At 39.2% G+C, this 121,896-nt stretch overlaps 1 protein-coding gene and 1 long non-coding RNA gene across 2 annotated transcripts; one reads left to right on the top strand and one right to left on the bottom strand.

The window, feature by feature from the left end:
• Positions 1 to 24,549: 24,549 nt before the first annotated feature.
• cntn3a.2 (contactin 3a, tandem duplicate 2) lies at positions 24,550 to 96,718 on the bottom strand. Its single transcript, XM_066671074.1, has 24 exons — positions 96,647 to 96,718; positions 95,645 to 96,184; positions 81,478 to 81,617; positions 76,292 to 76,427; positions 70,752 to 70,927; positions 68,042 to 68,134; positions 67,319 to 67,522; positions 65,638 to 65,740; positions 64,792 to 64,976; positions 58,244 to 58,380; positions 57,430 to 57,559; positions 53,814 to 53,964; positions 50,647 to 50,774; positions 47,135 to 47,304; positions 44,746 to 44,863; positions 41,618 to 41,776; positions 40,584 to 40,733; positions 40,210 to 40,280; positions 39,669 to 39,897; positions 37,643 to 37,752; positions 37,076 to 37,262; positions 35,752 to 35,864; positions 34,259 to 34,427; positions 24,550 to 28,119 (listed from the first exon to the last, which is right to left on the bottom strand). Exons 3-24 carry the CDS (start codon positions 81,530 to 81,532, stop codon positions 28,022 to 28,024), a joined length of 3,072 nt encoding a protein of 1,023 aa, XP_066527171.1. The 5' UTR covers positions 81,533 to 81,617; positions 95,645 to 96,184; positions 96,647 to 96,718; the 3' UTR covers positions 24,550 to 28,021.
• A 7,339-nt stretch (positions 96,719 to 104,057) lies between these two features.
• Positions 104,058 to 104,779, top strand: LOC136696252 (uncharacterized). Its single transcript, XR_010802595.1, has 3 exons — positions 104,058 to 104,176; positions 104,465 to 104,548; positions 104,663 to 104,779. It is a non-coding gene; the product is annotated as an uncharacterized lncRNA (long non-coding RNA).
• Positions 104,780 to 121,896: the final 17,117 nt, after the last annotated feature.

Here is a 121,896-nt window from a genome sequence, read left to right as displayed (position 1 = left end):
AAGTAATGCCATAAGAACCCAGGTTCACACAAATACGCAGACAGAAAGGCAGCAGCAACTTTACGGCCATTGTCTAGAAAAATGAAGATATGATGAAACAGACTGATACGTATTAAAAAGCACCTGTAAGTTATTTGCATATTTAAATTGCAGTAATTGTTATGAAGAATATGCTATTAAAGATAATAATGGAATTCAGTCAGTTCAGAACTCTGCTGCCAGATTTGTAATCAAAACTAATAAGTGAGCACCTATCACTCCAGCTTTATCTACACGGGCTTCCTGTATCTTTTAGAATTGATTTTCTTTATTTCTTAAGTTCTACTTTGTTAAACTAACTCTTACATCACTGAGTCTCTGTCATTTTAAGTCTCTTGGGTCCTCTAAAACAAGCCTCCTAAATATTCCAAAAGCCCACAAAATAAAACTGGGGTAGCAGCCTTCATCACTTACACCCCCCAAACCGTGGAGCGTTTTACTAAAATGCATTAGAGAAGTAGGTTCTGTAGAGATATTTAAATAACTTAAAAACCTACTATTCAATTAAGCTTATAATAACCTACAGGTTTAATTAATTTTCTTTTAATATTTTAGCCATTCTTCTAATTACACCTTCTTTATCTATTTTTTTAAATGAAATATTTTTATTCTTTAATTTATGTGTTTGTTCCTGTTTTTATTTCCTTTGATTTGATTGGTCTGCCTTGTTTATTATTGATGATATGGCCTTGTGCATTTGCATTTTTTCTCATTTTGTCTTTATTTGATGAATATTGTATTATATATTTGATTTATTCTTCTTTTTAATATTTCTAACCTTTTTAAACTTTGTACTGTAAAGCACTTGTAGCTGCTTCATTGATGTATAAAAGTTGCTATATAAGTTTTATTTATTTATATAATAAAGTGAGGATCCGCAGTTATGCTGCTACTTCCCAATGTGGTAGTAGGCAGTTGTTGCCTGGTGCTAGAGATCATCTGCTTTACACAATAACATATGTGAAACAATGAAGAAGCACCTGAAACACAGGTATTGACAGAAATGTATATACTGTATTTTATGTAACAGATGGCACAGGATTGATACGACATAAACGACAGTCTACTTTTATTTCTCTATTATACAGTAACAATAACGGAAATAGCACATTTGACACAGTTTGCTGGTTTGAACGGGGTATTTTGGTAATGTGGCTATTCTTATGATGTCTGTTCAATGAACTGGAGCATTAGCTTCCACAGCAGTGTTCATGTTTCCTCTTATTACTGACCTTGTAATCACGCAAGATTTAGATGAAAAAATGTCTCAGCAGTGAAACATTAGCTTTGCTACATTTACATTAACCACAGTGTAACAGCAGCAGATGTTGAAAATGATTCCTGTTGTATATATATCAGCTTAGGCCCAGAGATCTTAATAGCAGCATGGGGCCCACTTCACAAAGACAGCATGACTTGGTCTATGGATTAATTTCCAGCAATTCTGAAATTCATGCATAATTAAAATTGTCTATGACAACTCAAATGGCCTGGAAATTACACACCTCTATAACCCAAGAAAATAAATCAGGCACTTAGCATTTTAGTCTGTGTAGTTACTGACTAATAAGATATAGGATTTTATAAGAATGGGATTTAAGTGGTTAAGACATTTATATACTGATTTCTCTTCATTACAAGGCTTGGGAATACTTTCCTTTAACATTTTATCATCCCTGAATGGTGGATTTTAAAACTCTGAAGGAACTTGAAAATAGCAATGCTGCAAATGCAGTCTGTGGCTTGTGAGTCAAATGGAAAATATGAACCTGGCCTATATAATTTGAAATGGCTGTTTATACTCATCTTCTCGGTTCATATAATCTCTCTTCCATTTCTTACCAAGTCTCCGTCCTTCCTCTCTCCTTCACATAAAACCTTCATTTCCGACCCAGAGCCTGTAGCACAATCAATTATTTACTCCCCATCACTGCCTTGTTGTCCAAAAGTGATCATCACTATTACAGCATGTGCGGAAAGAAATCTCATTATACAGGCTCTTTCATCAGCTGGAACATCATTGTGTCAACCAGGTAGCTGCCTGGTCCGCAGGCTGCAGGAAATTGGACACATGGACAGGTTTCCTATCAGATAGTTCTGAACCTGCTTCCCTTCTATTTTTGAATGTAAGTATCTGGGAAAAGATGTGCCTTATTGAAATTAGAATTGGTGGGTTTTTTCCCCTCTTTCTTTAACAGTCATCTGTAACATTTTGGAAGGCGCTGGTGAGATTACAATAAGAGAATTACAATGGAATTAGAAATAGGGCCTACTGTGCCTGCTGAGATTACCACTTTGGAAAATCCAAACCAAAGGCGTTTAAACATTAACATTTGACTGTAATGTAACGTAGCTATAGACCAAGTTGCCACTGAGTACCTATCTAGTACCTAGTAGAACCGGTGTGGATAAAAACAACATGAATCCAATAGGGGCAGGATGTGTTTGTACAAGACCCTACAGAAATGATCAGATTTTACAGGTCAGAAGGGATGTAAACTGGATCACTGGGCAGTTGCTTCAAATGGCCCTTACCACCTCATACTGGCCTCTCATGTCAGATATGTTGGCTATGTCTGAGATTCACTGACGTGAATATCATAAAATCATACTGTTTCCCCACTGCCTCCCTCTCACTAGGCCTGTGTGAGATAAAGTGAGTGCTGAAATGTCAGAGTTGTATGTGCTTGTGATTTGCTCGATTGTAGCTCATCTGTTTGCTTGTATGATGTTTGTCACTCATCCTTCTCTGATCTCCAGCCATGAATTAGAATCATAAGTGTTTTATTGAATGCCTTTATTTTAAACTGTGATCGTAGAAAAAGTGGGAGACAGGCACAAGCTCAGTGATGTGTCGAAAAAAAATGTTATTAGTAGAAAGTCTATTTCAGCACTCTTATGTCCTAATGACAGCTATGCATTGACTCTCCACGTTATTCTGCCCCAAATTAAATGTTTCTGAGTGAGCTGGTGTAAAATTGCTCTCTTGTAGATTGCTTTGGTTTGGAAGAACTTCGTGTATTAACACCACAAGCTTTTCATCACTGAACAATTCATTTTCAAATTTCTTTTTAAACTTGCTGCTAACTTGCCTGTTACTGTGTCTTTCAAACCCTGTACCTTGCAAAACACAGTGTAATTAGCAGGTGGTCCTTGAAAACTGAACGTTAATTTAGGCATATTGTGCACATTCTACCAGTTCTGTCACTGCTTTCAAAAACCTTTAAATAATACGGAAATGTTAGAAGGACAAGCTTGTCTTTGATTTCTGTTCCCAAATTCCTCCCAAATTCTGTCCTACACAGTCACATAATGCTGCTACTTTGAAAGGGCAAAGGCTAGTACATGCTTCTCCAGAAGGAGAGGTGACTATTTGTGAGATTGAGGCGTATGAAATCAACTAAATCTACAATTGTTATAGAATAAGGTACAATTATGTTCCATAAAAGGTACTAAATATGTAACCTTGAGGGTACCACCACAATGACAGTTTTTCTGACAGTGTGGGGTGGGGGTGCAGAGTCTTCTTACCCATCAGTTGTGCACAGATGTGGCACTTTTCCACTGAATGGTACCTGCTCTACTTGACTCTACTCATTTGGACCCTGGTCGGCTTTTCAATATAAAGCCCCCAACCACAAAGTGTAGCAGATGACGTCACAAACCACCACCTCTAACAGGAACTGTGGGTTTTGGAAATTACAACAATGGTAGAGGTAATGTTAAGCGTTGTTTACTCATCGTGGAGTCATGTACACAGTTTTTTCATTCTCGTCGGACACTAAACCTAGGAGCATTCAAATTGTTTCAAAACACCACATGCTTCATTTGTGAGGCAGATAAAAGAATGTGGTTAATGCAGTGGTCTGGAGATTTTACAAGTATCTAGTTTGTGCTGGAGGTCTGCATTTCGCAGTGTAAGCAAGTCTCTCTGGTCAATCAGCGCTCTAACATGTACATGTGATGTTTAGTCCCTACTCAGATCACTGGAAACCAGGAGAAAGAGGGGTCTAAAAAAAAGCACATCATGCTTTCAGGGGGCAGATACCAGATTTGCCTAATGGTAAAGCCAAAAAACAAACAAAAAAAAGACGGTGACAGTACACTGTACACACAGAAGTCTAACAATGATACGTGATATTGTGTGTTGTAAAAGTTTGACAATATTGAGTTCCTCAGCACTCTTCTTCACAGCAATGTAGCAATTTTTTAGAGATTCATTTTTGACTGGACGTCAGATCTGATTTATCAGCCTCCTGTTTGGAAGTTTTATCTGCATCCATGCTGAAAGCCCTTGCTTCAGTGTAGACATGGCACCTTATCTCCAGAGCGATCCACAAACGATTGGATGAGTTTCTCTTGAATTAGGAGAGCGGTGCTTCAAGGCCCGTCACTCTGGTGCTCATTAGCGAGGATGTGATCTGACAGGATGTGTCAAAGAACCGGTGCCGGACACAAATAAAAGCTGAACGTGCTGCCTCAGCAGCTCTGGTGGTCTTGCTTCTCCTCATATAGACGAGAGGGCTGAGTCAGAAAGACTCTGCTGAGGATTAAAAGCCTTCCATACATCTTTGGGGCAGCAGGAAAATAAAAACCAGCAGCCATACACAATTCGCCCATTAACCACAACACGCGGACAAATGGAGCAATTAAGAGAACAGAGACACACTGGAGGCCTGGAGGCTGCTGAGAGGAGCTCTGCACTGAGGCTTTGTTGTATTTAGGGTAACACAAACATCTGGATGTTGGTCTGAGGGTGCTGTGATGGATTTTCAATACCATGGAGCGTCCAGCTGAAGCAACTGTCCATGCATCAGATAAAATTGACACACCCCCCGCCCCAACAATGTGACAAAAACGCATCTTTTTATTCATCACACTTTATATGCCTTGAAATTTGTAGCTGTAATTTCATGTTCCTGCTACCGCTGCTGAGCCATAATTGAATTGATATTTAACTCACAAAGAAAAGACTTTCACTGACTGACTGGATTGTATTTTGTACATATAAACAAATTACTTTTTTATGTGCGCAAGGGACTCCAAAAAATATGGGAGAGTGGCAAATTAAGAGTGAAAGATTTTTAGAATTACACGTTTCACACAATCCACGATAAGCATGTGAATATAAAAAAGTATAAAAGGAGCACAAGAGACTCAGGAGTGTTGTGGCTCAATAATTTGTGTCAAACTGAGTTAGGGAACTTTCTAACTGTTAAAATAATATATATTTCTCAACACAAGACTCAAGAAAAATGATGTTCCTGCACCATTATTTTAGGAGAAAGTCATGCATCAGGACCCTTTAGAATCGCCATGGTGATGCTGGGCCCAATGATCAGATGCTCCCAAAGACAGTGGAAACATGTGCTATGGTCAGATGAGTCCAGGGTTTAATATGTTTTAAGGAAAAAAATAGATGTGTTCAAAATAGGTGCAAAAACCAAGATATTTCATAACACTGAGGTTCATAAGCGGCCATGAACTGCAAGACTTTCATGATACCATTGATTGGGGATTTTAGGGAGATGCTGTTATTTCCTGAGAAGTCCATGGTTATTTCAGCAAGTCAGTGCCAGGCTTCATTCTGCATCTGCTTCAACAACATTGCTTCACAGACTCACAGTGTATGCGCTTGACTGCCCTGCCTACGTGATTAAAGCAAGGGTGTTATAACATAGTGGAAAACATGCTTCTGTCCCAAATTTGTTACAGGCATCAGCTTCTAAATTTGTTCTTATTTACCAAACGAAATAAAGTGGGTCAAACTAAACATCAGAATTTTTCCTTTGTACATTTTTCAGTTAAGTAATGAGAATTATCCCAGTCACAAATTCTTGTTTATATATATATATACAGGGGTTAGAAAATGAAACTGAAACACCTGTCACTTTAGTGTGGGAGGTTTCATGGCTAAATGGGACCAGCCTGGTGGCCAATCTTCATTAATTGCACATTGCACCAGTAAGAGCAGAGTGTGAAGGTTCAATTAGCAGAGGGTAAGAGCACAGTTTTGCTCAAAATATGGCAATGCACAGAATATTATGGGTGACATACCAGAGTTCAAAAGAGGTCAAATTGTTGGTGCACGTCTTGCTGGCGCATCTGTGACCAAGAGAGCAAGTCTTTGTGATGTATCAAGAGCCACGGTGTCCAGGGTAATGTCAGCATACCACCGAGAAGGACGAAACACATCCAACAGGATTAACTGTGGACGTAAGAGGAAGCTGTCTGAAAGTGATGTTCGGGTGCTGACCCAGATTGTATCCAAAAAATATTAACACCACGGCTGCCAAAATCATGGCAGAATTAAATGTGCACCTCAACTCTCCTGTTTCCATCAGAACTGTCCGTCGGGAGCTCCACAGGGTCAATACACACGGCCGGGCTGCTATAGCCAAACCTTTGGTCACTCATGCCAATGCCAAATGTCGGTTTCACTGGTGCAAGGAGCACAAATCTTGGGCTGTGGACAATGTGAAACATGTATTGTTCTCTGATGACTCCACCTTTACTGTTTTCCCCACATCTGGGAGAGTTATAGTGTGGAGAAGCCCGAAAGAAGCGTACCACCCAGACTGTTGCATGCCCAGAGTGAAGCATGGGGGTGGATCTGTGATGGTCTGGGCTGCCATATCATGGCATTCCCTTGTGCATCCAATGGTTCAAACATTGTATCCTGAAGGTGGTGCCGTTTCTTTTATATATATATATATATATTTCAGGGTTTATAGATTTGAAATGCCTCCGTCCAATCAAAGACTCCCCAGCCACATATCTCATTAAAAGTGAGCTCTGTCACACAGCACTGACAGAAAATCACACATGATAGTGCACAGCTAGCAGCTACAACTATGCTGACCTCCTGTTCACTCACCTAACTGCAGTCAGTTCCACCTTTAGAACATGTAAGTCAACACTGAAAGATTTGTTCCTTCAGAAAGAAATGAAGGGGGTTCGGAAATTCCTCCCCCGCTGGTGTCCTCCCGCTCTCTCTGAAGTGGCTGCCATCTCTGATCACACAAATTAGCTGCCGTGGCTAAGAAGGGGAGAACAAAAGCTCAATATGTGGTCGACAGGAAGCGATAAAACGATAAAGCACTGGTGGAACATGGCTGCACTTCTCAGACTTAATCCAGCAGTCGACAAGCACTTCCAGAAATTCACACCTGAGAGAGAGGGAGTGAGCGAGCCCGCACAGCCTAAAAATAGCCTCCGCACACTGTCATAGCAAAACACTAGACTCAGGTGTTTATTTATTAATTTCTTTTCTAATTCGAACATCTGTTCCCTTGTTTTGCATCGCCAGAGCCGGGGAGGAATAGCAAACAACAATCAACAATAATTTCACATGAACAAGGCCCATTTGGTCCCAGAATTCCAAGAAAATTACAAACATGCATCAGTGCACATTAATAATGAAATGTAAAAGTTTTCACATGCACTGCAGTGCAACAAAAGTTGGACTAATTTAGACCGTCCATCTGGATGGATTAGTGGACAGGAGGACTGTTTAGGGGCAGAGCTCACAAACAGCAGTGGGCAGCCACCTCAGAGCCTTTGGAGTGTTTGGGGGTTAGGTGCATAGCTTAAGGGCACATCAGCCATGGGTGATGGCTGAGAGAGCTCCCTGTATATTATTTGTAAATAAAGAATTTTAATCTGTTAGCCAGGTCATCCAATGATCACTGAAATTAGATTTCCAATGATGTCAAAGTGAAGGCAAGCGCTCCTGTGGAAATTATTCGTAATAATGGCATCTGATTGGCTACTCACAGTCAAAGAAGAAAGCAACATAAAGTTTATTTATCCCACATCCAGTTACCTGAATATTTTCTATCAAAATATTTTAATATAATGGTCCCAGAATGGCAGCCGTTGCTTGTTTGTCAGCAATTTCCTCTGGAACGTTTGCTACAGTGGGCAGGTTAGCTAGACAGGGACATTTTAATAGTCATGGAAAAAACTGCAATAAATATCATGACATATGAAAAATCAGGTCTGTCCTTAATAACCTGGGTGGCATAGCACAGTGGATAACACTGCAGATACCTATACACTATACCTATAATAGTCCCGGGGTAGACCTGCATATGTAACATGATTAAAAAAGAGAGACGCTGGAGAGAAGCATTTGTCAAATGTCAGTTGAAATGTAAATCTCATTTAAATATCTTACTCAGTCACTGATTTTGCTGAAATAGAACCAAGTGTGTTTACCAGTTTGTAACACGTCGGACACTGATGTCTGATTCTTTTACAGAGCCAGACAATATTGTAGTGAAAATAGTGCTAGCAGCTGCGCAAAACACTGAATTCCTAACTGTGAGGAACATTCAGTGAGCAGCAAGATAAGCTCTAACAGTGTGATAAAGCACCATCTTAACCTTCAAGATGAGACAAGATCCAATCATTAGTGGACAACCTGCAAAGCCTCTTTGTGTGAAAGTGAACCCATAGGCTACCCACTCCGAAAATGTATTCACCGTTCTTTTGACAGGTTTCTGAGCGTGGTTTCTCTCAAGCGATACAAGCAGTGATGCATGTGAAATTTCACGCCTCACGTAAATGACAGAAAGATCAATTTCTCTCTGGCTGCTACGACTCAGGACAGCACCAAAGGAATATTTCAATAATATTATTATGGGACGAGACAGTCACCACATTTAGGAGATGTCTGCTATTTGTCAAGCATGCTGATTGTTCTCAGCGCAGGGCTAAGAATGAATTTATGTTTGCGAGTTGTGTGTCAGCTTCAGCTACTGAATCAGCCACCGTCAAACGCTTCTCTGAAAGTCTATATAATCGGGACTGTGTGGCAATAGATGAGGACATCGATGTGATTTACAGCTTCCATCTGCGTGCTTCCCTTCTCTCAATAAGTCAATAACATTGACTGATGCCAGAAAAGATGGATCTAATAGATGCTGTCCTGGCTTGAGATAGAGTGGCCGTATATATCTTATACTTGGGGGCAATTTGGGCCTATTCTGGGTTAAAATATATATGCCATTGTTGTTTGTCATACATGACAGAGACTTTTTAATACATTAAATAAATCAATAAATCTTAGTTGTGTTACTATCAGATTTGTGTCTGGTCTTTTAAAAAAAACAAAACACTATAAACACTGATGTATAGACTACTATGACGTGGATGCTGCAGACTTATGTTTCAAGGCTGGATTCATCAGAAAAAGAACAAGGCCTCACCTCGAAACAAGTGAGGCACGGGTGAAAAAGTGCCCAGATTCCTATATGCTTTCAAGATGCATCCTCACAACACAGACGTAATAAATTGGCCTACACAAGGGAAATTCTGAAATCTAAGTAGAAGCCTGGCAAAGGAGATTTTTTTTCCAATCAGGAGTTGAGAAGACGGAGTGCGTGGGGCGGACTTTTTAATATGTCTCGGCATTGATTGGAAAGATAAAGAGCGGCTCTTCATTATGAACACTGGCCCAGAGGGTCGGTGCACTGTTAACTTCAGACAGAGAGAGATATGGATTTCCGCAGCCTGTTCTTGGGCAGGTCACACGGCTCAAAGATATTTCAGGTTTAATATGTTCAAGGACCTGCGTTAATGATGTGCCCCAATCCCCAACTAATTCATTTCCCTATCTTCCAGCACACCACGCCGTGGAAGCTCTCGCTCTCGAATAGAAAAGCATTTACTGACGTCTTCATGACGGAGCGCCCAAGCCGATAAGGTACAAAGAACTAGGCTTCTAACCACTGACAACAAAGCTGATGCTCACTCAGATCAGAGCCGCTTTTGAGTCGAACCTCTGAACTGAAATTATTTGTGGTGGGTTTGACCGAATATGTTATGTTACGTTTTCATCTCCTTTACCGAAAGAGATGCACAGAAATGGCACAAACATTTTCAGGCAAAATGGTCAGAAAAGATTCAAAGCCCGTAATAAAAGAAGGGAAATCCGAGCAACGACATTATAGCCTTGATTACATCACACAGGACATGTTCAAACATATATTGAGACTTTGTAGAGACTGGTGGAACGAGCTCAACTACATTATCATGTACCCATTGCTGAATGTAACAACCTTAATAATACAATACCTTATCTTCCTTTGGCTGAGAGGAGCTGAGGTCTAGAAATGCCTACCAGTTTGTGACCATAAAAGAACAGAATAACTCTATCTTTTACAACAAAGACTGCATAGGCCTGAGAAGTGATTATAAACACTGTTTGATTCTTTGCTCTCCTAAAGAAGTAAATTGAAGTTGCAGCTCGTGGTGCAGCAGGTTCAGTGTCGCAGTCACAGCTCCAGGGACCTAGAGGTTGTGGGTTCAAGTCCCACTCCGGGTGACTGTCTGTGAAGAGTTTGGTGTGTTCTCCCTGTGTCTGTGTGGGTTTCCTCCGGGTGACTGTCTGTGAGGAGTGTGGTGTGTTCTCCCTGTGTCTGCGTGGGTTTCCTCCGAGTGACTGTCTGTGAGGAGTGTGGTGTATTCTCCCTGTGTCTGCATGGGTTTCCTCTGGGTGCTCCTGTTTCCTCCCACAGTCCAAAAACACACCTTGGTAGGTGGATTGGCGAGTGTCCGTAGGTGTGAGTGTCCATAGGTGTGAGTGTGTGAGTGAATGTGTGAGTGTGTGTGCTCTCCCTGTGAAGGACTGGCGCCCCCTCCAGGGGGTGTTCCCACCTTGCGCCCAATGATTCCAGGTAGGCTCTGGACTCACCGTGACCCTGAACTGGATAAGGGTTACAGATAATGAATGAATGAATGAATGAATGAATGAGTGAAGTTACAGCAGAATAACATCAATGATATCTGTAGCCTCAGGTCTATAAAAAATAAAAAATCTGAGCCAAAATAGCCATATAACTACTGAAAGATTAGTGCTGAAACTGGCTTCTTAACTGCTTGCTCTTTTATTGAATGCTTATTTATAGGAAGCCCCTACTGCACTATTTATAGTGCAATGAGAAATGTAATACAAAAAAAAAAAACATGCTTAACTTTGTTCAAACTTGTTGCTTTGGAATTGATAGTGGTCAACTGTACTGTAATACATTTATTTTATGTATTTTTATTTAATATTATCTGTTGGTACCAACTGTACCATAATTCAGTTGACTGTGTCATTCGCTGTTGGTTTCAGTGCCGAATTTTCTTTATGGTGCATCACTACAGTTTCACATTTCAGGCAGATGTGATGGCAAATGTGGGGACCCCGGCTCCGCTGCGCTTATATTCTCAAAACACAAGCACAAGACATCTAGCTGACAGAGCAACAAGGAATCTGAGTAAGCCTGACTGCTTGTTCCCTGACTGCTTGTTTATCCAACTCACAAAACGCAACATTAGCTTCCCAGAATTGCTTTAAGTCTAGGGCTTGTGGAGCAGAGCTTTGGTGTTTATTGGGGTTTGTTATTCTGAGAAAGTGTGCGGATGGGGCTTTGTGGTGTGTGGGATGTTGTATACATTGCTGGAGGATAACAGGCAGAGAGATGTCACAGCAGCTGTCAGAAAAATGGAATCATGGAGACTTTCCTGCTGCTTAAAGAGCATGGAATATAGGCCCCACTTGATTCTGATTGAGGCTGGGCATGCATTGATTGCATTGACCCCCACTGGTTTTCCACACAGTACAGGATTAAGTGAAGCCCAGGATCTTTGAGAGCTGCTTGTTGAAAGAGGGAGAAGAATTTCTCCAATTCTCCCCAACCCCCATCCTCCTTTATTACTTTGTTTTTCCTGGTCCTAGTCATTAGTGCATTCACAAGAAAGAAGGGACAGCTATGAATGCTTGTCATTCTTTTTTGATGATGATGATCAGGTTGGAGCTCCTCTGCCAAGTGCTGAGTAAGACGGTTTAAAAGATCTATTTATGAGATAAGATTTATTACAGCTTTTACTGTTATTCAGCTTGTATTCATCACTGACCGAGGACCAGATTATTACAAGGAAAATACTTTTTTTTCTATGCGGCCCTGGAAGCCTGGAAAATGAGTAGCACTATATAGAACAGAAGCACAGGGAGCAGAAGCTATGATTCATTGAAAGGTGTTTATGGAGTATGTACAATCTGTTGCATTAATTAAAAAAAATAATAAGGTGATGACATCATCCTTGTGTAAACAATATTACATTAAGTTAATTCATTCATTGTCTATAACCACTTATCCAGTACTGGGTCGAGGTGGGTCTGGAGCCTACCCAGAATCACTGGGCACAAGGTGGGATCACAACCTGGAGGGGGTGGCAGTCCTCCACAGGACGACACACACTCACACATTCACTCACACCTAGGGACACTTTTGAGTCGCCAATCCACCTACCAGCATGTGTTTTTGGACTGTGGGAGGAAACTGGAGCACCCGGAGGAAACCCACACTGACACAGGGAGAACACACCACACTCCTCACAGACAGTCACCCGAAGGAAACCCACACTGACACAGGGAGAACACACCACACTCCTCACAGACAGTCACCCGGAGGAAACCCACGCAGACACAGGGAGAACACACCACACTCCTCACAGACAGTCACCCGGAGGAAACCCACACTGACACAGGGAGAACACACCAAACTCCTCACAGACAGTCACCCGGAGGAAACCCACACTGACACAGGGAGAATACACCAAACTCCTCACAGACAGTCACCCGGAGAAAACCCACACTGACACAGGGAGAACACACCACACTCCTCACAGACAGTCACCCGGAGAAAACCCACACTGACACAGGGAGAACACACCACACTCCTCACAGACAGTCACCCGGAGGAAACCCACACTGACACAGGGAGAACACACCAAACTCCTCACAGACAGTCACCCGGAGGAAACCCACACTGACACAGGGAGAACACACCACACTCCTCACAGACAGTCACCCGGAGGAAACCCACGCAGACACAGAGAGAACACACCACACTCCTCACAGACAGTCACCCGGAGAAAACCCACACTGACACAGGGAGAACACACCACACTCCTCACAGACAGTCACCCGGAGGAAACCCACACTGACACAGGGAGAACACACCACACTCCTCACAGACAGTCACCCGGAGGAAACCCACGCAGACACAGGGAGAACACACCACACTCCTCACAGACAGTCACCCGGAGAAAACCCACACTGACACAGGGAGAACACACCACACTCCTCACAGACAGTCACCCGGAGGAAACCCACACTGACACAGGGAGAACACACCAAACTCCTCACAGACAGTCACCCGGAGGAAACCCACACTGACACAGGGAGAACACACCACACTCCTCACAGACAGTCACCCGGAGCAGGACTTGAACCCATAACTTCCAGGTCCCTGGGTGGGTAAGTGATTTTTTTTTTATCAAAGTGTGATTTGATTTGTGATATCACTCAACCCTGATTGTCATTTCACAACATATACACGAAATAAAGAACAAGGAGTAGAAAATAAGCACTAATATTTGTATTAAATGTGCTGTAATATTGGCAGTTTTTCTGCCAAAAATCTAGTGCAATTATGCATTAGAGAGAAAGCCACAAAACTGTCAGAACTGAAGATCAACGTTTGCAAGACTCTTGCCAGATTAACTTCACTGTCACTTTGTTTCAGCCAGTCTGTAAAGCAGGTGCACATATAAAGCACACTTTGTTTGCTGAACTGTTTTCTATTGGGTTTGACTGATTCCAGTTCACATTGGGCTGAAATGTAATTCTACTTTAGTATTTGACCAAAGGAGCTGTTATTTCAAGGTTGTGCTAAACAGTTATGTAGTAATGGGTAACTGCTGTGAAGTGAAACTAACTGAATATTCCTAATTCCTGCATGGACCTTTAAACCAAATGCTACAGCACATGAGAATCCTTTATCTGCTATGTTAGCACGTTCATAACGAAGAAAACATTTTTACTGCCTTTACTCATCAAAGCATGCTTATTGATGGTTTAATGTGGCGATTTTTATTTAATGCTGGCTTTCCCTAAATGTACAGTTTAGTGAATAGAAGGTTAGACATCCTGAGCTTTTGCTGAGCTACAGCACCTGAAAGTGTTTCCTCACTTCGTCAAAACATGCCTTACATGTATTGCAAAATGTCTGATGTACGTTTGACAGGTGACTTCCTCAGATCTTCTGATCTTAACACTTCAGTCTAACTTGCTGATACGCAAGGTGTCCATGCACGAAAGTTATCACATATCCAATATGACTATTATATCCTTCACACATCACATATATGCCTATTAAATGTTTTTTTCTCTCCCTGTCTCTAGCTCCCTTACCAGGATATCACACAGGCTGTGCTCTGCTTTACACACTGAAAAAAGGTGAAACTTTAGACCTGCGATGTCATTAGCAGCATATCTACGACATTTCCAATTAACACACTGCACACGTACAGGTGTCAAGCACATCTCTTTAAGGGACATGGCTGGCTCTGGCGCTCTGATAAGCCATTGTATGGTAAACAGGTCCTGTGAAAAAAAAGGAAAAAAATGGGCATGACAGTTCATTTGAACTGTTCCTTATATTTAACCTTCAAAATTTCATACCGTGCATGGCAACGGTTGCTATGAAAAAGCTGCAAAGCTTTAGCAACGCTGAAAAAAAAAATTAAAAGGAGCCATCTGCCTATAAGAGCACATTTTATTCCTCTTTTGCAGATGATTTATATTCAGCTAGAGCAGGCTTGACCTTGCTTACAGAAGCCCTACACAAAAACAAATATTTGGAACCACCCCCCCACCCCACTTCATAACATATCTCTGACATTAAAAGTGTGCATATGTACTGGGCTCTCAGCATCTCCTCCATTCTGAGTAGGACAGTGCAGTTAAAGATTGGACTCGGCTGGTGTGTTTATTCAAAGATCCTGGGTGATACGATTGTCAAAACCCTGACTGAAGGCGTGATATACAGTAGAAGAAAAGCAGCTAGACAGAAAAGAAATAATAATAAAAAAAAAGATCGGAGCAAAATGTGGCTCAGCGTGAGACGTTTCAATAGAGAAATGTCTTGACGTCTTGAATAGAGAAAATGTTTTCTAACGGCCCTGTGCACTTGAGACTAACCCAGCATTTTACACAATGATACTTCAGTGTGGCATGCTGGGGCAGATACACACAATGTTATTTCATTTCAGGAAGGCAGGCCGTTAAAGCTGATAAATCATAACTTGTAACAAGTGTCTCAAACTAAAATCTATAAAAAGAAACCTGCACCATTCTCAAATATCAGATCGTCACTAGTCACTGCACTTCTTTCTTCTTTAGACTTAAAGCCACTGTACACAGTTTCTGTATTACACTGTATACACTGTATAAAAAAACAACACAAAATTAAGCTTCTCAAGTGAAAGGTGCATTTACCCTGCTGTCAAGTTCAAACTTCAATACTCATTCACATAAATCTTTTACTGTGCCTTTAAGGGGACTTTGAGGATAGCATTCATTAGCACAGTCTACTGACACCTGTGCACTGGTGGCGGTGGATATTCAGAACCTTATGCCAAACTTCCATGCAAATGTCGCAGTTCAACTTATGACGAGGAACATATGCTTTACTGTCAAGAAATTATGACTTCTTGTAGGCCATTTTTAACAATGTAGGTGACATTCTTTTTTGCAGCTCTGAGAAAAGCAACTGAATGGATATCTTCAATAACTTCAATACATTTATGCTCAAAAACTATGTATGCCTTCAAACTGGAGCTCATGAATACAGTACGTTTGGGCTTGAATCTAACTTTATAAAAGCTGGAGTTCTATACTGAGTGCATTTGGAAACCTTGCGTATTGTTCAGTACCTATTTAATTTCACTGAGTGTACATGGGTTGTTTGAGAACAGTAGGATTTTCTGAACAGATTCCGAGCTACATGTAGTACACCAACAATGACTGTGAAATTTCTATCAAAGCATTTAAAAAAGCCTCAGCACATACAGTAATCAAGTAAGGAGTAGCTTTACTAAAGCAGGGACTCAGCCTTGGTAAATCTGAGGTGGATCAATATAAATCAGCCCTTCCAAACACTTTGGGTTTTGAAGAGGGAACTCTAATAAATGCAGTAAAGCAAGAGCACAAAAGATATTAATAAATGCTAATGGACCACTGGATATTGTCAGTAAATCACAACAGCCACATTAGAGGCATAATATAATTTGTGATCATGTAGCCATTTGTATATATGCCTTTATGTTTTTAAGAGTTTTAATAATGTGGTTTAAAAACAGGTATTTGTTATATTACCTACACTATATGGGCTGTATCCACATTTATCATACTGTCAAAATATTAACAAGGTATTACAGTGGGGTGGGGTTGCACTGTTGTGCTGCTTGAGCCTCATATATGTGAGTAAGCGTCAAGTGAAGGGTTTTCGGCGCTGTGCAGTTCAGCCCATCACATCAAAATAAGCAAAATAAAACAGGCTCTGAAGTGTTAAGAAGCACAGCTGGCCTGCTAAAAGACACTTGTTGTTAGGCACATCACAACAGATGGTTATCTAGAAAAGTGAGGCTCAACACTAACACATTTAGAGGATAAAGCCTCATACCTGTGAGTGAGGTGTCTTCTGAGTGTTTTGTCTGTTTTCTGCTTTGTTCCTCTCTCTTTTAACCCAAACTCTAAACTCAGAAGTACGGTGGAGTACTGGGCTTGTTTTTTTCCCCAGCCATTGAGATCCCACAGTGCCCCCTACCTGTGGCTCTCTTATATGAACATATATTAACTCTTTGGCCTTGTACCAAGAAATACAGAAAAGACATTTGACACACATCATAACTACCACCCTCATTTTGAGATACTGTCCACATTTAAAATGAGTGAATTAAACAATGTTAAAATGCACAAAACATTAGCTATATTAAAGCACAAAAAATACAATGAGGAGACTTAGCAGCTACTCATGAGCTTAATGTCACTGTGTGAGGAGTTGAAGTGCTTTGGTCATCTAGTCTTAAGCCTTCCCAGAAGTGAAGAGGCTGCTAATTCAATAAAGGAAGACAAAATACTTATTATTACTCTTCATTTCAGAAGAAAATGTTAAAAGAACAGACTGTGTGCCATATAGAGTTCTATTTAGCACGACCTGAAAGAAGGTTGGACTGGAACATTAAACCTGACAAAGATCACCAGGTGGTTCTAACTTCCAGCAGATAAGTGGCTGGGTAAAAAACACTGAGCTCCTAACAGTGGGGGACACTGAGAGAGCTGCCAGATAACAAGTTCTAACAGTGTGATAAAGTATCAACTTAACCTTCAAGATGAGACAAGATACATTCATTAATGGGCGACCTGCAAAGTCTCTTTGTGTCACTTTTTCTCTCAGATCCAAATCTTGCTTTATTGAATTTCACTCGGAAAAAGCGATACGCTGCACCCTCTGTCAGTGTGGCTGGGGAAGCTGATGCTGGACAACTTGCCAATAAGATGACATCTGCTTTACGAAAAATTAAATTATGGAGCCTGAGGCCTGGTCATCATCCTGACAATGGCTCAGACACAATGGCAGTGAGATCTATTTTGTGCAATTTGAGACAGAAATGTAGGCGTGTGATATAATCCAGGTTTGTTTGGTATATTCTGTTCCTTTCTTACCAGGTTATAATTATGTGTCAAATGCATTTGATTGGATCTTTAAAATGTACTGCATGCTTCCATGGAAACTAACTCTTTCATGGTGGAATGAGGGGTAGGGCATGTACCATGCCGTTTCTGCTTTCAATAAGTAAATCAATAAAAAAAATGCCTCTAAAGTGCCATTCAATGTGCAGTGATAAGTAGCTTTTTTAGAAATAATTCTATATTCAAGAGGCTCATCCGAATGGTATATATGGCATGCATTGTGACTCTTATTCAGTCGTATCGCCAATATCGGACAATATATGTATTACATATACACACACTATCCACTTTATAAGTAACACTTGCTCTATACTTCCACTCACTGGCTCCATTATGAGGTCCTTATTATCTTATAGGTTCAATATACACATGTACAATTTCAGTCTGTAGTCTGTCTGTCATCATGCACAATTGGTCAGTCCTGGGTTTACACCAAAATCGTACTTATTTTTGGGAATATAGCATTAACCAATAGCATGAGATATGGCTATGGCACAGCTGCCTATGATCCTAAATACACCATGCTCAATGCTAAATGTGAGTTAGGGTTTAAAATCCCCCAAGTACAGGGCAATAGAGCAGAGGAACTGCATTCTCATGATGGAGCTCCATCCAATGCATTCTTGATGAGTTGGAGCAGCTGGTGTAATCCAATACTAAACCAGCCTTAGTTCCTGAAATCACTCATGTTTAATGTTTATGTGGCTGAAATCAATCACAGCAATGTAAAGCATTTCCAGAAGATTAAAAACTGTTGCTAGAAAAGTGAAAAGCTCACAAGGACCACTATTGTTTTCAGAATATCTGTGGTTGAGCAGGTGCCTACACATTTTTGACCATATAATTTGGGTTTAAATACATATGAAAAATCCACCAACCTTGACTCCTAAGCTTAGCCACTTAGCACTTTCTGTACAAATGATTTCACACATTCAGACGACAGCGCAATCAAGAGATATTTTTTCCTAGCTCGCCCTATTGTCTTTAAATATCCGTGCATTAGTAGCCTGGCTGATGAAAAGGTGAGCTGCACACACCACTGCACAGACGACATGGATGGATAGTAACCTCAAAGAATGACAGGAGAGCGCTGTTAAACCCCATCATGCATTAAGGCGAAAACGATCCTGCAATGTGAAAATCTCAATCTCCATTGAATTCTCATTTTGTGGTGCCTTGTTATGTCCTATTTGATCCTATAAAATAGCAGCGTGACTTCCCTCTGTGGACAGGAATGCAGGGAGTAGAACAGAGAGAGGGAAGGGGAGTGGAGAAAGAAAGCAGTAAGTCTTCTTGGCACCTCTGTTCATTTTCACCTTCTTGAGAGCTTGCATTCCTTGTTCACACTAGCTAATGAGGCAAGTCCACAAATTCTTTACACTTAGGCTGATAAAGGTAATAACACTATTTTAAAAGAATCTAGAATAGAATAACCCTGCAGAAAGCTTTCAAACCCTTCTAGGGCTGTTACAAGTTTAATATTTTTTGCTGACAATTAGCTGGTAGAGAAATGACTGCAACTAAACTTTTTGTTCATCGTGTGAAAATACCATGTAGCCTTAAGTCATCAAACTGGGTGATCAGCATTCCTGCTGAAGTGCTATTAACAAATGTCAAAAAAAAAAAATGATACCCCACCACCTAATGCTGTCTAAAGACAAACGTAAAATACACAAAACGTGGCTACTCACCGGTGACATCTAATGGTGCATTTCCACTGCCTGGCGCTTATTTAATTTGGTCCTGTTTATTTGACTTTTCCACTAGGCAAATCTGGTCCCTGGTACCTAGAACCCCGTACTTTCTTAGTCCCTGCTTGCCTGTGGTTACAAGTAAGCCAATGTTACATGTAAACCTTGAAGAGTGCTGATTGGCCAGTGACACCACGCAGACCTTAAGCACAAACTTAATATCCGTAAAATGTTCACATTTGTTTTTATCCAGCTCAAAATGGCAGTTCATTAGTTTACAATGCCGTCTTTTAAAACTGAGGCACAGGGCTGTGTTCAGTACTAAAAAAAAAACCCAAAACTCCCTGTCTTGTTACTTTCTTGAAATTTTGTACTGTTCTCATGTTTCTGTGTGTGTTTTCAAGAGGCTCTGCCTTTTGCCAGGCTGCCATTGTAATTTAATGACTTGCCTGGTTAAATAAAAGCTAAATAAAACACCAGAATACATGAGTGAACCATACGTAACGTTACCGATTCTGCTGTTGAAGTTTTCAAAGCCTGCAGTTCCAGTTAGAAACTGTATTTGGTGACATCACCGGCTACATTTTGCAGAGGAGCTGTGCTAGTGGAACAGCTACCAGGAACAAAAAAGCGAGTAGAGCTGTGCCAAGCCCAACAGGTTCTCTGCAAAGGCAAAGTATCAACAAAGATCATTCATTCATTCATTGTCTGTAACTGCTTATCCAGTTCAGGGTTGCGGTGAGTCCGGAGCCTACCTGAAATCATTGGCAACAAAGCAGTAACACACCCTGGAGGCGCCAGTCCTTCACAGGGCGACACACACACACACACACTTACACCTATGAACACTTTTGAGTCACCAATCAACCTACCTACATGTATTTTTGGACCATGGAACACCTGGAAGAAACCCATGCAGACACAGGGGAACACACCAAACTCCTCACAGTCTCCTGGAATCCATGGGGCTGTGTGATGGCAACACCACCTGCTGTGCCACCGTGCCGCCCTCAACAGAGATCAAATAAACAGAAATTACTCACCGCAGCCTTCACAACATCAAATAAACAAACAATCCTGACTGCAGCTACTAATCAGAAGGGATTATGTAATAATTATGACAAACCCAGGCTCTCCATTCTGTAGACAACTGCTTTGACACAAATCGTGAAGACTGGACAATATTTTTTTTCTATATCGATAGATTCAGATTGGATATAGTGTGCGCTAAGTGAGCCGGGGTGTCTTGTGAATGACAAAAGTCTACTCTGACCTCCAAGTGCGAGGACACTTATATAGGTAGAGAGATATGATTATTTTTCAGCCAGACCATTTATTCGAAGCCCTCGGCAGAGCGATGTGCTGACTGAAAATGGGGCTGATCTCTGCTGAGGATGACCAAATTGACCCACAACTATTTTGCTTCTTCCATCTTTTCATATTTCCTCCACTCTGGAAATTCGGAAAGTGAATCATAATGAAAGGAAAAGCTTCAAAAAAAAAAATAAGAAAAGGAGGAGCAAAAACCCTTCAGGTCACACGCGGGTGTGTACACCCACCTACATCTTCTCTAATGCATAACACACATAATTAGAGGCACCCCCCACACAAGCATAGACCTTTTTATATTTCTGTGATCTCAGCAGCACTCGTTACAGCTGATCACTGCTTGCTGTATGCCGATGTAGGCAGAAGAACACAGCGGCCATCAAACGTCCGTCAGAGAAGAAGAAAGCTGCGTGAGGTAAAATATGCAGAGCAGCGTTCATATTAAAGTTCAGGGCTGTTCAGTTCAGGGCTTGGGAGACAGTTTTAATTGACAAATTCCATCTAATCGGCTCGCACAGACGGCTTCCTTCTTTCCCTTTAAATCACCTCCACCTGTGCCAAGAGGTTGTAAAAAACTCAGAGGAGATATTGATCTACAAGATTTACTTAAATGCCAACAGGCTCGAGCAGCCGCTGTCATTGTTTAATTTAAAAGGACTCTTCAATGGACCCTTCAGGCGTCTTATTTCTCTACTTTATCAAGCTCTTTTTATAATGATCAGAAACATAGCCACAATAATAATAATAAAAAATAATATATTCCATCTGCAGACAACATATCCAGTCATTTCCTGAACTGTTTGAACTCCTACTGAGACCCTGCACAGTAGACGCAGGAACATATTGGCTCAAATGGCCGAGCATGTTTTTGGCTGACTCTGTTGCTCAGCGCAGCTGATGTCTGTGTTTGTTTTAGTTTTTTTGTCCTCAAATGATGCCCACGTCTTTCTGGACCTCAATAACAAATTTATGAGCATAGCATAGACGTTCATCATACGCAGAGCACCGAGAGGACAGCATTCATCACCCAGCCAGCCAGACCACAATGGAGAGAGCAATTCTGAGTCTAACAGTTCACAAGGTGCATCATGAATCATTTGACACAGCCAATCTCAATCCTACTACACGAGCAGGGGGGAAAAAGACTAAACAATAACAAAGCACACACAGAAATACATTAAACAACCTCTTGTAGAGCTACTCCAGGCACTGATAAAGTACACTGCCAGAGAGCAGCACCTGGATAATTTGGGAGCTTCTGGGTTAGTCCTTAAACCATTTTTTTTTTTTTTTTGAATTTGCTGCACCTGCAAAAATTGTGCTCTTGTTTGTGTTCTTCATATTTTGAGCACAGCTGACTTCAGGTTTGAGGATATTTTCCAGTGCTGGCAAAGGCCAGTAATGACAGCCAATTAATTTGTTTCCAAATGCAGTTTCTCATATTTTAATGTAAATTTTGCATTAAAAATTCAGCTACTATTTTGACTCCTAAAGTTCAAGGTGTTGTCGATGATTGTAATAAATAGAACAGTTGTTAAAAATTTCAACAGATGTTTCCTCACAATTAGCTGGCGCTCCAGTCACCTGTGTTTTGTCTGTAAATGAGTAAAACACCAAGGTGGCTTGTTTCTCAGTTCCTTGTCTCTCTCTCTCTCTCTCTCTCTCTCTCCATGGCAGAGGCATCCACGATGGAAGGAATCCAAACGTTGAAAAGCGAAAACCAAAATGAGGATTGCCCTCCTGCTCCATAGGTGGGTAATACTGATTTATATTTGCGTTTTAGATCACTTAAGGTGGAAATATCTCCAAATTCAGGAGATGGCTAATTACATTACCAAAAGTGCTTCAAATATATATATATATATACACACACAAAAAGTTGGATTGGTGCATCCCTACCAAAACATATGGGAATAATGCAATTATAAGTACATGCATATTAATATACGTTATATATAAATATATTCATTCATTCATTCATTCATTGTCTGTAATCGCTTATCCAGTTCAGGTGGGTCCAGAGCATACCTGGAATCATTGGGCGCAAGGCGGGAATACACCCTGGAGGGGGCGCCAGTCCTTCAGGGGGCGACACACACACACACACCTATGGACACTTTTGAGTCGCCAATCCACCTACCAACGTGTGTTTTTGGACTGTGGGAGGAAACCAGAGCACCTGGAGGAAACCCATGCGGACACGGGGAGAACACACCAACTCCTCACAGACAGTCACCCGGAGCGGGAATCGAACCCACAACCTCCAGGCCCCTGGAGCTGTGTGACTGCGACACTACCTGCTGCACCACCGTGCCGCCATTATATATATATATATACTTGGGAAATAGACTTCAAGTTTATTTATTAAGTTTACATCTCAATTTTATGATAAAATATTTGGAGCTCCAGCAATCATTTGAAACATTAAATTAACATAGATCAAGTTTGTAATACCAACATCTAAATATTCTAACACAAACAATACCAAATAATACTTAAATTAATATTCTGCTAGAGCTTAGTTTAACGGTAATAACAGTATAACACACTCTAGGGTTTGGAGCTTACCAGCTAGTGAATAACATGTTGTTGACACAGACATTCCCTTGTGCATGCAATACATGCACTTTATGATCTCCACAGAAAAGCATGAAATGAACTAGTCTGCTGTGGAGCAGCTGCACGTGAGCTTTGGGCTGTGGAACAGTTGAAATGTGCTCTCTGGAGTGATGGAGCTCAATTCAGTACTTTTGGGAGGAGTTGGAATAATACTTGTGATCCATGAATTCCACATATATGGGCATGTGTGGCATACAGTAAAAGAACAGCACAAGGCCTGAATGCTTGTGGGGGGTCCAATTCAGCTCAAAGATTATACAGGGAAGGGTCACTGGAAACCCAACATCATGAAAACAACAATTAAAATAGCATCCTTTAAAAGTTCCCTCACTCCAGGACAGCTCCAGGAGCTTGTGACGACAACGCTGCCTAAAGCAACCAAAATGTACAATATATTTTTGCTTTGTCGTTTGTCTGTGTACCGTGAAGATAAAATGTGGGTGGAGTTCACAGAGTTCCCAGTGAGCAGATGCACAGAGTAGAGGCTTGTACTAAAGTGGATGGTGACTGTAGACGGAAAAATCCTGGGAACTGTGTTAACATGCATAAAAAATTCAGAATTTATATCCTCACCCTTAAACAGTTTTGCTTCTGATGTCCTAATGGTACAATTACATGGACAGACAGAACTGCCTGGTGATCAGTCGGAGATTTTTAAACCAAGCTTCTCAAACAGAAAACCCACAGGGCAACAGTGCTGCATAATTGAGTGTTTTCCCATTTCTGAAACACAGAACTAATCTTAATGCAATCTTAATTTTGTAACTGTCTACATCAGGTCTCCTGGGTCAGGGAAAACTAAACAGCAAAGTGATGCATCATACTATGATTTGTTCTTTTATATTCCATTGAGATACTTTTAAATTCCCTTTTAGCACTGTACAGAGTCTCACAATCAGTTTAGAAAGACTTCAACACACGGTCGTATTCAGTTTAAAGAAGGGTATCAAAGTGTTGGCCATGAAATATATTAAAGGAATGGGAACATCAGACAATAGCATAGCACCTGAGCTCTGATGTGACCCACAAACTGCCAGACAGTAAATCATGGTTCATCACTCCAGAGCAGAGTGGGTGTGGACCCCAGGTGGGCACTGTGTCATGAAAACATACTCAAAACTATTGACTTCATAAGTCCATAAGTAGAATGTAATTTAATAATATTAATGTATTCTCACAAGCCTTCAAGCTTCCTATAGATACATTCCCATGAACGAGTTTCATCATTATTATGACTTTTTAAAAAACACAAACACGTGAAACTATTAGAAACATGCACGTCTTTACTGTACAGGATGAAAGAATTGCTTTTCAATATGAAAACAGAATTTTGATCAAACATCTCACAGAGATTAGAAGCATTGCAGTAGTACAGCAGTATCAAAAGTTGTTCAAATTTTAGACATGAGAAATTTGCACCTACGACTGACAAAATGGCACATGCTAACATCGTTTTAAAAGCAACATAAAAAAAAAACAATTGAACAGAAGCATATTATAATTTAGTAAATTTTTGAATGTTTTTAAAAATATGGTCTACTTTTTCTTTACAAAGACTTGACCTTCTAAAATAACAAAAGTTTTGCAAAAAATACAAGGCTGATATAATCATTACGTTTCCCAAAACCAGAATAAACAAAACAGCACATTAATACTATTACAACACAAAGGAATTCTTTTTGAAATGCTGTTCTCCCCAATGCAGCTTCAGTGTGTTCCTAGCTTTAACACGGGCAGCTCAACACATGAAGAGGTTAATAACTGTCTCATGGGGCCAGACATCATTGTAACAAGAGCATCTGAGGACAGGGAAAAGTCTGGATTTAGTTCATCCATTAAAAACAACGAATGTGTGATTTGTAAAAATTACTTGGACTTCTGTGAGTTCAAGAAGGTTCGCAAATCACAGATTCTTTTTATTTTTTACTTCATTTGACTAAAAATCCAAGATTTTCTTGAAACCGTTTTTAAACCAGTCCAGTGTTGGTGGCAACAATGTCTTTGTCAAAATTTTCTGTCAGAAATCATACCTTTCATTAACTCAATGTCCACTGAGAACACATTTCGTGCAGCTTTAGAGAAACCTTTTCTCTCGCTGACATTCTGCCTTTGAGAGTGTTTAACGAGATTCCTCGTATTAGATAAACGCGAACACAGTTTTCACTCTGCTGCTGCTGCTCAAACTATTTGAATGTGTCTGCAACGGTCAGCAAAAGGAGAGAAGAAAATGAGCAACATTTTAATGATTGTTTTTCATTGTCATTCTATCTCAAGATTTAAAGTCTTGGTAGAGTTATATAATTATATATGTGTTTCTTTCCCTTTTCAATATTGAAACCTTTCTTTATATTGGAATATCTTTGTGCACTCTTAGTTAAAAGATGCTCCCAGATTCGCTATCTCATTATAACATTATGCCTCTCCCCATAAGACTACTACATAACCGGCTGATGATGTGAACTGGTCAGAGCAGAAACACACTGACATTGGAAAGACAATCTCTTATTTCAAGGCTGAATTATTTAGATGACTACTGTATTTGTGTGTCAAACAACTCCTACCATATAAGTACATTAATTAAAAACGAACCTGGCCACCTTGCCTGCAAACACTTCCCGGTTTGAAATGGTCCACATGTCAAAAAACAAACAAGGTGATCAAGAAAACAAGGCAAACAAACATTCGAACTAGAGAACCTAGAAGACGACACAGAGATGCAAGCACAGAATGCATTACTGACACCAGGCACCTATAATATCAACAGCCAGGATCAGAAGCAAAATCAAAACTACGCAGCTGTTCCAAATCCCAGACACAGTTTCTGACATCCTAGCCAGTATGGGATGTGACATCTACATTGTACGGCAGAGTCTGTATGAACAGCGTGTTTTTTTTTTTCCACTCAGAGGAGTTGAGGAGAGGGCACATTCACCTGCTTATGCTTTTGTACCGATTTTCATTTGACTACGAAATTGGAAAATCAAGGCTGAAAGTAGCTGCCGCATTTCCGTACGACCTGGAAACCTAAGCCAGGGCTAAAATATTCTAACAAAGGTACGGTGGCCTTCTCTTGCCACGGTCTTTCACAGAGGACACCAGGCAGAGCAGCAGGTTGGAAAAAAAAAGCTACAAAAATGGGGTGAAAAAAAGGCCCAAATATCTCTTTCATCAGCTCTGTCTGGACTGTTCTGATATAGCGCCGCACGCTGCTCATCTCACATCCATCTTCCCTCTGCTGCCCCGATAACCATTATTCCGTCGCCCTGTCCGGTCAAAAGCTCCCGGTGGGGAGCGCTGTAATATATTAGGATGTTTTAATGGCTTCAGAAACCGTGGTGTGGATCAGACACTGCATTTATCACAAGATAAGAGAAGAGACCTCTCGGTTTATGTGCTTCCAGGTCATCTGTTCTTTGTATTCCAGCAGCTAAATGTTAGGCGAACGTGTGTAATCTTTATCTTCAATTATGATGAGCGCAGTGCCTAGGCCACACTTTAGACCACAGCGATGGAACCCTCCATAGTAGTCTGGCCCTGAGACAGCAGTCATCCTTTCTGAGCTGCTAAGCAGGTTTTTCTTCCTCCAGAACTAGCAGCGCTGCAGCTGGCCAAAGTGAGCAGAGACTCTCCAGTACAGAGGTGGCGAAACCCTTCAGAGGTAAAATGCTCAAACCCTGGCTAACAAATGTTTTACTTTCTTAAGAGATGCGCGCAACAAGCCGAGTGCTCAAGAAAAAACGAGCTTAGCTTTCAGTCTTTCCTCATGTAGGACGCCCTCTGAACAGGTTCCTTTTTAGGAAGACTGAACAATGCTAGACTGCTCACTTGCGAGAGGAAAATTCAGCTCATTCATCTGAAATATAGCCCTAAAGTGTACCATGGAGTTGAAAAATAACATCTTATTATTCGCACCTAATGACACTCCAGTGCCATCAATAGAAATGACACCTCATAAGCTAATAATAAATTGTAAGCTGGCAAAAAATGTTACATTTGCACTTGTTGACAAAACCCAATTACACAGTTCACAATGCATAACGATAACCCTCGCAGTTGCTAACTCAGGTCAAATGGGCTTCATAACTCACACCACTATTACAGATCCTCTCCAATGGCAATGGGAGGCTCTGGCTGTTTTGAATATCAAAGGCTTGATAATGTAAGATAAACTAAATTGATATGTAGCTAATGTATAGAAGGCACAGCGACAAATCATCTTCCATAAATGAGTACGCTGAGGCTGCAGAACATCAATGATATGTAATAATACTCTACAAAAAAACACCAAATAACACCAAGATTTCATATCAAAAAGGAATAAAAAGCAGACATTTGGACAAACGGTAGCTTAGCAACAAGAAGAGAAGCATATGAGAAAGACATCTACTACTTTGGCGTGTACATGGAAGTAAGGCATTTTTGTTCTCCTCAAGGGTCATGAAGACCTGTGGAAAAGTAGTGCATACAAAGTCATGACATCCCCTGTACGTTCCCCCGAAAAAATTACAATCCGAACCTGTTCAGTCTTTTTATCCCTTTGCTGTGAGACAATGATACACTGTACATAACATGCACACAAAATCCAATTACTTTCAGCTTGTCGTTTTTCTGTCAAGACTGCTCAACTGGATGGTTGGGAACAACAATCGTCTGTCAAAGAAGTTATGATGCACATCTCCCCATGATTTTAAAGGAAGGAAGCGCACAGATAATGAAACGAAGCGAACTGAGGGTCATTCCTAATGACTTGATTTCACAAAGTTGGCCTCATGGCAGTTAATGCGATGATAAAAAGCAAGGAGAGTGAAATTGTGGCTGGCCGCCATGCTCTTGACCCTCGGACACTCATACCTGCAACACAAAGAAAGATTATGACAGCATTAATTCTTCCTAACACACAATTCATTTTCCACATACATATCTCAAACATATAACTCAGACGTCAAACAGAACGATGGGATGTGGCATAAAAACCAGTTCCAAATAACAACTAGAGCCAAATAACAAGTAATTTACTATATTTTTATTTCAAGGTGCTAGCCTTTAAATACAACTACAGTATTACACACAGTATTTCAATCTCCAGTCCAAACTGCCATTACGTCCAAGGTATTTATGTGTCAGTTGCTGTGAATAAAATCCCAGTTTTTAAAGGTTATACAGAAAATTGGGACTCCTAATAAACATGCCCTGGCAGAGTGTAAGATCAATTATACTTAAAATCATCAGGCAAATCAACACTGCTTTTGAAAAAAATCTGTCACTGTCAAGAATTTATTATTTAGAAAAGAAAATATTCAAAAGTATTTAGAAAATCTGCAGTAAAACATATGTATTTATATAGACTTAAAAACCCAATCCCATTTTAGAATTGTGATTACATGGATCATGAGAAGCAGAAAATGCCAGAAACTTTTGAGAAGAATTGAAAAATATCCATTTTTTTCCAAGTCTTACAAAAAATGAAATGTAAACCCTACATCTTGACAATGTTGATATTATTTTTATATGTTGAGGCTACTGTTGTTTTTTTTGTTTTTTATTTCTCTAAAGATTAAATATATTCATTACCAAAATACCCAACTCACCTGACTCGATTTATAAGTGATTATAGCTAATAATTGATAATAGCAAGGCTCTAAGTTAAAATCTAAAGTTGACATGTTGAAAACAAAATGAAATGCAGAGCTGTTGTCCAGACAAAACATACAAATATACAATCAGAGTCTAAATCCTGTAACTGCTTCTTTAGTTTCGATGGGCACTTCTTAAAAATAATAAAATACTGGGGCTTTTAGAGTAAATATGATAATATCACTTTTTTTTCCACCAATTCACTGGATAGTTATGTACTGTGTCCTAAAAAACAACACTGACCATGTAACCTACTGACATGGGAAGGCTAATTTCATCTAAAAGTAAATCCTTTGTGGATATGGACAGAAAGAAACAACAGGAGCACAGTGTGGCATTGTAAAGTCAGCATATTAAAATACCAAAATACAAAACAACAACAACAACAACAACAAAAAACCCGGTCTACCTTTCAACCTCCTACAACCATGTGGGCAGCATATAATTAACTGGGTTGTATTTAAAAAAAGACTGTCAAAAAGAAGAAAAAAAGAAAATCTGTCATAACAAAGACAAACCACGAAAAAGTAAAATAATGAGTAACCTGCAGAGTGAGGTGACAGTCGAATCTTTTGGATTTCTTTTATGGATTATTATTATAAAAGCATGCAAAATGCAACCCCCACATGACTAAATGATCAATATTAGCTCAGAAAAGTACAGAAGCGATATATTCAAGCCCAGTGAGGTCTGTGCTCATACAGGATAAAATAATCTTCCACAAAAGTTAGGTCAAAACTGAAATGCAGAGAAACAAGAAAAAGGCACCAGAGGATACAACCTCATCTACGAAACGCCTGGTGCATATATAACAACCTCTGGAGCTCAAGATGCAAACACATGTTTCTGGCCAAAAATACGTTTATTCCTAGTCCAGGTTTTGCCCGAATGCATTGCCAGGGAAAAGGAAATATAAAAAACAGAGGGACATAAAACATACAGTATGAACACCAAATATCATCAGGACTGTCAGTGAATTAAATGTTGTATGTGCTAAATACTTCTTGGGTAGAATCCTAGTGGCCAAAATATCTATACTGTTTTAATGCACTCAAAATACCCCCATCTAATGAAAAAAAACTAATGTAGACTGTAAACAGACAACACTGTTTAACATAAATAATATCTTTAGAAATATTTTAACATTAACATGTCACTTAACTTCATATCTTAGCCAACTTATTTCTGGACAAAGACATGCATTGTCAGACTGACAGGCTTACATAGTTATTGCTTAAACAGAGCACAAATCGAGTGTGTCCAGGTGCAGTTTGTATGCCAAGAAGCATGTGCCACCTGAGTGGTTTATGTATGCTAGCACCATTGTGCTGTTTGTCCAGACCAGAACATGGAGACTCCAGAGGAGAGGCACAAAGTGTTTAAAAGGCTAAAATACACTGCCAGCACCACCAAGTCACAGTGGGCAGGAGCCATTGATCGTGCTGTCCTCAAAAAAAAACCATGCCCCATCCTGTGAAGGAAGCATCTGTCATCACCCATTTCTTTGAAAAAGACCATGCCATATACGTGCCTGTGTTGAGGGCTAAGCGGTTTTTCCACATCGCCGAGTGGCCAAGCACATGGCAGTCACACTAATGGGTCAGTGAGAGTGGGGCACAGGCAGAAGCGCAGAGCCAGTACCCAGCACTGAATATCCAACCTCCTTAACAGGCTAATACTGACCACTGACAAAGTGGAAGTCATTAGGCCCAGAAAGCTGGGGTAGGTCTTGAATTGGACTGAGCACTCCTTGTGGAACAGAGGCAGGCACCATCTGAAATCCAGTGCTCATATCTCTGAGTGGCACAGAATGAGACAGAATTTGTCTTTAATCTCAGGTAGTTTTTCTCCTGGCTGGGAAATAAACAGCTCTCGGAGTGGTTAGTACTGAAGCCCAAGATGGAGAAATGGGACACACCAGAATATATGACTTTTGCTCGATCTCTCTGAGAGAAGGAAAATCTAGTCATTCATATAGAAAGATATTCTGAGGCCATCTGACCATAAGGGATTCAGGACCGCTTTAACTGCTAACCATTATAGACATTCAAATACAAAAAAATATAATCTCATCGCACATCCCTAGTTTAGGTTTCCCAGTGAAAAGAGAAAATATATTGCGGTAAGTGTTTAAAACAACTCTAAAATGTAGTTTCTTCAAAGAAAAATATAAAATCCTTGAAGCACTTGTTACCATCTAAAAACATCTAAAATCCCCCATAGTATCTCAAACCTGCTTTTAACACTGTTGCTAATATTCTTTGCCGACAGCACAGGCAAAAACCCACAGATTTACTTTTTCATGAAAAGTGGACGTCGCAGTCTAAGAGGATGAAAAATATGAATAATCCACCGTGCAGAGCTGTTCTCCCCTGCAGTTTCATCTGCCTGTATCGCTGTATTCAGGGGGGAGCTGAGATGAGCAGGCAGAGATAGATGGCGAGAGCTAAGGATAGTTAATAAAGATCACACTGCTTAGCCCAGTGGAGGATACAAGGTGTACGCTGCAGGCTCTGAGGAGGACATCTCAAACTGGTGAGTGCTCATTTAGAGAGCTGCATTACATGCTGAGGGCCACAGTTTTTCTGAGAATGGATTTGCCAGAATTTGCACCTGTTTTATTACTCAGGGGACAAAGAAAATCCCATTATGAGGTTAATCTTACTTTGCTTACTTTAGATGTAGCTGGTATTTATGTTTAATATCCCTTTGATGCCATGCATCTTTTATATTACACGCTACAATGCAGCTGGAGACAGTAGCCGGGAGAGATAAAGTGTAGGCGAGTGTTTGTTGTTGTGGAGGCTTGGGCATGTTTTATAAACACTTAGGTAACTCCTAGAGGGAACAAAAGATTAGGTGTAATCTTAATATAAATGCACGAAATAAGCGAAGGCTACGGAGATGGGCTGATCAGTGTTATATGAGCTGATACCGATCGCCATTCATCTTTCAGCAGGTGCTGAATGCTGTGATAATAAACCAACCCAAGCATCAGCCAGCATGGTTTTGATTAGTTTATATACACAGTACATTGTGAGTAGCTTTGTGTTGGTCTGTCTCATATTCCAGCCAAACAAACTGTCACAATGAGAACACACTGTTTCCTTGGCTCGCAGGTTGGGTGTAGTATTGACTAAGAAACACCAGGTTTTTATTTATTCAAAAGTTTATTATTTTATTATTATTATTATTTTATATCCATGTATCCTCCAAATCCTAACAATGGAGAATCAGTTTTTCCATTCCTAAAACACTTTGAGTGAGAAATGTCATCATAGCGAAAAGTAAGACAAGTCTCTAAGCTTTCCCCTTAAAAGAGAATTTGATATATTTTTCTATATTTTCCACATATATTTTTGAGTAAATTATTTCAGTGGTTGGCACATGGAAACGCTTATTCACCTTATTTTCCATGACAGAAGCGAGGGGCCATCTTTGTTTACTTTGTGTTAGAACTTCTGGTGACAGTGGATTCTGTGATATTACAAAACAGCAATATCAAACACACAAACATACGCATTTTTTCTGGACTCTAAATTCAGTGTTAAAGTTGACGGAGTGCTGCAATAACGTGGATGGAAATTTAACTGGCTCCACTTCAGATGGAGAGAAAACACAGAAGGAGAAGGAGGAGACAGTGAGGCAAAGAACGATTGAGCTACTGCCATTTTAATCACTGAAGGTACTGTAAATTTCTTTTTCATTTCCACCTTAACACTAGGAGCACTGCACTTCATTGACCAACTGAGTCCTGGAAGGTTCAAGAGTTGCTGGATAAACGCTGTGACTGACTCAAGGCTGTGACCTCCCTTCCACACCAAAACCAACACTGTGCTCTGAGTGAAGTTAGTCGCATCGCTCAAATATACACCAGGCTCTCTATGCTTCTAGTGTTAAATGTGTCACTAGACAAGGTTCATTCATTCATTCATTATCTGTAAGCGCTTATCCAGTTCAGGGTTGTGGTGGGTCTGGAGCCTACCCGGAATCACTGGGCACAAGGCAGGGAACACACCCTGGAGGGGGCGCCAGTCCTTCAGGGGGCGACACACACATTCACTCACACACATCTACAGACACTTTTGAGTCGCCAATCCACCTACCCACATGTGTTTTTGGATCATGGGAGGAAACTGGAGCACCCGGAGGAAACCCACACGGACACGGGGAGAACACACCAACTCCTCACAGACAGTCACCCGGAGCAGAACGTTTCTATACTCTCAATGTTCCCCCTTCAGCCTTACATGTCATTTTAGGAGGCAGGAGTTTCATACTCAAATATATATTTACACCTTAAGACTGGTCAGCTTACAAGGCTCATATTGGCGTCATTCACCAGCCTCAAATATGAGACAATATAGTTTTGAAAAACAGGTCTCATTCCTCAATTTCTTTTTCTAAAACTTGTCTAAATTTACAACTTTAATAATATCCTTTATTCCACACATTCTTTAAAAAAACAACACCACAAAACATTGAGTTTACACCTTTAATACTTCTGCAATTTCTCAATTTCTTCATATAAAACACACCAAGCGCAGACATAACACCTTTATTAAAACTGTTATTCCTCACTTTCTTCATAAAAATCACACAAAACGTGGATTTTACACCTTTAATCCAAAGATATGCATGTGTATTTACTGAGTTACCAGAAATTCTAACACACAGCAGAAAAACAGACAGTTGAGGAAGGAAGTGTGGCGGAATAAAGTAAATTATACAGAAAACAAACAAAGGGGATGGTATTAGTCTTTTTATTTGTATTTGAGTTTTTATATATAAGCTTAATTAGGTAAAAATGGACCAGACTTTTTCAGTAATCATTAAATGTTTTCATAAAAGTTTAATATAACACGTTTCTATCATAAATCTTTTAAAGGAATAATATGTAAAATGTTGTTATTTTTTGTCCCCTGGGCTCCCCTACCTGTTGCTCAATGTAATTAGTAAGTATTGTGAAGAAATCTCTCTCTCTCTCTCTCTCTCTCTCTCTCTCTCTCTCTCTCACACACACACACACACAAACACACAGAGTTTCTGAACCAAGGGATATTCACATCGGTCACGAAAGGCTCTCTGGGCTTTTAGTGATAAACATATTTCTGAAGTCTTTCCATCTCTCTCACGCTCACGAACACAGTCTCTCTCTCTCTCCCTCTCTCTCTCTCTCTCTCTTTCTTTCTCTGTCTCTCTCTCTTTCTTTCTCTGTCTCTCTCTCTCTCTCACACACACACACGCACACACACACACACACACACACACACACACACACACACACATAAATTCAATTAAACTTAGATTAAAAGAGAGTTAATAGTCAGATTAATCAATTTAAAGGTGTGCTTACTTAGTTTATGAATGTTGATGGGTTCTGTGGGGATGCCTTCTCCACCATCACTCAGAGTGCATATCTGGATGATATAATCATCGTCAGCAGGGAGGATGATCTCCACTGAAGTCAGGTTAGTGGTCACTGTGTTCTCTATTTCTCTATGTCGGTTCCTCCGGTAAGACACCTGGACAACAGCAGGGTGACAGGATAAGGGTTAGCTCTCACCAAGGGTAATTCTCACCAAGACATTTAATATAAAACACATCCAGTGCTCCAACCACAAACAAAATTCTCCTCACTTTTCCTTACAGTGAAATAAGAAACAAAAGCCTACTGCCTCAAAACTCACTTGTCATAGATGCTACAAGGCGAATGAATAAATAACTATAAACATCTAAGTATAGACATTAAAAATACAAGACATATTTTGTGAATGTTAGATTACAATATTAAGTCTTTCAGTTTTAGCATGGTAAAGGCTGTGTTATCAATTTTATCCAAAAATTCACTGCCCTATTGCAGACAGCAGATTTTGCATTATTTTCTATGTCTTTGTTCTGCAGTTCCTAAATTGTTTTTAGTTTTAGTTTTTAATATCCTTACTATTTAGTTGCATGTTGTAGCTCTATAATTACAGACTGTAGTCCATCAGCTGATCAGATGGACACTGTAACACACTTTCAACCTATTCTACAAAAGTCAGGGTCAGGACCCCCAGAGGACCAGGTATTATTTGAGTGCTAAATCATTCTCAGTGCAGCAGTGACACTGATGTGGTGGGAGTGTGTTAGTGTGTCTTGCACCGGTACAAGAGGATCAGACAGTGGTGCTGCTAAGGTGGTTAAACGCTGTGCACTCTCATTGTCCAATATATCATATGCGCCTAGCTTGGTGATCCAACTTGTAAATGTCAGAGCGGTCATCTATTCATGCACAGTTTGTGTCACATGGTGTCCTAACTGCATGCAACATGTGTGAGTGATACAACAGAGAGGCCCAATGTATACTACAATACAAGCATCAAGTCTGCTTGCCAGGTCGGAATGTAAATGGAAAACAATCAGAAAACAGGTTGTGACTTTAATTGAGTGAGTATACTACATTCGTTGTTTATAAGAACAGCGTGATGCTTCAGAACTAGATGAGGAGTGTGTCAAAAATGGTGCTAAAACTACATTGTGTGGCGCTGATAAAATGGACATTCCGGGTAGGCTCCGGACCCACCGCCACACTGAAGAGCTTACAGAGAATGAATGAATGAATAAATGAATGAATGATAAAATGTACAATGAGTGTACAACGAAGGAGGTGGCTTTAGTGTTTGATACATTCATATTCAATATATGTTGAAAAATACAAACCCCACCAGAAAAAAAAACTTTCTATTCTGTGATATTTGTGCAGTCACTTATGAGACAAAGCAGAAAGGTGCTAATATATACAACTCACTCCCCGAATAAGCTTAGCTCTTGGGCTTCATGGTTTTTTCAGAGAACCCATGAGCTTACCTGATAGCCAGTGACCTCTGACTCCATCTCCATGGTGACTACAGGATCCCAGTGGACAGTCAGCTTTGAGCCAATCAGGTTCCACTCCACATTCAGAGGAGGCTGTCCTGGTGCTGAGTGAAGATAGATACATTCAACAGACACCAATAACTTATAATTTTTTTTTCAGTCTAAAAATGGTCAGACAAAGCAAATGATTATATTTAAGCAAACCAGAACTTAAGTTAAATCCAGTCCAAATACACCTACAGCACTAGTTTAACCTGGTATAGCACAGGAAGCTGTGGTGTTATCCTCTACACTATTCATAAGTATGTTGGTGCATATGCTGCAGAAGTCAAGTAATCATACAAACCGGATTCCAAAAAAGTTGAGACACTAAACAAATTGTGAATATAAACTGAATGCAATGATGTGAAGGTGTCAAATGTCAATATTGTATTCGTAATAGAACATAGACGACAGATGAAAAGTTTAATCTGAGTAAATGTAACATTTTAAAGGAAAAATATGTTGATTCAAAATTCACAGTGTCAACAAATCCCAAAAAAGTTGGGACAAGTAGCAATAAGTGGCTGGAAAAAGGAAATTGAGCATATAACGAACAGCTGGAAGACCAATTAACACTAATTAGGTCAATTGACAACATGATTGGGTATAAAAAGAGCTTCTCAGAGTGTCAGTGTCTCCCTGAAGCCAAGATGGTAAGAGGATCACCAATTCCACCATTGTTGCACAGAAAGATACGAGAATGGTGTTACCCAGCGTAAAATAGCAAAGACTTTTAAGTTATCATCATCAACCGTGTATAACATCATCAAAAGATTCAGTGAATCTGGAACAATTGCTATACGTAAGGGTCCTCTGTCCCCAGACTCTGTTGAGTGTTGTAAGAAGAAGGGGGGATGCCACACAGTGGTAAAAAATGGCCTTGTCCCAACTTTTTTGGGATTTGTTGACACCATGAAATTTTGAAACACCATATTTTTCCCTTAAAATGATACATTCTCAGTTTAAACTTTTGATCTGTGATTTGTGTTCTATTCTGAATAAAATATTAGATGGCACCTCCACATCATTGCATTCAGTTTTTATTCACAATTTGTTTCGTGTCCCAACTTTTTTGGAATCCGGTTTGTATAAAAGCATACAGTTTAAGACATGAGTGCATATGAGATGTAATGGTTATTAAAGCATATTTAGGACCAGAGCGTCACTGGTTCAATCCCCTGGACTTGCAGCACAAATTGGGGTCGGGAGGGGAGTGAAGAAACAGATGCTGATAAATTTTCTAGAATGCTTCCCTTGATATGTTTCTACTCACGAGACTTTTTGGTGGTGACGTTGATGGTGGGGGTGCGTGGCCCAGTGCCTGCAGTGTTGAAGGCACTCACTGTCAAGAAATACTGAGTGTATGCCTTCAGGCCGCTGATGTTTACTGTGAAATGATTCGCAGACACTCGCACTTTCCCCATGGTCTCAGGCTTGGTATCATCCTCCCAGTATACCACCTGTGTTCAGACAGTAGAGCAGACAGCACAACTGACTGAAAAGCCTGCAGGAATAACCCTGCAGTGCCAATCAATGCATGGTTCAAAAAGCCTTCACCATAATAAGCTTCACTCCATTTTTTGAAGTGACACAAATAAAAGAGATATGTAACATGATCTCTGTGGCTTTAAAATGGCAATAAGCTTTTTTCGATTGCTGTGCAGTAAGATTTTATGCATACCTCTAAACACAAGCATCCTTCTTATTTGGGTTTCTACATGCAGAGAGAGAACTTGGGTGCAACTTGGGAGCTGACAGGCACTGGCAGTACCAATGGTGCATTTTTTTTTAAAAAAAAGGAGGCAGAGTCATTTCCATTTAGTAGGGTAGATAGACGTACCTCGTAGCCTAAAACTCTTTCAGGAGAGTCAGAGAGTGTCTGCCAGCTCACTTCAAATTCAGACGCAGAAATACTCTGAGCCCATACGCCCCCTGGCACTCCACTGGGCTCTGAGAGTAGAGAAAAGAAAAGAGAAGTAGAAAAGAGGAGAGGAGGAGAGAGTTAAGGAGACAGGAAAGGAAAAGAAAAAAAACATAAAGGTCAGAAAAACAAGAACGAGGGGAAAAAAGAAAAAAACAATCAGTGGCAAAGACAGTGATTTTCACAAAACACAAAACCTAGCTGACAAGCTGGCGCAGGATTGATACGATCTTTTCTTCCAAAACTTTGAATGACTATCCCTTAGCTTAATGTATGAGCTGATTGGCACAAAGGAATATTATCAGTACAGAAATTCAATTAATGCTGCAGCTCAGTGACAGGTCAATGTCTGCCTGTCAGACCTCTCTAAAGTAACTGCTTTCAAACTGACTGTTAGCGTAACCTAGCTTAAGTCTTTGGTTTTCTTCATTTACTCAGGCATGATTACATTAAATGTCCCGTGCTTCACTCCCTCAAGACATTTTACACAGAATTCGCCATACATTGTCCGAAAAACCTATACCAAACAAAACAATATGAACTAAAGTAATAATAAATATTAATGTAATAAAAATGTGAATTAAATGTCAGTGCCAGTAGAATAAAGTATAAAGGAACTTACACGTAAACTACGAATAGGTTCAGTCTTGTGTAAATGTGAGAGACAATACTTGGCTTATTTATTTCCAAGCCTATGATTTATTCATTTATCAAGAGATATGTTTGGGGAGTAAGGGGAAATGAGAGAATTTTTTTAAAGGTTACACATAAAATGAGACTCCTAACAACCATGCAACAATGAATAAACCACCAGAAATATCAGATAATCATTAAAGAGCAGATAAAGTACATCTCTGAAAATGAGGAGAAAATCGAGCTCCATTCGTGCTTCAGATGTCAAAATATCCACAGGATATAGACATCTTTCTACTATGAGAAGATAACTCTGTCTGAAAAAAATGTAGCTGTCATGAAGCTGTTACTGAGTAAACGAAAAAGACAAAACAGGAGGTCTGCAAATCAAACAAAGAAATTGGTGCTCTTGCAACACTGAATTAACTGTCCCAGAGCCAAAATCTGAACCTCCCTGAATGTTTTTGGTTTTACCACAAACAGTGGAAGACATATTGCAATCTTTACACTTAAATCTGAAGGTGTGGAAAGATATCCACATTTACAAACACACATTCATTCATTCATTCATTATCTGTAACCGTTTATCCAGTTCAGGGTCACGGTGGGTCCAGAGCCTACCTGGAATCATTGGGCGCAAGGCGGGAATACACCCTGGAGGGGGCACCAGTCCTTCACAGGGCAACACAAACACATTCACTCACACCCACGAACACTTTTAAGTCGCCAATCCACCTACCAACGTGTGTTTTTTTGGACTGTGGGAGGAAACCAGAGCACCCGGAGGAAACCCACGCGGACAACACACCAACTCCTCACAGACAGTCACCCGGAACAGGAATCGAACCCACAACCTCCAGGTCCCTGGAGCTGTGTGACTGTGACACTACCTGCTGCACCACTGTGTCGCCCAACACACAAACAGTGGCACATATATAGTCATAACATTATGGCCACCTCTTTGGTCATAACATTATGACAGCCTACTCACTGTCAATTCTCTCAGCTCCAGTGACTATACAGGAGCGCTTTGTTGTTCTACAGTACAACTGTCGCTCTGTACTTCTCCCCATTTCACCCTGCTCTTCAATGATCAGGGCACCCACTGGACACTTCCACACACACCACTCAGTGCTGTGGATGATCCACCACTCAAATCATATATTAAAAATATGAATTATGACCAAATAATAAAATATATATTACTGTTACAGCACCAACATTGGTCTCCACCAGACCGCAAGATGTAGCATCCTGCCAACCTCCACCTTCAGCCTGTGTGGTGTTTGAACTATGCAGCTCACGCACTCACCTTCCTCTGCTGAGAACACTGTGGTAATGGGGCTGAAGGGCCCCTGGCCTTTCGCGTTATAGGCGCCCACTTTTACGTTAAATGGAGAGAAGGGCAGAATGCTCTCGTTCCGATAAACATAGCGTCCTGGTGCAGAGGTCACAGCGTGCGTCCATGTGAGCTCTCCCAGAGGTCGCAAGGCGATGATGTAACCAAAGCCGTCTCCGTTTTGCAGTTCTTCGGGCACGGGCTGGGAGGGAAACACAAAACTATAGTGATATTAAAACGCATACACAACAGGTTCAGCATCCAGTCCGTACTCCATGCCAATCTAGAGCTCATTACGGCTCGTGGAGAACACGCAGTTCCCCTGGGAACTCAAACGAACCTGTTTGTAATAAGAAGCCGCTGCCGAAATGAATGGCATTATAGGACCCAAGGGCCTGGCTGGAGAATGGGTTTGGTTTTGACTGAGGTAATAAACACTCCCATTCAATTCCATTCAATTAAGCAAAACCATTACCTCACACAGAGGGAGCGGTAATATAGACAGATGACTTACCTCCCATGTTATTACCAACTCCGACTTGGAGCCTCCCCCACCTCCAACATTAGCCGGCGCAGTATCGGGAACTGCATACAAAAAAACAGAAGGAGAAAAAACTCAATTGAGTTCAGCAGATACATGTACCACCTGCTTGTCCTTGGTGCTCGATTTCTGTGTCCTAGTCTAAATTCCCTTCTTTTATTTTAGGCCTCATTATCAATTTTATATGAAGCAAAGCAATATTCCCATTTGCTAAGAGCTTCTTTTAGTTTACTGTGTAACCCAAGAAAACAGAATATCATGCCAGTGCTGAATGCACAGAGGGATCTGTAAGCTTACACCTTCAGTTTACTGCCACATACTCTGGAGAGTAGAATGTGGTTACTCACCAGAATCCTCAGTTCGGGTCTTGAGTGAGGCTGGGCTTGGTTCCCCTACACCAACGCTGTTTTTGGCCAGCACACGGAATTCATACTCCACCCACGCATTCAGGTCTACCACTGTGGCTGTCAACGTGTTCCCATCAATTACCTCAGGGACTGAGAACAAACACAAAAGATCTAGCTTAGTCATAGAGATTTTGATTACACATCACTCTTAGGTCAATAGGAGGTTTCTGTCTTAAAGGCAACATCTATGATTGTGGGGAACTGCAGTTCTCTCTGGGATGTTTACAATCAGAAGCTCTGAGTGTTTCAAGGTGGAGCGGTGTGTTTGAAGAGAAAAATGACTGTTACTTGTGGCTGAGGTTTAACTTGTCTGTAAGTTTTTATTCAGTTTGAATTACCACAGAATCTCATTTGTAACCCGAGCTGTTTTGTTTTGTAGCTCTTTTGGTCTGGTTTTCTTCATGCAGTAAGCAGTCTCCTGAATTTAAAGTGGGTTCCTACCAAAATAATCTGAAAGAGGAAAAATTAATCAATATTACCCACCTATGGAGCAAAAGTAAACTAAAATCTCTTTTCATTTTATTTATCTCTTTTCATGATTTTTAACATTTGGGGGCTCTTTGCTGTTTTTCTGTGGTGAGCAGAGAGAGAGGAAGCATAGCATACTTATTTACTGACACTTGGGCTTTACAAACATATAAGACCTTTTTTCAGCATGCAAATAGAAAGTGAGCAAATGGTAAGGAAACATCTTCTGAACCTTATAAAAATTGCTTTCTGATTAGAATCAGGAATGTGGCATTTAAGTTTATAGTAGGCCCAGGATGTCAAGCAATGCACAAATTCTCTCTATTATTTGAGGAAGTGAACATTAGGTGGCAAACTCCAGATAAATTATTACATATTAAGACGTCCTTATAAACACTCAAAGCAAGCAAAAGCTATATTTTAAAAGCAGAGGTACTACTTATAGCTATTTTCAAGTTCTCGTTGAATTTGCATTAAAATGTATAAGGCTAATCTTGTACTGTTACCTGTGTTCACTGCCTGCCAACCCACAGTGAAAGCTGTCTTTGTCTGAATGATGTAGCTGATGATGGGGCTGCCGTTGTCTTGGCCGGGCCTCCAGGAGAGCTGTGCCGTGCTGTCTGTGATTTCCTCTACTGTTACACCGTCTGGAGCTCCAGGTGGACCTGACTCAATCCAACAATTAGCAAAGTTAGTTTCATTCACATCTAAACTTGCCCAAGCCCCTGAGCTGAATCATGTGCCCTATCATGATCTTCTGGTTCTGAGATATGAGGCCAATCTTGCAGTCTATTATAATACCTTAAGCTGTTTCATGTTAGGGGAAGCAAAGCAAGCCTCTGAGAGCAGTTTGTTCAGGAAGTATTCTAAAAGAGCGAAGATCTTTTCCACAGCTACCCAAAATAAGAAAGTAAATAAATAATAATAAAAAAATTTAGTAAGGCATCACCAATTAAAAAGTGCAAGACCATGCAAGTTGTGTCTCATTATTTCAGACATCCGACACAGGAAATCCTTAAATAAATTTAACAGTAGGCATACTTCATAATGTTTTAGAGTCTGGGAAGTCTGCTCTACTGTTATAAGCCTTCTTTAAACTACAGTGAGATGCGTTTAGCATGCCAGGCTAATCTTAATTGAAAGCTATTGATCCTCTAAAACTCATTAGTGCTCTCTGATAAACAGCTTTGATATGTTCCTCTAATTAACTCATACTAATGGAACATAAAAATCATGGATCAATTCATTATTCAATTATTTTCCTTCAGAGAACAAGGACAAACATGCAAACCTGATCTCACAGAAGTGAACATGGCTAATTATGTTTTCTTCCCAGATCTCCTTTTCTCCACTGCATAAGACGGACACTGCAAGCCAGAAGTAATGTAGTGTTTTCACAAAAGTGAATTATACAGTCATAGTGACGTGTTGGTACTTTAGCACATTACACAATGCTATTATCATCTCCCAGCTCAACACAATACGATCATTTATTCTATGTATCTAGATTCAAACTAATCTGTTTACAACCTTTTAAGGCCATCAGCTTCATTACAGGGATTAATTGTCTACTTAAAACAGATCTGTTCTCAACATCTTGAAAGGAAAGGGTTTAATGGATCAATAAAATTCACAGTTTGGTTTAATACACTTTTAAAGTGGTTTTGTTGTTATGTTTACAAGATACAGTTTGTGAGAAAACACAAATTGTATTTAGGTCTAGTAAAAAACATTGCACCGTGAAACATATTTAAAGACAATAATAGAAAGCCTTTAACACCAAGTATAAATCAATATTTCATATGTCCAAACTGCTACTTGATCTAAAAACTTAAAACCAAGAAGTTACAGTGTCCTCCCAACAAAATCTGTTTCCAAAACTTCTACTCAAATAAGGCTTTCCAAAAAGCAGTAGCATTCACACAAGCAACTACCCAAACACATCTTATATGCCTTGCAAATGTCAGAGACAAATGGTAGAATTTTGAGATAGTGACACAAATCTATTTCTAAATCTAGTCTGAAACGATATGTAGTGGTCAAGAATTATATGCACTTGTTAATGTAATAGTGGCAAAAATTCAGAGGTGGCTAATTTAGTTTAAAAAGTGAAAAAGTGAGTTTTTACTGTCCTGACACCTCTAAGGCTGGATTGAAATGCCATGTACATACACCTGGAAGTCTAATGTGATTACAAAAATTAGGTAATTAGCGATAAACCTGACATTTTGCTTTACTTGGTGTCTCAAGTACTGCTGATGAAAATATTGAAATCATATTCAAATTTCATTTTTACTGACATTTCAGGTGATACTGCTAAAAGGACAAAAAAGAAAATAATTTGAAACAGACACCACAAAACTGACACCTGAAACGGAAGTATCTAAAGTTGTACTTGAGTTAACATCAAGTATTAATTCTAGCTTCATTAGTGCTTTGTACTCAAACAACAATTAACAAATAAATATAAATCAATAAAAATCCATATATACACAGATCAACCACAAAATTATGACCACCTCCTTGTTTCTAAACTCACAGTCCATTTTCTCAGCTCCACTGACCATACAGGAGCACTTTTTAGTTCTACCATTACAGCAGTCCATCTCTTACTGGAGGTGGTGTGTTTAATATGTGTTGGGCTGGTACGAGTAGATCAAACTGTGCATGCATGTGCTGTATGGAAATTTTGGCCTTCTCCATGTTTGTTTTGCACTAATATGAATTGATCAGACACAGCAGTGCTGCTCAAGTTTTAAACACTGTTTCCACTTACTTAAAACATCTAAAAACACCTATCTCATTGGTCGACCTTGCAGATGTAATGTCAGAGACAGTAGCTCTTCTGTTGCTGCACAGTTTGTGTTGGTCATCCTCTAGTCCTTCATCAGTGGACATAGGACATTGTTGACTGGAGGTTTTTGGTTGCTGAACTATTCTCAGTCCAGCTGTGACAATAAAGGTTTTAAAAACTCTGGCAGCACTGCTGTGTCTGATCCACTCATATTAGTGCAAAACAAACATGGAGAAGGCCAAAGTTTCCATACAACAGGACTAACATGCATGCACAATCCCCAGGTGAAAAAATAAGGGTCTGAGAACAGCACATTACAGTGGGTGTGTGATTTAATTGTCTCCTCAAGAGGCCTTCACTCCACTATATCTTTATATTTAAATTAGTCGTGAGACTATATTCATGTTTTATAACATCAGCTATAGCACTTTTTATTATCCTTTTGACAAAACTGTTGCATGATCTCAGGAACCATAACATTTTTCTTTAATAAAAGTACTATTTTATATATATTTATATATATTAATTAAGATCTTTATCAGCAGGAGCCTATCAAATTACAAATGGAAATGGAATTACTGAATTTTAATTGAGCTCATCTTGATAAACTCATGGCACGTATGAGTGCAACATTTTTATATGTATCGTATTACACTGCCATTTTGCATATTAGATTTTCCTTTTAATTACTGTACTTATATGCTTCCATATATGGCGATTCCATAATTTTTGCCAGTACTTGGTTGTACTCACAAAAAAATATGCAGAAGGGCCACTGACTTTGCAAAGTGCTGGATGTTGTGAAATCAAGGCAATAAATAAACAAGAACATTTCTTTACCTTTTACAATCAAGATGGCAGCTGCAGACAGGCTCTCCACATCAGTGTCGACGACGCAGACATATTTCCCGGCATGCTTCAGCTGAATGTTTCGTATCATTAAATCTCCAGCTGCACTCTGCATATACACACACGTTGCCACCTGCTGAACTCCATGGATTCCAAGCATACTCTTTATCTGTTACTTATGCTGTCCATATGCTTAAACTACACACTGTACTAATGAGTACACCTAGCAAAAACATTATAAATATGATATCAAGACAAAAAATAAATAATCAAATAAATAAATATCAGTAGAATCGTTGCATATATGCATATGTTTCGCTTTACTGTAGAGCCTGACAAAGAGATATGAACTCCCACATGTGTTTGGAGTGAAAATGGAATGGAGTTTCATAGTTAATGGGTGTATTTTGCCAAAGAGTGTTTACTACAATGTTTGAAATGTCCGTCCTGGATAAACATTCCCTGTGGCCATTTCTGCAGTTCCTTCAACACGACATTGGCTCCAGCTAATGAACCTAGTGGCTAATGGGCTCTAATTAGAACTTAATCACATTAAAGAGGGGCTGTGATTGGATTCAGTTTGTGATACGCAACAGTGCATATGATGAATACTAATTCCACACACTGCAATTAAATGCCCGTGTTAATCTCATAATGCTGAAGGATGTTGTGTGTACGAAGCAGGAGTAACTTTGAAATGCCCTGTAATTAGAACCCAAGCCATGTACGTACACCTGGTGATCATATATGATTACAAATATTAAATCATCAATGATGTGCCACTTGACATTACCATCTGCCATTAGGGATCTTAAGTAAGAATCTTGAGGACAATGCTGAAATAATATTTAAAACATCTTTAGGATGTATCTCGTTGTTGTTGTGGTAAAACAGAATATCTTTAACTTTAATAAAATTCTACAGGACTGAGTAAACATATATTAATTTGCAATCTATCATGTGAAATATGTCCTAAAAAGCTTTATTTTATTAAATATATTAAATTTTGCATTCCCACCTTACTCACAAATGTTATGCAAACATTAACATGCTTAAACTGTATTCTCCTAAGAGAGCCAAAAGGTTGTTACAAAATCAATTAAACTGTTGTCTAAAGCATTTTGTAATAGACAACTTAATTAAATGTAACATTAAGAGTGGTGTCTCTTGTGAATTCAACAAGCTTTGTAGGCTTTAACGGCAAGAGATGAGATGAAGGCCAACAAACTAGAAGTTAATGTGCATTTTCAGTTATGAGCAAGTTAGGCTACATACTTGGTTTCATGGATATAAACTCATCTAAAATGTGAACTTCAGAATGATAATCCTACAAGACAAGTGACATTAGAGAATTTATTGAAAACGGAACCTCATTACGGATAAGCATCACTGTTAAAGCTTAATTTTGGCAGTTTGTGTGTGTGTGTGTGTGTGTGTGTGTCTGCCTAGAGGTTGAATGATTTATCCCATTTAGTTCTGTTTGATCAGCAAATTTAATTATGCAATCAAGCAAAAAATGCTGTATTTCTCATCCTCAGCCTGTTATGATTTATATCCACATTTACTTTCAAAACCTATGACAATGCAGATAATTCAACCTCTATCTAATTTCTGTATTTCATCATTATGTAAATTGGATGTAAATCTCAAGAACTCTTTCACAGGCTTGGGAACATGACATAAATGAATCTGTTTTAAGATCAATCAAAGTAATCGGGCAGATCCAATATTGATGCGACATGTCCATTAGAAACCACCAGGGCATTTCTTCCCCCTTTCCTAACACTAATGAATCTTTTCAGAAAAGCATCATTACATCATCCAGAAATATTAAACATATCCGGCACAGACTTTGCAGGATTTTTTGTGGCTCCTGACACAAAGTCATTAGAGGGCAAAAATCATAGGAACTTTCAAAGTGTGTTTTCTGGGCTAATTATATTTTGATGAAAATAACAGAGAACAGAAGCACCAGAGAGTTGTGCAAACAAGCCAAGGCAAGAAAGGCATCGGCCAAAAACTCAAAACAGAGAACAATCAGTGGAGAAGTGCCAGGTTCCCTTCGTTTAAACTAGAGATCCATCAGTAAGCAACAGATGATGGTTAAGCACAGACATAAAGGACTCATAAACAGAGAAATGTCTAAAAAATAGGAGTAAAATGCTTTCTGGATTTATGTAGATCATAACTAAATTTCCTCATGTAAATGATTTCAGCTTATCCTTAGCTGTAACTTGAATGAAGGATTTTAAAAGGTACTGTTGTTCATAGAATCTCAGATTATTGCTTTGGCCAAGAGTGTTAAAAATATAATTATTTATATTGAGTAAACTGACACATATCTATAAAGAGATTCAGGCAAATACACGTCATGTCTTACCCCACCAACATGCTCATAGTGTGGGTCCAGTTTGTTGAGGAGCTGGCCATTGAATGCCCATGAGAAGGACACGTCCAGAGCAGGATCACAGGCAATCTGGCAGGGCAGCACAATGCTTTCTCCCACTATGATCTCCATGTCCAATGGGCCCTGGATGATTTGTGTGGGGTCTGCTCAAAACATCACACACAACTGCACTTGAAAGAAATCATTTCAATCAAATTGTAAAACGAAGAATAAAAAAATCATCAAAAAATCTAATTTCAATCAACCTACATCAGCCAGGGCGTATTTGCTACTTTAGTTCTGCAGAGATGCTAAAAACGTAATGTGACGAACAAGTAAAGGGAATCTGTTAGTATGCAAAATACAAGCCTAAGTTGTCACACCCTCACACCAAATTCTGTTGTGTCAGGCTCTTAATCCCTTTGACCCTTTTATGATTATGATCATAACTGCTTAACTGCTTTGGCTATTCATTAACTACTGCAAAAACACTTTACACTGAACCCAAGGGACTGAATTTTGGACTCACATACAGCACTCTGCAGATATATCATTTAAAACACACAAATGACCTTTCTTATTATTGAAAGATATTTGATTATAAATGCAGCAGTTCTGAATAATATGCTTTCCATAAGTTTGTTAGCGCTGCACAATGTTTCTCAGACTTTGAATTGGTGGTATTTCTTTATGAATGTACTTCAAAGTTCATTATTTCAATATTTATATAAATGAGTCACATATCCCTTATTCCACTAAATGCTACATATAGTAAATTAAAATAGTTTTTTGTTTGTTTTTTATAACAACCATGGTTTAGTTTTAGACCCCTGCTAGTCTTCCAGAGTGAGCCCATGGTGCCAGCAGAGCTTGTATAGCTCTGATTCAGCTCAAGGCTTAGCATCAGCCTAGCAGCACTCTGATAAATACTGCTGCACTTATATATGAGATAATTCATCAAACTTGTCATGCCTCAGAGGAATTTAAACTGCTCTGATAACTTATTTATATTTGCTCTATTAATTTAAAGGAAAGTGTGAAAATGTATTTTTGTTTCCCCTGAAATCTCTTTGAAGGCCTAGTTCAAGGAAACTATACACAGTAATATAATGTCTTCAGTTGAGTCACAGCTAAACGCAATTTCAAAAGTGTGGTTATTTAATCTCCATCCTGTACAGCGTTGATTTCCACAATAGTCCATTTATTATTTTAACTTATTATATTTTGTCATGACAAGTGACTGCAAGAAGCAAATAGGTACACATTTTATTTTTCAAATAAAAGCTGAGGCACATTGTAATGCAGCCAATTAAACTACATTGTTTGGGAAAATTAACTCTAGAATTGTAATTTATAGTTAATCTAAATTGTGCACACACTACACTGCATCACAACCGCACCAGTCCAAACCCACACATGGAAATAACCTTAACAGTAATCCTGGATAATTGCAGTGCCATAAGTGAAAACTGAAAATGAATAATCACAATAACATCCACGGATAAAAATGTCCTGTATCTTGACCCCATTGAGAAGAGTTAACAAACTGAATTATCAGCTAAAACAGGACATTCTTTCAAAACATTTCATAATGTTGTGTCACATGGAAAGCTGGTAGAGTTTTTCTAAACTGGAGAAATGTTCACGAGAAAACAAAGCCCTTGTTTTTGTCCAAACACCTTTTGCGATTTTTCTCCTGGGGCTACCGTTTGTCTGAATCTATTTGTTGTGTTGGTGGCTAGAGGGTGTGCAGAGGTCAAGTAGCAGCTCTGACCACACTGTGATGCATAATTCACAACTCTGTGCAACTTTGGAAACTTCTCAATAGCTGTAAACCACCTTTAAAATGTCTTTAGCTTTAAGGCTGTCAAAGTGTCCTCAGGTTTACTTGATAAGTTTCCATTTCTGTCCAAGAATAAAACTTCCTTATGATTTCTTTTTCCAGTTCTGAACAATTTCACATGTGTATACTAATATATTTTATATAGTATGCTAGTAATATAATTAAAATCATTAATCGAAAATGAATCTATATCAACATTCAGAACTTCTAATCAACATAATCTTGTGTATATCATTCATTCATTATCTGTAAGCGCTTATCCAATTCAGGGTCGCCGTGGGTCCAGAGCCTACCTGGAACCATTGGGCGCGAGGCGGGAATAAACCCTGGAGGGGGCGCCAGTCCTTCACAGGGCAACATGGACACACACCCACATTCACTTTTGAGTCGCAAATCCACCTACCAACATGTGTTTTTGGACTGTGGGAGGAAACTGGAGCACCCGGAGGAAACCCACGCGGACACACCAACTCCTCACAGACAGTCACCCGGAGCGGGAATTGAACCCACAACCTCCAGGCCCCTGGAGCTGTGTGACTGCGACGCTACCTGCTGCAGTCACCTGTTACTTGTTATTTTCGCACTGTGTGTTCATGTACTGTCCCTTTTAAACCATGCTACCAAGCTGCAGTCACGTGATTCTGCACCTATCTGCCACATGGAAGCAACCAAAATGCTGAGGCCAACCGAGCAACATGAGCAGTTCGTACCAAAGAAAAACAAAGTGTCTGTGGTTTGGGTGCGTTGTGTTTTGACTATAATTAAGATGACACTGAACAAAAAGAAGTCAAATGTAAACGCTGAGAAAAAACAGTTTCAGAGACCAAAGCACAATCTCACACCAAATATATACAGTGCTCCATAACCAAGAGAGGAACAAGCTCCCAGCAACATTAGAAAAACTATCCCAGCTTTAATATTGGGACATATTTACAGCACAAGCCTCATCACTTAACTATGAGGGTCAAAAATACAACAAAAAACGGATCGTTCATTAATTGTAATTGTGTTAAAATGTACAATTAATCGTGATATTGATTTGCGCTCATATCGCCCAGCACTATTCAAAATGAAATACATTAAATTGTACATCTCAGGGCTAATGAACCATAAATATAGCAAACTTATAATATCTTAATACTTAAAATATTCCTTATACTTTTAATATATATTGCTTTATGAAGAAGCTAGATATGGAACTCCATCTGCATCAGAATATACATTTTAAAAAAGGTCTGATCAGACAGATGATTTTATTTAATTAACATGAACGTATATAAATGTTATTAACTAATTACTTTTATAACATTTATTGTATTCTGGAGCAAGGGAATGTTTTGGTGATACTTTGCTACTGTGATAAAATGTATTTTACACATGTTTGTAAATCTATACAAATGAATGCACGCATTTGTAATTCCAGGTGGATTTAGTCTCACATTCTTTATGTTAATTAACATATATGAATTGGTATCAGTAGAAATGTACATGAAAAAAAATGTGTACCCTCAACAGCCTTGTAGTCACCATGTCAGTTACAAAACCAGCCAATATTTACTGCTGATATCAGGTTTAATTTTGAGGTTCATGGAAATGAGGAATCATGTATAATCCTCTGCAGTGCATAAAAACAGAATCTACAGAACTCTAAAGTCCTCTTTACCTGTGACCAGCAGTCTTGCAGTGGTGCTTGCTGTCCCAAACTGGTTTCTAGCCAGGCACGTGTAGCTGCCCCCATCTGTCTTGGTCACATTTATGATTCTTAGTGTTCCATCAGGGAGAAGACTTATCCTGCAAGGGAAGAGCAAGGCATCGTCCAAAATCAAATCTCCATCTCGCCTTCGTACTGATAACGGAGTGCGATTTTGATTACAGAGAAGTTTCATCGTAGTTTTCTTGGACGGTGGAAAAGGGCCCGTGTAAGTGTGTTTCAGTGGAACTGGCCATAAATCATCTCTCTCTGTGGCGCAGTGCTTGCAGCTGGCTGGTGCATCTCTGTGCCGATGCTACGTGTTTATGACTCACAGTAAACATTCCCTCAAACGCAGAGGCTGATGAGGCCTGTAATGGAGCTCTGCATTTCCAGCCGCATCATCCTCCTATTACTCAAGGGGCCTTCTGGACCACAGTGCCATCATAACAATTTTCAACTTGCACTATCACTGTACACTCTCTGCTGAAAATTCTGTAACATCTTTCTAACTTCCACCCTAAGAGGTGACAAATACATCAGGATCAACTGTTTTATTCAGTTATTCAGATTTTGTAATATTTTCTTGAGATGGCCATTACTACTGCATTCTATAAATTACACCTTTTAATTAGTGCTGTCAATCAGTTTAAAAATAATGAAATAATTTATTGCACAGTTTGCTGCATTTAATTATGATTAATCACAAAGACCCTTCCTAGAACAAAAAACTTGCAATAATGGATATTTATATGTAAACTTTATTTTTCTATATATGTAATGTCAATATCTTCTGCTTTTAAGGCTCTACATATTTCTTTATTTCTTCATACTCTCTCTCTCTCTCATTGTCTTAGACCTTCTAACTCTGGACTTCTTACTGTCACTTCTTTGAGACTTTCTACTATGGGTGGTAGATCTTTCAGTGTCGCTGCCCCCAAATATTGGAACTTGCTTTCTGCTGGTCTCTGTAACAGTTTGACCCTGTCTTGCTTCATACCTCTGCTCAAAACGTACAACCAAAATATACAAATTTTCACATTTCATTTTCTCATGACACAGGAACCTGGATGAAAAAGATTCGCACATTTTTCGTTTCCAAATATAATTTAGAAAAAAAACCAAAAATGCTTTGACCAGTCTGTTTCCATGTCCTAAACACCTCAAATTAAAAATCACATGAATTCTGAACTGACTGTTCAATAGGAGTCGCATTGCCACAGATCGGATTAAAATACCACATATGATTTTAAAAAGTCAGATTCAGTGTGATTTGAAATGTCACAAATGACACACCTGTGTCGCATATGAAGAAACAGATCAGATTTGGGCCACTTTTACCTGCTGTGTGAATGTAGCCTACCCTAGACCAGCAAATTCAATACTGTGACATTCTATATGTTTTGTACTCAGTATGATCAAGATTATATATCCCATTTCTAGCATATATCAACTCACAAAAGGGCTGGGAAAAATGACAGAAATTAAATGTCTTAAAATTTCAGAACATTGTGATTATAAAGTGTCACGTTGCATCATTACAATACTTAAATTTTCTAAGGAAAGAAACATACATCAAAAAACAAAACAAAAAAAAAATCTAAAACAAAAAAACAGCAACCTGCATTTCCACATTTTAAAATACTACTACTACTACTACTACTACTACTACAAAAAGACAATTTAAGTTTTATATAGTGTTTTACATAATGTGTTTGCAATACAATATGTTCAGAAATAGAAAACAATTAATTATACATATTACACATACATCATTACAGGACACTCATACCATGTAGCAAATTTCTAACATGCATTACTGAGTGTGTGTATGTGTGCCAGCAGATGGAGCTTAAATGACGCAAGCTACATTTCAGCAGTGTAGGATTATGTCATGCTTGAGACAAGCAGTAATAAAAATGCTCACTGAAAAAGCTGTAATGCCAGTATGACATGCCACAGCCAGAGAGGATTTCAACTCATCAAATTGAATTAAGTATCTGAGATAAACCATGCTGAAAAGCATAGTGACTTTCTGCAGCTCTGAACTCTTTAAAATGTGAAGCTATAAAATCAGTAGATGTCATTCACCTATGGTTAGTGTGTTTTAATTGTGAGAGATGCCTTGCCTATTTTTCCAAAATCAAGCATTTCAAAAGTGAATGGTATAAATAACAGCATGATGCAGTAGGATACTTTAGGTGGAGGTATCTTTATCAGACAGGAAGAAAGGGTATCATGTGTGATACTTCTTATTCTGAATAAAGATAAACAATTTAATATTAACTAGCTGCAAATCTCAATTTAACCCACCTCTAAATGGTGTCAGATTCCCATCGGCTCTATTACAAGCAATTCCATCTTTAAAACATTTCTCTGGAATGCTTTTCCATACAAGTTCCCTCGGTACTCTAAAAAATGGCAGTTTTATGAACATGTTGGTTGGTCTACAGCATTTGCAGAGACAGCTTGGCCAAATTAGATTTCTAATGCTATAAACCCTATACTGGAATGTTATTATACTGTTAGCTCTACTCCCCCTCCCTTCACCAGTGCGCTTACAGTTAAATTGGACTGGGGATGTCTCACTGAGTGCTCTCTAAACAAATGCACTGCAGCATAATGCAAATCCCTTTGTTCTACCCGCAATTTCCTCGACAGAATAATCCCCAAACTACTTAATCCAACTTCATTAGAAAACAGAGGGAAAAAACACCCAAGCAAACAGCTGAGCTAAAGGCTCTGTTGTGCCGGCTCAAGTGGCCTCCTACCACGAATCACTTCATACCTCACAGACTTGGCCCAAAACGCGGCACAACCTCCTACTAGGATGATCTAATAGGCTCCTTCATAATTCATGAGTGTTATGGTCAGTGGGCCACCACGACTGCTGCTTGCTCTGCCCATTTTGATAGCTGTTACAATGCAGTGAGCTCACAGTGATGGCAAGCAGTGAGAATGAGGGCATGTTGTGGAGTGAAAAGGAATGGAAAGCAAAGAAAAGTGGGTGTGAGCCACAGGAAAAAAAAATACAGTATGTGTGAGAAGAATAAAAATCTAGTAGAAAATGAGACTCAACAGGAAAATGAGAAAGAACTGCTTGTGAGAAAAAAGAGAGAAGGGGGAGGTAAACATCTTACCTCTCTGTGCTCTGTAGCAGTTCATTGCCTTTCCTCCAGGTGCTGATAGCAGTGGGATAAGCCTGGGGTTTGCATGCCATGCTCACTGTGCTGCCAGCCTTAGCTTTAAGCAGAGCTCGCAGTGGGCTCCTCGAGAAGTCTGGTGGCGAAGCTGTGAAGGGAAAAATAGAGGCTTCAGGAAACAGCGAGGGAAAGCAGCAGAAGTCAGTCAATCTACAGCTCTGGTGTCTGTTTGCTAGGGTCAGGATACATTACAAAAGACACCATGTTGTCTCAGCAGAAGTAAACACTGCTTTAAGCAGGTCAATGTAACATGCATGAATGCACCGCCATTGCTATTTGTAACTTCTTAAGAGTAAAAAATGCGTTTGTGGTTTTGAAATCCTAGTCTTACAAGTCAAACCGCCAAACTTTGGTAGGGTCAGTTGTTCAACATGGCCAAGGACTACCTAATTTTATATAAATGGATTGTCTGATTGACATACACAACTGGTCGCTTACTGTTATTTTTGCTTCAAGTGCAGCAAAAAAATGTTGTTACAACAAAATCACACTACCATCAAAAAAGTGGTGCATTCATTCATTCATTGTCTGTAACCACTTATCCAGTTTAGTGTTGCGGTGTTTCCGGACCCTACCCAGAATCACTGGGCGCAAGGCAGGGAACACACCCCTGAGGGGGCGCCAGTCCTACACAAGGCAACACACATTTACACATGCACACACTCACTCACACCTATGGACACTTTTGAGTTGCCAATCCACCTACCAACGTGTGTTTTTGGACCGTGGGAGGAAAACGGACCACCCGGAGTAAACCCACGCAAACACAGTGAGAACACAGCAAACTCCTCACGAGAATTGAACTGCAACACTACCTGCTGCCGCCCGATATTCAATTACTATCTTTTAAATGTTTCAAAAGTTTGCAGTTTTCAAACTTGTATTGTGAAGAGACTACTAATTTCAGTGTTAAAAAATCAGCAGCTAATGTCCTTCTGTGTGTTGGACAGCAGCAAGTGGTATACTGTACATTCAGATACTATATTGTTCACTATCAAAAGGGGAACTATGGTAGCTTCAAAGAGACTATATAATAGATTTATGATTTGGACATTCAAAGAAAAATGGTTGAAATATGCAACACTGCTCTAAATGACTAAAAAAGTGTCCAGTTTGTACAGAGAACTAATCTAATATTAATCAACTTGCTAAAAACTATTTGACAATACCTGTATTGTTTTGTTATGCACCTACTAAAAATAAATTGATTTTACCCTACCATTTAAAAGTAAATAACAGCCTAGCATACCTAACATTAGTTAAGCTTCTTTCAGTTACTTTATTTACAGTGTGGGCTGTATTATTTAAAAAAATTCAAATACTAAACTCATAGGCAGATAATCCGTGTGAAATGACTTTTATTGTATGTGGGGTAAACAAACTTGATTGAGACATTCTTCACTTTAGATACGGTGACTTGGTCTCTTCACTAATACACAACATGCTGCCTTACGGCAAACATAAAACCAGCTTTACATGGGTCAATATACAGGATGTGGATGCACTGCTGAGTGAGTGCCTCAGTCATTGGGTAGGATTTGCTGGGTGCACATATTTACAGTCAATGAGAGCTTGTGGCAAGCCACGGCACTGGGGGGACTGAATTTTTTTCACAATTAATTAGCCCATTGGGTCAGTTGGGCCCTGCACAGATATTGTGAGAGGGGGCTACTGCTTTGTTTACAGTATTCAACACCGCAATTCCTCAAGGAGATTACACCCTCCAACACCAGGCGTCCTCCCTACAACCAACAAGCTCCACACTTAACACCCCCCTCCTTCCCCCTTCCCTCTCTCTGCTCTCTTGTTCTCTCTGAGTTGATGACAGAAGGATGAGCATGGCCTGTGTCACTGTTTGCTCTCAGCTTTTTTCCTCTAGCGAGCGCATCTGCTGCCATGCCTTCAGAGACATAATTTCCCTCTTCTCCTTCCAGTCGATCAATACTGGATTAACATGACTGACTCACAGTTCTCTGCTACCCCTGCTCTTAATGTGGCAAAATCAATGTGCTGATAACAAATTCCGAAAACAGAAGAAGACTTTTGTAGGCTGTTTCTTGTTTCTTTTATTATTCCGGCTCAGATTATAAAGCATGGACTGCTCCTGTAAGTATATAGCTGTTGTTGATCTGACATTTGTATATTTCTAATAATGAGTCTGAGACAAACACATATTTATCAGATACTATATTAGAATTACATTAGCATCCCTGAGTATTGTACTTACACTTGTAAGTGCTCTAGCATTACGAATAGTAGTGTAAGAAAGAGCTCACAGATCTTTGCTAAGCTAAGTGTACATATATTCACTCAATTTTCAGTGAACATGCATTTAAAAACCCCATAAATTATCACAAACAAACCGAACAGTGAAAGGAGCGTAGCCATGCAAATACAGCAGCTTCCCAGAGTCCCAAATGGCCCCCAGGCCCCCCAAAGCCATGGCTGATGCCACAGCATTTTGCTCCTTGGTTTCTGTTAGTGTTAGTGAAGCTTGCTTGTGAAGTTGGTTCAGAGAAGCAATTGCTCCATTTGATTTTCTTTTATGTTACACATTAAAATAGTTGAGTCCATCTCTCTGAAGTTGATTTACTGACAAATTCGCCTTTTATAGAGTCTAGACTTTTAGTCTTTGTCCATATGGCAAACCCTTGTCTCATACAGACAGAACTCTGCTCTCCACTGACACGTCACAAACACCAAGCACCAGACTGAGGTCGCTTCCTGTGCTCTGGCAGTGTTTACAATCATTACGGTTTTGTGCACATGCTCTGGGGAAGGGAAACACAACTACTTGGTCTGTATATGTTTTCCCTGCATCTCTGCATAGAGATTTAGGGAATTTTTACTGTAAAAATGTCCACAGCAAGAAAAGTGTATACTACACTGTTATGGTTAAGCTTTGCCAATTAATCTGTGGTTAATGCGCAGCCAAAACATGGAGAGTGAATCGACAGCACTAATTAGAACTCCAGTAAAATAAACAGAAAAAGAAATATTATAGTACAGCAGTCCAGTGTGGTCTAATTTCTGCTCTTCCACAAAAAATATTGGATTGAAATAATGGTTAATCTATTGAATGTCATTTCTATTGACAAGATCTATTCAATGTCATTTCCATTATTTATAAATAAGCTCATATTTATGTGAACTGCCTGTACCTAAATGATCTAGTTATCACTAATATTTTATTTATGAAACAACTTTGTGCATATGACTCAAGTAAATTCTGAGCATTTTTTCTACTGATGTGTATATGCTGTACTTAAACTCTTTTTTCATTTTTCTACCCTGTATATGCATTTAAATTATTCCACAAGCACCTGACAGCATGCAGTGACAGTGTTATACAAACAGTTATGTTTGTAAAGTGCTTCAAGCCAAAAACATTCTCCAGTGTTCCATGAAAATAGTTATCTCTTAAGTGTAGCAAGTACAGCGAACCATGGGTATCTGACATAAAGCAACAGGAGTAGCAAAGAAAATAAATAAACAAAATGTGAGCGAGGGTAGACGCACAGCAAGACGAGAGGAGGCTTGAGAGTTGTCTTACCTAGCACAACCAGCTCAGCGCTAAAATAAATGATGCCATGTTTGTTCTCAGCCACACACTGATACATGCCAGCGTCAGAAAGATTGACCGAGGCTATAGTGAGAGCTCCATTCTCTATCTGAATCCTGTCCTGCAAAAGACACAGACAGGCAGATAGACCAAAGAAACTGAGAGAGAGAAGAACCAGCATCAAGCAACAGTACAAGGAAGCCAAACATGTACAATAAATAATTTACATTTAGTTCTAACTTGGTGGCTAAGGAAAAGCACTGTTTCAATGCTGGTGGATTGATACAACACTACCTTATGGAATTTGGTATTGATCACAGAATGACCATGCTTCTAATAATTTATTAATCATAAATGGGATTTACGAAAATAACAGTGAGATATAAAACCCTCAGTTTAGCTGAACGTATCAGAAATGTGCTGAACTGTAATTCTACTGCAGAATCATAATCATACATGTTTTCATGCTGAGCCATATCATGTAAAAATATGACCAGTAGATTATGTGTACACTTTCTGTTGTTTTTATTAAATAAAACAATAAATCATATGTACATTATTTACTCCTGAATTTACGAACAGCATAAATACGTGACATTTAAACAACAGCAAAAGAATGGCAAAGGCATCCGCATAACCACCATGTAGCTGATCCGCTGCGGTCAGCTACATGGTGAAATTTCATCCATTTTTATAGTTCACAATGAGTCATACTTTGTCATGCTCTAAGCCACATTAATGAGTCTGGGTTTTGAGAGTTGTGCATATTTTTATTTGAGTCCCCAACTTTGGTGGGTTGCATTACCTCTGTGGCAAGCAGATCTCCATTCCTGAGCCAGGTGTATGATGGTTTGGGCTTTCCATTGGCTTTACATTCCCAGAACAACCTCTCCTCGATCGACAAGGCACTGTCCCGCATTGTCTGCACCCACTGAGGCTTGGCTAGGAAAATAAAATGACATGTTATAATGCCGATTGTAATATATGTTTGGTACACATAACCTGACCACATAACTGTCAATCATTGTTGTTTTAACGGCTTTTATGATCTAAAAAAGGGCATGTTTACACCTGGTTATTTTGTGTAACTTGTATCTGGACTGCAAATTGAAAAGATTCCAACAACAGCAGTCGATAAAAGTAGACGGCTGTTGAAAGTAATTAGCCTCCTGTGTAATTTTAAGTGGTAATAGACCATGTGCATTACACTATAATGTGTAGCGAGACAATAAATAAGGACAAGTGAAAATAAAATGAAACCAAACGGGTCTATAATTCTAGCTTATTAGCTTCCTGTGCAGATGTGTAAAGTAAGCCAAGAATCTGACTCGGTGGAGAAACTCACATCACAAACTGAACTGTAGAGAAATTCCACCTGACTAAAATGTTGACATCTTAGGTAGGTCCCTTTCCTTAGCATCTTTATAGGATGGGTCATGAAGAAGCATTTAGTTTTGCTTAGGATGTGTGATCACATTTACATCTGCATTTTTATGTATGGATATATGGACAATGTTCTGTCTAGTTGATATACTTGACAAGACCAAGCATAAATGATGTCTTTATGTTTTGCGAGTATCCTGACCATTCAAAGGTCCAGATGTTCCTGTGGGTATGTTGGTTTGCATAATAGATTCTGAGGTACAATACTGAGTTACATATTTAACCAATGCCAGTAACATTTGTTTCATGTGTTTTAATATATTGGTATGTATATGATAATCACAGTACTAAGCAATATAATTGTAATGAATGTTTGTATGTCTGTCTATATTCCAGCCCTATAGCATACACCAGGTGCTAAATGTCTTGATCTTCTGGAGGCTGCAAGCTCTGCATGTGGCTAGAACATATTTAATGTGCTAACCTGCTAGGCGAGTGCTCTGAAATATATTGTACACGAAACAACGTGAAAAGTCCTAAGCAATTATGCCTAATAATACCTCTATGCAGATGCTCAGTGCAGCAATCAGTAGTATGTAGTGAAAGTAGCTTGGTTGCCAGTTTTACCAGCATATCAGTGTCAGTCCCCAGAGCTATATTATAACACACATCTTGAAACCCATGCTACTTTTGGGGTCTAAGGACATTTTCTCAATTTTCTGAAATTCGCCTTTAAAGTACTTGTATTATAATATACTCCCCACGTTTTATATGAAAATGTTCAGAACAATCTCAGCTCTCTTGATAAGAGAGGCCCATGTGACCTAGAGCATTTTATGAAGAGATAATCTGTCTCTAACCCTCAAAAACTTAAATTCGATTTTAGAAAATCTTTATATTTCTTATGGAAACATCCCTTTACTCGTTTGAATTAGTTTTATCAGAGTCTTAATAACAAGCGAATCCACCAGTTAGACACGACGAGAGGCACAGTAGGCGTGTCTCAAGCTTATACATAGGCTTGTAACTTGGGATGTACAGTATCGCGTACAGTCGCAATAACATGCAATCGAAAGAGCAGTTTCTGCACATTCACAGAGTGTTTGAACTGTATTTCTGTGCTGTGTTATCGCTAAGATATTAACAGAAACATTGCGAATGGTCGTTGACGCGCCGGCATGTTCTTCGACCCCAGATGGTTACACTGTACCATGTTCTAGAAATGATTTGCCATGATTGATATACAGTCATTTAAAGAAATGGTCTTCAGCTGTTTTCTCTAACATCAATGTGCGTGCATGTTTTGTAGCATCATGCACCTACATTATTGATGTTTCAATCACTGTAGATCTATCAACTGCTTTTAATCTGGGTTCCAAGGCATCAATACTGAAGCCATGTATAGATTTAGTGGAAAAAACCTGAATCAAGAGAAACACATTTCAAATACATTTATGAAAATATTCTTTAAAAAATACAAACCAACATAAAATGTCTACATACCACAATGATTATATTTTCTACCTCCACTCTGGAAACCAACAAACCTTTTAAATGGAGGCTACAAGCCGTATTGATCTTTCACAGGAACCTACAGTCAGTATTGATCTTTCATGGAAAGCTACAACAAGTATGGCCAAGTAATAGCTGCTACTACTTTTATATCTGGGGACACCTAAGTGATGTGTGCCAGTGCTCCTGAGGCCATGATAAATAATGGAGAGCTTAAGGGCCAACCTTGGGGTCCACATCTCAAAGACATAGTGCTGACCTATGAAGGCCATTTAAGTGGCAGAAGTGCCGTTATAGAGAGTGGATGCTGTTCCAAAGAAAAAAGAAAAGGGTCAATATTTATGACTCAGTCGATACTCACATCTCTAAGGCCCTAGAGATGGGTAATGACTTACTGGGCAATGCAGTTACCAAAACAAAACCTTGTGACCAAGCCAAAACAAATTCAGTACCGAATGGCAGGTCCAATAAAAGAAGATTACACTGGTGATGGCACAGTTAATGAGTTGCAAACAGCGAATCATTTCAATATTCCACAAATAAGACTTCCTGAACTAATTTCTTAGACATACATTTGTGAAATAGAGCTATTTACAAAAGGCCAACTAAGTCTACAAGGAGGACAGCAAACTAAAACATGTAGCAGGATATTAATAAGGCTGCAGATGCAAAGCAAGACAGACAAGAACTGTAGCTATCAGCCTATTGGTGTGAATGTAGTTTCAGATTAGACGGGAAAGACTGCAGGGCTGAATAATACAATGTTTGTAAAACCTTACTGACACATGAAATGTCCTTTTTTGAAAATTACAAAAACAGTTTTCATAAAATAAACCACTAACCTGATTACAGTTTTCCTGCTACAGTATGTAATTGACAGCAGATAACCATTGTTATTCAAGGCCATTTCTTTCTCTTTTTTTTCTTTTTTCTTTTGGCATTGTCAGTAAAATATTTAATGTATTATATTTATAATATAATATAATTGTATTATAAATATGTAAATTAATATAATATGTTTATATTTAATGTAATATTTATAATATATTTATATATAATATAATACTTATATAATTTAATATTATCATTTGTGGCTGAATTTTCAGCTGCTATTAAACCCCTAATGTCTCTCACTGTCTCTCTCTGTCTTTCACAAAGACACACACACACACACACACACACACACACTCACCTATATAATTCAGAAACATATTCAGAAGTGCTGATAGCACACTGCTCATCTAGCCTCCTTCCTTCCTAGGTGACTTTCACACAGCAGGTAAAAAAGGCCCAAATCTGATTTTGTGATCAAATGTGATTTTTTTTGTTCTGCTGCTCATACTGTCTATATACTGTGACCTACACCTGACATCAGCCTGAAGAGATCACATTTCTAAACTAACTAACTAACTAACTAACGGGCATGGCTTCAGGCTCTGACCAGAAGAAACTGTCTGTCTGTTCCATTCAAAGTGCTTTCATTTTGAAATTTAGGAATGGAACCAGATCAGATCGAAAGAAAAGAAAAGAAAAGAAAAGAAAAAGTCAGATTCAGTGTAATTTTTGCCATTCCCACAGCCACACAAATGACACTTCTGTATTGCATATGAAGAAATGGATTGAATTTGGGCCTGTGTAAATGTCGCCTTAGAAACATGAATATTGCTACAATTAAGTCATCACTCATGGCACCCATTAACTAGGACTCCCTCAAGCACACACACTATGTCAACAACGTGGGGAAAGAGGGCAGGTACCCGCTTATTCTGAGTGATGTGGACAGCAAACTTTCATAACAATTGTTAAAACTGTCAAAGACTTGTTGGTCTGTGTCTATTCTTGACAAATTTTCACTACTGGAAATGCATTACATGACATCGTATTCCCTAGGCACCAGAGCACAAATGATTATTAACACTGACTCTGTTTTAAAACAAAGAACATAGATTGAAGCTGTTGTCATATGGCACATGTGCCCTTCGTAAACTCAGCTGCATCATAATTAATATGTTTGTCAATACACCATACGACTCTGTTAACAACACCTACACGTTCCCTAACCTTTTCACATTAGTGAAACCATAGTATTTCTCTTCATTTTCACTCTCTCCTGAACCAAAGCCCAGAGCAGTGCTAGCCTTTGGCCTGCATTGACACAGAGCTGGCACACAGCAGCATTCAAGGAAACCTCCTCCACTCTGTCAGTGCTGAGCTGAGGCTGCTTTCAGGGGCAAGGCCTTTCCAGTGCAAGGCTGCTTTGGCATGTGTTCCCTTAACCTTTCCAATAAGTCATATGAAGGCCCTGTGGAAACCTTAAAAGAGCTGTATGCTGCCCCATGCCTGGATGCAACCCGAAAATTGTTGTGAATTACAAATGTTTGGACCAACATGTGAACAATAGCATTTCTGAGCCCTCTGGTGTAACCAGTCACAAAGCAGCAAATCATATCTGAAGGGGCTCCAGGCCCTGGCTTCGATGATTATTTTGGAATCGGCCCCATTTGGAATGGATTTTGGCAGTGGCTTTGGAACATGCACTTCATCTCTTAAACCGGGCTACATTAATGCAGAATTTGGACTGCAATCAAGCTAAATAACTGACAGTGATTAAACTGACATGTCAGATATACTAGACAAATGCTTAAAGCTAAGAATAAAAAGCTCTTGCACTGGAGAATGCTTACTGATTCATCTTGACAAGGTAAAGGAGAGCAAAGTGTTAATCGTCTGAAGGAAACAGTCACCATTGCAGCATGGCTATACAGAAAATAAGTTAAAAGGAATTTCAGGGTCTAAAAAAACCTTTTTAATTTAATCTACAATTCAATGAAATAGTTTTCTCAGTTAAGGAAGACAGCTTTATGGTCGTGTGCGAAGTAGCTCTTAAAAAGATATGAAATATCTTAGCAGCATTGTAAAGCTACTACCCACCCACTTCTTTTTGTAGCTTGACAAAAAGACATATTATTTGGCCACTGCAGTAGCACGGGACTCCCTTTATAGTTGATAGTGGATAATGAGAAACTGTAGATAATGAGTTGCTGTATATTACAGTGTTTGGATCATATGTTTATAACTCTGTCCTCAGTGAACCCCAGACAGAATGCAGTTCTTAATACACGTGACCCAGGTAAACTGCTCAGGTGGCCCACAAACCAGCTCGATTTGATGATTCAAACCTTCCTCTGGGGAACAAGAACATACTTTAAAATACTTTTTTTATTTTCAGCTTCAACTTTACTTTTCTGTTACATTTGTAGCTTAATAATAATGCCTAGGTTTCTGAATGCTGAATACAAAACAAAATAAAGTATAGAACAAATGCTTGTGTATTCGAATTATACTGATGTACACATTGGGTTTTTGTTGGACATTGTTGGAGTCTCCTGTCAACAAGTGAACATCTTAATAGAGTAGTTAAACCAGATGGGAACCTATAAGCATCGTCTAATTAAATATTTAGTTACCCAGAGTGCTTTAGGTGACCATATCCACAATGTGCTCAGACTTATTGTTACTCGATATTTTATGGATTTTTTTGGACTTGAAACAGCATGAAAATATGTATAGCTGAGGATTGTTGAAGACAGATACGATGGATAACATCCATGAATTATATATATATATATATATATATATATATATATATATATATATATATATTCAAGACTCTATAGTCAAATTCATGTGTCTTCTTGTTCAGAAAAGTAGGTCGTAATATAAACTTATATAAAAAACCCTGCAAATGCGTGGCATTTACAGAGCAGATAAATGCAACCATAAGACTGAGAAAGAGAAGAGTAATTGGCAGGCATTACACAATTTTGTGTCAGGTTTAAGGGGTTAACACAGTCATGATTAAATATTTGCATACAGAACCACACATCCTCATTACTAACTGTCCTAGTTTCTTCCATTTTCAGTACATACAGCACCTAAAAATTAATTTTGCATCTTGATGTGTAATCAGTTCAGAAGTAATTAATTTGACTTTCTGCAAAACAACTGCTTCTTTTTGCCAGCTTTTTGAATTCCTGAATAAGCTAAATGGTGTTTCCGTCAACATTTAACACCACTGACACTTGTTAATGCACACAACATTGTGCTGCCAACACCAATTATATGAAGCTCGTTATTTTTTTTTTTTTTTTGTGCTGAGCCATGTGGTCATGGAAACCATACGAGAGTCAAGACAGAGAAGGAAAGCAATGAAAAGAAAATAATTGACTGAAAAAAAAACTGAAAAGGCAAAAACTGCTCTACAGCGCTGGCAAAAAATTAGAAACGATGGTGCGACAATACATGGTTCTTATGCTTTGGAGTCCAATGCTCAAAGTACAAACCTGTGAGAGATTAGTCCTACATATTGCTAATGTGTCTGGGGAAAAACCTCAGCAAACTAATTAATGTTTAATAGGAGGAGTGAAAACACAAACCCACACACAACTGGTAACATACCATGGAAGGAAAGTCGTCCTTTCACTGTGTTCCTGCCCATCTTGTTTTCTGCCACACACTCATAGCCCCCTGCGTCCTCTTGTTGGAAACTAGGAATCTCCAAAACTACATTGGAATTTTTCATCTTCACTTTGCTGGGAAATGGAACTCCATTAGCCCTTCTCCATGTTATTTCTGGAACTGGACTGAAACAGTCGAGGAGAGAAAAAAACATCAAGTACCCTTCTAACAAGGCAATTAACAATTTTAATACTGTAATGTTGTTAAAATAGTAATTAAACTCTGCCTATGAGGAAAAGTATCTTTCTGTCTTTTAATCTATTCTTCTCCAGTGCAGTGTTTGGACGAGGAAATAAAAAAACCATCTATAGATCATACGCTAATGGGATCAAATGAATTAGCTGAACTGTTTGCAAGCGAAAAACAGCTCTTTTTTTAAGACCTGAGATTCTGCTTACTTTTGACATTGTGTATAGAACCTCCATTTAGTTATTCCTAATTTACATGCTCAATTGACTTTACTCATTTTACTCAGTGGAGTTCTTTTCACACTACAGCACCCACATTGCCTTTTAGGACTTCACAGGAGGAAGGTGAAAAAACATGTATAGCTCGTCCACTAATGGGATCAACTGAGCCAGCAAAATTGATTTGGGGCAAAAAAAAACAATAAATACAATTTTAAAAACTCTGCTCTTGTGTGATGATCCCCAAACAGACTTTGACAAGCATAATTTAAATGTGGAAATGTGGAGGATGAGGGAAAAAAACCACTAGCAGTAAACAGCCATATAAAAGAAATAATTTGGTGACTACTGGTTGAAATGTCTGTGCAATTCTACGTACTTTCCAAGCGCAAAACACTCCAGTGTCACAACGGATCCTTTGGCAGCTGGAACGGTGTCAGTGAAATGAACTTCAATTTTAGGCTCATATTCACCCATTGCTCCTATGGCACACAAATGTGGGAAAAATATTAGTTTATCCATTTATAATTCATAAATTTATGGAGACTTGCTTAACATTAAACAAAAAGCTTGTGGGCTTTAAAACGACATGCAATGAGCACTTCATGGGAGGGAAGTTATCTTCAGCTTGAGCTCAGGAAAATGAAATACAACAAAGGCCACATATAATCAGAAGTGGGAAAGGTGAAATATAAAATTAAAAATCCTCTCCTGACAGGCTTCTCTGATCATCTCAAACCAGTCTCAGAAGTTGTCACGTAAGTTTTCTGCATCTGAATTTGCCACCTCTGCAAATACTTCACGCCTATCTAGAGGCCGACCCAGTGCAGTGAGGCATGGTGTCTGCAGCTGCTTTTGCATTGTTGGTGAATATTTCATTCAGCCACTGGCAAAATATGCTTTATGAGAAAGCATCAGTAAAACGGGGAGAGGTTTCCTAGAGAGCAATTTGGGGGGTTTACCAGGAAACTTAAGGTGTTTCTGCAATAAAAAGGACTGTAGCTTTAAGATAAAAGGCAACAGAGCCTGTATAGTATACTGTAAACATATCAACAATAAAACAAACTCCATTAAAAACATAGGAACTTTGTACTGTATAGCAAACTAAGTTACTAATCTAAGTATTTTGCCTTGTTTGGAAGTAAGGAAGTAATCTAACATAATTAGTCCTTATTCTCAGACAATTTCAAGTGGTATCTTTCTTGTTATTTTTTATTTTTTGTATTTTTACAAACATTTAAACAGATGCCTGACTGAGCAGAAGCTTTATATAGCTACTGGACAGTTAACCAGCCGTACAAGATAAATACTTTTAGTTTGTTTGCTTGTGAGGAACTACCTCTTCATTATGAAAGAGAGCTGTTTGCTTCCACACCAACATATGTTCACTGCTCTACTCTTTTCAACATTTAGTGCTGAATTATAAAGGATAGTTATAAAGCACATAGCTGTATATACATGTTTTGATGGCACTTTTTACAGTAATGTTGCGGTATGTTACTTTAGATAAAATGTTCTTTGCTGATGATAGCAAAAACTCTAAACACACACAGTATAACTGACCTGACCATCTATCTATTACTGTAGCTAACATTAGTGTTCTTTTAAATTAGTGAGCTTTTAAACTGAGAGGGTAAAATGCATTCGAGAATGAAAACACAATATACACACACACACAATGACTAACAGTTTGAAAACATGAGAAAACTGAATATTGCTGGGAAAAAATGAAAACTAATTGCATGTGATCTCAGTACCAAAATAATATCTGAATAATAATTCAATATTCGTTCAGTGGCATTTTCATTTACACAAAGAGAGTTTGGTTACACAAGAAAGTTTGTGTTGTTTCACATGATGATGTTGAAAACTGAGACTTCATGCAATGCATTGCAACATTGCATGAAGTCTCAGTTTTCAACATCATCATGTGAAACAACACAAACTTTCTGATGATTCAATCAAGTATTCATTCATGACAGCGACCACTGTCCATTACAGATGTTGAGTATCTTATCAATGTGCTCTTTCCATCAGCTATGACTGCAACACTTTCTTACCGTCTGTTCTCAGCACTAGTGGAGTAGGAGAGCTGAGCACCTTGCCCTTGGTGACGCGATTAACCACTACACAGGTATAGTTCCCCACATCCGACGGCTCTACTTTAGCGATATAGAGGTTCCCTGTCTGCTGAGAGACAAAACGTCTGCTGTCTTGCTGGACAAAGTACGGGTACTCGTTGAAAACCCAGGCGAACGAAAGGTCTGAAGATGAAATGACAGGAAACAGTCACGTACTTCTATAAGTGATTACATAATCTCAAATTAAATACGTGTATAAATTACATCACACAGTACTGAATATCTGGGTTACCCTTTAGTTGAAGGTATACAATTAGGCAAATAACGCATACTTAACTCACTTACACAAACACATCGATGAAGGCTAGGCAATGTTAACTACCAAATGTGCTTGCTGACACAATCTCTGTGGATGTTGTTTGTAAGGACCTATTTAAGACTTGCTTTATGTGAGTGCAATGAATGTTTTATATATCATTACCTCAGGACTCAGAATAACTGAAATATATTATTCACAGCCCCTAGTGCTACATGGAATAAGCCATGAATTGAAGCATGTTATTTAGTCTAGACATCAGCAAGTTGTGAATTCTCTAGCTCTACAGTAGTCAAAGTGAAGTTGAACCTTGAAAGATTTATAAATAAATCATAGTGAAAGACTGAAAAGTTGTCTGAATAACAGAACGTGTTCTCTGGCCTCACCTCCTGCGTATGTAGGCGTACCACATAGTAAAACGACTCCTTGGCCCTCACGCACTGACACAGCACTTCTCGTCTGAGTTTTGAAATTCAAGTCTGTGATATTAAGGGGAAAATGCTCTTGATAGTGTGAAATTATATAATACATTTAAAAAAAAAAATAGTATTGGCAGGAATAGATTAATTAACAAAACATGGGAATATAAAACATTTACTCCTCTCCCACACATTTCTGATGTAATTGCTGATTCTAATTAAACAGCTGATAACAGGCCTGGGTGATAAAATAGTATCAGTAATTATCTCAAATTAAAACCCCCATGATAACAATCATCCATTCTGAAAGGTCATTTCTGATTGGCCCTTTAGCAATTCATATTCCATTTAGATGCTAACTTGTACAAGAGGTGAAGCTCGTAACAATGACAATGTTAAGGTTTTACGGTGGGGGAAAAGGTACACTCGCTGATAGCCAGTAAGGCTGATAGCATGGTGGTTGATTATGGCTCTGACACGGCTGCCTCTGCAGACATGAATCAGAAAATAAAACCAGCTAGAAACAGAAGTAGCAAGGCAATAAGAACCGCAGACATTAGACAAAGAAATGATTGAGAAATAAATCTCACAGTATAAGCAGTTCAGCTGTTCTAAATAAGTAAATGCATGAAAAGATTTGTTGAAGATACACTTACAGCTTACAGCGCATTTTCACTTTTTAACCTAGTGGCCATAGGCAGTAAGATGCAGACACAAAGCCAAACAGGACTGTCAAAGTCAAACTTGTAAATTGTAGACTAGAAAAAGGCCAAAAATGGTCATATAAAAGAATAAGAAGAAAAAATAAGAATAAAAGAACCACAGAAATACAAGCTTGTAATGAGGCTCTCTGTGCTGCAATGCTGAAGACCAAACCTGAATGGACATGAGTAAATTAGCTCCGGTGGAGCATTCACGTGCTGTGTCTTGAGTGACTGGATCACTAGAGACTGGGGTTGGAGTCCAAGTCGTCTTGAGTTAGAGTTATTAGAACAGAATGTTAATTTATTCATGTTCACAGCCATACACATTGCAAAGCAAACTAATCACTTGTTAAGTTCAACACAGACTCACATAAGGCTTTTAACAAGGAAAAAGAAAAACAGAAAACTAAATGCTATATAAGAAAAAGGCAAAACAACTTGAAACTGTTGTTTAGTCTATAGTTAATGTAGCACAGGTACAAGTTTGCCATTGCAACAGCTAATTCAGCTTGAGATACAACAAATCAATGTCACGTATAAATGCATTTCCTCTTCCTTTCGTTTTATTCAGAACGCCTTGTCCATGCATGGCTTGTTATTTGAAGCCATGTCAAGCATGACATATCTTTTTCAATAAGGATTGTGTATGTCTGTACTACATAAGTCACACACCTAACAGTCACATACCAGAAACACTGGTGTAATTGATTCACTATATTAAGGTTGGTGATAGTAATTAATTCAGTGTAGTTTGAGTTTTGCAACATATATTTTTAACTTGTTATTATAATTATTATTATTTTTTTGTGGATTTCATTTTATATTTCCTACAAAAAAAGCTACAGTACTTGTGCAAATAATATTGAAATAAAAAATAAAAAAGTATTTTGTATGTGTGTAATTTGTATGACGTAAAAATTACATATTGTGTGGCATATGTGTAATTTTGGATAATAGTAAATGAAAACTGTAGACTGTGAAATCAGTGTGTCCAAATTATCAGCAGATGGATCAGGTCTGATGGCAGTTATGGGAAATATCCTCTCCTTCATTCACAATCTTGTGTCTTGATCTTGTGTTCTTTAAGACAGTGTCACTGTCAAGTTTGCAGGTTGAAAATTATTTATAAGCTTTATGTCTGTGTGCTGTTATTTTTTTTCTTATTTATTTTTTTAATTATTATTTTTTTTGCTGGCATGCATGGGTCCTAAGATCCCAGAATACACATATACATTGAAAATACATGCGCAACAAACTCATAGAAATCCAGGATTATCTACAGCTGAGAAGGGCAGTGAGTTCAAACTTTAGATTCAGTTCTTAGTTTGAAACAGCTGTTTCCTCTTCTTTTGTAGATAATGTATATATTTGCATATTTGATGTATTACAACTAGCACTTAATAGCATTAAGTTAAAAGCTCAACTTGCTAACTGCTGTAAATGTAAATGTTAAGCAATGTTGGCACATGGTCAGACCACTGAAATGTTCCCAAAGAGAAGATGAATGTGTTGATCGTTTGTTCCAACTCAGACTCACACTCGCTATTTGCCTGCCATAGCAATAATCAACCATCCATGCTAGACTAACCAAATAGTATTCTTATTGAATTTGATTCACAGTGTGTATCAGCTCACCAACCACTACAGTACAATCAATGTTTACATAATGCAGTGAATGGTTAATTAAAAATCGATTCAGAACAGACTTTTCTTGTGTAGTTGTGTAAGATTTCATCATTATGGAATCAGAAATCTCAACAATGGCGGAAGTCCAAGTTAAACTTGCTTAAAACCTTGAAAGTTGAAGTAGTAATTAAAAAAATAATTGTCTATTTAAATTTTAAACAACAGTTTCCATGTTTAGCTGAATATCCATTCTCTGACATTTAACTGCAAATGGTTTAGTGTAATCTTAACTGCAGTAAGCCCTCACTGGGTCAGAAGCACGCTGTGGTATATAGTGGGTGACTCACATGCGAACTGGAGGCTGGCTCTCCTGCTGAGAATGGCTCCCAGCGGGTTGAAGGCAGTACACTGGTAGATTCCTGCATCCTGGGCCCGCTCCAGACTCCTAATAACCAGGTTCCCACCAGACAGCCGACGGCGATGGTCGGCCCTAAGATCAATCAGTGTGCCATTCAGTGACCACCTGCAGAGACACAAATAATCACACTGCACAATCCACAGCAGGCAGCCACAGACTTGAGCTCAGAGCTGATTTAGAAATTACTCTGGATGTGGCAGCACACAAACTAAAACAACACACTACAAATATTTGAGTAACCTGTCACAGATAATTGAGCTTCCACTCACAGAAGGAGATATTTAGCTGTGTTATACCCTCAGAAATTCAGAATTCTTATTATGGTTGTGCTAAATAATTTGAATTTTATATATACTTAATGACATAATTACATGTAATCACACATAATTATACTACATAACACTTTAGCCTACATTTACATCTGATGTATATTCTGCACTGACAGGCTCATAAACAAAAAAACAACTGACAGCTATAAAGTAACTTGGAAGATAAAAATATTCCTGTTGGTTCCAAAACCAAACTTCAATGATCTGGGTCACTGGCTTTTGTATTCTTTGTTTGAAAATGTGCAGCTCTTTTCGCTGCATTCTCTTTATTTGTCTTTAATTACAACTAGACAGGGCCATCAATTCTTCCTCACGCTTCAGCTGCCTCTATCACCAGGGCTCTGGATCGCAGCCCACTGTGGATCACACCAACTAGAGAGCCATTCAGGAGCCAGGCCAGTCCTCCCGGAAACTGCTCAAAACATGAGGGAGGTCGTTTAAGAATCTTGGAGTTTGCCAGTCTTTTACTGTATGAGCACTATTCCCATGGTTCAGGGTGTGCAAAAGAACTGGTGCCAAAAGAAAAGGAATCTGGCACCACATGCTAATTCGAAGAAATGAAACAAGCACCTAGAGAAGGGGAATAAACATCTTATAAAAGAGAAGTATTTTATGATGCCTTGAGGATTATATGACACCCAAATCCCCCATGACACTGGCATTACCCACACCTCCTGGTGTGTTTATCAAGTCAATGTGTGAGGTGCTTTCCACATTTGCCATCAAAAAGTCTGAGTGCACTGATAAGGCAGGACACAGACTGGTTCCCTGCCACCCATGAGAGAGTATTCTCACATTTATTCAGAAGCATTACTCGCTTTCTCTTCGCGGCACTTTCTGTTTCAGGCACAGGTACGTACATCACAAGGATGCAATTTCACATGAAATTCACAGTTCGGTCATTGTCCTATGGAGCACTACGTGTCCTCTTCTGTGTATTTTTACACCTCGCCCATGGATTTAAATGCCTGGGCCTTTTCAGTATCGTTATCTGTATGAGCAGATGTACAGAGTACAAACATGAAGTGGATCTGGTGGTAAGGACCAGAACAAAAAGCCCTGCTCTTAACATCTCTGCATTAAAGGCAATCATACATGCATGCATTCTGACCAAATCACCAGCTGCTACTAATGTGAACCCCCCATTTCTACATGAGATGCAAATGGATGCCACACAAGGCAATAATAGACCAGTATCAGGTCTACAAGCCAGTTATAAATAGATGGTAGATGTAGAGAGAGCTAGGCCTGATGAAGAGCACTTGACACGCGGCTGCAAATAGGTGCCACATCTGAACGGAACGGGACAGCAAGAGAGGCAGAGTGAGCAAAAGAGAGAAAGAGGTGTGAAGTGAGGTTATATCCGCCTCAGGGCTTTTCTGGAAAGCGCTGTCGTCTCCTGTGTCACCGTGGCTGAACTCTAGTCAACCCTGCTGTTCATATCAATTTGGTATGGAATGGGATGGAAAGGCTTGGCTGATTATGAGACTGGCACTCAGGGCTCTAGAGCTGCAGGCTTATCGGCTCCATCTCCTCACTCTCTCTCCCCACTCATCTCTTATAGCTCAAACGTACTGTACCTGTAGACTCGCCCTGTAGAGAAAGTCACGGCAGCCTACGCTCAATCCGGCCAAGAAAGAAATCTCTCTCAAACACATACTCGGAACCAGTATGGGCCAGCCACTCTCAGCTGGCTAGCAAAGCTTGGCTTCCTCTAACAGACACACATGCAAATGAAAGCACACAAATACAAATTCAAATCAAGGTTGGACATATATTACTGACCTGTCTGTGTTCAAAGCACAAGCAAGCATTTGCTTTGGCACACTGCAATCCAGAGAGCAATCTAGCAGAAGAAAGCTAATAAATCACACAAGGGTAGGGTGGCCATTGGTGTTTCATAAACTTTGATAAATAGGATTAGCTTGAACTGGGTTTGACACTGTTTCTTAAACGATGCTTCCATAAATGACAGAAATATTCATCATCGGTTTGACTGACATTTCTGTCTCCAATCACGAAAGCTTACTGAAGGCTCTCTGTGGATTAAGTTAAATCTTCTCTGCAGCCGGTTCCTGCCCTGACTCAGCATGGGGATTTGACAAGAGTTTGTCAAATCTATATATATCTTTTTGGTTGTTTTTTTTTTGTGAATTTCCCCCAATGTGGGGCTAATAAAGGATTATCTTATCTTTTTGTTTTAAAATATGTTTTGGGAAAATGGAAGTCAGGTAAGCAAGTGTTATGTGAGGAATAGTTTAACTCACTACTGTGAACCTAACCCTGGCATACATGCCATTCTGAATGGAGATTCTCTTGTGAAAGGAAGAAGTTGCCTAGGACAAGGCTTAATCTTTATCCAAAAAACAAACCTGAAGGGACAGGGACAGAAATTAAGCAGAGTCCTGTACTATATATTCACTGCAGTGAAGACTCAATTTAAATGTATGAGCAGTCCAAGACGACACTTAATTCCTGTCTGAGAAACAAAGGCATGCTATTTACTGCACAAAAGGAGTGGGCCTGCAAGATTACTGCATGTCACACTGTATGAGATGCGGCAGCTGATATTTTGGTCAGGCAATCTGTGCAAACTCACATACGTTGAAATACAATAAAAATAGCCCATGAACTAATGCATGAAAAATTAGGTATCAACTACATGCTCCTCATAACAAAACAAGGCGACTGAATAACAGTCACAATTTTTCACGTTGACAAAACAAACACCAATCCAATTCATATAGAAGGAGCAGGCTAAGACATTCCTACATGGGGAAAAGAGGGCAATGAAGAATTCCTATTTTGTAGGGCATTTAGATTAAGGTAACTGAGGCACGTATGTTTTGTAGTTACATCGTGCTGTCTTTTCCATATTAAGCCACATTTCATGGGTTGGTTTTAGACATTCATTGTAACATACAAGTAACACTTTAACATTTTGGACCACAATTCCTGAAATTCCTGAAGTCACATTGTGTTAAAAAAAACACTGATTTTTACTCACAATTAAAGAATTATTTCACAATATGCAATTCCTTTCCATGACAGCATTATAAAAGAAAAACACAGGGCAAAACCAGCTTATTCCTACGTAATTCAGGCTACGTTTTGTTGTTCTGCAAGGTGTGTATGAGGTACATCATTCATGAATTTAGTGCTTGCTGTGCATGTTAATATTTAGCCAGCACTAAAGGCCTCGCAAGCTTTCTAGTGATTTGGTATTTGGTAAATGGTTAGATGGCATGTTTTTATATTGTAAGCCTTGGAAATATCTCAAAAGGAAATATTACAAAAGGCCACATTTGTAATAAAGATTAATAAACTATATTATGCAGGCCAAGTTAAACAACACCTACACATCTACTTTCGTTTTTTTATGAATCTCACAAACCTCCTGGGGCAATTTATTCAGTGAGCTGACAATTCAGATTCCTAGCACTACCGAGGCAGGGGAAGAAGAGAGAAAAGATGGTTCGGACCTATTTGCACATCAAGAAAGGCGCCTGGGCAAGGGCTGCGGCACTGGGAATGCCTAGCCATGAGATAGGGGAAAGAAAACCAGGGGAGGAAAAAAGTCAAAGGTAGAGACCATATAGCCAAGCTAAACACCCACTGCTCATCTATAAGTGGAGGGAAGAAAAGTGTTTTCAACACAAAAGGAGGAACCACAGAAAGCCAGGGGGTGATTAAAGAGACTTTGCTTAAGAGGACATCATCCTCTACCAAGACACTGAACGCCATGCTGACTGACTGCTCTAAGACTGAGAGTATGTATCTACTTAAGAGAGAGTTTACTTAGTTGATTGGCTGAAACTTCTAAGACCAAAAAAAAAAAAAGAAATAGAGTGTAATGGATTAGCTCATCAAAATAAATAAATAAATAAATAAATAAAATAAAATAACCCAGTAACGAATGTACATCAAATCAACAGTGACCATAGAAACCAAAAATACGAAATTGTGATATTTTATACGGGTTTTAATATACAATTTGTCTCCCATTCCTGCAGTCACAGCTGGTATTGTTCCAGAAAGGCTGTAAACTAAGACTGTTTGAAAATCTCTATGAGGAGTTGGAAGCATTCTGCCCTTCTAAAGGAAAGAGGTGTGTTTTTCAAATGTTTTTAAAGGTGCACTGTTTAGCCGTCTGTTGTTTCAAAGACTTCCAGGTCTTGTTTCAACTGACAGCAGGCAACCAGCTTATGCATTTTTATTTGTGCTGACTAATCAGCTCAGACAATTGAAGCTGCTAAGCACCCTGAACTAAATGATTTTACAATTTGAATTTATTTTACTTTAGTTGTTTTACCCAGCAGCACCCCTATGACAAACTACTATTTATTCATTTGTTAATTCATTAATTAAGTGACGTTTGGGTCCAAGAGGGATGCATTAGGAAGCAGCACACAAAAAATGAAATGTGAAACCTAAGAAACAAAAGACTGTGCAGTGTGCCTTGCATTTTTCACCCTCAGTAAAATCTCAATGTGAACTCCCTTCAGGAAAAGCACAACGTTTATGCAGTTGACATACACTTGGTTTTTCTGCTGTTAACACTCTCTCTCTAAAATTGGCATGCATCCATCTTTTTATGACAAAAACTGTTATTCAGTGCTCTTGAAGTGCTGATGATACATGATATACTCATAAAATTGTGCTGTAGATTATTCATCATGATAACAATGGCATACTCTAACTAAACACAACTTTACCTGATAAAAACATATGGAGATTTATTCAGCTCAGGAGCTTGTGAATGTGATGTAGGGCACTGATGGGGTCCAAGGTTTAACTGATGTAGTTGTTTTAATGCATTCATTATGTCTGACTGATCCAGCTGCAGCAAACTGAGGAAACAACTGCATTTGCTTGGGACAGTGCCTGTAGGTGCAGCTTCCAAGGCAACCAATCCATAATTCATTAGATACAACTACAAAGCTGTAACTGACCACAGCAGATAACACTGATCTTAAACAAGACTTTTTTCAGCTCATGCTATATATCCAGTAAAAAAAAAAGACCAACACTATTTCTTTAGACAATCAGTTATGGTACACAAATAAAAATTCAAATGTATCAATTTACCCAGTTAAACTCTAACAGAAAAAGGAAGAATGTGAAAAAAACAGAATGGTACCTGTACTGTGGAGAAGGGAGGCCCTTAGCATCACAGGTGAGTGTAGCCTCTTCTTCAGGTAAACCCACAGGCACCATTAAATCACTAGGCTCCATTCGCCATTTTGGTCCATGGAATGATTTATAATCCAAACATTCTGAGAGAAATAAAAACAGTAATAATATCATTTCAGGTGTTGTTATACATTACACTCAAATTTTAAAAAGACTTGATCACAAATTTACTGCAAACAACTTCTAACACATAAGGTATTAGACAACAGTTTGGAAAACTATGTAATAACATTGTCTGAAATGAATACAGCATTTAAACTGTCTATACGTCCTCCAGGCTTGGGGCATTTTTATGACATTAACAAAACAAGTTAAATACAAGAGGTAATTATTGTTATTTTCATCTTTGCAAAGTAATTGTTATTTCTCTACTTTTGCTTAAGTTAAATACTAGTCTTAAGTAACAAACAATTACATGCATCTTAACACCACTGCAAAAATCTATCTTGATACGACATGAATAAAGAAACTAGAATTGTTGGAAATAGCTTGAGAATGGTAGTGCCTTTTCTTCCAGATAATTTTATTCTCAGCATATCCAATTTTCTCATAATAAAAACTAACAACCTACAGCTTAAATTGGCTGTTCCTAAGCACTGGGCCTTGTACAGATACAGGGCCATGGGTCCTTCTCTATTACTGCCAAGTACAGTACGGAGATGTGGCAAATAACCGTAACTTTGTAAACATCTTACATATATATATATATATATATAAACACTCAACACAATTTTATGTGATTATTCTTTCATTTGTCTACTGAGTTATCACTCTATCTTTCTGGAATAACGTGAAGGCAAAACCCTGATATAGAGTCACTGAATATGTGATTGCCTTTTCTGTCCACATAGTGTAAGCCTTTGTTATTCTAATGCCAAAACTCAGAAGCATAAAATATGCAAGCACTTCATTGAGCACTCTAGGTATGTCACTGTTTTCTTCCAAAAGAAATTCAGATTTTCACTCCAGTCTTGGGTTATAAGGAGGGCATATAAAAAATATTTACTGAGGAAAATGAGCTTTAAAAAGAGTAAATAAAAATGCATTATGCAAACTGAAATTTCTTTTCATCTAATTTGATCAAACCAACAGAAGCTTGTTCATTTAACAAAATCATCTTAAATTACTTTGACAACCAAGGCAACTAACAAACAACTCATTTTAAATCAGGCATGTAATGGCAATAACATGCAAAAAATATTAATGAAATTTGTCACTAACTTGTTTTAAATGTTAAATTGTGAGAATATTGAATTATTCAACGAATAAAGAGTTGGTTATTAAAACATTTATTGAATTAAATATACTTTTATGAGTATGTATTTATTATTAAATATCAACTTAATGCCATTGATCAATGTAAATGAGCAGTGGAACCGCAGTAATAATTTTTTTGCTCAAAATCCATAAGTGCTTTTGACTGGCTGATGACTTAGGGCAGATTTGTTGTGCTGAAAATCCAAGTGCAGGAACAGAGTGGTTTGCACTCTGAACAAAAAAGCACAAGCAACAAAAAATCACCACACCCAGTAAATAAGCCAGTAGGGGCTTTTCAGTCCACAGACATAATACCGTTGGGAAGGACTGGTATAGAACTACCGTATTTTCCGCACTGTAAGGCGCACCGGATTATAAGGCGCACCTTCATTGAATGACCTATTTTAAAACTTTGTCCATATATAAGGCGCACCGGATTATAAGGCGCATACAATAGACGCTACAGTAGAGGCTGGGGGTTATGTTATGCATCAATTAGATGGAGCTGCGCTAAAGGGAATGTCAACAAAACAGTTAGATAGGTCAGTTCAACTTTATTAATAGATTACAACCCAGCGTAGTTTAAGGTAAAACATGTAGTGCAATGTTAATATACCCCACATAGTGGGGGGGGGGGTGAATTAGGCGGCTGCTTACCGTAGTTGCGAGACCTGTTGTGGCTCAATATTGGTCCATATATATAAAGTGCACCGGATTATAAGGCGCACTGTCGGCTTTTGAGATAATTTGAGTTTTTTAGGTGCGCCTTATAGTGCGGAAAATACGTAGTATAAAAGGAACACTAACAATTTCTAGTATTGGATATAATGGTTACTTTACCTAAGACATCTTTGTGCATTGATGCAAAAAATGTGCAATGACAATGAAATCTGTTAAAACTCAAAATTTACGTATTTTACACTGCTCATTTATAAGACAAGTGATGGTGGGCAAGATAGGTCAAGAATCTTTAGTTAATCTTAACACTGTCAAAAATGTTTTTTTAGCGTCTTACTTAAAAACTTTGTTTTATTGCACAATTTTCTTAACCGCACTGATCAGCACAGGAGGCGTATAATTCTAAACTCTTATCTTCTGGTCAACGACGTTGTTTAAGAAAATAAAATTTTCTTTTATAGAGATCAAAGGAACCAGTAGTTAAACAAACAAACAAAAAAGGAATTTGGCATCCACACATCACAGATCATATTAGTAAGTGTTTCATGTAAATGTAACTAAAAATGCAGAATTCAAACATGTCATTTGGGTACTGCATGTTTTTGTTCACTTTTACTGCGTTTGTAATCTCATATAAATAAATTGCATTTCTATACAATTAGACAGATCTAACACTCTTTTATACATTTACCAATCAGATCACGAAAAATATTAGTTACCGGCACCAGCTTATTGGCAAATGCCTGTAGATAAATTCTTATCTACATGATTAATATTAAACATTTGCTTTCAATAACATGTTTCCAAATGTTTGATATTTACTCTATGTGTATTGTACTAGGGATAATTTGCACTTGGTTTTATACGAAGTGGAACCTGCTCAGAGCTTGATGGGAAAAGCATGAAGCAAAGCATAATGCGTGTCAGTTTCCAGAAGAGACTAATGGAGTAAATGTAAAGCATATGCACAGAGATTACTTAAGACACTCTGGTATTAAGATGTTCTGTGTATGCTCTTCACCAGCTGCTTCCTCAGAGGATGGGCTGACAGGAATTTACAAAAATTGCTTTCAAAATTTGAAGGCACCAAATGAATCACAGTTCTAAAAATTCGTAGAGTAGAGCTGTCTCATTGATTTCCTCCCCTAGCTCCAAAGAAAAGACATTATATTATTCAGCTTTGTGTTGATTTAAAGAATGGCTAATCTTAAGAAAGTCACAATACACTATTATGTCCCACGATTACGGCTTCAGAAGAAAATTTCTATTCCTGCATCTTGAGGGAGTCAAGCTATTAAAGTGTGACATGCTATTTCTATTTCCTAAGAGAGTGTATTTGGGAGTCCCAACCCTTCCGCCAAACAATACCATTCATTTTCAAAATGACTGCACAGCTTAATTGCATCTTTTAAAGGCAAGACAAAAATAACACTCAAATTATGTTAGTTCTGGTAGGTTTTCAGTTTCAGACTGTCAATCTGTACAGCTTCCTATCAACTGGACTCATCCATTGTGACATATTGTGAGTTGGCATGCTATACGGTACTTGAATGGCAGATGAAGACATGTGGGCTTTGTTTTATTGATATAATCTGGCCCTACACTCTTAGAATAAAAAAGTACATTAGAGGTGCTTTAGCTGTCAGTAAAGGTACAAACAGTGTATATCAACCATTAAAGGTACATCAGCTTTGTTCCCTAAAGGTACATTAATATCTCTTCTCCAAAAGGTAAGTCGAATATTTGTAAGATTTCATTATGTCAAATAAAACAACACAAGTCCTTAAGATGAAAAGGGGTTTATGAAATCAACACAATTTTAAAATCTACAAATAGAATAAGGTACAATTATGTTTCCTAATAAAAGTTACAGAATATGAACCCACGAGGGTGCCACCACAATGACAGCAAAATGTACCCCCGCAGTATTTCTCACAGTGTACTTGGTTTTTTTTATTAATTAATAAAGAATGTATTTACTTTTCATAATACACATTCAACCTTAAAATAAAACCTTGTGAATGCAGGGTGGATGTTAAAATAGAAATAGTTTTCAGTTTTCATTGAGTAAAAGCTTAATTTGTTCCAATCAATCAGTCAATAAACACACACACACACACACACACACACACACACACACACACACACAATTTCCAATCAGTGGTTTTAAATCCTATGTGATTAAAGTCTCTGACTCTTGTTAATAAAACTTGCTGATTCTTGTTTTAGTGGAGGCTCTTGAGAGTAAATGTAGCTCTCCACTTTGCTTTTGCTTTTGTGAGTTTGCTGCATGTTGATTTATCAATAGGTGTCCAGCATAGTCAGCAGAAGGCATCCTCCAGTGCTGCTATTACTGATATTGCCAGCATCAGGGGTGCATTTTGATTTTAAATGACACTGTGGTGTACTTTGGTGATAAACAAATTCAAGGCATGGCAGTAGCTGGAAACAACTCAATTAAACCCTCAATTGAAGTTACATTTTAAAACCTGTATTTGAATGAGCGGACTGTAGTTGTGGAGTAGCAACAACATGCAGGTGGATGAGTCAAACTAGGACAATCTGTTATGTGTTGAACATTGTTAACAAGTTTTCTGTGACATAGCTGACCATGTTTGTTAGATTATACATGGGGCTGGTGGAAACAGAACACAGAAAGTCAAAATCAAATAAGACAAGCAAAAAAATCACTATATTTTATAGGTAAGATTGCATAGAAGGTTATATAAGCAAGATTACATTGAAACAAGAATTTTGTTTCTTGAACTCTATGATATGAACCATACTTTATGAATAAGACAGGAAATAAAATGGCAAAGGTAATTTTTGGTACACTAATATGTATCCTGTTAAAAGCATTATGAGCCAGAGTCACTGCCAGCTTCATCAGGTGTAAAAGAACTGTCCCCTGAGTTGAGCTCAGACTCATCCATTATTGCATCATTACACAAATCTCCACCAGTGAGCCAAAACCGGACCAGCACCTGGCAATTTTATGACACTCTTAAAAATCTCAGCACAGTTTTTCTACAACAACAACAACAACTTATTTACTGCCTTTGGTCATTTGTGTCCATGATTTTTTTACCACCCTCCTGAACTTTCTATCAACCATTAGACCTTTACACCGAAGTTAGTTGGTACAGTGGAAAAAGAAGTGCAGATGGAGCACATTGGAAAATTACCAATTCATTTTACCTGTAAGATAGTCCATGATTGATAGCAGCAAAAACTGTTTCCATAGTAACCTCATCTTCAGCTGCCAGAGGCGAACGAGACTTCCAGCATCCAGTAGGACGTAAATGAACAGATGCTCACAGAGAAAAAAACAGCTTGACCTGCAAGACCAAGATGATGAGAGAAATTAGAATAGAGTGGAAATTTCAAATAATCCCCTTAAGTATTTTTTAACAAAGTGTGCCTATGGTATTTGCACAAAATAGGTAGAAGTCTGCTACTTATGAGTCCTTGTATGTATTGAAACATTGTCATGACAAGTAAGGTAATGAGCAATAATGTTGTTACATAACTATTCCAGTAAGCTCTTTTCATAATACTAACGACACAGCCTACACTAGCTGCCTGTCTGGATTTTTGTGCTAATGCAGCCAACATAACCACAAAGACAGGGATACGTAAAGATCTGCAGTTTGTAATAAACCAGCTCTGAAAACTGATTACAGATTTGATTGAGGGCAAAACTATATCTAAATCTAAATTTAACAGATTTAGCAGTAGCACTGAAAGACATATGAGGGACCAGCTTTCTTTTGCAAAATGTTCTTCAGATTTGATCATTTCTTCTGGAAAAAATATATATCATTCAAATGAGAAAGCTGCTTTCACATGTATTCCTTCATAATAAACAAATGCATCATGAATATAATTTAACCTGTTAGAATAACATGCTGGCGGCAACCAGGAGTGACATCATGATGAAAAAGAGCTGCCCTATTCCAGACCATTTTGAAAGAAACCACTTCACAGCCCACAATCAAGTCCCAAATCACCTTCTCATCAATTAGGAAACAGGTGGAGAATTGTCAGGGCCTTGTATCAGCTTCCCATGGCCTATTAGATGCGTCAGAGACCACACACATTAACAGTGTGATGGCTCAGTGAGCTTGTGCTTTCCATCTTTTTATTTTATTAAGAGACTGCAGGGCTCTTTTAAAGCCAGTGGGCTTCATTTGCAAAAAAATACGGATGGCATTTAATCAATTAGTTTAACCTGCCAGAAGATATACAGAATAGATTTATAAAAGCAGAAGGAAATGGGGGGGCTATACGGTGGTGAGAGTGAAATGGAGGGAGAGAGACAGAGTGTGATGGAAGAAAGTGGATTTGGAAAACGGAGGAGGACCTGACAATTTCGTTGCAGGCTAAGCTTTTAAATTTGCTCATAAATAGCAGTTGCACTATGACACAGATATTGTATCAAAAATCAGCTTATATCTACAGTGGCCGAGAATACCCAGTGCATTGCAAATATGAAAATATGCTCCAAATACAAACACTGCAAAAGAAGTCACAACAAAAGCAAGCCACAACACAATGACACTGAACATAAAACAGGATGGAATTTTTATCTACCCGTGCAACAGTACACAGCACACAATACAGAAGGTATTATTAGAGTCTTAAATAACTGAATATATTTTTATATCCATGCTCTCCTTGTTCCTACAGTAAAAATAAAAAATAGTCAATGTATGAGTACCTACGTATTGTTATTTATTTATAAAGTAGATTACACTGAATACAGTTTCTTTCATTTATTTAAATAACAGAAAAGCATTACAAACATTGTATGCTAAACACAGGTTTGAATGCATACAATATTTCTGGTTTACTTTTATGGTGCATTGATCTTTGCAAGTTAAGTTTAATTAACCTGTAGAATCCATATATTTTTAATATTTGTCCTAACAGAGCAAGCCATGGGGTTTTACACACCCAATTTCCAGACAAGATGGATTTGTAAAACACAATAAACACCAGAGTATGTGGTGAGTTAATTCTCTTGAAGAAAAATCACAAAAAAATGCAGGTATTTCTGCAGTCACACAGCTCCAGGGACCTGTGTGTGTGTGTGTCGCCCTGTGAAGGACTGGCACCCCCTCCAGGGTGTTTTCCTGCTTTACACCCAGTGATTCCATGTAGGCCCTGGACCCACCACGACCTTGAACTGGATAAGCGCTTACAGACAATGAATGAATGAATAAATGAGTGCAACACACTCCAAAACATTGTGACAGAAGCAAAATAAAATTGAAAATTTCATAGAACATTCAATATATGTGAATCTTAAAACATTCTATAATAAGTATAGAATCACTGAGCATATTCTAGATTCTGATACTGATACATAAACTATGCAAAACCAATCCGACACCACTGTTGCATTAAAACACTGCATACATCACCCTATGATAGATAGATGGATACAACTCTGTATCCATCATTTTAAATTAAAAGCCCTCTTTGGTACACAGACCTGTCCCACGGAATGGCCTAATTATCCAACACCTAATCAAGCTAATTTTGTTAAAATAAGATCCTAATCCGATCGGACTGGTGCATCCCTAGCAGGTGAATTTGTAACATGAGAGGGTATCATGACTGGGTACAAATGCAGTGTCCACCAAAAGCTCACTCTCTGCCAGCAAAGATGGTTTGTGTCTTAATACTTTTGTCAAAAAAAATTGAACTGTTTAATTCTAGATTTCATTATATTTCACCATCTACAGTAAATAATACTGTAAGGAGATTGTGGTAATACAGAGAAACTGATACAGTGACATGTATACCCAAATGGTTTTAGGAGCACTTTTACATCAAGTAATGTGACCTGATACACTATTACACAAAGAAAAAGCCACACATCAACTCTATGCGGCAAGTCTTATGAGTCCTCCATGCCCAAGTCCATCTAATCATGTGTTGTTTCAAGAAATTGTTTGCAAATCATACAATTAGTAGCCTTTATTCCCAAATGATTAAACTGTGGCATTAAAAAGAAAGTTGATATAACAGTGGTAAACATGCGCCTTTTCCCAACGTTTTTGAAGTGTGTTGTATCCAATATGTAATGTACAGGTATTATATTTACAAAATAATGTTCATCACTGAAAATATTTCATTTTGTCAGTTAAATAAATCTTCAAGGAAATTAACAACTCAAAGATGCTTGTTTTTACTGTATTTTACAATCTGTCCCAAGTTTTCTGGAAATGGGGTCTGTAGAACAATTCCATGGCTGAGTGCATAAAAAGCAACAGTAGTTTTTCACGTTTCTAGATGAGACTGTCTGATATACTTTAGTGTGACCTACCAGAGCCAAAAGCCTCAGAAACATCATAAATCATAAAATGCCAGTGTACACAGTGATACCTTTTCCTTTAAAGCATATTTTTATTAAAGCTGCAAAAAGAAAAAGATAAAAAATGCTTAAAAATAAAAAAAATCCCACACAATAAACAGAAAATAAAAACATGGCTCAAGTACTCCTCAAGAATTCCACGATTCTCTACAACAGAGAAGGGCTGTGAATCAGAAAATTGAAACAGTAATCTATACTTAACGTGGTATTTCTTTTGACTCATTCAGACTCGGTTCTTAGTTTGAAGCAGCTGCTGCTGCCTTTGTTTTGATCATGCTCTCGGTAACAGCCATTTGAATACTTGAGGTATTATCACCAGGAATTTCATACTCGCATTGAGCATTGTCTACATGTGGTCATTATTTTCTGTCCAGTTAAATGCTGCCAAACAGTGGATGAATATGTTGATGATATGTTGATGATCCAATCATTACCTGCAAAATAATTCAAGTTGAATTGTGGGTGGCACGGTGGTGCAGCAGGTAGTGTCACAGTCACACAGCTCCTGGAGGTTGTGGGTTCGATTCCCGGAGCGGGTGACTGTCTGTGAGGAGTTGGTGTGTTCTCCCTGTGTCCGTGTGGGTTACCTCTGGGTGCTCCAGTTTCCTCCCACAGTCCAGGAACACACGTTGGTAGGTGGATTGGCGACTCAAAATTGTCCGTATGTATGTCTGTGTTGCCCTGTGAAGGACTGGGTGTATTCCCTCCAGGGTGTATTCCCGCCTTGCGCCCAATGATTCCAGGTAGGCTCTGGAACCACCGCAACCCTGAACTGGATAAGCGCTTACAGAAAATGAAGTTGAATTGTAATCATCCTTTTATAACAAATAACTGTGACATTCACAAACAATGCTACTCTGTAACTTTCAAATTTACAAGTCAAAATCATACCATTTACTTTCAAAATCATACCACACACACACAGCTCTAAAGCATATAATCTCTCGGCCAGTGCAGGCTTAGCAGGGCACCTCTTGAAGGGAAATTATTGTCTGCATGCGTATATGTAGAAATGCAGGAATAACGGGTCTTAGGAAGGATTTTCTTAGTCTTTCAAGTTTTAGGGTGATTTTAGGGAGAGCAAGTCTGTAAAAATTGGATTTACATGCTCCGAGCCTTCTCTGAAACAAACCTACATGCCATGTTTCTTGCTAAGCAGTCCTGAAGCTGAGCTGCAATCTACTGAAAGACCAGAGGCTCATCAAATGAAAATGTCAGTAAAACGCTGTTTCTTTGGACAGAGGACATGACACGTAATTAGGGATTCTGCTGCTAGTGGTCTACACATTCTAGTTCAAACTGCTAAATTTGTTTAAAGACCTTCTAAAATAACACACCTTTTATGTGCAGTACTACCCAAAAAAAAAAAAAAACCTTACCTGCACAATTTATTCATACAGTTTAAAGATGAACTCAAAAAGAATAAATCTTTTTTTTGTCTGAGGCAACTCAAATATCCACAAAAGGATCTTTGCTGAAAGTTTTCTATCATTTTTACTGCTATGTGCTGTTTCAAAATAGCTGACCTGTTCATGCTCCTCATGTTATTTTGAGGGAACAGTTGCAAGCTTGGAGAACAGAACTCAGTAAAAAAATCCTCTTCTACTCTATGAAAAATACCTTTTTTTCTTTTACATTTTTTATTTTAAAATGCTGTGCAATCAAGCTACACTCTGAGAGTGTATCTTATTATAACAAGGCAGGTTGGAAGTATTTTTAGTTACTTTGTGACTGGAGGAATTATCCATATGGTAGCTGTGCGTTGAAGTTCTCACCTGAGATTTTTATTATACGTTTAAACCAATATAAATGTAATGTTGATAATAAGCATGTATAAAAATGTAACAATTGGGACTGTGTCTCCTAGGGATGAGTTAAAATTGTTCCATTTTCAAACACCTGTAAATGTTGAAAAAATTGGAAATGTTTTAATTAATAATACAGAAACCAAATGTATAATACAGACAATATAATTTAATTACATTATCATGTGTTTTCAGCTAAATAAATATTTCACAAACTCACTGGTTTTGATGTAAAATGTATGAGGCATAACTTACAAAGTGAAATGACTTGTTACATTAGCTGAAAAATTGTGAACCTTTTTTGTGACCTGCCTAAGTCTAAGGACATGGGATAAAAACAAGTCGTTCAGAATTGTTTCACTTTTCATTTAGATAGCAGTCACTTGAATTGTCCCTCCTCCTCTTTTTTGTCTCTCCAATCACACTGTCAGACCCACCTTTATCTCTCCAATCACAGCACTGGACCCTCATTTATGTGAGAGTAAAAGATAAACTTACATTAAAATATGTGTACTGACTAGATATAATGAAAACAAAAAGATCAAAAAAGAGAACAAAGAGAAAATGAGTAAAACCTAGATTTTCTGTCCCTTGTGTATGAAAAGTGCTGTGTTATTTGATCCTTGTAATATTTTAACCAAAGCATGTCACAAATATTTTATTAAGAATCCAGCTAACCATGTTAAGTAGTGGAAAAAGAGACATATATCATGAGCAATATATCATGTTCTATTCAGCAAATTCTATCAATGTTTATAAAGATAAATCCTATTTATTTATTTATATTTAATATATTAGTGTATATTTTGTGTTTACTACTTTTTTGGAAGGTAAGTTGTATTACTATGCAGGCACTTGACTCTGCAGACAATGCAGACTCCTGACTGGCTAGTACATCACTTAAAGACAGACAAAGAAAAAGAAAACCTGCCATTCCTCCCTCCCAGCATTTCAACAAGAATGCAGCCAAATGCATTCTCAGGCAGCCAGGCTATGGGAAAAACTGCAGTGCTGGGAACCCAAGGTCCAATTCAAAGCTCTGCCATTCTAAACAGCACTTCAGCTGAGAGAGTATTTTTGGACCTCTATGCATGTAAAGCAACTGAATCTTTGGTTTTTAACAATTAGCAGGGGACTAATGAAGAAATACTTATCAAAGGTACATGTAGAAATACTCTGATTACAATACGCAGTAAATGACTAAGCTTTCTTAGCCATTTCTTAATTTATTATCATTAAGTATGATATTTCCACTTTGATATTTATCCACATTTAATTTAAGCAGATAACCAAACTTTTGGCATAATTTAATACATTCTTTCAATGCTAACACACTTCAGTGTTAAAATTGGCCATTGTTCTGGAAACACCAGCAGCTACACAGTCTGATTTGCAAAGTTTCTTTTGTCAGTTACAGCATCTTGACAACGACACATCTTTTATGCATTAGGTAATCCCACAGCTGAAAAATGGGAAAAAGCTTTCATACAGAATAGTCTGCATGAACATCTTAGATATCAGTTAGTGTTAGCCCATTAGCTGCTCTAAACACCGTTATTCAACTGATAACTTAAGTCACTTAAATTTCAAAATATATATACCCTATTAACAATATAAAATATTAATTTACCTTAACAGAAGCCTCTGAGGATTTCATTCACTGTTTGTGTACCTGGCAAACCAGTGTGATTGGATTGAAATGTGATTGGACAGAGGGTGGGACCTCAAGCCGAAACACCAATAGAGCTCTACTCCGGACACTTCTCAAAGAGAATATCCTGACTTCACCACTGCTATCAGAGACACCAGTGCTTCAACTTAGCCTGTTTCCTTAAAGTATGATGACATATCCTGGACATTTTATGACTGGGTACACTAAATATATTAGATTGCTCCTTTAAGGAAATCATTTGCCTTAATATTTTCAAGTTCCATAAACCACCTATCAAACCAGCAACCCTGGAGCTGTGTTTCTACGTTCTAAATCTGTGACTTCAGATGTCACACTGCACAAACTCATTACCTTTATGTTCAGTTTAATCTATCATGTACAGCTAGTTCTACCTAAAACCACAAACAGGACTTTACAGTTTCACAAACCTAAAAAGAAGAAACTCATTCATTATCTGTAAGCGCTTATCCAGTTCAGGGTCGCGGTGGGTCCAGAGCCTACCTGGAATCATTGGGTGCAAGGCGGGAATACACCCTGGAGGGGGCACCAGTCCTTCAAAGGGCAACATACACACATTCACACCTACGGACACTTTTGAGTCACCAATCCACCTATCAACAAGTGTTTTTGGACCGGGGGAGGAAACTGGAGTACCTGGAGGAAACCCGCGCGGACACGGGGGAAAATACCAAAGACAGTCACCCGGAGCAGGACTTGAACCCAAAACCTCCAGGTTCCTAGAGCTGTGGGACTGCGACACTACCTGCTGCACCACCATGCCCCACAAAGAAAATAAAATTGCTAATAATTTATTTGTTAGAGTTAGTGTACCTTTTCAGTACATTTTGAGTCGAAGTCACTCAGTCCAGGTAATTACCTTTAACCTTGGGGTTTACAGTGTAGATTCTAAGCAAAATTCCTGTGTGACATGGCTGTGTGACATGGAGCACTGTCCTGTTGAAAAAAACCAATCATCAGTGTTGGGGAACATTGTCAGAGGAGAAGGAATTAATTTTTCTTTCAGCTTAGTTTTGAAAGTGGCTTGATTCATGTGTCCTTCGCAAAGACAAATCTGCCTGATTCCAGCCTTGCTGAATCACCCCCAGATCATCACCAATCCTGCACCAAATTTCACAGTGGGTGCGAGACACTCTGGCTTGTAGGCCTCTCCCATTACACGACCAGGTGTTGGACAAAGCTGAAAATTGCACTCATCAGAGAAGATGACCTTACTTCAGTCCTCTACAGTCCAATCCTTATGGTCTTTCACAAACTTCAGTCTGGCTCTTCTTTGCTTCTCGTTGATGAAGGGCTTTTTGTCTAGCTTTACACAACTTCAGCCCTGCCTCTAGAAGCCTTTTTCAAACTATTCTCGCTGTGCCATTCACCCCAGCTGCTGCTTGCCATTCTTTTCGTAGACCACTAAACATCATCTTACAGTTGTTAAGTGACATTTGAATAAGGTGGCGGTCAGTACAGTCTACAGCCTGTAGCTTTGTTGTCCCATGCATTTGCTGCTTGACCTTGGTCTTATGAACCGCAGTTTTTGGTATTTTCAAGATGGAAGCAACCTGACGCTCACTTTATCCCTCTGCCAGTAAAGCTACAATTGAACCCTTCATTTCCTTATTAAGAACCTTTCCTTTCACCACTTTTGGCACTGTCAATAGTTGTATTTTTAGTACATTTCAGTTTTGTGTAGTCCTAGCACAACATTTCCCATCCAGCTAGTTCTATAACAAGTGAATAGTGATGACAGCTGCAGTGGTTTTTATACTGTTGTTTGTTAGAATAGGATTTTGTTAGGTGATCACCCAATCAGCATCTTATAAAGTAGAACGAGGTGTGTCTGTGAAGGCAGTGGTCTCTTATTTATTTCCAGAGCTGTAAATACAAGATAAGTAATATTTACTTAATGGTAATAGTTTTGGCACAACAGTTAACAATCTCATTTTCCATACATTTGTAGTTATTTTCCCATATTTTCATTATTTTCATTTGCAGAAGGATCATTTGAATTTAAATCAAACTGAATAAAGTTACTTTGAGTTTGGCAAAGTACTGTACATTATCTGAAACATCATATTATACATAACTGCTAATCATTTCAGTTCATGAAAGCTTATCTGAATTATCTGCCCATTATTCATAACTTATAAAACGTCTTTGTTTTATACAGATGCAAAACCAACTCTGCTGTATGTTACTAGAGAGTGACTGATGGAGAATATCTGAAAATGTTTCACCTTTATTGGCATTTACACATGCTGATGCTATTATGATTGTGAAAAGGAATCATGATATTATGAACAGATTTCTGGAGTGTCTTTTAATCCTGAAGCTGAATAAACAATATAATACTTTTGTTCTTGAACTTAAGGTCATAAGCAAAGGAAGGCAAGATTCTTTTAAATAACGTAGAAGTCAAGTTGTAATAAAACATAGCTGAAATATTATGCTGACCTTAAATAATAAGAACCCCATTCTCAAACAATTACAGGCAGAATAATTAAGAATCCTGGTTCTGCTGAATTACAACCGTTGAATGAGAAATGAATCTGGTCATACTCCAAATTTTCGGTCAAATATTCATAACTAATGCATTCATTACCCAACATTATTGATCTAACATGCTTTTTATTCTGTATAATTCCCAAGCTAGACCAGGCTGGCATGTGTTTGGGGAACACTGCTGCTTATACAGAGGCGCATCTTTTTGCGGAGTGGTCAGGCTGAGTGATTTTCTCAATTACTAAATTGTCGAGTGCAATTTTGTGAGGACAGATGTTATATTTGTAATAATTTATTTAATTATTTCACTGGCTTGATGACACATGAAATGAGGCCGAAACAAATTCCATGAATATCTATTATGTCCATTTAATGCAGCAACAAATGGTGTTAGAGGGCCATTTCTTAACATATCAACCTGTGTCAATTGCCACTGCCAAGTAGACAATAGCTAATGCCACGTATTTTCGGAAGCAACACTAGACAAAGCTGGCCCTATCTATAAAAGAGGGCTTCATACAAAGAACTATATGCCGATGACCGCTGTGCGACTATGAATAATAGTTATAGCGGGTGTAACGGAATAAATCCCAGGTAGTGATGAGTGAGTGTTTCAGCCCTTCTGTGACACAAAGCCATTAATAACAGCCTATCAGCCTCTCTCTCTCGTACCAGAGAGCAGCCTCTGTGGATGCTGGAGCACACCACCGAAATAGCAAATGAAAGAGGCAGCAGCAGGGGAAGAATACACAAAGGCGAAAGATTCACGCTAATCACCCTCCGCTCTTTCCTCGCTCCTCGCCTGCAGGCACTCTACATCAAAACAGATGACAACTGGATCTAATAGTGACACGTTGGTTTAGCCCCAAATACGTAGAAGGTGGCTCATTCGCAAATACTCCTGACAGGTCCAGTGTCTATAAGCCGCGCCGTTTCCAATGCTCAAGGTGTGAAAACAATAAGAAGAAAGTTTCACCTCCACATAATCCAAATCCCTCCAGCCTTCATCTTGATATGTGTAGCACAAGTGAGAATGAACAGAGTGACTGCAGGATGAAATAATTAAGTATAAAAAAATCTTAAAAAGTATTTCTTTAAGGTAATTAAATACCCACATATGCTTCAACACCTTAATGACATTACTATTCAAATAGTGTAAAATAAGCAAGAGGCATCGTGAAAAAAGTCCACCTGTGGCCGGCAAATCTGATTTCAAAAAGCCTCAATGTGTATTGTCTGCTGCTGACTGCACAAAAGCAAAGATGCTCTACTATAAAGATATGCAAATGCAATATGACAAAGAGCACAGCAATAATGTAATCTGCCCACTGGAATTCCAACAAGTTTTTGCTTTTCATCACTGACAAGAAATCTGTGTGGATGCATCAAACAAACAGATGGAATGCATTCTTCAAAAGTCTTTTCTAAAATGCCTCTGTTTTGATCAAACCCTTCTTTCTTAAAAGTATAGTCCACATGTGGCCTTCCTTCAGAAAACACAATACATTTCAATTGAGGCCTATTTTAGCATCCTTTCATCAACAAACCTGTCCGGCACCTAGACTGCTAGCCTTAGCTGACTTTTCTAACTAAAAATACAAAAGGAACTTTTTCCCTGGAAAAAAAATGGAACCCTTTAGCCAGCAATGGCCCAACACATATGAAGAACGACTGCAGTGGCTTTGTGTAGGAATGCACATGATACTGGAATCATACGTTGGCAGACAATTGAATTCAAAATTCATTCATTCATTCATTCATTCATTATCTGTAACCCTTATCCAGTTCAGGGTCGCGGTGGGTCCAGAGCCTACCTGGAATCATTGGGCGCAATGCGGGAATACACCCTGGAGGGGGCGCCAGTCCTTCACAGGGCAACACAGACACACACACATTCGCTCACACGCTCACACCTACGGACACTTTCGAGTCGCCAATCCACCAACAAACGTGTGTTTTTGGACTGTGGGAGGAAACCGGAGCACCCAGAGGAAACCCACACGGACACGGGGAGAACACACCAACTCCTCACAGACATTCACCCGGAGCGGGAATCAAACCCACAACCTCCAGGCCCCTGGAGCTGTGTGGCTGCGACACTACCTGCTGCGCCACCGTGCCGCCCTGAATTCAAAATTATAGCACAGAAAAGACAGACAGATTTCACAAACCAATATTTGACATTTATTGTATGATGTGTAGAAAGTTTAGTCAACATAGACTGTGCTGTTTGCGTTTTATTGTCATGCTCTTGGTGAATGCAAGCTGAGCTTGTCACTATTTATGTGAAAAGTATGAGAAAAGTATAAAAAATACAGGAAAATGCCAATATTGCAGTTTCCATATTGATGCATCCCCAGTTTTGATTAAATTGTTTAAGCCTATAAAAACATACTTCATGGTGTTATGTGAACATTGAAGTGAACATGAATTATTGTACAATATAATTTGAAATTACATATCGAGCATTCAATGTATTATAGTCCAATTATTATATAGTTTTCAGAGTAAAGATTTTAGGTCTGTCCCGAGTTCATCTAAACTAAACGCTGAGCTGGTAGGCTCAGCACTACATGGTAATTATAAAGGGACATATTCCTGTCATTTGTACATGCTTTACTTTTTATAAAACATCAGAACATGTTTCCTCACCAGTTGCACACTCTCCTGTCTGTTTGTGCACTGGAAACCAGTCTAATGTTTATGTTATGTTTACAAAGCCCTAGTATAAAAACAAAGTGGCTCAGTCAGACACGCCAAGCTTCCATGCTCTCTGCTCACAACAGAGAAATGCCAAAGTGCCCTCCAACCACTGAAAATCCTGAAAAGAGATGAGGATATTCCTGCTCCTTAGGTGAGTAATATTGACTTAGTGTTTCAAATTATTTAGGGAGGAACCCACTTTAAATCCAAAAGACTGCTAGCTGCATGGAAGTAAATGAGTTTCCGTGGTAAACTTTAGCCATGAATAAACAACAGTGATTTTTCACGTCAAAAAACGCAGAGCTTCTGAATGTAAACAAACCAAAAAATAACTGTAGTTCCATACAATCATAGATGTTCCTTTTAAACCACAGAAACTCATTCGAACAGAAAAAAAGGAAAAGTACAAGAGGTTCCGGGACCCGAAATTCATTCAAATTCTGTACCACCTCAACCATAAAATCTCCTTAAACATTCTATTCCCACATCCTACTGGGCCACCAACGAATTAAGAGAATGGCTATAAACAACAACGTTCAACTACTCTGTGGTTTGTCCTTTGAGTCTTGCACTGGAGTGAAACCGTTTCATGTGATTATTTATTTAGACATGCTATGAATAAATGTACCCATCTGACTACAGGCAAAAACCAAAGACACCTCTTGAGCATACACTAAATGTATTATATTTCTGACAAACACAGGGGATGGCCTATTGTTACTGATAAGTATTATCAGGCTGATATCAGAAACAAAACCAGATTGGATGCTGGAGAGAAAATAAGCAATGAATCCTATTTTATCCTGTAACAAATTTATCTTTACAAATAGTAAAGATAGTAGTAAAGAAAGATAGAAAGATAATAGTAAAGATTTTCTTCTGTGAGACTGCAGACAGTTGGTGTAGTCTGAGAAGCATTTTTGCCATGTTCTTCTAAAGAAATGAGCTTCAATTTTAATTAAACATTTTGAATATTAGTAAATAATCAATATTTCAGTTTCCATATCAGAAAGGATGAGCGATCTCTGAGCAAAGCCCCCCTTGTGCCCTTACAGACAAGCAATGTCAATAACCATTAAAATATTTCAAATCTATGGTATCAAAGAAAAAACACATAAATAAAAATCAGTCTTTGAAACTTTCTCTAATTATAAGAAAGCACTATTCCACCTCTGACCCAAAGAAATTGCGAGTACGTCTATTTGTGATATTGCCAATCTTGTATAAGGACATTCCAAATGAGAGCCAGACCAAACATAGATACACATCTCAACTTTTTGTTCACAAAATTCCAATATGAGCTTCTCATAAGTAACAAATATCTCAAATTAATAATTCAGGTGAAATCAGAAACCCTCCGTGCACATGAAAAATTCAGAACCATATTACAAGCTGCATTTCTGGAGGAAGCGGTCAGGCCCCTTTTGGCCAGTCAAGGAGAATCTGATCTCGGCTGAATCACAGAGAGAATCAGCAACAGCATCTGCACAGAGATGTCCTCTAGAGGAAAGGCTTCACGCCAGCTTTTACAATGGAGAGCTAGCCTTGACTTTTGGACCTTGCAGCATTCTGTCCAGTCTGGATCAATCTGTCTGCCTGAATCAAACACGGTGTACACAGACAGATGCTTGTGAGGGTTGGCTGCTTTGGAAAGTAGCAGGCTTGCCAAGACTCAGCATCAGTATCAGTATGGAGAAGTTACCTGGTGAAAAGGCGTTATGCCAGTTTCAAGAGAGCCAGCGTAGAGTTTTGGACCTTGTTGCAGTCTGGCCAGTCTGAATGAATCTATTCTCCAAGGTTTAAATGGACAGAAGCATGTGAGGGCCTAAATGCCTTGGAGAGTGGCTTTACAATGAAGGCAAACCGACCTACCTGGGTATTTGTGCAGCGTATGCGCTGTAGGTACATGAACTTCTCTGCAGTGGTGCCAATGCCAAGCTCTCATTTCATCCTTTCATAGCGAAATCCCTGCACCTCGGGGTCATTTTTCAACAATAAACCCCTTCACTGACGTCCACAAAATACATTACACGGGCTTCATACATTTTCAACGACAGATAAATCACAGTGAACAGCCAGAGGCTCGTATCAACAAAGCCTAATTAGAAGCAGCGCTGGAAGAGTGCTGTCGTTAATGAAACCGCGAGGCTGATATTGGCTTATTCCAATACTCATTTCCACATTAAAAAGCCAACTTCAGCTTCGTAACCAATTTTGAAAGGCTTCACTGTAGACAGAATTAAAAGCTAAAGTATGAGAGGTAAAAAAAATAATAAGAAAATTGCACTTCACCCGTCTTTTCTTGTCCTGTGTCCCAGTGTGTCTTCAGTCCGAGATCCACAGGCAAGAGAGGACGCGAAGTGAGGCGGACATCGTCGGCGCTGCTGTGCGGTCACAAGCCTTTATTTCCCCGTGGCTCCATGGAACGAAGGAACAAAATGGAATACGACAGCGAGTAGGACAGAGAAGGAGACCAAGAAAGAGAAAAAAAAAAAAGACAGGATGCAGGTAGCTAGGTGTGAGGGGGCAGCGTAAAAAACGCCCCCTCTTCCCTTTCTCGGTCCCTCACGTCCACAACAATTTCCCCACAGCTTCACCGCCGGTTGTAACGCTAACTAACCGGTCGGTTAACGTTAATAACGGTACGTTACCTCAGTTCAGTGGCAACGGTCACCGCTGAGGGAAACGGACAGAGACCTCTCCCCTCCTCCTCTCTCTCTCTCCTTCTCTCTCTCCCTCACAGGTTCAGTCCTGGCCATAGACACAGAAAGAGACGTTGTGTGTGACTGGATTTACATTCTGTGGGTCGAGCCTCAGCAGCCTGGAGACCAGCTAAAGAAAGAGAGAGAGAGAGAGAGAGAGAGATACGACAAACGTCGAGCAACGGCGCCACCAGCTGACCAAAATATTCAAGAAATAAGGAAAAGCAAACAACTTGTTGCAGGGGAATTCCATGCTTTTATATTTCTACACAAATTAATCGTTAAAATATAAAGTCATTCAAAGAGGTTCGTTGTAAAAAATGTGCCATTCATTAGTGGTAATGGGGACATAGGCCTATAAATCACCTTCTCCAGTACCCCTAGAAAACCCATAAACCGTGAAATAAAACCATTCAGTCTCTGCCTAAGTCAGAACATGGGTAGAGTCATTCTGATTTTGTTGTTCACGTAGAGAACTTAAATGACAACATTGGAGTTATAAACATCATAACCCCTGGTTCAGCCTTACTGAAAATAATAATCCTATATTTATATCACTTCTCATGGTATCGTTCCTTCATATTGTCCTCACACGCTCTTTATGTGCCGTTGGGGATTGAAAGGGCAGGTCTGTGAGAACCAATAGTGCGCCGACCCCTATTCTCGGTTGGGAGAGACTTGGGCTGTTTCTCAGCGTTCGTGTGCCCTTGTTTTTTGCTTTGACGTCATCCTCCAGTGCCCAAATTACGTTCGAGAACACAAACACATAATAATTAAAATACTTGGATGTTGTTCTTGATTCACCACAAAAATCATTCCATCATTCGCTACAGCATCATGATTTCTCATTGCAGGTTTTGCTTCTCAGAAACATACCCTCATTTCATGTATGTCCTTCCATAAAACACAAGTCCATAAACAGTCCTGAAGTTGAGCATATAACCAGATTTAACTGGATATACGGTAATGGAACTGTTATCTTGAAGGCCATACTCTTGACCTCTCTGTCTCTCTGACTGTCGCTCCGGGTGACTGTCTGTGAGGAGTTTGGTGTGTTCTCCCCGTCCCCTGGGTTTCCTCTGAGTGCTCCGGTATTATCCCACAGTCCAAAAACACACGTTGGTAGGTGGATTGGCGACTCAAAAGTGTCCATAGTTGTGAGTGAGTGTGTGAGTGAATGTGTTGTCCAGTGAAGAACCGGTGCCCCCTCCAGGGTGTGAACCTGGCTCGCACCCAATGATTCTGGGTAGGCTCCGGACCCACCGCGACCCTGAACTGGATAAGCGCTTACAGACAATGAATGAATGAATGAATGGTTTCCACTGTTTGTATCATCAGCTCTGTATAACAAACCATTACATTTGGGAAACCTCCAAATAATTTGGTAATAATAATACCCTAATTGTGCGTCTCTGAAATGTCGATTTATTATTTACAGGGAAGGTATTGTTTTGCAATACGTATAAATATGCAAATTATGAATTATATTGTTATTATATTATACAGTATGCCCAGATATAGAGGCTAGGAAGACCTGCAGACAAAGCTTTTTTTCCCCCCAAAGCATTTTATACAGAAAAATACAGCAGTAAATTTAACTTATTTTGCTTACTTTCAACTCACTGGGTAAATACTAAGCCTTTTGTGAAAGTCAGCTGTATAAAAACAGGAAAACCACAAAACTGGCTCAGTAAAGAGGACTGAGTCCTGCAGTCGCAGACCCAGTAGGGATTTTCTCTCTATAGCCTGATAGTGTGCACACTTTACACTTATACTGCAATAGTATTATTATAATCTGCTTATTTACACGTATTACAAAATAATAAAAATTTATTTGACACAATATGTATAGCTGTTGTTCACAGTAAATCCTCAAACTGAAATGGAAGATTAGACCTATAGAAAGGTCAAACTTGTGCCCTACTAGGTGTTGAGATCAGGTCAGTTCTAGAGGCAGAGCCCGGTGAAATAAGCTCTCTTTATTAAAGCTGGCGTATTCTTCCCCTCTGCCATTAAACACACATTAATCTTGCTCACTCTGGCCCAGGATACTTTAACACAACCCGGCCATCATTAATAATGCTCCATCCAGCCCTACGTTGACATTTCCTTTAATTATCTCTGTAATTTATTCATGTACTGTATCGGTAGAGCTTGTTGTGAAAAGCCGCCTGCAAGGAACATTTCTACTTCAGCTTCTTGAAGACGTGGGATTAACTGTGTTAATGGTGAAGCTGAGAGGCACCGCTGCTGTTTGTGTGTTAAGCTCTAAAGCCATTAGGCCTGGCATTCTTATACGCTAACTAGAAAGCCAGTGGATGTGTTAGTGAGTCATCTGCAAAAAATGCTTGAGTTAATTAAGCACATTCCTATGATTATGAAAAAAACATCAGTGATTCACATCATTTATAGAGTAATGCTTTCTGTAGGAAGTCTACAGCTGGGTCTACAGCAGCATCTTGGTTTACAGAGTTAGCACCTATACATAGACTTATGTTTTTTGAAAAGTGTGTTAATCACCTTTGCTGCTTATGTTATCAAAGTAATTAGCTGTGCTTCTTTGATGCCAATTCCATGCCCCTCCTCAATATCTAAGCATCTCCAAACATTATTAAAAAGAATGGTTTGGTAAAAATCTAATTTAGACAATTTTATGCTTAAACTAGATGGAGTACACCAGCCAAGAAATGCTCAGAATTCAAATGTAGATTTTTTTTTTAGTTTACTTTACTTTAGGTGAACAATGTTAACAAAAGCTACAAGTCAAGTATTCTCCAGGTCTATTCCATAAATCCTCAAAATCTCTCTCAGCACACTCACTCTGTATTAAGGTCTTCATTACATTTGCTCAAACTTGTCAGTGTAGTTTAGGACACAGTGTGACCACATAATGAAAAAGTATTAGATAAAGCATGTTTTTACCGAAAATATTTGGGTCACTTCTGACGTCTATTAGCAAAGCTAGCTTTGTAGCAAAGCTAGACGTAAGGTGCCTTAAACCCTGAAAAACAACCCCATAGTATTGTAGTTCCTTCACCAACTTTTACACTTGGCACAATTACATCAGGAAAGTAACATTCTCCTTACATATGCTTAACCCTGAAGTGTGATTTGTCACTTGAGAGAACATGTTTCCACTGCTGCAGAGCCTAGTGGCACTGTGCTTTACACCACTCCATCTGATGCTTGGCGTTGTGCTTGGTGATATAAGGCTTGCATTCAACTGTTCTGCCATGGAAACGCATGCCATGAATGCCTTCACAGCGGTTCTGCTGATGTTAATGTCAAAAATGGCTGCAGTTATCGAGTCAGACGTGCATTGACGACTTTTACACACTGTACGCCCCAGAACTCAGGAACTCTGCTCTGTAATTTTATGTGGTCTGTCATTTCATGGCTGAGTGGCTGTGGTTCCTATATGCTTCCACATTTCAATAATACTACTCAAAATTCATATATTTGCTGTACATAACCACTATCTATTTGAGGGTCACAGTGGGTCCAAAGCCTACCCGGAATCATGGGCAAATTCATCTAAATTTGTTTGTTGCCATCTGAAATGGCCTCTGTCAGCTGTTCTTTAAGACCATGGTAACATTTTCTATGTATAGATTTCAAATATATGTATTTCAAGCTTCAAATATATCTCGGAGTCTGTAAAGACAGTACCAGATACTTTACTAGAGTAAAATATGTTGTGCTTTACCAACTTCCAAAGAGACAAAAATGCTTTGGAATAGACAACATTTTTAAAAATCTGGAGATGACAGCAATTGAATTAAGTATTCATTTAAATCAAACCAGACACAAATTAAACCTGTAAGCCATGGGAATACTGCTGTCTATGATTTGTAAAGAATAGTTATATTTGTGGTCTCAAATAGGTCTGGTTAAATAAACCTGTCAAAAAGGAGATTGTAATTTGGGATATTTGCTATACAGAATATGTACACACAAGACAGGAGCATTAGGCTGCTAAAAACGGCAGTGTTTTTTTCATGTAATCCTCCAAATGCAACGCTGAGGCTGTTTTGGCCATGGCACAGACAACCATGCCAATTGTATAGTGAAATAATTGACTTCAAAGATTACTGGTTGTCAATCACTAAATCCCTCTCTGTAGTCGCACACGGAACATCCTAAGCATTCATAAATGGCACTCTCCAGTTGAAGAAAAACACTGAGAGATGATTTGTGACAGAAAACTGCACATGCAGTCTTTTTAGACTCGTGCAAGCCAACTACCATAATGACTGGAATACCAAGCTCAATCTATGTGTAATTACTTCCCATTGCCTTTAGCTTTAGTTTCTTTAAGCATCGTCTGGGGGTGAGATCTCTGTGGAGGCATGATCAGGTCTTGGCAGGTCTGTCAAACCATCTGGAGGAAAAGCAAGGATGATAAAAATAAATGCAGATAAGGGGTTGGCCTTCATCCAGCTTGGCAGGGATAAATAGCAGCCTTCACATGGCAAATAAACCTTAGTCAACATCACTAGAAAACGGCAATACAAAGTATCTGTGTGTATGCACTGTAAGAGCATTTCTTCAGAGAGATCTTTATCATACGTGGTGTCAGTCCAATGTAGTGATACAGATAATAACAGCGAATATACTTTGTAAAATTCATTGCCTTAACCATTGCTATCACTACCTCAATTAGTCTTTCTGTTCTTTAGAAACTTTCCTCTGCTCCCAATCCAGTGGTGGCATGCTCCAAAAACCCGCAGGGATTACAGATTTGTCACCACTGCAAATGTTACTGCCACACTTCTCCTCACTTTCATTGGTTGAGTAGAAAACAGTGAACACACCCACATCTCCAGCCTGGTTCAAAACCCTCAGGTTATGAGGAGCGTAAGCAGAGACAAATATTAACTGTGCTGAAAAAAAGAACAGGAGCAGATACAAGACAAATCAAAGAGAGCAATTTTTGCATAAGAGCAAAGCACCCCATGGAACTGGCTGGTAACTTACTCAGCTTGGAATTGCTACACAAGGGATGTTATTCCTCGCATGCACAAGTATAGGAACTGCTCCACAACAGCATGTTCTACTTTGCCACTTTCATTCCACCGTGTGCCCGTGCTTGTTCCCACACTTTGACTGGTTTTAGAACCCAGTCTTTACATAACTGAATGTGGGAGTTCCCTAATCCAGAAGCAGAAGTTGGAAGACATTGTTTAAACTACATTTCTCAAGAGGACCATAATCACAAGCAATGTGTTTATTTCTTCTTTTGACAACTCATGATTCACTGCTGTGATACTCTTACTGTGGTTCTCCTATTTTAGTTGTAAAAAGAGGAAAAATAAAGCATTTTTATGTGGTGATGCCAGGCCCTTGCCCTTCGGCTGCTTGTGTCACAGGTTTGTTGATTCCAGACTTGCAAGCGTATTGGGCCAGAATGACACCTATTTTGAAAGCAGAGAACCTTTTTCATCAGAAAAATAGTCGTTCTACAACTGATGTTGGTGCTTCAGTGCTTTTGGGAAAGCCAGTCCATGTCAGCTTTTCCCAAGCATACAACCCAAAAAGAATCACAGGAATGTGTTTCTAGGGAAGAACACTGGTTCTGGGCCCACAACTTGAGCCATCTCCCTCAGTGCTATCACAACTGAGAGTTATGTGGGTAATCGCTGTTATTTATGCAAGTGTTGGCATACAGCAAAGACAAAAGAACTTGCCTCAATATGTACCTTTCACTCCCAGTGCAAACCAATGCTGCTTCGCTGACATTTCCTTTAAAGAAAGCTCTAAAACCTTACTGTGTGATCTGCCACCCACTGTATCTTCAAGAGAATAAAGACAAAAAAAAAAAAAAGAGAGGGGGGGGGGTGGTCTTTATAAGACAAATGAAATGTGTGTTGGGGCAACTTTAAAGCAGTTTCTCACTTGAACAAAAATTTCATCCTCACTAAACTCCTAGCCCATTCTGTTCAGCTCTTTTTTTGTCAGACACATCAATCTGAAAAGGAACACACACACACACACACACACAGAGAGTTTAGTTGCTTTATGAGTATGGTCTATTCTGAACAGCAGTATTGCTCCCAACCTCAAATATAGACATTATTATAACTTCATGACCCCAAATGCCCTTAGTCAGTGAAATGCAATATTTTTATTTTTTGTTTTTCATTTTTTCCACCTTACGTTTTAGGAGTCAGTTGCATGTTGTGCTTTTCACAGTCCATTAGCTTTCTCCTCAAGAATGGAAGTTTACATACTGTGTATTTGAGGATGATCTCATTTTATTTTGCACTGGCTTTCACATTCTTCATGTCAGTGGAGTATTTATGTGTAATCATTTTGGTAATCTCACCTGAAATATAAATTAATTTAAATAAACGAACGAATGATCTGATTTTGCACAATAACATACACAAGTAATCCAGGGGGCATTCGTTTACAGCAAAAAAAACCAGCAATATGTAACCCTATAATATTCTTTGGTGGTAAAAAAAAATCTATCTATCTACAGCATTTTGGCAGACACTTGTATCCAGAGCGGGGTGGGGGGGTGGGGGGGGGGGGTTTGGACGACTACTGACGTGCGGACTGACCAATTAAATATTTACAGAGAAGGTTATCGACCAATGACAATAGCTCTACAGTCAGACCGTCCAATCAAAAGATTTTAGGCTACTTCGCCACGCCCCCTTCTCACTCATAAGAACCAATCGGAGTAGGGGAGGGCGGGACTAGTTTGTGAACGAAACGCTTCTCGAAATTCTATGTAAGCTCTAGAAAAACAAAACCCCGGACGTTTTTTTAAGTCTAAAAGACAGGACATGTCCGGGTAAAAGAGGCCGTCTGGTTACCCTATTTTACATGTAGGCCAGCGCGGTGTTAGAAGTCTTGTCCAAGGACTTTTATTGGTGGTTGCCCAAACATGGAATCGAACCAAGGTCTCTCATATGGGCATCAATGGTGTTACCTTTGTACTACACCAACCACATCTGTCTATCTATCAGTCTACCTACCAGTGATTTTTCAACACATATTCATGCTGAGGACACATTTATCTCTATTTTTCTCTCTCTCTCGACACTGCTGTTTGTCGGGTTGTCAGTTGGAAAGCTTTCCTCCTCTCTGTTTGTCTCTCCTGGTGAATTTACCTCAGCTGGAGGAACCTTATTTCCTCTGGGTGCTCTAAGCGTCTCCTTTTAGTTCATTATCCTGGCCGCTACCGGTCGGCCTGCATAAGACTAATGGCTCCTTGCGCCTTTTATTGCTCGCCGCAGCGCTACGGCAGAGGGCCCCATTACGGCCGACAGGCCCGGGTTTACCTCCTCGGCTCGGCGAGAGGCCGCTGCTGACCGTAATGAGCGGAGATCTCTGCTCCGGTATAAATCGTTCTCGGGGCTGGATGACAGAGCTGGCTGCTCGCAGGAAGACCGTTAAAGGCAGACTTTGCGGAGCCCCGTGTCCCCATTGCCGGCGGTAACTTATTCCACAGCTCTGTTACGGAGAAGGGAATGAGAGGAGCAGGTGGTGTCTGTGAATGCAGCCCTGTGTCAATCTGGCTCTCAGGCAAATGGGACTCAGGCAAGGCTTCAGAGCTTCGGCTTAATTGAGATTTAATCCAAGTCTAACTAATTGAAACCTCTCTTCCATGTCGTAGTGTAGTGAAAACGTGAGGTCAATATCCTGTACAAATTTTCTTTTGTTTTCTTAATTCACATCAAGCGTCACACACACTATACCCCTGTACCCCCTGTACTCAAATATGTCTTTCTGTATTATCTCTGATACTATGTGTTCACTTCAAAAACATAATGTTTCAGAGAACCTTAGGGCTTCAGGAGAAATTTTATGATTTTCGCGTTATGTAGCAGCTCTGTTTTGTACATCATTTTTAGCCTTAAACATTTAAGCTGGAATACAGTGCAGCCTGCACAAAACAAAGTTTAGCCACTTATTCTCCAGTTCTCTAGGTGGTACAGAGTTTACACCATAAAAGCTGCTGTGTAATATGTCTTCTAACATTTCTCTTTAAGGTGGAATGGAAACCTGAATAAGAAAATGTTCCTAAACATAACAATCCATAAAGAGAGGAGGCAAAACTAAGAAACCATTCTATGATTATATACCGGCTTCCCTAATCACCTTAAACCAGGTGTGTCAATGTAGTTAAAAACAAATGTCTGGGAATTTGCCCCGAATTTGCCACCTGTCTCCATAGCAAACCTTTAAAATGTGTTATTAAATATATTTTAGTTTTTTTTTTCTAGTTTAAAATCTGATTGTAGTGGAATTACGACAGTAGCATAATTAGGATCAAATGTGCCACATTAAAAAAAAACACTACACAGCATCTGCACACCCCATGGAAATTGTCTTGAATAATAAGATCTGAGAGGGCAGTTTGCTTGTTTACTCACTGTTGATCCTTTTCGGTTTGCAGAAAGATAAATGATCAATGTGGATTGTGGCCACGCGGCTTGGAAAAGATGCCTTATAAAGCAGAAGGAAATGACCATGTGTCCGGGTTTGTGTGTATAGTCTTGAAGGAACGTTACTATTGAAGTACAAAAAGTTGAATGGCTCTATGGCAAAAAATTTGTAGACACCCACTAACCATTTATCTCTTTTCTGCCAACAGGACATTAGTGAGATCACAAATCAGACTCATCTCAAAGGTCACTATCACTCCAGGAAATGCAATTCCACTGCTCCACATCCCAATGCAGAGCGAAGCCGGGTGCTGGAATGGCCGTAGAGATCCTAGGCTCATGGTCAGCTGCTTTAGTTCATCCCATTTCATGCTTTTCTGTGGATATTTTACAAACTGTTAAAGAGCACATTTTAAAACAGCTGAATTCACTCATAAGGGGTATTCTGTAGCAATGTGTGTACAATTGTGTCAGTGTCTATATGAGGCAGCTAGGGTTGCAAGATGCCCCCCCCCCCAGTGCCAAAGGCCCAGCAGTAGTTCTGCTAGTGCTTTTAGAGTTGACAGAAAGTGTTCTTTGGAGCAGTACCGTAAAGAAACCACCTCTATTTCCCTTAAGAATATTTCAATGGATGATGCTTCAAAGAAATACTAGAGCACTTTTCAAATTAATCTCTATCTGCCAGATCTTTATGCCGTCGATTACCACTAATTAATTTAGAAATGCTTCCCTGGATTTCAGAAAGAACAGAAAACGCAGTGCTGAAAGGCAGACCTGTGGGGCAATTTTATCCAATTTTCTCCCCAATTTTTTTCATCATTGCCAATTCCACCCACTAGCTGAGACTCCCCCAAGGGTGAAGGGTGACACATGCTTTCTAAAACACGTGAAAGCAGCCTCCACTTCTTCCTGTGCCTAGGACTAATGTAACAGGATTTTACAGCTCAACACACTCAGAGGACAACACTAAGTGCCCAGTTCTGTTATGTTAGCTAACACACCTGCAACCGTCAGTACGTTTTTCTGTAGAATCGCTGAAGGAATAACACTTTTGACACATTTGTTGTTGTGTACATGGGATTGTCGAAGTCTCTGTTGAATTGGGTTTTGATAAATCAACATTCGCAGTATAAATTTCATGAAAATTTGGTCCATCCATTTTACTAGGCTTTGACCCATTGAGGACAAGGGCTGTGCTTCTGTTCTTCCTTGGTTTAATTTTCACTGAGCACAGGTTAGAGTAGGTTTTTGAGGTTCTCCTCACAGTCCACAGAATGAAAAGGCTTGTCCTTGTCTGATATATGTCTCAATGGTTGGTTGAGTAATGTCGCACTTGTGTCCTCTCTGCCGTTAGCCCGTTCCCCCTCCCCCTCAAGCATTTGCTTCCCCCACCCCCCTTATTCACATGGGCATCTCCCTTGTCAGTGCCTTGACGCAGAACCATTTATTTAACCAGCAATAAATTATTCATGTCCCCGTGCATGGAGATGGATCATAGTCTCATTCACAAAAAAGGAACCAACAACTGAATATGCATCAGGGATAAATATTTTATCTCCCATAACCCCCCACCCCCCTGATTTTCAGCCAGGCCACTCTCCTTCACGCTTGGCTGTTGGACCTCTGTGCCTCGGCCCTGTGTTTGCGATGCAGTGCAATATTCAGCAAAGGAGGTGAGGGGTGGGAGGGGTTTACAAAAAAACAAAAACAAGACAAAAAAAAAAAACCCACGGCAGAGAGTATAGGATCAATGTGGTAATGTGCTGAAACGATAACACAAGAACATCTCCCTCGTCTCGGTCAGTGAGAATCATCTCAAGGAGAAAGCAAAGAAACTTGCAATGTTGGAACCCAACTGCAGTCCCAGCAGAGATGCTGCTGACTGCGAGGCAACCTTCTGAAAGGCTACAACAGTGTGACGCAAGGCTGAGAAAGCTGAGCCTAAACTGTAGTCTAGATGTTAATTATGAAACGCAGCTGTTGTAAATGACCTGAGGCCGAGAGGGCCGAGAACAGAGGCTACTGGAGGAGTAGAGGACTTGTAGAGGAGCTGGTGGCCCTGTAAAATGCTTCTACACAAGAAGCTGTACAACTGCAGCTCGGAATGTCATCAGATTTATGCCACATGACTGTATTACCAAAAGTTTGTCCAGTGTTTCTTCTCCAGGGTACCATCAATATTGAGTTTGATCCCATTTTGTTGCAGTAATAGTGTCTACTGCGGTGCTTTATGCAAAGTTCTATGAGGATTTGATTGCATTCAGCCATATCAGCCTCAGTGAGGACGGGCACCTCGGCGTCAAAATAGGTTCTGAGTTCTGAGAACCAAAAAACAGAATCCATAACCAATGAATTACATTTTGTAACTGAGAAAACTCTCATTAACATTGAAAGTTATAAACACAGGTTTGAAACGAAAATATTTCTGTATATAACCATCTATTTTGAGTTTAATACGGAAGTTTAAATGGAAGAATCCGTTTTTGCTTTCATTCCGCCATTCCGTCTCACTTTCGCCTCCAGAAGTTCCATGCTTTTGACTTTTGATGGTGTCGGGATCTAGACAGTCATTGGCTGCTGAAGTTAATCCCCGCCCACCCAGCACATTCTGCACACCCTAACCCTAATTGGTAAAGGACTCTAAGCTTCTATGACGAACTGTGCATTACTAAAAGACCTGTGTTTGCCGGTCAGTCATTTTCCAGTAAGGGTCAGATTAGCGCACTCTCGCTGACGTAGCGGTGTGTGCAGAATGGGCTGGGTGGGCGGGAATTAACTTCAGCAGCCAATGACTGTCTAGATCCTGACCCCCACCAAAAGTCAAAATCGAGAAACTTCTGGAGGCGAAAGTGAGACTGAGAGAAGTGCAACTTAGAAAAAGCGGAATGAATATGAAAACTGATTCTTCAAGAATATTAAACTCGAAATGGACGATTATATACAGAAATATTCTGTTTACGAACCTGTTTTTCTAACTCTCAATATTAACGAGAGTTTTCTTAGTTATAAAATGACATTTATTGGTTATGGATTCTGTTTTATGGTTCTCAGAAATTTAGAACCTAATATATTTTTACGCCATACACCTCAGTTGGACGATTAGTTTTGGATCACAAATGCCACTTTGACTCAAACACTTCTAAAGGTATTGGATGGTGCTCCATCATTCCAGAGCAAACAACAGGGTTCCACTGTTTCAAAGAGCAGTTATGGGAGTACTCACAGTGCCTTGGGCATGCCGAGCTTAGCATCTAATTCTTTTGGTCCATTGTTTGGTTTGGTAGATATAGCACAAGCTGTGTGTGCGCAATTGAACATCTGGACATTGGACATCATTCTGCTTCTTGGTTTATTACCTATTATTTGCTGGTTCTGTGATGGCGTTCTGCACTTGCATATGTTGAAAGTATAGTTTGAGAACAAGTGAATACTAGGAAAAAGGAGATAATTAGAACATAAGAACAGATTAAAATTATAGCAGCTCCACAGCCCTAAATTGCATCACTGGTGAGGGAAGCCTGAATATTTAGTCACGTTATCCCATAATCTGATTTCATTCCAGAATCTGGTTTTATGCTTGCCTCCCTTTATAACTGGCAATTAACACAAACACAGCCATTACTCGTATGCTTATGACATTTAGCTCTATAATAGGGGGGAAATAGTGTGAGAGCAGCAAGCTAAACACTGTTGGGAAGCAGAAAGCTACATTACAGAGCAATTGTATATGGTCTGAAATGAGATTCTCATCAGATATAAAATACGTTCATCATTACAGGAACTGTATACGGCAATGGTTATGCATTGTATTCTTTTTTCCCTCTTATGGAAACTGTGTGTTTTTATAAACTATACACCAAACCCTATCCGTAACTCCTTAGTTACACAAGCTGTCCTTGTAACCTTAAAATCTGCTAATAATAGGTAAATGGAATTATTTTTTTTTTTCATTTGTTAATTTCTGTTAACGTGTAGTCCTGTTCAAGGTCATGGTGAGTCTGGAGACTACCTGGAATCACTGAGCAGAAGGCAGGAACACACCCTGGACAGGGCGCTAGTCTGCCACAGGGCACCACACACTCACACCTATGGGCATTATTGAATAGCTAATCCACTTACTAGCGTGTGTTTTTGAACATAATCAAACACCACTGTGCCACCCCGGCTAAATTATGTTGCACTTTGTACCAGCTGCTAAGGAAAAATATGCGAATGTCCATGTCATTGCCAAGTACAGAAAGGCATTTAACAATTTGACTGTCTTATTTCATTTTTATGTAACTATTACAGTACAGACTTAAACAGTCTGAATGATTATTTTACTCCCAAGGTTTTTAAGTTCCTAAATGAAAAAAAGGCACGGTTCAGGCTTCAAAAATGCATCAGCATAATAAATTACTCAACGCTGCCCTCTAAAGATGTAATTAACAAATATCAAATAAACAAACATTATTTACTGCTACCCTCTAAAGCTGTTATTGCACAGGCAAATAGAAACCAATGAACAGAATCTACACTTTATTTAAACCTGTCTAAATGTGTTCTCTCTAGAGGACATGTTAACTTATTTCTACTTAAACCATGAAAAAAAAGTCATTTGACCTCCCTGAATGCTTTTGCATAAGAACATAATTTGTAAACAAAATGGAACTACATCAGTGGAAGAAGTGGAGCCTGCATCTCCCAGCCACAAACAAACCCACCTCGACTCCTGTGTGGAAGACTGCAGTCACAAAACCTCTCATGCAAATCTTCTTTCCTCCTCTTTTATTCTTCTCAAACAAATTGTGATTGAACTCATATTTTTTTCTGTGGTGCGGTCAACTCCTCGAGGCAAAATTCATTCTCCTGAGGAGGAATCCCACCTGTGAGTGCGTGAGTAAAATGAAATGTTTACTCTTCCAGACAGGGGATGATATGGTCTTTTGTGGTGTTTATCTGACTTTTGATTGCGGTGATGGACAGCCTTTTAGAGGACAAACGATGCCACCATTAATAAATGTCCTAAGTTTATGTTTTGCAGAAATGCTCCTCTAAAAAGTCTGGACCAGGCAGAATTTTGCAGGCTTCCAATACTCCAAAAACGTTTTGGAGTAAACCACTGCCATATATAACAATTTACTCATTTCATAATTAACAATTAACCATTAATTATGTTTATTATATCTACAACATATGGCTATAATATGCAACATTACTTATGCAATCAGACATGTGAATAGGGTGCATTCAGTGAGAACATTAATGAAGATCAAAAAGCCCACTCCAACTCGTTCTAATATTTTTTTTAAACCTGCTGTAACTCTGTCAATTTTCAAGATACAGCCACGAGATTTCAAATGGTCAGACCCGGGTACACTGGGACCGATCACGTCAATTTTCAGACTGATTGCACTCATCCGTCCCGTTGTGTCACTCGTTCAATACCCCTCCATTAATTTGAACGGGGAAGGCTAGAGTGCGTGATGCCATAATCTACTCTGCTACTCAGCTCGGCGAGGCCTATACTACTTTTTCGCAGTACGTTTTCTCATAAAATCATTATACTGTCACCAAGAGACTTCATTTGAACTCTAAATGGTAGTAAAATGTCCCCTTTCTAACACCAGTACATTTGAAATGGTTTCACAATACGGTTTTCGAATTATGAGCAATTTTTTGCCACTAGGGAGTGTCTTGGTTGCCATAGAGTTCAATGTATTTTCTGAGCGGGTTCATGAAAATTTCCCAATGTGATTATCTTGTAATAACATGGGCAGTGTTTAATCAAACTGCATAATATTTGCATCAATTTGATCATGAGAGTGTTCTTGTCGTAACTGTGTCTTTGATTAAGCAATTTTGGAAATATTTTCCGAGCTACAAGCATTTGTTTGGAGTGTGTACACTCCCATAGAAATGCACTGAAATGAGCTCAGAGCTCAGAGCTCAGAGCCAGAGCTGTGTGCATGTGTAAGAGAAAGAGAGAAGGAGGTGGAGAGGGAGAGACAGTGTCCTACTCTGTGTGTGTGCGTGTCATAAAAAATAAAGATAGGTATATGTACACCCAGTTTTCAAATTAGGGTGGAAGAACAATCCAAGCTGTGCAACAATTTCGTGTTTCCTTTAGGAAAGGCAAGTTTCCAATTAAGGGTGGCACAGTGGCGCAGCAGGTAGTGTCGCACTCGCAAAGCTCACAAGTCCCGCTCCAGGTGACTGTCTGTGAGGACTTTGGTGTGTTCTCCATTGAGGATATTAGGATTGGCGACTCAAAACATGCCCGTAGGTGTGTGTGTGTTTTCCTGGGAAGGACTGGCGCCCCTCCAGGGTGTATTCCTGCCTTACGCCCAATGATTCCAGTCTCCGGACCCACTGCGACCCTGAACTGGATAAGCGCTTACAGATAAGGAATTAATTAATTAAGTTTCCAATTAAAACCATGTACTCCAAGCCACATGATTTTCCATCTCCTCCACACATTACCATCTCAGATGCTCAAACTGAGGTTGTAAAGTGGTCAGATAGCTGTCAGTCACACTGGGTACACTCCCCAGTCTGCTCTCTGCACACTCCCAGGACTTCCATTTGAGGTACTTACCCCGGAGCTGACGCTAAAAGCTTTCTGACAGCAGCAGAGATAAGGCCAGATACGATCATGAATACCCTTTTTCTGCTTTTGTTTGCCTCCTGCGTGGTTCAGCCATTCAAGTCTCCCAGCGATTCTCACCCAGAAAATATGCAGATGAGCTCCTCCTCCACCTTTATCTTCCTAGCAAGTGTGTGTGGAGCGGATCTTTGAAGAAAATCCACTGAAGGATCCGGCACTGAAGACGTTCTTCCCGGATCAGCATTTATCAAGCTCTATTTCAGCAGGGAGGAAGGTTATTAGGTTGAGGAATCTGCACTGTACACTGCAATGTTTAATCTCGGTAAGGGATGAGGAGATGGGAACTTATGTATACTACAAGCTGGAGAGATGTGGAATATTCAGGCCTTGTTTGATAATGTGCATTCAAGCACGCTGACTGTTGTCAGTGAAGGTCGTGGAAGATCGCAGCTTGCTCGAGCTATGAAAACCTCCAACAGCTTCTACTGAAAAACGGTGCCAAGTGAATCATATAAGTGTGGTGCAACATGCCTTTCACTGCTCAGATCTATTATGTATGTGGTAGCCAAGGTATGGTATATCAATTCAAGTCCCAGACAAAGGAGAGAGTGATATATATATATATATATATATATATATATATATATATATATATATAAAAAAGGGAGAAAGAAATTCTTGGCTTTTCACAATCAATGTTTCACCTGCAAAATCAATCCCTCTTCTCCTGTCACTTTTTTCTTCTCCAAAATAGGCAAAGAACTTCTCAGAGATGAAAGGTTTCTATGAAGCAGCCCTTCTGCCAGTAAGTGACATCATGCAGCCTGTCATCCTGTCGTGTTTCTGCAGACATACTTGTTTACATATGCTATGGAAAAACCATATTTAAATAAAATAGCTTCCTCACAAACAGATCTCAGGATTTACAGGAGTCTGATTGAAATACTAGGTACAAGCCCCATTTTTAACTGTGGGCACCAAACAAACAATTGCTAAACCCCTCTGTTTAAAAATATACATTCTAGCTGCTGGTTACGCTGGTACATATATGAGATGTAATAAAGTCAGGTGCTGATATTGCACGATTAGTTCTGGATCACAAATGCCCTGTCAGTTCATCCCAAAAATTATTGTGCTCTGTCACTCCCGAGAACGTGGTTCCACTGCTCCACAGCCCATAGCCTGGGGCTTTATACACCTCTAGCTTACACTTGGCATGATGCATGCTAATCTTAAACCCAGGCTACTACCCGTGCTCTTCTTTAGAGATTATTAAAGCTGTGCAAGGTCAGCTGACTGTCTGTGAAATAAATGGATGCAATTTAAAGTAATGGAAAGTGCTCACAAAAAATGTTGATCCTAGTGTAATTTGTAATTTAAAAACGTCATGTTAATACAAAGCATTTTCCCTAGTGGTCACTACGCTTGCAGGTGAAAAAGACCGGTTATCAACATCAGCTCACGACTCCTGTTTTGTTGCATCCTTAATTGAAAATTCGAAAGTGGAGGAAACGGTGGAAATACGCAGTTGTTGAATATGTGCAGACAGGGGCCAGCCGCGCCAGGAAGCTGCGGATGTGTCCGTGATATTTGCGAACTTCAGAGAAGGTAAATGCCATGTGTCCTCACTTTGACTCAACAGGCTCTGCACCAGAGAGACTCTTTGGAGAGTCGTGACAATGACACTACCATTACACAACACTCTCACATTCAAACCGTCTGCCATACATTGGAAAAAGACATTTCTTTCTCACTCTACCAATCCTCATATATCGATGGCGTCCTAGCAATGGCCTTTAGCTTTTTCTGAGTCAAGGAAATGGATGCCTGCCATTTAGACAAGGTAGTAATGTACTGCCTACATCCATATCCATATAATAACTCCATATATAATACACTATATGGCCAGGTGTAAGTGGGCATCTGCTCTTCCATCATTTCCAGTAGAAACAGGCAGCAGTAAGAGCCTCTACAGTTTAGGGATGGCTTTATGCTGATGTTTGAACATTTCTATGAGGGATTTGATGCTGTTCAACCAGAAGAACATTAGTGAGGTTAGGTACTGAAGTTGGTTGATTGGTTTGTGTTTGCAAATACCAATCCTTCTCATTGAATAAGTACTGTATGGTGCTCTATGGCCCCTGAGAAAGCCCACAGCACAATGCTAGGAGGCTTTATACACCTCACTCCAGTAATTGGCACTGAACATGGTAATCTTCCAATTTCATTTCATCTTAAAGTAGCGGAATTCACTAATTATAAAGAGTGTACATTCGTCTTTTTATAAGCTAGATGAATGTTGCCATAGCAGATTGTACCCTTGGGCAGCTCTGTGGTATTTTGATGAGGTGATAAAGCAGGTCTGGGTGTAGCTGGCAAAAAAAAAAGGCCCACACAAACCCTGTGGCACTGTAAGAAAGTGTGTACCTTTTGCACTAAACCGCCATGTGGTCATTATATAAATCTTTGGATTGGCTAGAATTAGCACAGAGCCCACCTCCTTGCAGAGTCCTAATTATGCTTATCAGTAATTAGCGCCGGTGTTGCTCGTAGTGCTGTTTCGACAGTGTCGAGCAGAGAAGAGGCTGATTAGAAACTCCTCTCACAGATCTGCGTTTTGTCTCCTCTGCCACTAATAAGGCTTTTGTATCTGATCTTAAAACACGTCAGTGCTTTTCATAAGGAGCTGACACAGGCCTGGGCACTCATCCTGGGCTGTGTGAATATTCATTTCCTGTATTTGCATTGTACATGAATAATTAACTCCTAAACCCTTCATTATGCTAGTTATTAAATCAGACAGACCTGCTTTGATTATATGTTTTTTGCTCTCTCAGCAGTAAGGAATGGTCTCTGGATATTTTTATAAAGGCATGGACATCTATTGTAGTTACTTTGTATATAAACTCTCTCTCTTTTTCCAGTAGGTTGCCATATCAAAGATATGATCAAGATCCTGTCTGTGGAGAGGTACTGTATCATAAATCTACCTATTGGTATGTTTTGTTTATTCACAAATGCATTATAAAATAACACCTGAATTAAGTAAATCTACCTCCTTATACATAGCCTGATATTTATTCTGAATTTAATTACATGTAATTACATGGAGGACAACATAGGACTGTCCCAAAGTCATGGAGTGTAGCACTGATTTCCAGACATTTTAGCAACCAATCCTTTATCAGTTACAAATAACCTTCCTTGAATCCTGTGAAAGCTGTAATATATATATTTATATTCACATCAGTGGTAGAGATGTGTAGATTTCTTGTATAACAAATAATAAACTTGTTCAGATCATTTTTAAAATGATTTTCAGTGCAGTCAGAGTATGACTTAGGGTCCTGCAGGCAGACTTAATGACATATTAAAGCGTGCAGCCCAATGGAAGATTATGAGTGGGCAAAAGTAGGCCTTAAGGAGTAATCATGGCAATAAAAAGTACAGAAGCTTCATCTACTTTTAATTGTTGGTTATTGATGTGTTTTAGTTTATTCAGCAAAAATAATGGCATAGCCACATAGTCCAGAAACAAAAACAGAGCATAACGTGGGCAGAAGGAAAGACAATCACTGGATGCAGGGAATAGCATAGTGTTTTTTCATGAAATTTGGATTGTTTTGTTTTATTTATTTATTTTTTTCCCCATATATATTTATTATAGCACTGCTTGTATCTCCTGAACCAGGAGCAGACTTGATGTACAACAGTAGATTGCGGCACCTGTAACAAAAACTTCAATATAAGTGCAGGGTACATAGGTACGTTAAACTGGCAGCAGTCAATTTCTAGCACCCAGTCTTCCACCTGTTCTGTTTCCCTTTGGAAAAATTGTGCCGGTTCATTAAAACTAGGGCCAGCAGGCAGCTGATCAACCCCATTCCCTGGTGCAGTATCTCTGGCTACCATACCCACTTTTTCACGCTACTCTATTGATGCAGCAAATACCAGCCACTTTATTACTTCTACTCCCTGGTTCCTGCAACAAAACCGGCCTTAAAGGTCCACTATAGAATAACTATAAGTCCAAACATGTGTAGGCACCCCTTGGAATTAATGAACTGAGCTTCTTTAAAGTGCACCCACTGTGGTCCAAGACCATTAATTTGTCCACACACGGGTTGTACAATCCCCTGGATAAGAAATTAAAAGAAATAGGATACTTGAGAGCAGCTTTACTATGCCCAATACCAAGTGTCAGCTATAGTGGTAGTTGTCAAAATCCCCAGAGCATTAGGTTGTGAAGCAGCAGAACCGTGTTCTCTTGTTCTCTGCAGTGATGAAGGACTGTTCAATATATCTGAGATGAGTTAGGGTGGTGTTTGTGATCCAGAACTAATTATGCAGCATCAGTACCTCACCTCAGTGTTTCTGTCATGGCTGAATGCCCTCAAATCCTCACAGCAATTTCCCATAGTGCAAAGCCTTTCCAAATGAGGAAGCACCTCACTACAGAAGAGGGGGTCAAATTACATAATACACTGAAGAAATATAAGTAATTATCTGCAATGTTTTGTACACATTGTGTAGAAGTACAATTACAGACTGTAGCTAATCTATCATGCCCAGTTAACAGCCATTCATCAGTTTCTGACCACAGGACCCCTAATCATATTTGTGCACTGAACCGTATTCAGCACAGCAGCGATACTAACACAACATTGGCATGGGTAGTGTGTGAATGGGTGCTTTGAGGATTTAAGTGTCACAGCTGTGAATGGTTTGCCCCTATATATATCTTGACAAATGTTGTCCATACAGTCATAACTATTGACTGTGAATATGGAAGGACGTGCAAGGCAGGTGTTTCTAATAAAGTGGCTGGTCAGTAATTTCATGTTTGTGTTTACCTTGAATTTTGAAGAAAATGTAAAATGTCATTCAGCTGCTGCAATATTCAGCCACAAACATAAAAAGATATTTAAAAGAAAAAATGACCCAAAATAAATAAATAAATAAATTCTCAACAACCATGTATTCATTAGCATTTTGTACAACCACCCTTTTATTACAAAACAGATCGTCCCAAACCCATTCAGTGATGCTCCAGACTGGGCCAGTGTACTGTTACTCGAAACACAAGCTGCTTCTTTCTATGATTTGTACATTTCCTTTTCTCAATAACAGCTTCCTGTCAGCCCCGTATCCTTTGTTAAAGAACATGTGTTCTCTAAAATGTGTGTTGAGAATAAAGTGTAAAGACGTCATTCCGATATCAGTGTGTGTTCTAAAACCTAAGGGGTGGGGGGAATAAAGCTTCGTGTGCCGCAGTCTTTGTCAGAATGTGAGAAAAAGGCCTTGTAAAGCTCTCACATCCCTCACAATCACATTTAAATCTGCACTGCACAACTTAATTCCCTGCAGAATCGTAAACGGTTAGAATATTTTCTCTCTGCAGAACTTAAAATGAGACTGCCCCCTAATGGATTTCATGCAACATCACAGTGTGTGTGCAGTGAGAATACTAATGAAGTACCATCTGTTCGCATAGAGGACACTGCTAGTGCTCTCTCTCGCTCTCGCTCTCTCTCAAACACAACACACACACACACACTCTCAAAAGTCCCTGACTCCTGTCTTAGAAGTTCCTTTACAGATATTGGAAAAGTCAGAGCCAGAGGCATAGCGCTGAAAACCACTCCGCTGAGTGACCTTCCTTACGCTTGTACCCTTGTAGCCTTGTTCCCTTATGTAAAAGACCTGCCAACTACCAAAAGTTAGCTTAAGTTAGCTAACACTTTAATCATGCTAAGATCAAATCGATGCTCTCGCAAACTGTGGGCTGCTTTGTGTGCGTTCCACTACACGAGCTGTCCAGATTAAAACAAAAGCAGAGTTCTAGGCTAGTGGTGTACTCTAATGAAATGCGGGCGTGGAAAGGCTTTATACTATTGATAAAATGTCTACCAATGTTAAATCCCATGCTAACATTCCTTCCATTTTCTCACCACTGATTTCAGCATGTAGTTTGAAGGAGGACATGACTTACATAAAGCTAAAAAAAATCTTAAAGGGACGCAGATGAAAAATCTGCCTCAGTTCTGATTGATGCAGGAACTTGATGTTAACTATTTCTTCACAATGATAGTCTAACAGAGAACACACAAAATCACAAAAACAAATGGACAGCTCCTTTACAAGGAAAACTGTGGCCTAAAGTTTGTAAAAACTATTATTAAAATATCTAAATGGATCTATAATTGTTTAGAAAATTTCTTTGAGGATGTAATTTCATTCTGCCTTACTAACATTGTCAGATATGGATGTATGATTAGTTCTGACTCACAGTGCATGTAGTTCTATAGATCCACTGCCCAATGCTGGGGTACTTCATACGCAGTATTTCAACGTTGAAATAACGTAATGACTGTCGTCTAATCAACGTTCTCTTAAGGTTGAAAATGAAAGTTGAAAAGACGTCCAAACACAGACATTGAAAAGACGACTATTAGACGTATTTTGGACGTCCATTGACGTTATTAATTGGTCCCAAAATAAATTACTTGTATAAAACGCATTTTGGACGTCCACTGAAGTCTTGACTGACTGATCGACTGGTCACCACTTAACTAACTTATTAAGTTGGATTTTGGACGTCCATTGACGTTTAAAATATGTCCTTGACGGACAGACTACTTTTAGACCTATTTTGAACGTCCAGGGACATTCCTTGTTTACTGGGTACCCCTCTGGTCATCGTGCAGCATTGAGCAAGGTGACTTCAGGCTTCAGGGTCTTCAGAGTTCAACTGCTACAGAGCTGTCATTCATTTAAATACAGTAAATATTACACAAGTTAAAGTAGCCATAGTAACTTAACCGTAATTACAAGCATAGTGATGCGTTACTATAGATTCAGACTAAGGTCACATAAAGTAGTTGTTTGCTGTGTCTCTGCCATAGAGTCCTATCTTATTTCCACTGGCTTCAAAGGCTGCCCAGACCAGCTCTAGCTGTCAGACAGAAGTGGTTATAACCATGTCTTTAATGAGAGCAGAAGAAGTGCTGGAAAACCTCTGTGGTCTCAGTGGGGAGTCTCTTCTCTCTTGCTGCCTGTGGTGCTCTCTCTGGACTTAGTGACCCTTTTATTCAATGCAGCCCCTGCAGAGAGAGAGTAGGACATGGCTGATGTGTGAACAAACATAATGCACCACATACAGGACGGCTAAAACTACTCCAGAGTTCAAAATGCGGAGAGATTGTAAAAGCAACGTGTTTATATGGATTTCCTCACATTTACAGTAGATGGCAGTAGCATACAACCAAGAGCTAGTTTACGCCGGGGTAATGGTTTACTTAGATGGTCTGTTTTTGAAAAAGAATAAAATAAAAACCACGTCATATATAAGATCATATAGGTATAATTCAACAGCTTTTTCTTTGGATAATACAAATCCTATCCTATCCACACTGTATATATATATGTATCTATATTTCATGTGATGATACTTGATGCTGTAGGTTCTCTATACAGCACAAGCCAAAACATTAAAGTAACTAAACTACTGAGAAGCGGTGGGGGGGTCTTGTGGGGTGTTCCAAGTGTGCAGTAGTTACTGTCCATTAAAGGTGGTCAAACTAAGAATAACTGCTGGACCAGTGACATGGTCATTAATGTGTCTCAGTGATTCATGTGGAAAGGTAAGTCTGGGCCATGTGACATGATGCCCATTCAGACCTTTGTCTTCTACTGAAAGCATGTACAAAGGGCACATGAACATTGGAACTGGACCATGGAGCGATGGAAGAAGGTGGACACATCAGATGAATTGCTTTTTTTATTATTATTTTTTTAAATACATCATGTGGATTGCTTACGAAGGGCAGAGATGACACCAAGGGGAAGTAGCCAAGCTGACACAAGCCGTGTTATGCTCCTGGCAATGTTCTACCAGGAAACCTTGGGTCCTTCAGAGAAATTGTGGATTCCAAAGCTGTTTCTCAATAAAAGTACGTCAAGTTCGGACTGCCATACTTGGTAGTACAGACTGGGAAAGTTTGACTCAAGAGGAAGGGAGGATGCTGTATTGTCATTTTGCAATTGGAACGCTGGCATACTTGATGATTTATCGTCTCAGTGATGGGGAAAAAAGCCATCTCGCTGAGGTTGATGCAAAATACATTCTGGTTTATCAGACTCTCTCAAGTCTACAGAAGTAACATCACAGTACATCCTCGATAATAGGAGCGGAGCAAGAACACACCTGGCTATTTAGAATGTACTTGGCTAGATGTGGACTTCTAAATTAAACAGTACTTGGGCTGTGACTGATGATGTTTCCCAAGAACACAAATACAGATCAGAACACATATTGAGAAGACTTGAGCTGACTTGTCAACATTAGCAGGAACTGCACAATATTGGAATAGTGGAATTAATGTGGTGGCTTATGTTATTAATAAAAAGCTTTACTTTAAAGTCAATTGTTGAAAAATTGTCAGTTTGTCAGGAGATTTGTTTATGATGACTCACAAATGGTAAAAAACCAATTCATCATAACCTACTACTGGAATACAGCGACAAGCACAGACCTATACAGTATCTATCACTAGCGTTCAAGTTCAGTTTTCATTATAGACCTTCAGTACATCCATTCTGCCTTCTGGAAGGATGAATAGACTCATAATATTTGATCACGGTGAATTCTGCTCAATCTGTGTGCAGTGATTCTGTTTTATTATATTTGATCACTTTGGCTGTAGAATGAACTGTGGAACATTGGATTCCAATGTGTCACTGTCACAGAAGGTTGCCATCCAAATTTCTTCCAGCTGGTGCAACTGTTGTCAACTTCAAGTGATGTTATTTTTAAGTGGAAAAGTCTAGGAGAAAAACAACTCTTCAAAGCAGTATGCTCCACAAGGTCACAGAACATAAAGCCTAAAAATCACCTGCCCTTGATCCACTCAGTGCTGAGTTCCAAACGTGTCAGCACAAGCACTTTTCATGGAGCTTCATGGATTGGCCTTCTATGGCCAGATTAGCGCACACAATGCATCAGCCAGAGTGATACACAGCTCCCTTCAAAAGGACTCTGCCATATTGAAAAGTCATTTTCTAGCTCATGCTTCTGTGTCCTGCAGACTGAAAGACTCACCTGCGTCAGGTGGACGTTAGGAGAATGCAGCTTGCTCTAACGCAAAGTTCCAGCTGTACGAATTGATTGTGATTAAACTGCTTAATCAAGGATCTATTCTGCATCCAGAAAACAGAGTTATGAAATATTAAGCCCATCAAAGATGACGGTTAACATACATGAGTTATGTAATCATGTCATCTAGCTTAGATAGTCGTTAGGGTTGTTTCTTCATACTGTAATTGTACATTTCTAATCACTGTGACATATTCCAGGATTAAAAAAGAACTAGCCATGCAGGGCATGTAATGACTAAGAGTGAAACAATTACTCGCATGGCTGGGCAATGACTGTCTTCCGGTACTCCGATTAAAAAAGCAATCAGAGCCCAATTTGTGAAGCTTATTCAAACTCTGCCAGTCCAAGGAGAACTTCATATTAAAGCTCAGTCTCTCCAGCAAAGGATTTTTCAGCGTTCACTTTGGCATATGCTTTAGTTCTGAGGACGCCTCCCTCTTGTCAGGACTCAGGTGAAGGATGTGAATTTAATTTCCCTTTGCTTAAATCAAGTATCACCTCAGTAGGCGCCCTGCCCTGATAAAAAAAAAGAAACGGGTGACAAACTGCACCTACTCTCCAGAAGGCATGAAATCCCTGTGTACAAAACGGCTGAAGGGTGTGAAAACACGAAGCACGAGAATAAGCACTTTGCTCTCACTGATGGAAGCTGAGTGGGCACTCGTGGTCTGAAAGAAAAAAAATGGAGTCATGGTCTGTCATTGCTGCATTAAAATGTTTTTAAAAACCCATGCTCTTGACTCAGGGCTTTCATTTCACTAACGCAACCATCATTTCAGTCAGCACAACAGCTGACCTCTCTCCGTCAGTGAAAGGACTTTTGCTCTCAAGATCTTGATTATTAAACTTTGCGTATATATATATATATTGCGTATATATATATATACAGGGGGTGGACAATAAAACTGAAACACCTGGTTTTAGACCACAATAATTTATTAGTATGTTGTAGGGCCTCCTTTTGCAGCCAATACAGCGCCAATTCGTCTTGGGAATGACGTATACAAGTCCTGCACAGTGGTCAGAGGAATTTTAAGCCATTCTTCTTGCAGGATAGTGGCCAGGTCACTACGTGATGCTGGTGGAGGAAAACGTTTCCTGACTCGCGCCTCCAAAACACCCCAAAGTGGCTCAATAATATTTAGATCTGGTGACTGCAGGCCATGGGAGATGTTCAACTTCACTTTCATGTTCATCAAACCAATCTTTCACCAGTCTTGCTGTGTGTATTGGTACATTGTCCTGATACACGTCACCGCCTTCAGGATACAATGTTTGAACCATTGGATATACATGGTCCTCCAGAATGGTTCGGTAGTCCTTGGCAGTGACGCGCCCATCTAGCACAAGTATTGGGCCAAGGGAATGCCATAATAGGGCAGCCCAAACCATCACTGATCCACCCCCATGCTTTACTCTGGGCATGCAACAGTCTGGGTGGTACGCTTCTTTGGGGCTTCTCCACACCGTAACTCTCCCGGATGTGGGGAAAACAGTAAAGGTGGACTCATCAAAGAACAATACATGTTTCACATTGTCCACAGCCCAAGATTTGCGCTCCTTGCACCATTGAAACTGAAGTTTGGCATTGCCATGAGTGATTGTATATATAATAAATATGATTATAAATGAAATACATAGAGTTTGGCCCCAATAAATGCCTGTTGGAATATTTATCCTTTCACACCCAGTCAAAACAG

The sequence above is a fragment of the Hoplias malabaricus genome, chromosome 5 (assembly GCF_029633855.1).
Source record: "Hoplias malabaricus isolate fHopMal1 chromosome 5, fHopMal1.hap1, whole genome shotgun sequence".
Taxonomy (NCBI): Eukaryota; Metazoa; Chordata; class Actinopteri; order Characiformes; family Erythrinidae; genus Hoplias; species Hoplias malabaricus.
This window is presented reverse-complemented; position numbering and strand designations above follow the sequence as displayed.

Bases quoted from the DNA above. Each gene is read 5' to 3' on its own strand.
- cntn3a.2 (XM_066671074.1), bottom strand. From the start codon at position 81,532: ATGAGGTTACTATGGAAACAGTTTTTGCTGCTATCAATCATGGACTAT. The intron at 58,381-64,791 runs GTATGTTACCAG...TTATTTTCCTAG, and splicing joins AGGACGACTTTCCTTCCATG to CCAAGCCTCAGTGGGTGCAG. The intron at 47,305-50,646 runs GTAAAGAGGACT...TGTTTTGAGCAG, and splicing joins TGCAAGACTGCTGGTCACAG to ACCCCACACAAATCATCCAG.